The sequence below is a fragment of the Dama dama genome, chromosome 11, assembly GCF_033118175.1.
Source record: "Dama dama isolate Ldn47 chromosome 11, ASM3311817v1, whole genome shotgun sequence".
Taxonomy (NCBI): domain Eukaryota; kingdom Metazoa; phylum Chordata; class Mammalia; order Artiodactyla; family Cervidae; genus Dama; species Dama dama.
In genome coordinates, this window is record NC_083691.1 from 1,018,395 (window position 1) to 1,140,687 (window position 122,293).

The following is a 122,293-nucleotide window of genomic DNA, read 5'->3' on the forward strand; positions in this document are numbered from 1 at the left end:
GGGGCTGGGGGGTCTGGTCTGCAGTTCTAGGGGACACGGCAGCCAACGTCTCTGCCTTCCCCGCTTTCTGTGCTCTCGTGTGACACTTTCGTAGGTATTTTGTTTTGGAATTTTCTCATTTCCTCTAAACTTGCCCCTGCGCGTGTGAAGGTGCCCGTGATGCCCTCTCGCGACCCTGGTGGTCTCAGGCAGTGCTGTGCAGCCTGGCGGTGGGCACCGCCGCCCTGCTTCCTCCCTGCTCCTCATGCCGTCTGTCCACCTGACCAGCGCCGCAGGAGCTGCCGGGGGCCTCGCTGCCTGCTCTGCTGCTTTCCGTTTGGGTCGTGGCCTTGTTTCCTCCTGAGACACCCTCGGCGCTGAGCACTGATTCTCCACTTCCTGACTGAGGGGGTTAACTCTTCCCCCGGCCGCTCCCCTAACACGTGCAGGGGCACTGCGGGCCCCCCGCCAGCCCCAGGGGTGGGGCACTAGTTTTGACATAAAGTGTTTTCTAACATGTTTAGTGGAAAATATTTTCAGGGCCTCCCTCGTGGCTAAGTGGGAAAGAATCCGCCTGCCAATGTGGGAGACGGGAGCTTGATCCCCGGTCCAGGATGATCCCACCCGCTGCGGAGCAGCTGAGCCCGGGAGCCGCGAGGCCCGGCTCTGCACCCAGAGAGTGGTCCCCACACCGAGGAAGCCTGTGCGGCAGCCAAGACCCAGCACAGCCAAAAATAAAGAAATAAAGTTATAAAAGCAGTTTCTGAGTTCCATCTCGATTTCCTCTTTAATTGCTCACCAACTATTCAGAAGAACTTTTTTTCCCTCATTTTTTCCTTTTTAAAAACTGAACTATAGGTAATTTATAATGTTCTTAGAAGAACATTTCTTAATTACCAGACATGCAGAGATTTTTTAAAGAAGATTTGATTTATAATATGTTTGTTTTCTGGTCAGATAACATTTACTCCACTTAAAAATTTAAAACAATTTTTTTGGCCATGCCAAATGTGGGACCTTTGTTTTCCCACTAGAGATTGAACCCCTTGCAGTGTAAATATGGAGTCTCAACCACTGGACCACCAGGGAAGTCCCCTAGTCCTCCATTTTAATCCTTCTGTTTATGGAGACTTGCTTTCTGGTCCAGTAGTTGGTTAATTTTTGTAAATACCCACATGAACTAGATTTATTGGCCATAGTAAAAACTGTAACTGAACTGAATTGAAAAACTGTAAACACTTGAGATGCCCATCAATGGGCAGACGTGTGACCAATTCTTGGTACAGCTGTGCCGCGAAGCACGCAGTTCAGTCCAGTCGCTTGGTCATGTCCGACTCTTTTCGACCCCAAGGACGGCAGCACGCCAGGCCTCCCTGTCCATCACCAGCTCCCGGGGCTTGCTCAAACTCATGTCCATCGAGTCAGTGATGCCATCCAACCATCTCACCCTCTGTCGTCCCCTTTTCCTCCCGCCTTCAATCTTTCCCAGCATCAGGGTCGTTTCAAATGAGTCAGTTCTTTGCATCAGGTGGCCAAAGTACTGGAGCTTCAGCTTCAGCATCAGTCCTTCCAATGAACACCCAGGACTGATCTCCTTTAGGATGGACTGGTTGGATCTCCTTGCAGTCCAAGGGACTCTCAAGAGTCTTCTCCAACACCACAGTTCAGAAGCATCCATTCTTCTGCATTCAGCCTTCTTTATGGTCCAACTCTCACATCTATACATGACTGCTGGAAAAACCATGACTTTGACTAGATGGACCTTTGTTGGCAAAGTAATGTCTCAGCTTTTTAATATGCTATCTAGGTTGGTCATAACTCTTTTTCCAAGGAGCAGGCATCTTTTAATTTCATGGCTGCAGTCACCATCTGCATTGATTTTGGAGCCCAAGAAAACAAACTCTGTCACTGTTTCCATTGTTTCCCCATCTATTTGCCATGAAGTGATGGGACCAGATGTCATGATCTTAGTTTTCTGAATGTTGAGTTTAAAGCCAACTTTTTCACTCTCCTCTTTCACTTTCATGAAGAGGCTCTTCAGTTCCTCTTTGCTTTCTGACATAAGGGTGGTATCACCTGCATATCTGGGGTTATTGATATTTCTTCCAGCAATATTTCAATATTCCACAAGATTCCAGTTTGTGCTTCATCCAACCCAGCATTTCACAAGATGTACTCTGCATATAAGTTAAATAAGCAGGGTGACAATATATAGCCTTAACGTACTCCTTTCCCAATTTGGAACCAGTCCATTGTTCCATGTCCAGCTCTAACTGCTGCTTCCTGACCTGCACAAGGGTTTCTCAGGAGGCAGCTCAGGGGGTCTGGTGCTCCCGTCTCTCAGCAACAAAAAGGGGTGGGCCATTGATTCAGGCAGCAGCACAGATGCATCACAAGGCCATTGTTTTCTGAGGGAAAGAAGCCAGTAAAAGTGTTTGCTCTGTGTGTTTCCACTTAAGACGAAACTAGAAAATGCAAGCTTACCTGTAATAACAGCAGTGGTTGTGGGGGGAGGGAGGGATTCGAGGAAACTTTGGAGGTGACAGACTCATTTACTTAGCTTCCTCACAGTGGTTTCATGGACATACACATGTTTATAAACTTATCAGTTTGTCCCCAGAAATGTGTTCAGTTTGTTGCACGTCAGGTTCACCTCAGTCAAGCTGTTGGGAAGACCTCCTTGTGTCCTTGGGGAGAAGGTGTGCCCTCTGCACACCCACGTTACTCAGACCTCATGTCTTTAAGGACCCCCGAGCCGGTACTGTCATCTATGGAGGGCGCTCTGTGAAGTGGTCCCTCAAGGACTGTGGGTTTGTGTCTCCTGTGGTTCTGTTACTTTTTGCTTCTGTTATTTTGAGGCCATATTATTAGCTGCATACAAATGGAAAGCTCTTGCATGTTCTTGATTCTACTGTCATTATGAAATAACCCTTTAGTCACTAGTAATTCTTGTCTTAAAGCCTTCTTTGTCTGGTATTATTTTAACTTTCACTGGACTAGTATTAACCTAGGGAATCTTTTTCTTTTACCTCCTAATATTTATTTACCCTTTTGTCTTAAATGTTTCTCTCATAAAACAGCCTCTGAATCATTTTTTAAAAAGCCTGTCTGGGGGATTCCATGGTAAAGAATCCCCTGCCAGTGCAGGAGACATGAGTTTGATCCCTGGTCCATGGAGCAACTAAGCTCATGAGCCAGAGCTTCTGAGCCGACGCACTGCAGAGCCCGTGCCCCCCGACAAGAGGAGGTGCTGCCGTGAGGAGCCCGGCCGACGAGAGGAGGAGCCCTGCTTCCTGCAACCAGAGAAAAGCCTGAGCAGCAGCAAAGACGCAGCACAGCCAGAAATAAATAAATTAACAAAAAAATTTTATCTGATGAGCCTTTTCCTTTAAGACATACTTAGTTAACTTTATTTAATGTAATAACTTATATTGGGATTTAAGTATACTTTCTTACTTTGTGCTTTATATCTTTCCCACCTGTTTTTACCTTCTTTTGTTGACACTTCCTTTGGGTTATTTTTCATTAATTCATTATTTCATTTCTAGTAAAGTGAGATATATACATACACATATCTATATGTGTATATATATATACACACAGTCCATGGGGTCACAAAGAGTCAGACACAACTGGGCGACTAAACAGCAGCAATATATTTATGTGTGTGTGTGTATGAATACAGTTGTGTGCATACATGCGTAGGTTTTCCTGTATGTACACATGTACGTATATACGTGTATATGCATACATGTACACGTTTGTCAGCAGCGTCTATTAACTCTGGACGTGGGATTCCCGTGACCCAGCAGCCCCATTCTGAGCACGCGGCTCTGAGCCGTTTTCACAGACAGCACTCCAACAGCAAATGTGGCGGTTTCCACCCCAACCAGTTCTCTGGTTCTCCGGCACCAGCTGGGCGTCCCACAGTTTAATTTTGACACTAACTCCCTGGTGTCAGTGCAGACCCCACAGACCAGGGGCTCCGTCCCACAGGGCTGTCCCCACACATCAGATGCCACCACTTCACCAGCTGTAATCGGGGGCCCCCACGACCCCTTCCTCAGGCTCAGTACTAGCTAGTGCAGCTCACACATGCAGGCCCACAGTTCACTTGCTATTTGCAGTGTATCCTGAAGGTACAGAATGGAATCAGCTGACGGCCGGGGTGCACGGCCTTCTGAGCACCTCCACGCGTTCACCGAGCCAGACCCCTCCGGACCTCACAGGCGGGGGTCTCAGGGAGGCTGCATCATGCAGGTGATTAAATGATCAGCAGTTAGTGATGAGCTCCCAGGAGTTCCGGGTTGGGCCATGCCTTGGTCTTCCTGGATTCCAGCCCCCACTCTGAAGCTACTTAGGGTTTCCTAACCCCTCCGCCCCCAGCCCCCCAGCAACCACAGCTCCACCGTCTGTCTGTGGATCTGCTTGTTCTGGACGCGTCACGTAAACGGAACCACATGCTGTGTGGCCGTTTTACAGTGTCCTCGGGGTTCACGCTGGTGCAGCACGTGTCAGACTCTTCTCCCTTTTTATGGTGGAACGTTGTGGGGCAGGTTCACAGCCCCTGGAGCTCTCCTGCTGAGACTGGACCTGGCCCAGAACGTGGACGGGGAGGACCACCCAGGTTAGCAGCTTTCACGAGCACGGGATCGTCCTCACGAAGTGTCTTCGGCCGCAAAGATGAGTTGCTCTCCACACCCACCGCCGAATCCGATCGGTTCATCTGGGGCCTCGCTGGGCACCGCTGGGTGTGCAGCTCTGGTGGTCCAACTGCCCGACGCCGTCTCCAGGCTGCGTCCCGGAAACGTGTGGGCTCGGAGAGCAGAGTGCGCACCCCAGGGCAGGAGGCGTGAGGAGCCTCGATGGCCTGCTCAGCAGCGGGCACCTCCTCCCTGGACCTCCTCCGGCATTTCCAGGGCCAGGATCTTGTGCGTCCCTTCCTGTGTGGCGGGCACTGGGCTGGCCCTGCGTGGGGCTGCCGCGGGCCTCACAGCTGGTGCCCCCAAGTTACCAGGAACAAGAGCCGTGTGGGCACGTGTGAGCCTGCATGTGCTGTGTGGGGGGGGGGGGGTGGTGTGCGTGTGATGTGTGTGCAGGAGGCCTGGGCAAGGCCGAGGAGGTGGAGGCCGTGTTTCAGCATCGCCCCAGCCCTCCCCCACCACAGCGGGGGAAGGGGGTGGGGATCAGCCGCCCGAGGTCCGGCCCTCTCCACACCCGCCGGCCCCCGCAGTGGCAGGAGCCCTGTGCCCTCTCCCCGGCCCCATGGTTGTGCTGCCGTCCCTCTGGCTGCCCTGGCCTGTCCCCCCTCACGTGGTCAGACCCCAGCAAGCCCAGTCGCAGACATGGGGCCTCAAAGGGTCCTGAGACCTCAAGGGCCCTGTCTCCCTGGTGGGGGCTGCTCTCCCTGAAATGGTCCCCCAGGGCCCAGGGTGGTCTCTCCTGCGCCAGGGCGGTCACTGCGGCCACCCAGACCCAGATGCAGCCCCATCCTCCCGGTCATGTCACTGCCCTCAGGGGCCCCAGAGACTTGGGCGTTCCTGGACTCAACATTCCCACCAACGTCACGGCCACAGCTCAACTGGGCCCATGTGCCCACCCAGCCAGCAGAGTTAGAATCCCACGGCCGGGGTTGGGGCCTGGTCTGCAGCCCTCTCCCACGTCTGGCCCTGCTGGCATGCGGCCACCTGCTGGCATGTGGCCACCACCATGCATGCCCTGCCTGCAGGGGGGCTTGGTTGAGAGAACCGAGGGGCTGAGCCCCCCAGGGGGGTGGGGTCTTCTGACGTCTTCATGCCTCTAAAGGCTCAGGTGCCAGTGAGTCTGCATCCAGGGACTGGATGGACCCACCCGTGTCCCTGGCCCCAGGCCCCCGCTTTCAACTTTACAGGGTTTCTGCTTGTCAGAGGGCAGAGGTGGGGTTCCAGGTGACACTGACCCGTCCTGGGGACAGGCTGGTAACTGAGCCGCCCAGAGCGTAGGGAGGGAAGTCCAGCCAGCCTCAGAGAGAGGCGGCAGGTGGCATGGGCCGAGGGCGTGACCTGGGCAGACAGCCGGCAGGACAGCTGTGGCAACACTCGGGCCAGCGGGGGTGGGGGTGGGGCGGCTGCAGTGACCCTGCGCAGCTACGCAGTGACTTTGGCCAAAAGCAAGCCATCTGGCCTTGCTGGGCGGGGCCACCGCCCCACACCCTCCCATGGAGACAGGCAGAGAGCTAGCCTGGAGGACGGGGCCAGGCCGGAGGGCGAGGCCAGGGAAGGGCAGGGCTGGAGGGACACTCGGCAGGCTCCCAGCGCGCTTCCGGTCACGGTCACTGGTGGGCGGGGCCTGGCAGATCAGAGTCAGAAACTGCTCTTCAGACGTCGGAACAGACAGGCCCTTTGGTCTTCCCACCGCGACCTGCGGGGCAGCCGCAGGCCAGACCACATGCTTCCAGCGTCCCTCTCTGCCCAACCCCGGCTCCGTCCCCTCAGGACCGGAGCACCTATCCACCCCCACCCTTGCAGGTCTTCCTGCCCAGCCGACAGTGAACCTCAGGCCCACCCCATTGACCAGACAGGAGGGGCGTGCGGGTGGCCAGAGGTCTGGTGACCCTGCCAAGGGGTCGGCCAGCGTCCTTGCAGCGTCCTGTGTCCCCATCTGTGCAGAGGCGCCAAGGAGCACCCCTGCCCCCTGCAGGGCTGTGCAGGGTTAAGGAGAAGGCTGGGGGCCGAGCAGGGCCCCTGCTCTCTGCCTGCGCCCGGGACCCGGACCCCACCCAGCTGCTTTCCCCTGCTTGGCCCGGGCCCCCGGCCAGCGAGGGCTTAGACCTGCCTCTCAGGATGACCCCTGTCCACGCAGAACACCATGGGTCAGCGGGGGAAGGGCGGAGGAAGGAACAAGGCAGGACAGAGAGAGACCCGTGAACCACCACCCAGTAGCCAGTCCACAGAGGAGAGGCCCGTCCTCAGGAAGGAAGGAAGGATGCACCCCGCAACCACAAGCTCTCGGTCAGAGACACAGCCACCCTCACGCCCACCTCTAGCCCTCCACTGATCCCTCCCTCCGTCCGTCCATCCACTCAGGGCCCACCCCCTGCCCCCAGCAGGCAGGTGTTGACAGCCCCTCTGTGACCGCTGCCGTCTGGGATCTGGGACAGAACAGTGGGCAAAGCAGGCTTGTGCTTGGACAGCCTGAGCTGTTGGAGAGTCAGACACACAGAGGAACATTAAGCCGTGACCGCAGGAGGCCGTCACACGTGATGCCACTGGGGTCTATTGCGGGGTCAATCCGGGTCATCAACGAGGGCTTCTGTCCCAGAACCCGCCTGGTTTCTGCGACACCCTGCTTGGTGGACGTGTCTGTGGGACCCGGCTCCACCGCCCAGGGAAGCTGGAAGGGCTGCCTTCAGAGGAGTTTTAAACAAGACCCATCCGGAATCCTCCTGAGGGTAGATGCGCCCAGAAGCAAAGGTCAGGCACAGCAGGGGTCTCTCTGGATGCCTGCTACCCTCTCGTGGGGCCAGTTCCACCCTGACCCTAGGTGCACCCTACACCTTCCCAGCAGGTAGATCCCCGGGGGGTGCGACGGGAGGAGATTCAGGAGGGGGCAGTGCCCAGGTGCTCAGACTGGGGCTGGTGTCCCGGCTGGCAGGCCTCTGCCCCTGCAGTGTCCCTGTCCCCACACCCTCGTGGCAGGAGGCGCAGCTCCCCTTCCCCAGACTGGGGTCTCTGTGTCAGGTCCCCCAGGCCTTCAGGGGGCAGAGGGCGGCCTTTGAGGTCCCCCACCAAGGAGCTGGGAGGATGAGGGGCCTTATCCTGGGAACCACCCTGTGCCACCCAAAGGACATGCAGACACACTCACGCCCTCACGCGCACGCCCCTGGTGGGCAGAGGCTGGGCATGGGTGCTCCGAGGGCGGGCCCCCCCGGGTGCCTTCCCATCTGCCCCAAGGTAATGGTTGCTCACACTCCTAGGTCCCAGCACAGCATGTTTATTTCATGCTGGAAGTGGAGGCGGAGAGAGCGGGGCAGTGAGGCCAGGTCTGGAGGTGGGTGAGATGACTTCATCTTTCAGCATTTCTCGGGCAGGACTGACCAGTCTGATGGAGAGACAGAGCCTCGGGATGGAGGCCGGAGGGGACGGGAGCAGAGCCGGGAGGGGACCAAGGCAGACACAGACACACACATGTACATGCAGGCACACACACACACACGCACACACACACTGACATGTGCACATGCACACACGCAAACACGCATGCACACGCACACACGTGCAGGTGCACATACACGAACACACATGCACACAGTTGCTTTCGGGAGGGAAAGGGGAGGAGGCAGGTGGGAGGGAGGGGGCGGGGCTGGGGTGGGGGCTGAGGCACCTCGAGGGGCTGCCCTGCCCCCTGCCTGACCTCCTGGGGGGAAGTGCCCATGGGGCCAGACTCACTGCAGACTCAGGTGGCCAGGCATGGTGGGCGTGTGGTGGGCGTGCACATGCTTGTGAGCAAGTGTGTACCCAAGGGCATCCTCCCTGTGCATGTGTGTGTGCATGGGTGTGTAAGTGGTATATGTTCAAGCATGAGCTCTGTCTGTGTGTGCATGTGGCTATCACGTGTAAGGGCAGAGGCAGGAAACTCAGGGCCTGATAGTGGGGGGGCCTGCGTGAAGAGGGGGTGACCCCGGGGAGGGGGACCTGGGTGGGGGGGACCTGGGTGGGAGGGGGTGACCCGGGACTGGGGGACCTGGGGGAAGGGAGACCCTGGGGGAGGGGGTGGCCCTGGGGAATGGGACCCAGGTGGGGAGGAGACCAAGAAGCAGTGAGACCCCCAATATGGACTCAGGCTGAACCCTGGGGTAGCTGGGACCCCACACTTGGACCCCATGTGTGGGCCGAGCTCCCGCTGGGCCCCCATAGGGCTCCAAGGCTCCGGGCAGACCCCACCCGGTTCGGAAGCCCGTTACCTGTCACGTCCGGGAAGACAATGTTGTCATCTGAGAGGCCCTGAGCTCGGACCAGGCAGATGAACTTGTCCAGCAGCTGGGTCTGAATGGCCCATATTCTGCCTGGGGGCCGAGGAGCACAGCCTGGCTTCAGCCACGACGGGGGAGTGGGGGGGAGGGCATGTAGACTGGCCTCTCCGCCCCCGACCCACCCCGACCGACCGCGCCAGGGCGAGGGGCTCACACAGCAGGCTGACCCTGAGGATGCTCTGCAGGTCCGACTGCCTCCTGGAGAGCAGGAGGGCAAAGGACTCGTAGTCCGTGTCGGTCACCTGGATCTCCTCGGGGTCCGCCCCGGGCTCTGGGGGTACAGCCTCATCAGGCCTCCCCGCCAGCGCCCCCAGGCTGCCCCCTCCTCCCGCCGACCCCACCCCCTCACCTCCACTGTGATCAACCGAGAACATCCCAGGCTGGGACTTTGAAATAAGCTTGTATGACCAGGTGACACAGCGCTGGCCCCTGGGGAGGGAGACGGGCAGGAAGAAGGCTCCAGAACCTGGCCGGGCCTTTCCCAGGGGCTGCCCCCAGGTGGACCCACAGGAAGGGCCCACTCACGAGCCCCACGCAGACCTGGGGCTTTGCCCCATGGAGGCGGGACCTCAGCCCTGGGAGCGCTGATGTGGTGTGGCCCACCCATTTGTGGCCTCCGTCAGGTCCACCTGCTGACCATTCCTCAGCCTGGAACCAGACCTGAAGTGCCCCCGAGGCACATGCTTGAGAGAGGGTGCTCCTGGGCCGTGACGTGCCTGGGAGAGCTCTGGGTGGGCCCCGGGCTTGAGCTGAGAGGCGGGACCTGGTGCCCTGACCCTGCCAGGCGAGCACACTCGACTGACGGAACAGAGGCGGCTTCCGGGGTGGCGTTTGCACTGGGTCCCTGCCCCCAGTTAACCAGCCCCCGGACGGATCAGGAGCGGGTGAGGATTTGGAGGCTCCCTGGTGGGGTCGGGCGTGGCTGAGCATGCACGGGAGCCGGGCAGGGGGCTGCTCCGTGCCCCGCTGCTGGCCTCCAGAGCTTCCTGTCTCAGTGGAATCGAAGAGCCCTCAGCGAAAGAGATCTCCAGGCGGGTGAGCTAGGAAGGCCACGGGACCTGCTGGAGGAGCTGCACGGGTGAGGAAGCACCCCCAGGGCTGTCCATCAAGCCTCCCCACTTCTCCCCAACCAGTCATCCTGGCTGGCCCACCAGAGTGCCTGTCGCCCTGGACAACACAGCAATGGGTCCAGGGGAACGCAGGACTCAAGAAGAGTTGATCAGACACCATGGCCAGGCCAGCCTGCTTATTTCCTCTGTTCTGGTATTTTGATCCTGAGGAGGACGTCAGTGTAAGCCACCGTCTTATCCCTGTGAGGGGAGAACCTGCCTGGATGGAAGTCTAAGGCAACCAGAGCTGAGAGAAGGAGAGGGAGGAGGGGTGAGGCGTCTCTGATCACAGTGCCTGAGCTCCCGGATCCAGCGGAACCTGACATCCCCCAGCCCTGGGGCTCTTCTAGTCTGTGATCTGGTCAGTGCCTCCCCTCTTTTCAGTACGCACCCCCAGAGTCGGGTGAGGTTGTCAGCAGCTCGTGCTGGACATCACGTTAGAAGGAAGCCTGGGAGAGTGTGGCCAGAGCCCTTGGTGGACCTGCCACAGAGGCATTGGCTTTTGAGGGTTTGGGCCCCAGCCCCTCACTCACCGAATCATGGCGTATGCCACTTCCAAGCGGTGGTTTTTACTTAGCGTGAATGTCGCTGTGAAAGGGCTCAGCAGAGACCTGTCTGCTACCGTGTGGGTGTTACCCGCCAGGCCGAGGACAAACCACTCCCCCTGGAACTGCAAGGGGCTGGGGGTAGGCAGGGGCCAGGACGGCTGGGACCCCTGCTGCATTCGGCAACAGCTTCCGGTGTTCGGTCACGCTGACAGGAGGCTGAGAGCGCCCCGGGCCCTGCAGGGCTTGTGACGCTGGCCAGGGGGGCCTCTTTGTGCAGAGGCACTGAGATGTTCCCCCCAACCCCGCAGGGAGAGGTGGGGACTGCGGGGGAGGCCAGGGGTCTCCTTGGCAGGGGTGCCGAGAGGGCTGGCCTGGCTGACTCCCCGCACCCGGGCCTGGTGGGCGCCTCCCATCCCTCCCCGCCCCTGACCTTGCTGTCCTCGAAACTCTGCAGAACGGAGCCGGGGGCCGCCGGGGTGTGTGGGCTCTGGCCCTGAAGGGATCTTGGCAGGTAGAGCAGCACCCACAGGGCCAACCATGGGCCCATCCCAGCAGGGACGGGGCGGGACGCAGCCGTGCTGCCAACCCCAGGCTCGCCCACCTCTTTATGGGCCTGACAGGCGGGCGCCCCTCCCTGGGGGTGTGACCCCGCTCCGTCCTCCTCAGGACTGGCTGGGGGTGGGCTCCAGGGGCGGGGCCCAATCAGGCCCTGCCCACCAGAGGTGGGGGCATCGTGGGAAGCCAGTGGAGCAGGTGGGATGCCAGCTGGGTCCAGCCTCCCGGGCCTGGCCACCCCTTGCCCCCTCCGGGGGCCTCCCCCTGCTGGCTCAGCTGCACCAGGCAGAGGGCAGAATGCTCTGTCCCAGGCGGGAGCCTGGGGGGTCAAGGCCAGGACGTTCTCACCCTGGAGCAGGCAGGGCAGCCAGCCCACAGGCGGCTCCACAGCCCCGAGACCAAAGTGGGGCCAGAACAGGGCCAGGCGGACCTGAGCCACCCCCGGGAGGGGGCAGGGGAGGATGGGGCAGGGTAGGCTGGCCGGCCGCCCCCACACGCTGGCCCTGGGGTCTGGAGGGCAGCTGCGGAGGGCGGGGGCGGCCCCAGACACCCTTGGGGGAAGGACAGAGCCCTCTTCCCCACTCCAGCCGGGCACCGGGTGCTGGGCTCTGTCAGACACGAGAAGGACCTGTACTCATCCCCTGAGCTCGCCCTGGGCCACCTCCTCCCACCCTTGGCCTCCGGGCCCAAGGCTTCAGGCCTTGGCTCAGTCCCAGGCTGCCTCCTCGCCTCCTGGAAGGGCCTGGCCCTCGTTGGGTCCTTCCTCCCAGCTAGACGGGGTGGGGTGGGGGCTCTGGGGGGCTGAGCCCCCCTGCCTTGACCTCCCTGGGCCTGGCCGGTTAGCACAGCTCTTCTGCTTACAGACTGGCCTCAGCGAGAGACGTGCCAGCGACCTGGTGATTCTCCTGGGAACTCCCGAAGGGCCTGTCACACTCCGCCTAAGCTGGGGGGCAGCCCGCAGCCCCCCTGAAAGCACCCATCCTCCTCTGCTGAGCCCACTTGGTCCCAAACCCGGCGAGGTGGCACCAGGCCCCCTGGGCTGCGGGCACTCTGCCGTGCCGCGCCCACGGGGCCCTCCAGGGAGACGGGCGGTCAGCAGCCTGTCAGAACGGAGCAGCCCGCCCCCCGACAGGTGCCCCCATCCCCCCAGGCCCTGTGCCCACACGCAGGGGCTGGCCCCCCGTCCACCGGAGCTCCTGCGGGGGCAGGGACAGCAGGTGCCCAGCAGGAGGGGCCAGGCCCGGGGAGCGCCCCGGTGGCCCAGTGGTTACAACTCCCGGCTTTCACAGCCACGGCCTGGGTTCAGTCCCTGGTCTGGGAACTCCCACCAGCCGCGTGCCAGAAAACAGAGCGCCGGGTGTTGTCATGGCCGCTGTGGGGACGCGGCAGCCTCATCTCCGGGGGCCGGGGGCATGCGAGTCAGCGCAGCCGGGCATGCGTGGCCCTTCCAGACTCCCTGACCACGACTGTCAGTCAGAGTTCCCTAAATTTTTCAAGGTTTCTCTTTCTGGTAAGATTCTCCCGGCAAGAGTGCTGGAGTGTGTCGCCACGCCCTGCTCCAGGGGATCCTCCTGACCCAGGATCCTCCCTCACCCCAGGCCTGAGCAGTGCATCGGCAGGCAGGTTCTTTACCACCCCCTGGGAAGCCCGATGAAAAGCCAACTCTTACAATTAAAAAGGCAAGGCTCAATTATAATCAATAAATACCTTTACACAAAATGACTCAGTGTTTCCCAAGTGGCGCAGTGAAGAATCCACCTGCCATGGCAGATGCGGGTTTGATCCCTTGGTCGAGAAGGTCCCCTGAAGAAGGAAATAGCAACCCACTCCACCATTCTTGCCTGGGACATCCCATGGGCAGAGGAGCCTGGCAGGCTACAGACCACGGGATCGCGTGTCCGCGCAGTCAGACATGACTGAGCACAGACGTAAAGACGACTCATCTAGAACTACAATTGCCTCACCTAGTTTTTGAAAACAATTAAGAAAAAATTTGTTTGGTTGTGCTGGGTCTTGTGACACCCAGGATCTTCCGTTTTCGTTGCGGCGTGAGGGATCTTTAGTTTCAGCGTGTGGGACCTGGTCCTCTGACCCGGGATTGAACCTGGGCCTCCTGGGTCGGGAGCACAGTCTTAGCCACTGGAGCACCAGGAAGTCCCTAGTTTTTGAAAGTTTAGAGGAGAAGGGGGCGACACAGGATGAAGCGGTTGGATGGCATCACCGACTCAACGGACATAAGTTTGACGAGGTGCCCAGCTCGGCGGGGTCCTTGCCCTTCCCCTTCCCGCCAGCCCCACCTGCCTGCCCAGCTGTGAGTCCAGCGCCAAGGGACACGTCCCTGCCCACTGTGGACAGTGGGCCCTGCAGGGCTGTGGGCTCCTACCAGCAGGCGTCCCCCCGCCCACGTCTGGATGGGCACGCGGGGCCGGGCCCAGGGGTCTCCGACCCTGCTCTCCAGGGACCAGACGGAGGTGCCTCCTGTTCATGGCCTGCGGCTCACCCGGGGCGGCCTAGCCTTCCCCACAGCCCAGGTCCGGATGCTGGGGCGGGGGTCCATCTCTCCAGGCCCACTCTGCCTCACCAGCGTCGGGGAGTGGCGAGCCCTGGACTTTGGCTCCCAGGAGCAGGGGCCTGGCACACAGGGGGCATCTCCGAGATGCCCATTGCACAGACACCGAGGGTCCCCGGACAGAGCAGCTTTGGCCGAGCTGAGACCCCTCCCTGACCTTGTGCCCCAGCCTGGCCCCAGCCTGGGGGCTGCCATTTGCCCTCAAGCCTCCCCAAGTCCTCTTGAGGGGGGCTGCCCCTCCTTCTTATAGGGGGGCACAGTGGGAAGGGGCGGGCCGGGCAGTGTGTGCCAGGCACAGCTGTCTGCAATGCCCCGGGGACGACCAGCAGCCGTCACGTGGGCCTGGCTCTCGCCGGCATGGGGTGCTGTACGGGAGAAGGCGGGACAGAGACGGGGGTGAGGGGGAGAAGGCCAGCCTCCCGTGGGGGCAGGGCGGGGGTCCGGGGACCCATCAGAGCGCAGGCGGGCGGGCGGGCCTGGGGGCAGCTGGAACTGGCCCACATCCTCCACTGCTTCATAGGATGGGTCAGGGGGCGAGCTCTCAGCGGTGGGCCCGGAGCTGGGCCCGCAAGGCCCCTGGCAGCTGTGCCTGCATGGGCCCCCCCACCCGCAGCAGACCCGGCGGGGGCGGGGGTGGGGATGGAGCGGACGCGCCATCGGAGCTCCCACCCTTGGGTCTCTGCTTCTCAGGGGTCTGCACTGCGCATTTTTTCTTTGGCGTCCTCTCTGCTGTCAGGGACATGGGTGAGGAATGGGCAGGTCGGCCGGGACCCACGTGTGTGGAGGGCGAACAGTCGGTCGGGGGAGGCCCTGTCTCCACGCTCGACCTTCTGCCAACAGCCTGCGGTCACGCGGAGAAGCCCGTCCAGGCAGAGGCTGGGGGACAGGGACACCATCTCCATCTCTTCCCAGACCTCAGGGGTCCCACTTTCCAGAAAGGTCTTCTCTACAGGCCAGAGGTCATCTTGTGGTCCCTCGTGGCTGGTGACCTTGGGCAGACCCTGGGTATGGGCTCCTGGGGGCCACCCCATCTGTCCAGGGCCCCCCCTCCGGCACTCTGGGCCCCCCGCTGGCCCACCCACGTGGTTGCCCCCAGGGGCGCCTGCTGCTCGCCTCCAGGCCAGCCTTGGCCCTGGGGGCAGTCCTATTTACTGGCCAGTCCTGCCCCCTGCCTGGCCCTGTTTGCCCCTGGGGCTGTGAGGGCCACGCAGCCTCCCAGCTGCCTCAGATGGGGTCAGCTCACCCCAGACCCGGGACGTGGGAGGGGGCCTCCCTGCCTGCCCCCCTGAAGCCGCATGCTCCTCCCCAGGGCCCTTTCTGCCTCGGCCACAGGCCCCTGGGACTCTGGGCCCTGCCTCCCAGGAGGGGTCTCAGGAGGAGGCAAGGGGGACGTGTGGGGAGGGCTCTGGAGAAGGCCGGGGCGTCTGACCAGCCTGCTCAGAGCCAGGGAGCAGGAGAGACAGGCGCCAACACCGCGCGGGGGCCAGAGCAGGGGACACTGGGGTCCGAGGGCAGGGTGCCAGGCGCCCTAGGCCTTGGCCAGGAGCCGTTCCCCACCCCCACCTCCCTGGGGAGGGCTCGGCACTGGGACGTGGGCCCCCGCCCTCCGGCCCATCAGGTAAGCAGAACAGGTGGGCAGATGCCCCGGTGGGGTCCTGGGTGGAAAGGAAGAGGCAGGGGCTGAGGCTGCAGCGTTTAATGAGAGCCCACGGAGCTCCTGGGGGAGCGGCGGCTTTGGGGGGGCAGGCGGGTGGACGAGGGGCAGCAGGTCCACCTCCGGGCCGGCTGCTTCCTTGCACGGGACGGCCGCCCACCTCATCTCTGCACTTCTGCAGCACAGACGTGTCTCAGCCAGGAGGGAGCCCTTGGCACCGCCCCCCACGCCGCCTGCTGGAGCTGCCCGCTCACCATCCAGGGTGTGGAACTGGTCCGCCACCTCGCAGAAGCCTGGGGGCCGGGCCAGGGGTCAGGGAGGCCGGGGGTGGGGGTACATGGCGAGCCGGGCGGAAACGGTGGGGGGGACACTCACCGTACTTGGGGAAGAACAGGATGTGGTCCTCGGTCAGGTTGGCCCCCTGGACCCGCTGCTCAAACACACTCAGGAAGGAATCGCTCACGGGGAGAGAGCGGACTGCGTGCGGGACACACGGGCTCCTGGGCACCCACGGGGCGGGGGCCTGCAGGGCGCTCTGGGGGCTGGGCTGTGTGCCTGGGGCTGCGATCTGACCCTTGCTCCCCCCGTTCCCGCTCCGGTTCTGCCCCCACATTTGGGCAGAAGGGCAGGGGCAGGGGGAAGGGAGGAGAGGGCCCGCCCAGCCCATCCGACAGCCCCCGGGGACCCAGGCCCCCCGGACGTACCGTACAGCTTCACCGACAGCTGCCGCGCCCGCTCCAGGTACAAGACGGCGAAGCCGCGGTAGTCTGTGTCCCCGACGACCACGTCCACCGGCCCGCGGGCGCCCCGGGCTGCGGGGAGCCGGCGGGTCAGCCCCACCGCCAGTGCCGCGCCCGCCCCCAGCGGCCAGGGCCTCACCTTGGAGCAGGAAGCGCCCCGGACGCCCCGCGTCTCCGTACAGCTGCCGCACTGCCCAGCAGATTCCATCCCTGGGGGCACGGCCGGCATGGGAGGACGCCCAGCAGGCTGGGGCACCCCACCTGGGTGAGGCCGCAGCTGGGGTGGGCTCAGGGGGTCCTTGCTGGGACTCACAGCTTCCGGAAGGTGCTGACGGCCATGGCCGAGCCCCGAGGAGCCACGTGCAGAGTGGTGGCCTCGGCCCGATGGCCCTGCTCCTGCAGGTAGCGACACGGGGAGGCCACGGCCACCAGGAGCCAGGTCCCTGCGAACTGGGGTGCAGGCCGCGTGAGGGCCCGCAGGGCTGGGGGCGACAGAGCCGGGCAAGCCCCTGCCCCACCTCCGCCCAGGTCTACCTGCTGGGCGTCAAAGCTGGCCTTGGGCTGGATGGTGCTGATGGGGGATGGGGGCCGCGGGGGTCTCCGCGCCCGCTGACCCAGAGAGCTGCTGGCCAGGAGCAGAGTTAAGAGGGCTGCGATCCTGGGGGTCAGCATGGCAACGGCGGCGACAGGGCCAGGGCCAGAGGAGGCGCAGGGCAGGACGGTCAGGCCCCAGGTCGGAGTCCACTGTCCACTGCTGCCCAGCAGCCCCGCCCAGGAAGTCTGCCACGCTCCCGCCGCCGAAACCCCTGCCCTGGGCCAGGCAACCCCCCACTCAGCCTGCGGGTGAACCCAGCCTCAGCCCGGACATCTGACCTCTGCCCTGCGCTTCCCGGCAGGGGTCCGTCGCCATGTCCGTGTCCAAAGTCCAAGCTGACCTCCGGTCCTTGTCCACCAGGTGGCTGAGTCCACCTGCAATGCGGGAGAACGGGGTTCAAACCCTAGGTGGGGAAGATCGCCTGCAGGAGGAAAAGGCAACCCAGTACTCCTGCCTGGAGACTCCCATGAACTGCACAGTCCACGAATGGACAGAGGAGCCTGGTGGGCTGCAGTTCATGGGGTCGCACAGAGTCAGACACGACTGAGCAACCTTCTGTTTTTTTCCCCTGTCCACAAACCCGGTGACTTCCACTGAGGCGGGTGCTCACCCCTTTGTACGTTCATCTCCCCACAGCGGAGCACACTTTCGCCTGTGAGGCCGCGGAACGCCGGAGCTCGGTCTCGAACCCGCGACCCTGAGTCTCGCCCGCAGCCCCGCCCACGGGCCCGGCGCACGGCCGCGGCCCCTCTCCGCCGCCAGGGGCGCTGTTCCAGGGGAGGCCGGACGCGCACAGGCGCACAAAGCAGCGCGGCCCGCGCCGCGGGGCCCTAACGCGCAGGCGCAGTAACGGCCGACGCGTGCTGTGGCGCTCGGCCCTCGACGGTCATCGATGCCTCGGGGCTCGTGGCATCAGCCTGGCGGCCTCCATCATAGAGACGCGGCGGCCGGAGCGTCGACGGAGGGCGGAAGAGGGTCCGTGGGCTGAGGCTGGGCGCCGGGGCGGGGGCCGCGCATCCGGGCGGAGGCGGCCGCGGTGAGTGCGCCGGCCCGGGGAGCGTCGTCACGGCGGCGTCCGGACCCCGGCCCGGGCCCTCACGGCCTAGCCCGGAGAGCGTCGTCACTTCTGCCCGACCCCTGGCCCGGCCCCCAGACTCCCCGGACGCGTCCTTGGCCAATGAATGAATCGCCGAGGCCGCCGGGACCGAGGGGCCGAACCGAGGCCCCACCCCCGGCAGCCCCTCGGAGGGAGGGTGGGGGGGCGCTGGCCGGCCCCGCCCCCGCCCCGCCCCCAGCTCGCCCGGCTGTGTCCTTGCTGGCCTGCTGCCAACCTGGCAGGGGTCCCCCAGGCCAGAGGGCAGAGGTCAGGGCCGGCTGGTGTTCCTGGTGGCGTCTGGGACGGGCGGCCGGGCCGGCCCTCGTTCCGCCGGCCCCGAGTCTCTCCTGGGAAGGACCTCTATCCCATGCTGACCGCTCCGAAGCCTGGGGCAGCAAGGTCAGAGATGGTGCGCAGGGGTCACCGACCCTTTCCTTCTGGGCCTCGGAGCGGTCACCAGCTCTGGCAACCAGATGTCTCCCCGGGATCCTATGGGGGGAAGTCAGAGGGCCCCACCCAGAAGGCCTCTCCTCCTGAGGAGGGGAACTTTTAGGGTGACAGTGGGTCCCCCCAGCCCACGGCAACTCCAGCTCCAGCTGGACCAGGCCGGGAAGCTGCGTGTTCAGGGATCACGGGGCCTTGCGGGACCTCAGGAGCGCAGGGTCCGAGGAGCACGGCTGTCTCGAGGGGCTTGGGGAAGCTCTTGGCTCCTTGGTCCTGCAGGCGGTGCCAGCTGGCCCTCCGCACATGCTCAGTCCAGTGGAATGCTCAGCAGGGCAGTTGGCAGGGCAGGAGAAGCACCTACTGGGCTGGCTCGGCTCGGCTCAGCCCCGGGCCCTGTGCCTCTCCTGGGCCTGGGGGCCGGTGTCCCTGGTCCCACAGGCAGCTAAGGCGGCTGTGCCTGGGTTTCAGGGCCGCCTGGGCAGAATGTCACGATGGATGAGGGGGGCGCACCCCTGCTCCCGGACAGCCTGGTTTACCAGATCTTCCTGAGCTTGGGCCCGGCCGACGTGCTGGCCGCCGGGCTGGTGTGCCGCCAGTGGCAGGCCGTGTCCAGGGACGAGTTCCTGTGGAGGGAGCAGTTCTACCGCTACTACCAGGTGGCCCGAGATGTGCCCCGACACCCAGGTCAGCACCAGCCCTCACGCTGGCTGGGGACGGCCGGGCTGGGCCTCCCCGCGCTGGGCCTGGGGGGGCGCCGAAGGGTGGGCAGGGCGGCCCCCGGCTGCCAGGGCCCTGGCTCCAAGGCCCGTGGCCCCAGCATGACCGCCCCCACAGCGGCCACGTCCTGGTTCGAGGAGTTCCGCCGCCTCTACGACGCGGTGCCCTGCGTGGAGGTGCAGACGCTGCGGGAGCATAGCGACCAGGTCCTGCATCTCAGCTTCTCGCACTCGGGCGGCCAGTTTGCGTCCTGCTCCAAGGACTGCACGGTGAAGGTGCGGGCGGCCCCAGGGCGCAGGTCAGGGCTGACGGCGGCCCCCGGGGAGGGTCAGAACCTGGGTGGCCGCCTGGGCTGGGAGGTCGGGGCTGGGTGGCCCTAACTGCCTGCAGACGAGCAGAGGGCCCCGCGCACAGCTACGCCAGAGCCGGCCGGAGCACCATGTACCCACAGGCCTCGGGTGGTCTGAAGGCCAGAGACAAGGGACCCCCACCTGGGCAGTTTGCGGGCGCTGGCCAGGAGAGGGGCTGAGGGGCGCTGTGCGGACGGGCTCACCGGCGTGCCTGCTGGGCGCCCCCCCCGCCCCCCCCGCAGATCTGGAGCAACGACCTGAGCATCTCGCTGATACACAGCGCGGACATGCGGCCCTACAACTGGAGCTACACCCAGTTCTCCCAGTTTAACCAGGACGACTCGCTGCTGCTGGCGTCGGGGGTGTTCCTGGGGCCCCACAACTCCTCCTCCGGGGAGATCGCGGTCATCAGCCTAGGTAAGAGAGGGCTGGTGGCGGGCGGCCCTCCTTCGCTCCCCTGCCGTGCTCCGTCTCTGTCCGACTACCCCCCCCTAACGCCCCGCCCGCTGCCCAGACGCCTGCGCCCCACCCCTCCAGCCCCCGCCCGCCCCGCCCCTTCCTGCTGCTCCCTCAGACACCTTCGCCCTGCTGTCCCGGGTTCGCAACAAGCCCTACGACGTGTTCGGCTGCTGGCTCACGGACACCAGCTTGATCTCCGGGAACCTGCACCGCATCGGGGACATCACGTCGTGCTCGGTGCTCTGGCTCAACAACGCCTTCCAGGTGCGCACGGGCGGGCACTGTGGCCAGCGGCAGCCGCCCGCAGCCCGTGCCCACCTCCGTGCTCCTGCCTGCAGGACGTGGAGTCGGAGAACGTGAACGTGGTGAAGCGGCTCTTCAAGATCCAGAACCTCAACGCCAGCACCATCCGCACCGTCATGGTGGCCGACTGCAGCCGCTTCGACAGCCCCGACCTCCTGCTGGATGCCGGCACCCCCGGCACAGACTCCAGCCGCGTCTTCGACCTGGGCAGCGACGGCGAGGACGAGGAGAGCGACCCGGGCCCGGCCCGCACCAAGGGCCTGCGGCGCCTCCTGGATGGGCTCCTGGAGGGCCGGGCACAGCCCCTGCTGCCGGAGAGCACGCTGGAGACTAAGGTGGCTGAGCTGCTGGCCCAGGGACACACCAAGCCCCCCGAGCAGGGCAGGGCCGCCGCCGGGAACAAGCTCCTCATTTTCACCACCGGCTGCCTCACCTACTCGCCGCACCAGATCGGTGAGGGGCCTGGGGTGGGTCAGTCTGTGGGCAAAGCCCCTTCCTCTGTTTGTCCGGGGGGCCGAGCGCTGGTCCAAGCACCTCCCCCCACTCGCCCCTGGGCAGGCACACGTTCAGATCTGGGGGTGCGGGGCAGGCAACCCCCCAGCTGTCTGGGAACTGCCAGGCGCCAAGGTGCCGCCTCCCACACCTCCTTGCAGGCATCAAGCAGATCCTGCCGCACCAGATGACCACAGCCGGGCCCGTTCTGGGCGAGGGCCGGGGCTCCGACGCCTTCTTTGATGCGCTGGACCACGTCATCGACGTGCACGGACACATCATTGGCATGGGCCTGTCCCCCGACAACAGGTGGGCTTCTGTGGGTGGCCCGGGGTCGGGGGGCGCTCCGCGGGCGCGCACTGAGCCGCATGCCGGTGCAGGTACCTGTATGTGAACAGCCGCGCCTGGCCCAGCGGCTCGGTGGTGGCAGACCCCATGCAGCCGCCGCCCATCGCCGAGGAGATCGACCTGCTGGTTTTTGATCTCAAGACCATGAGGGAGGTGAAGCGGGCTTTGCGTGCGCACCGCGCCTACACACCCAACGATGAGTGCTTCTTCATCTTCCTGGATGTCAGCAGGGACTTCGTGGCCAGGTGGTGCAGCGGGGCGGGGAGGGGCTTGGGTGGGGCGGGGCGGGGCGGGGCTCGGCGGGCTCACCGCAGACTGTCCCCTCGGCAGCGGGGCCGAGGACCGCCACGGCTACATCTGGGACCGCCACTACAACATCTGCCTGGCCAAGCTGCGGCACCAGGATGTGGTCAACTCGGTGGTCTTCAGCCCTCAGGAGCAAGAGCTCCTGCTGACGGCCAGCGATGACGCCACCATCAAAGCCTGGCGCTCACCCCGCACCGTGCGTGTCCTCCAGGCCCCGCGCCCGCGCCCGCGCCCACGCCCCTTCTTCTCCTGGTTCGCCAGCCAGAAGCGCTGAGGCACTGTGGCCCCCCGAGGACGCCCGGGGCCCTTTCCCAGGTCTGAATGCGGCCCAGACCGCACAGGGGCAGAGCAGCTCGCCACAGGAATGCCTTAGGAAGGGGGCCGGCAGGCCGCAAGGAGCGCGGCCTGGCCCCGCCCCACGCTCGCGCACACACACCGCCTCCCACGGCTGTGCGGCTCAGCGCCGGGCAGCCAGGGTCCGCTCTGACTGGCCCGGGGTGCACAGGACACTGGGTCCCCCGCCCCCCACGCCTCACCCACCCCTTTCCCCTGGGCCCGTCAGCATCACATGTCCCCTGGCAGCCCTGGGGGCCAGGCACTGTTCACTGGGCCCAGCCTCGCCCAGGGAGCGGGGGTGCCGTACTCTGGGAACTGCCAAGCGTCAGGGTTGCAATGCAGGTCAGGCTGCCATGAGCCCAGGGGGCCTGCATGTCACGGGTCACCTGTTCAGGGTCTGAATAAACAGTTGGCAAGAGAACAGCGCTGGCCAGTCTCTGCAGGGAGGGCTGTGGCGTCTGTTCAGGCCCTTGGTGTGCTTGCTGGACGGGGCGGGGTGCCCCAGGCCGCACGCTGGAGCTGCCCTGAGCCGGCCAATGGGGACCCGCCCCCACCGCCTCTAAACAAGGCCCCCTTGGCTCCGACTCCTGAGCAGGCATACTGCGTGTCCACTCCCCGCCAGCAGGGGGCACAGGAGGACTCTGACAGCACGCAGGCGGGCCAGCTGGTTGCGGAACCAGAGCTCTGCCTGCCTGGGTGCCGGTGGAGCTTCCGGCTCAGGGCTTGGAGTCCTCCAGGTGGGCCATGGCTGGGGCAGCGGGCAGAGCCCTGTGGTGCCTGGCAGTGACAGTGGACACAGCAGAGGGGCAGGGGTGGCCCTGGCCCATCCCAGGGCTCACTGGGGCCGCGTGTTCGTCTGGGGACGCTGGGGGTGGGGGCTCTGCCGTGGCAGCAGGCCTGCCGAGCAGTCCGCCTGGGGAGTGGCGGTACTGGACTTATGTCAGCCCCACACATGGCGCTCGTCAACATGATGGTCGAGAAAGACGTGGACAGGCCCTAGGCGGCCTTACATCCTTCTAGCCAGAGGCAGCGGTGAGCAGAGGCTGGCCCAGTTGCCTGTGGGCTCACAGTCAAGCCAGCTGCAGGGAGATGGGCCAGGCAGGGCCGGCGCACACAGGTCAGGTAAGCTAGCCTGGGAGGACTCAGACCAAAGGGCAGTGTGCCTGGGGCAGACAGCCCGCAGCACAGCGGCTCCTCAAGGACAGAGCCTCAGTGCCGCGTCGGCAACGGGGCGCCCACATCCCTGAGTTTGTCTGCAAACCGCTGGACCTGTGAGAACGGGGAAGGGGCCCCAACAGCAGCAGAGCCGGGGTGCGCTGCCCTGGACCCACTGGAGCGCAGTCCAGAACCTGTGCTCAGCCATGGGCAATAGCCAGCAAACCCCATGGACGCTACTGGTCTGGAGGAGCTGCAAGATGACACAGTTTCTGGAAAAAAACGGGGATATGTTTAATTGAAAGCCGTCAAGGAAACACAAAATCTGTAAGGCAGAAACAGCAGAACAGGAATCGAGAACAGGCAGAAACTGACATTCAAAAGAAAGCTGACAGGGAAGAGGTGCAGCGATTGGGCTAAATGCTTCACGCAGGGAAAGGAGGCTGGCCCTGGCCCAGCTGCTGTGGAAGCAAAGAACGAAAAGCAGAGAAGCAGAAACCTGCCAGAAGAACGGGGGAACGGGGGCTGGGAGGTGGCTTTGAGGACACTGTCCCCAGGGGCGAGCAGAGGTCTGAGAGCAAGCTCAGTGGGGAGCAGCTGAAGGCACAGGCTCACCGCCCAGGCTCTGCAGAGGGCAGCGGGGCAGCGGGGCCCCAGGACGGCACCTCTCCCCAGCGCCCACCTCCGATCGCTGGGCCTGTAGCACGGCCGCCAGCCTACGAAACGGCGGGAAGGGGGCTCGCAAAGCAGACTGAGTGTTGAGGCGGGGCGGCCCCCGGGGGCTCTGTGGCCAGGGCCCAAGCGCCAGGCTCCAGGCTGGGGGCCAGATGGGGGCCGGCAACCAGACCAGAGGGAGCGGCTTGAGAAACAGCCCGTGAGGGGCTTGCGAGGTCCAGGAGCCCCTCCGCGGTGGGGCTGCCCCAAGGCCTGGTGACTCAGAGCAGCACCTGCGTCCCCGCCCAGGGCTGGGGGCACACACGGGGGGATCGTCCAGAGAGGAGGGTCTGTGTCCCTGCCCAGGGCTGGGGGCACACACGGGGGGATCGTCCAGAGAGGAGGGTCTGCGTCCCCGCCCAGGGCTGGGGGTGCACGCGGGCCTGTCCAGAGAGGAGGGTCTGCGTCCCCGCCCAGGGCTGGGGTGCACGCGGGCCTGTCCAGAGAGGAGGGTCTGCGTCCCCCCGCCAGGGCTGGTGGGGCACATATGGGGTCCATCTAGAGAGGAGGGCGTGGGGGGCGCAGCAGAGGTGGGGTCCAGCCCACAGGTTGCAGTGGGGCCATGGGCCTGAGGCTAACCAGACCCAGACCAGATGAAGTCTGTATCCAGAGTCTAACGCACAGACAGCTGGCTCTCACAAAACCGCGGGAAAGAGCGCCCTGAGGTGCTGAGCGTGTCAGCGTGAGCAGACGGACTGTGGCGGCTGCTGAGACACCTGAGCGAGCATCGCACACGCTGTGCCACAGACGTCAGGGTAGAAACATCTCAGCAAAGAAACAAACTCACTAGACAGACTCAACAGCGGGATGAAGTCAGAGGAGAGCCGGCGACCGTGACTGAGGACAGATCAGCAAGGAGAGCAGGTGAAGGCGAGTGAGGGTCTGAGGCTGTGCCGCCGGCAGCCCGAGGGGAGAAGGAAGCGGTTCAAAGTAGCGGCTGAAAATGTCTGCAGATTTGGTGGAATATACAAACTTACAGATTCAAGAAGCTTAGCAGGAGGACTCAGGGCCAAGCACACACGTCCAGACACATGGAATCAGAGGGGAAAACTGAAGACAGGAGGATGCTGACAGCAGAGAGGAGACGCGGCTCACCCCTGGGCACCGCGTGTGGGGCTGCGCGTTCCTCCCCGAGACCCGGGGCCGTGGAAGCAGCACTCCGGGGGGCACGCCTTGGCTTGTGGGACCTCCGCTTCTGACCGGGGATTGAACTCGGGCCGCGGCAGTCAAAGGCCAGAATCCTAGCCACTGGCCCGCCAGGGAGGTCCCAGAAGCAGTGAATCTTTTCTGAGTGCTGGGCAAAAGGAGACAGCCTGGAGCTGGGTCTCCAGTGAGAAGGATCCACTCCATCGGGTCTGGTGGAGGAGCTCTCCTGACAGGAAGGACAGAACGTGAGCAGGAGGCGGCAGCAGCAGCAACGGGAAGCCCTCTCCCAAGTTCTCCAAACACGTTTGACGACTGACTAGAAAGAGGTAGTTACGATGTCTACCGAGGCAGCCGACTCATCAAGTAGACAACCATCCCACACGTGTGTGCAGCTAACAGCAGTCTCAAAACACACGCGGCAGAAAGTGAGACGCGTCAAAAGTGACCACCGGAGAGGCCAGGCGCTCGTGTCTGAGAGGCCGCGGACACACAACTCAGCCCTCCCCGGCGGCTTCCTAGGCGGCCCAGACACTGAGCCGCACACCGGGACGGTTAAAACGGAGGACCGATCCTCTCCGAGTCCTGGAGGCTCAGGTCCAAGCTCATGGGGCTGGCAGGGCCGCTGCTAGGGAGGTGCCCTCCGGGCTCTTCCTGGGTTCACCCACTGTCTCTGGGGCTCCGGACGCAGACACCTCCCCCCAAACCCCGCCTCAACGCGGCACGCTCCTCCGACCTGCACATGCTCTCCCCTCTGCGCGTCGACTCTGGGCATGAGGGATTGAGACCAGCCTAATGCCTCCCTTTAATTTCTCTCTGTAAAGGCTGTCATTCCAAACCAGGTCATGTTCTAAGTTACTGAGAAACAGTACTTCCTAGCTTTTGGGGGACACAACCCATGACGACTATCGGCCGTGAATGTGACACATACAGGATGTTCCTTCACCGACCACAGTGGCACAAACAAGTACAGGTCCTGAGTGCTTCCTCCAGTCAGGAGGGATCCTGCGGGAGCTGCGGGCCTGTGCGCAGGGCTGGACGGGACGCAGGGCGGTGGGGATGCCCCGCCGGGCACGGGCAAGCGTGTGCCCACGGGAGCGGAGTGGGGAGGCAACAGATGGGGGGCATGGCGTTCACACACCCGCCGTGCTCAGCACGCCAGGCCTCCACCCTGGGGCAGAGGACGAGGCCCCGCGGGGGAGCCGGTGCACGCGTCTCACGTGTGGGAGACCAAACCGGGAGACAGACAGGACACGCACACAGCAGACGGCCCGCATGGGCAAGGGCAGCGCCCTGGCCAGCTGAGGCAGCGCGAGGGAGGGAAGCAGGACTCCACTTTTCTGCAACGTCTTTTTAATTAAAATACATAATTCAAAACGTGTACACGTGTTAACTCTGGGCTCACAGTTCATCACTCTGTCTGCTTCTCTGCTGTTTTAACTTCTTGAACCAGAGAAGTGACGGTGACGACGCTGAGGGTGTCCAGTGTCACGAGGTCTCTGAGGACCTGGCCCCCGAGTCTCCCAGTCCCAGGTGTGGACAGCCAGCGGCCAGGACCTGCGCCCGGCCAGGGGCCCCCAGGGCTGAGGCCCCACCAGGGTCCACCAGGTGCACCCCATGTTCAGGCCGCCTGGGCTCTGCCGCTGTCGAGGGGACCCCAGGGCGGGCACGGCTGCTCCTGTGGTGACATGACGTCAGGCCCCCCCCCCCCCCCCCAAGACAAAGCCACCAGCACTCTGCAGGCCTGGGGGCCCCGCTCTCCACGGCAGCCTCTGGCAAGGCCTGAAGGACGGAAGCCGCCCAGCAAGCAGTCTCCCAGGAGAACAGCTGACCTCCCCGAGGTCCGTGGTGTCCAGGAGCCTCGGGACACTCGGGAGATGGCCAGGGTCGCTGCCCCCAAGGCCGGAGCCAGGGCAGCACTTGGCAGAGCGCCGAGGGTCTGAGCTCGCCTCTCTGTGCCAACGGGGAGGTTGACGTGTCTCGGCAGGGCTGGGCCCACCCCCACACCCCGCAGGGTGGGGGACACGGGGCACCCGCCACGTGCAGCCTGGTCAGGCTGGCCCAGCAGGGCTCTCCTCCGAGCGGCAGCCAGGCCCGAGGCCGGCCCTCCTCTCCCGGGCTCCTCGCCGCGGCCGCCCTGCTGCAGGTTGAGGGCTCCAGGCCTGCGGGGCACACCCAGCAGGGACGCACAGCCCCTCAGCCCAGCCCCGCTCAGGACGGGCCCCTCAGGACAGCTCAGCAGAGCCCACCCAGCGCGGGGCCCCGCTGTGCGAGAGGCGGCTAGAGCCCCGTCAGGTCCACGATGGCTTTGATGAAGATGGCGTCGTCACGCACATAGGAGTTCTTGGCCTCCATCTTGGAGACGGGGCAGAAGAGCGGGCAGCCGCTGGCGATGTTCATGTCGCTAACCGGCCTCTGGAAGGACGACGAGGTCACGTCGGGCCTGAAGGCGTCAATCACGTGCTCGCGGTGGTTCTGGTCCAGCAGCATCAGGGTCACCTGGAAGAGCACCCGGGGGCGAGGGGGCGTCACACCCCGCGGCCGGCCGGGCTTGTCTGTCTCTGCCCTGCCCTGTCTGCTGACAAAGACCCGAGGCTGGCGCGCGGCCCGCGGGCCATGGGGCTACTCTGAGGACACGCGCCTCGTGGGCATTTTCTCAGGAGCTCCCAGCTGCCCCAGCCCAGGAGCAGCGCTCTCCAGGGAGAAGCAGGACCCCGGCCCGCACTCGGGGACACCTCGCCCTCCGCGAGGGCCATGGGGCTACGTCCCCTCACTTCCGTGCTGACCCAGACCCGGGTCCCCGCTTCAGCCCGGCTGCCCGCCGCCCTGCACACAAGCTCTCTGAGGCAGCCCTCCACGCACTGTGGGGCCGAGCAGCCACGGACGCCACCCGCCGCCCGGCAGCCCCGCGCACCTTCTGGTTGAAGGGCCAGCGCAGGAGGGCGTCGTGCGGGCCGCGCATCAGCACGAAGAAGAGGGACAGGTGCGTGCCGCGCCCGGTGCCGTCCCCGTTGAGGTAGGCGCGCAGGCACATCTTGTAGCCGTACCTGCTGGTGTAGAAGGCTGCGGGGCGGGGGGCGGGGGTGAGCCCGGGCTCGAGGAGGGTCAGCTGCCGGCGCAGACAGACACAGAGCGCTCAGAAAGGGGGCCTGAACGTGAGCCCACGTTGGCCTCGCTGCCAGCCGGGAGGCTCGGGCCAGGTCAACGCACAGCTCGCAAGGCTCTGGGCTGAGGGCCAAGGTCAGCCACTTCCGGTCCGGACGACCTCCCGTCCAAAGAGGAGCGGAGGGGTGACTGAACGCAGTGGAGGCGGCCATGTAAGGGAGGCTGGTGCGGAGCCAGGAGCCAGGCCTGGAGCCGACCCCGACCCAGGGGTGGGGGTGGGAAGGCCCGGGAGAGCACCTGGGGAGAAGATGGCGGGTGTGCGGCCGGCCACGGCTTCCTGCCGCTTCCTGGAGAAGTCCGAGATCTTCCAGATGAACACGCCATCGAAGGTGGACGCCTCCATCTCCAGGACCTTCTGCTCCAGGTCGGCCATGGCCAGGTCCTTCAGGCCGATGCTCCTCTCCAGCTGCTGCACCTGGGGGTGTGGGGCCATGAGGACGGGCCTCTGCCGGCCCACGGAGACCAACCTCCACCTGGCACGAACGAGCTTGTGAGGACCTCCAGGCCTGTCTCCCCTCCTCAGGAGGACGGCCCCTCGCCCAGTGCCTCAGCCTTGCGGGGCTCAGCTGTCGCGGGTCAGCTCCGTGCCCCCGAGGCCCCCACCCAGGAGGAAGCCTGTGTGTGAGCCCACACACACAGCAAGCACATCCCCGCGGCCACCTCTGCCCCGTCGGAGAAGGGACTCCGGGGGGCTCTGCTCAGGCACAGGCAGAGCAGGGAGCCCGCCGGACAGCCAGGCGCCACCCAGTCCTGGCTCGGACACGCCGCGGCCCCCGGCCCGTCTGAGGCAGCCTGGGCACTGGGGGCACGCGCCCCGCCCCCAGCACGGACCTTGTTGCTCAGGGCCTCGATCCTGTCTTGGTCCAGCCGGTGCTGCCGGCCGCAGGCCTCGGCCGTCACGGCCACCCGCTCCACCTCCCGGTTCAGCACACAGACGATGTTCTCAAAGGTGGCCGTCTTCCGCTCCAGGGCCTCGCACCTCTGCAGCAGCTCCGCTGCCCTGGAGGGCGTGCTGGCCTCCCAGGCGCCCTCGCCCTGGCCGAGGAGCGGGCGGCCGTCCCCCGGGGGCCGCCCGGCCTCCAGCAGGACGCCCAGCAGCAGGGCCAGGTGCTCCCGGAGCCGCTGCGCCTCGTGCTCCTGCTGCTTCTCACTCTCCACCTGCCGAGGACACAGCGCTGAGCCCCGCCAGGCCCCGGGCCTGGACCTCGGCAGGCGGGGCGCCCGAGGCCCAACCCTGAGCTGCCAGCGCCACGCCCGACGCTGCACTCGCCCTGTCCTCGAGACACAGACCTCCCTACGCACCTCACTCGTGTTTAAGCTGCCGGAGGAACCATTATAGACACTGCCACACGGCTCGGGACAGGGGTGAAGGTCACCTTCAGGCAGTCCCCCCGCACAGACCTGACTTTGCAGCCACGTCCCTTCCAAAGCTCCACAGCGAGTGTGGAGGGTCAGAAGGACTAAGAAAGCCTAAAGCACAAATAAACGGATGAAGCTCCACATGAGGCCTAGCGTGCGGGAACCTCGGATGCCTGACGTGGAGGCTCTGCCGAGGCTGCTGCTGGAGCCACGAGGTCAACAGGACGTGACCCTCCGAGGGCCGGGAAGAAGCCATTCACGCCCCAGGCCCCTCTGCTGGCGCTAACAGCCCCTGGGCCCACGAAATAACCAGCACCGCAGTGTCCAGAAGCAGGCAGGCACACACAGACCAAGGGGACGGAAGGGGCCCCACCCTCATTCACCCGCAGAAAAACAAAGCAGGTGCTGAGATCCAGCGACGTCAAGTCAGCAGGTAACAGCACCGCCAGCAGGCTGCCCCCACCGAGAGCAGAGGGCTGGGGTGCCCGTCTCTACCGGTCAGGCTTACACACACCCAGCCCTCGGGGACACGGAACATGTGAGAGAGGAGGGCCGGGGCCACGCGCACAGGGGGCTGCCCAGACCCAAGGGAGCCGCAGAGAAGCGGGCAGCCGCGGCTGCAGAGAGGTGGGTTCAAGGTCCAGAGAAAGCCGGCGTGCCGGAGGACAGCTGGGCCAGTGGCTGGAGCAGGATCACACAGCAGGGCCATGCAGACCACAGAAGTGAGGGGGGGAGGGCTGGGGGCTATCTGGGCAGAACAGAAGCTCGTCCAGAGACTGGCCGGGACATGAGACAGGAGGCAGGTCCAGGATGACCATGGGGGCTTGTGGCCGCCAACAGCCAGGTGAAGTGAGGTGAGCGAATGGGCAGGGGTGTGGCCAGACCCGGGGCGGGGGGGGGAGGGGGCAACATGCTGGGCTTCCTTTCCACGGGGTGGCTAAGGCTGGGCACTGGGGATCACCGGGAGGACGTCGACAGAGCCAGGACACCCGCGGGCCGGGCTGGAGCAAGAGGGGAGATGTGTCCAGAAGGGCCTCTGCTTGAGAACCAGAAGCTGGGCGAGCTGCAGACTGGGACTCACCATCTCAGGGCAGCCGACGGCGTGGAATCGGCACGGGACTCGACATCTGCCACACGTCCGGACGTGGTCCTGAAACTGACGGGGCTGGGGTCAACACCGCTCCGCCTCTGCTCCGGCTGTTCACCCCTGCAGCCCCGACCAGGTCAGAGTCCGAGCAAGGGTTCCTGGACCCACCCCACCGGCCTCTGCACACTCAGGCCAGACAAAGCCCAGCAAGGTGCTCCCAAAGCCGCAGGGCACCCACACACTCATGCTCACACGCACACGTGCAAACTCAGCCACGTGTGTGCTTGAAGCCAGCACAGGCTGAGGGACATCCCAGATCACCCGCGGAGCCTCTGTTCCCCGCGCAGGCCTCCGAGTCCCAGAAAGCAGCCCTGCTGCCTCCCCGCCAGCCGGTCTACAGCCCTGGGGCTCTAAGGCTAGCGGTGAGTTAGCGGGAGTGGCTCAGTCCTATCTGACCCTTTGCAACCCCACGGACTGTAGCCCGCCAGGCTCCTCTGTCCATGAAATTCTCCACGCAAGAATACTGGAGTGGGATGCCATGGCCTCCTTCAGGGATCAAACTACACCCCAATATTAAAAAAAATGGGGGGGATGCTGGTGACACTCAAGGCAGAAAAGCTCTCGGTCATGCTCACAACCCGAGCGTCACCACCTGAAACCAGCTGGGATGCAGTCCTCGCCCCGTGTGACCAGGCCTGAGGCACCGAGGCCAGCAGGGCGCAGCGGGACGGGGCCCCCTCCCAGCCCGGGAGGGCCTCGAGCCCCCAAGCGCCCAGAACGCACTCGCCTCCCAGTCCTCGGCCTGGAACACCGCGATGGCCCAGCACACCTGCGAACAAGCTCTACAGAGCGACCCCAAGTGCTCAAAGGAGGAGGAGACAGACAGACTCTGTCAGAAGCACCACAGCCGCCTCCCCGAGGACAGGCCACAGGGCTCGCATCCTCCCCCCAGAGCAGAGGGCCGGAGAGAGCTGGCCACACAGGTCAGCTCCCCGCACAGCCAGCAGGGACGTGAAAGGGGTCTGTGAGACCATGCGCTGCAGCAGCAGGCGAGAGCTGCCTCCCCCCGTCCCACCCTCAGAGACCGGGACCCCAGGGCACAGGGAGCCCCAGCACAGCGCGGAGCGCCCGAGTACCAGGTCCCCGCTCCCGCGGGCCGAGGGCGCAGCCGCCGGGCGATGCCGTGGGAGGGGGGACACGGAGCCCACCCCCGCCCCAGAGCGCCCACCTTCTCCCGGGCGATCTTCTTCTTGCCGCAGCCATCGCATGTCAGGGGGAACTTGGGGCAGATCTGGTGGTGTGCCTGCAAGGGGCACGGCGGCCGTCAGAGCTCCAGCTGGGCGTGCAGGGAATCCGCAGGCTCGGGGCCGGGCCTGTCTGGCCATCAGAGCCCCGTCTGGGCGCATGTGGGGGGCATCCGAGGCTCAGGGCCAGGCCCGTCTGGCCATCAGAGTCCCGTCCGGGCGCACGCGGAGGGCATCCACAGGCTCGGGGCCAGGCCCGTCCAACCGCCAGGAGGCCGAGGGAGGGAGACACGGCCCCACGTGCCGCCCCCGCGCTCACCTTCATGTCGGCTGGGCAGCAGGGCGCCCTGCAGTGCCGGCAGCTGAGGCTCCGCTCCGGGCATTCGTGCTCCAGGTGGTGCTCCTTCTCGCCGAGGCGCACGAGGCCTTTACACGCCGGGCACTCAGTCAGCATGAACGGGCAGTGTCCTTCGTGGCAGCTCTGGCAATAGAGGGAGCAGGTGTCAGCAGGCCGCTGGCGGGATTCTGGCCGCAGCCGCAGTTCTGTCCGGGCCACGGGACCCCAGTACTCACTCCGGCACCCCTGCTCAAGGGCAGAGGTCAGGACCCAGGTCCAGCTGGCGGAGCCCCACCTTCCAGACACAGAGGGGACAGTGAGGGGGGCACGGAGGCAGAGGGACAGGCTCTTAGAGGACAAAAGGCAGAGGAGAGCCACCGCGGCCCAGGGGACAGTCAGAGGCCCCTCCCCTCGCCCTCCTGCAGCTGAGGCCACGGGTGAGGCGGCCGGGGACACGGGGTCCCAGCCTGGGGCTCTGAACGATCAGCCAGGCCCAGGCTGTCCCAGGAGAGGTGACGCTGCGGGTGCTGTGCCGCGGCCGTGAGAGCCGGGCCTGCCGGGCGCTGGGGTGGCCACGGGGTGAGTGGGGAGGCGGAGGCGGCTGGAGAAGTGAGAAAGCATGGGCGGGGTGGCAGGCCCAGGGGACAGGCAGAGACCGGGAGAGCCGTCAGGAAACCTGGCCGGAAGGGGCGCAGGAGGAGGCAGGAAGCAGAAAATGGGACATGATGCTTTGTGTGCGATCGTTTTATAAAAACTGCAGTCCAATCCACATCACGTCAACACGACCACTCGGTGGAGACGCAGGCCGGGCGCCTGCCAGGCGCGGGCCGCTCTGGGCTGCAGGGCTGGGTGCCCCAGCGGTCAGCCACAGTGACCCCGAAGGAGGAGGAGCCTCCCTCAGGCCGCCTCCACGTCGCCCACCGTCCAGGGCGGTGTGCACACACGGCCTCCACCTCACGCAGCAGGCTTGGCCGCGGGGAAAGCAGAACCCCAGGAGCACCCCAGAGACTCGGCATGGGGGGCCCCTCCAGGCAGCCGGGGTGCCCCAGGACCCCAGCTCCACGCCGCCCCAGGAGTGCACATCAGATGGGATGCAGCCCCCAGGCAGCCCCACACGGCCGGGGGGGCGTCAGGGACGCTGCTGCGGAGGCTGGGCCCCGGGACGCAGACGGGCCGTGCGGCGGTGGGCAGGACGATGCCGGGTGCAGCGAGCAGACCGGAGGGACCCCTGCCCCGGGGCTGCCGCCCTGCAGGCACGCCCGGGGGCACGTCCCTGAGCCCCAGGGCACCCCAGCTCCCCCGAGGGTTCTGGTCTGACCGCACTGAGCACAAGGCAAACCACAAGCAGGCAGGAGCCTCAGACGCGCCCGCGGCTCCGGAGGCACGGACGGCAGCGCCCGGGGCACCTGGACCTGATCCCTGCAAACGCCGGAGGCTGGGCACGGGGCAGCCCGGCCACGCCCAGAGAGGAAGGCCTGTCCTGGCTGAGCCCAGCCCCACTCCACGGCGGCCGCCCCTGGGCCCGGAGCAGGGACACGCTCAGGGGCCGGGCCGGGCCGGCTCCGTCAGCTCCACTCCTCTCGGATGGCATGGAGAAATCAACAAACACGCCGTCAGCCAGAGTTCAAACCAAATGTTCAGGCGTTTCAACTCTGGACGCCCCGGCAGGGGCCAGCATGCCCGCTCTGCGCCCCTTTCAGCTGCGACGGCCCCATAGCCTGGTCCCCACCCAGGTCCGCCCGGACCCTCCTCTGAAGCCCGAGGCCCTTTCTCCCTGCTGTTCCCTGAGTCCCACTTCTAGACAGCAGCCCCCAGCCACCCCCACCTGCATTTGGCAGGCGCTGCACCATCTTCTGACTGAACTGGAACGTTATCTCACTGGGTTCTTAGAAAACGCTAGACATCACTGCAAGGGAAAAGCTTATTCAAAGGCTATACAGGATTTTCCCCATCTTTCCACACTCTCAGGAGCTCAGCTGCAGCCCCAGCATTTCCCAGCACGGCCCCAGTTCTGAGCAAGCTAGAGGGCAGATGTCTTGGCGCAGGGCTGAGGGCGGGGCCCCCACGCAGCAAGGGGGCTGCCCGCACACCGAGGCGGCCTTGTCTGCAGTGGCCTCTCAAGCCGGTGACAGGTCATGCCTGCACCAGAGGCTGCACTCAGAGGCCAGGCAGGCCCGCCTCCCACATGACCACCCCCTCGGGGACTTTCCTGAGCTCCCAGGCCCAGCCAGGGACTTTCCAGCCCGCATGCCTGTAGGGCCAGCGGGCCCACGGCTGGCTGTGGTCCCAGGCTCTCGGCCAGAGGCCCTCGAAGCTGCCACCTGCACTGCCAGCCGGAGGCAGGAGCAAGCCCCGAGGGTTTGGGAGCTGGGGTTACTCTACCTGTCCCCAGGGACCTCTGGTCCCCTCAAAGAGCATCACGGCGTCCCCCAGCCTCCCAGGGAGACCCTGCCCCAAGGCCTCCTCTCTGGACAGCCCCAGGCAGCAACAGGGCAGGCCCGCCCACAGATGGGCTCCCCGTCTGTGCCTCTGCCCCCCGGTGGCCCAGGGACTGGGGGCCCGCTCCCGGGAGGGGCACAGGGAGGCCTGGTGCCTCATCAGAGCAGAGCACGCCTCCTGTCCACCCGACCACAGGCTCCCCCACAGCCGCAGACAAGCTGCTCTGGCAAAAGGCAGACCCCGAGAACCTGAAGCCAACGTCGAGTCGGGCAACAGGGAACACCGCTGGGCAGTGCCCAGGGCCAGGAGCAGGAAGAGAGGAGCCCTGGGGACCCGGAATCCCCACTCCAGGGCCGACGGGCCCCGCCCTCAGGTGGAAACTCAGGACAGCCCGCACACCCCACTGCTGGGAGGCTGCTCTGTGGTCCGGGCAGCCCTGTGCAGAGAACAGGGGCCCTGCAGCCTACCAGGGGGGCTGTACGGCCCCGAGGCCTCCCCCGGGCCCCGCACACACAGGAGCCCCGTCGCCTCGGGCTGGGCCCGGCCACCCTGCCCTGTCGCACTCCCCGCCCTCAGACCCCTCGTCAGACCCCAAGGCTGAGAGCGGCCTCGGCGTGATGGCCCAAGGCCCCTCCCCCTGCAGCCTGGGGCAGGCTCCCGTTCTCAAGACTAGGCCTAGCCCGGGGTATGACCCACCACAGCGTGGGGACCCCGTCTTCTGCGGGAAGCACCCGGCCACCGGGAAGTGCTGAGGGCACAGCTCGCGTGGGCGACCCGCAGAGGAGAGCCTCCAGCGGCACGCGAGCCCTGGCCCGGCTCCCAAGGAGACGGCAGGGCGGCAGGCCCGGCCGCCAGAGGGAGGCTGGCACACAGGTGCCCCAACCTGCCAGAGGGGCCCACAAGAGACACACCCAGCCACTGCCCTTGTCGCTGGCACCTCGTCAAGACGCCTTCCTGTGACCCCAGGACTGACAAGCAGGCCACTCCTGCGTCCTCCAGCGAGAACACACTCAGCGAGGGGACAACACAAGCCCAGCAGCGAGAAGGCTGACTCCTCGCCCGTGTGGCGCTTGGGCCAAGCCGGGCCCCGCGCACACCGCTGCTCCTCATCCCCCGGCCACCCCAGGAAACGCCCGCAGACAGCGAGCTCCCTGCCCCCCGGCCACCCCAGGAAATGGCCACAGATGGCGAGCTCCCCGCCCCCGGCCACGCGTCCGGCCACCCCAGCGGCAGCTGCCTCTCCTCCGTGGAAGCCGACGCTGCCCTGGGGGAGGCAGAGCCGGCGCCAGGCAGCCCCTACCTCGTACTCCTTCAGGGTCCCCTTCCAGGAGCAGCCCTCGCTGGGACAGACTGCCGGCAGGCTCTCCACCTCCCTGCGGGCAGCATTGTCCGGGAACGCCTGGGGAGAGAGCGGCCCTCGGGTGAGCCCCCCGCCAGCCTCGGGCCAGGCCGCCCCTCCTGACACAGCCAGCACAGCGCCGACGGCTCACTCACCGAGCTGCTCTCCAGGATCGAGACGCCCTCCTCGTAAATGCCCTCCTGCACGCAGGCGGCGCAGCTCTGGGGCCCGGAGCTGGGGCGGGAGCGGCCTGTGAGCTTGCCATGCGCGGCGGGCAGCCCGCCGGACGCCAGACCCACCCCATGGCCCCGGCGTGCCCACGGCCACCAAGCGGGGCAGCCAGCAGGCACAGGGCCGTGTGCGCCCGCAGAGCCCACACGCGGACATGGGAACCGGGGACACTGTCCTCCTGAGGACCGGCCACTGCCCCGCCCCCAAGCCCTCAGGGACATGGGCGCCCGGTGCAAAGGGCTGCGAGCCTGCGGCTCCGGCAGACTGCGTGGTTCCCAGCAGAGATGTGGAGGAGCGGGAGGACTGACCCGGGAGGGAGGAGCGGGAGCACTGGCCCGGGAGGGAGGAGCGGGAGCACTGACCCGGGAGAGAGGAGCTGGAGCACTGACCCGGGAGAGAGGAGCGGGAGCACTGGCCCGGGAGGGAGGAGCGGGAGGACTGGCCCGGGAGGGAGGAGCGGGAGCACTAACCCCGGGAGGGAGGAGCGGGAGCACTAGCCCGGGAGAGAGGAGCGGGAGCACTGGCCCGGGAGAGAGGAGCGGGAGCACTGGCCCGGGAGAGAGGAGCGGGAGGACTGGCCCGGGAGAGAGGAGCGGGAGGACTGGCCCGGGAGAGAGGAGCGGGAGCACTGGCCCGGGAGGGAGGAGCGGGAGCACTGACCCTGGGAGAGAGGAGCGGGGGCACTGACCCCAGGAGAGAGGAGAGGGAGCACTGGCCCAGGAGAGAGGAGCAGGAGCACTGGCCCGGGAGAGAGGAGCGGGAGCACTGCCCCGGGAGAGGAGCAGGAGCACTGCCCCGGGAGAGGAGCAGGAGCACTGCCCCGGGGGACGCCCGCCTCGCCCCGCCGAGGGCCCCACCTCAGGATGCTGCTCAGGCAGAAGGAGCAGTAGCGGTGGCCGCACTGCGCCTGGAAGGGCCTGCGGAGCACGTTCCTGCAGGCTGAGCACAGGTACTTGTCCTCGAGCTTGGTCCCCAGGAGGGTCTTGGAGAAGCCGGGCTGCAGCAGGTCCAGGGAGCTGGGAGGGGTCACGCTGGCTGCAGCCATGAGCGCCGCACCCCACCAAGCCCTAGGGGAGAGCACAGCGCATCAGCGTGGGTCCGGGGACACGTGCGGTCACCAGGAGCCGAGGCCACTGGGCTGTGGGGGTGAAGTCTGAGGCAGGACACCGGTCTCGAACACGCGGGGGCCAAGGCTGAGGCAGCAGGCACCCCCCCCCCCATGGGGCGGCCCCTCTCCCAGGCCAGCCCGCCCAGCCTGCATCCAACGGAGACCACAGTCCTCACTCCTCAGGCCCAGCCATCGCCTTGAGGCGGCGACCGATAGGATGCTCAGCAAACACCGGACGGCTCTTACTGACTCGCCCGGTCAGCCTGTGGCGGCTTCCCACCCAAACGCAGCTGGCTGACCACACCTCCTGTGGCAGATGGAGCTCATTTCACTAACCCATGGACTTAACTCCTGTTGGACGCTAAAGAACCACAAAACAGTCTCTTTTTTGAGCAATAAAGAGAGAAAAGGCCCCAACACATTGCAGGCCTCACTTCCCCCTCAGCAGTCACAGCTCCCCAGCCCAGAGCGAGGGCACCCTGGGAGGCCTCAGTGCTTACAGCCTTAAATATTTCATTCCAGTCACATCTATAAATGCACTGTAACCCTTAACTGTAACAGAGCGAAGAAGGAAATGGCAACCCACTCCGCTATTCTTGCCTGGTAAAGTCCATGGACAGAGGAGCCTGGCAGGCTGCAGTCCATGGGTTACATGACCGAGCATGCGGGTATGAGGGCGCAGGGAGATGGGTTGGTAGCCATAAACTAGTAGAACTTAAAAAAAAAAAAAAAGAATCGTAACGAGGAACACCACAGAGGCTCTAAGCTCGTGCCCAGGCTCCACCCGAACCACCTGCTCGCAGAGCTGCCCGCCCAGACATCTCGGGCCCCTCTGGCGCGCACTGCACCCACCCGCGCTCACAGGCGGGCGGGCGGCGGCCTTTCTACTTAGGGTGACAGATGTCAGGGGTCAAGTGTCAGGAGCCTCCAACCTGGAACCAAACCCCTTCTGGGCCTGCCAAGCTTCCAGTTTATTTTCCGAATCCTGACTTCTCTCCAGCAAGGTGGTAAAAAACAAGGAGGAATGCGCCCGTGCGCCCGGCCCTGGCCTCGCGCTTAACCCACACCCCAAAATACGCTCCAGACAGGAACGCATTAACTTTACACAACAAAGTGACATTTTGTTAAACGGCATTTCTACTAGACAAAATTACTTACAGAATAACTCCAGTTACAGGGAGTTGGAGGACAGGCAAAGCTAACAGAAGATGAAGGAGCTGGGAGGTGGCTGCCCTGGGGCGATTCTGAGGCAGCAGGCGCTGGGGCTTCTCCCTGCTGGCAGCACCCAGACCCCCAGGGCTTCCTGAGCGTTGGGGCCGGATTGCCCCTTCACCACCACTCCCATCTCCGGGGTGGGGGGGGGGGGGGCGGGTTTGAGGGGAACTAGAGATGACTTACTGACGATTTAATCAAGCATGCCTTCACAGTGGAGTCCTCTAGAAAACTCTAAACCAGGGGGTTTGGACAGCTTCTAGCTGGACACGGGGACGCACACGGAGGGGGTATGGCCGCCCTCCCCACCTCCGTACCTGGCCTGGGCGTCTCTCCCAGCGGGCTGACACTTGAGAGATTCTCTGAGTTCTCAGAGCTCTGCTAGCAAATCACTGACCCCAAGGAGGGGTCATGAAAAACCTCAATTTACAGTCAGCAAGTCTGAAGTACGGGAGGCCTCGCCTGCCCACTGCCATCAGAGGTGCAGTGGGGGCAGCTGTGTGGGGCCGAGCCCTGAACGGGGGGGGCCTGTGCTGACTCCAGGCAGCCAGGACACCGGTCGGCGTCCATCGAGAAACGGAGGGCTTCCCTGGTGGCTCAGTGGTGAAGAACCTGCCTGTCAATGCAGCAGACACGGATTCAATCCCTGGTCCGGGAAGATCCCAACACGCCGTGGGGCAGCAGAGCCTGAGCCACAGCTACTGAGCCTGCGCGCCCTGCAGCCCGGGAGCCCGAGGGAGCAGCCCCCGCCCTCCGGCACGAGAGACGAGCCCCCACAGCAACAAAGACCCAGCACAGCCAAAAGGAAACTAATTAATTAATTAAAAAAGAGAAAGAAATGGAGAACTGTTTGGTGTAGAAAAATCACACATTTGGAGTCAGAAACCTTGTGGAAAAAAAAAAGAAACCTTGTGAGTAGCGGAACAGAGTTTTCCACGTAGGACGGTCAGTGCTACGGAGGGGAGGACTTCCAGGAGGCGAGCGGTGGCTGTGTGCGTGGACACAGATGTGTCTGGCCGTACACTCAGCACTTGTACACTTTGCTGTGCAAGTATCTCATTTTTAAAATAAAGAGATGGAGCTTGTATTCCCAAAGAATCCAAAAAAGATGGTGAAATCCCTAATCATGGTACACTCACGCACATTTATCCAGAACAACCCTGCTTCATAACGTTGACGACGGCAGGGCAACCTTAGAAATGGGTTTTAACACAAAAGAAGCCCCCAGGTGGGCTGCAGCCCCTAGGAGGGTGGGGGCGCCTGGCACCTACTGCTTTTTGCCATTTCCTCCACTGCAGGACCCCTTCGCAAGCCCAGGTCCCACCTGCGTGCACAGCAGGAGGACCTGTGGAAAGGGCCGTCCCTGTGGGAAATCACCCAGACTCCAACGGAGCCCGAGGCTGCTGGGCAGCTGGGCCCACCGTCCTCACCCGGTGTGTGGGAGTCAGTGAGTCATCTCGAAAGGGCGAGCTGCTGCCCAAACCAACATCACATCAAGGGTCGAACAGGCGGCTGCTGGGGGGCCACCTGTCGCCAGCAGACACACGGGGTTCAACTCAAGAACCTCCCTCTGGGATGCCCCAATGCAGGGACTGAACTCCCCCAAATCCATGCTCCCACTGACAGCCGCCCCTGCTGCTTGCAATGCTTGGGCCCCCACCCCCCGGGTCTAAGCCGCCTGCACAACAAACCTCCCCAGGCCAGAGTCAGGGACTGACATCTGCACACGGTGTGCAGTGCGGCCCCCAGGACCACAGCCCCAGGTGAGCAGTCCCGTTTACACGACGTCACCTTCTTTCCAGCTCAACGTGATGCCAAGTTATCGGGTACCAACTCAGCACCCGGCAACTTCTGACACCAGACAAGAGGAGTAAACACTACACCCGCCCGTCTCGCAGCGCCCGCTCACAGCTACTCGTGCCGCCAACGCACCCAGATTCTTATTAAAAACTGGGCCATTCGAGGGTGGGATGTTCTGAGAGAATAGCACTGAAACAAGTATACTATCAAGGGTGAAACAGATCACCAGCCCAGGTTGGATGCATGAGACGGGTGCTCAGGGCTGGTGCACTGGGAAGACCCAGAGGGATGGGATGGGGAGGGAGGCGGGAGAGGGGATCGGGATGGGGAACACATGTAAATCCATGGCTGATTCATGTCAATGTGTGGCAAAAACCACTACAATACTGTAAAGTAATTAGCCTCCAACTAATAAAAATAAAATTAAAAAAAAAAAAACTGGGCCATTGACAGGGAGACGGTAATGACGATGGAGCAACTGTGCCTCTTCGAGGCCTCAGTCCCACATCCAGTGGGTCAGGAAACCCACTGGTTCTGCCTGCTACCCGTATCCAGAAGCAGGGCTTCCCTGGTGTCTGGTGGTTAAGGATCCAGCTGCCGACGCAGGGGACACGGGTTCAGCTGAGCCCATGAGCCGTAAGTACTGAGTGGCAACGAGACCCCACACGCTGGAGCCACAGCTAGGGCACCCCTGCTGGCCGCACCCAGAGAAAGCCCACTTGCAGAAATGAAGACCCAACAACCTCCACCCCAAAAAACCCCAGCATCCAGAACCTAACCACACTGCAACTGCTGGGCCAGGCCACCGTCCACCGTGACATGACTTACCACAGGGCCTCCCCAGCCCCTTAAACACATGATGGGGACCTGGCTCCTCCCTCAGACCCCCCAGGCTGCCCAAGCAGGCTCTCGGATTCCCAGAGAGCCCTCCCCTGCTCTCCTGGGCACAGGGGCATCGCAGGCATGGCGGTAGGGAGGAGGGACCCAGGCATGTGCGGGCGGTTATGAGTGCCGTCCCTGCTCCCCAGGCTCCCACTGGCCACCGACTCCCACGCCTGGGTCTGGCCCTTCCTCTGTGCTGCCCCCCTGACTAGCCCAGCCAGGCCCTACCCCACTCCAGAGCAGGGCACCCCAATCCTGGAACCCGCACGGCATCATCCCTGCTACTCACCTCCTACCCCCACCGCTGCTGTGTAGTCACGTCCCTAAACCACAGCCAGTCCACAAGAACACCTGCCCCGAACGCCTCTCCACCACCTGCGGGCCTGCCGTCTCCGCCCTGCTGCTAGGAGCCTGCCTCCGTCCCTCCCCCGAGACACAGCCCCTCCATGGGACAGTGACACGCCCTCCCCCTGGACACACGGAGACCTTTAGGGAGCCACCCGTCTCCTGGAAGGAGCAGTCCTAGCACCCCTCGAGGACAGGGCATCGAGCCCAAGTCTGGACTCGAGGATGGAAGGAATGTGTGCCCCCCACTCCACGCATGATCCATGGAGCCTGCAGGTCATTTTCTTCTGCGTTCTCTTCTCTCGACCCGCCACCCCTTGCCCGTGTGTGTGCCATCCTGCCGTGGAAACCCACCTGCCAGGCTGTGCCCAGTCCGCACTGGTGCGCTGACCGTGCTGGCAGGTGGGCTGGCATCTCCCACTGCTGAGGGGCCCACACCTGACTCCAGTCAAAAGGTCTATTCTTCCCCCAAGAAAATACTGTCCCCAGCACCCAGTGATGGCTATACATTCTCCGCTCTAGCCCCAGGTCACAAGCACTGTTGAGACAACCCATTACCTCAGTTCCCCAGAGTGCCCGCATCAGTGATGCAAACACATGACCTTCACCTTATCCCGCCACGCGCCACGCACCACACTGGGCACAGTGAGCGGCCCTGCCGCTGCCGCAGTCAACAGGCCACGGCCACAGGGCACAAGGCAGCCTGGGACGCCCGAAGGGCCCGTGGAGCAGCCTGGGTGTCTGAGGAGGTGCCCACGCAGCTGTCCCCCACAACGGGACCAGAGAGCACAGAGGCTCCACTCACAGCGCCGGCCTTTGGGGGCTGCAGCCCCGGGGGGGCTGGGCTTCAGCCCCCAGGTGGGCGGGCTGAGGTGGGAGCTGGGCCAGGCTGGGGGGTTAGAATCAGTCAGACGCCCAAATGTGTGAGGAGGCTACTGCCCCTCAGAAAAGGCTTTACAAAAGCACTTCTTAGGAGTTTGTTTGAAATTCAAGCAATAACGGAGTTTTATGGTATGCAAACTACACCGCCATAAAGCTGTTAAAAACTACAGAAACAACTCAAGCCACACTTTTGGGCCGGGTGGGACCTCCACCTAAAGTCAGTGACTGAGCTGCTAAAAGCTGTTGCCGGCCCCACCGCCGGGGACATGTAGCCCGTGAGTCACGCAGGGCCAGGCGCGAGGCCCGGCACACCCCCTGCCCTGCCAGTCTCTGGATCGGCCGAGCGGCGGCCGTCACGGGCGCAGCTGTCCCCGGCTCTCTCTGTCCCCACCGCCGGGTCCACCGGGAGCCTGCTCGGCGTCCACTGAGCCTGTGGCCACGCACACACGGCAGAGCCGGGTCCCCGGGCTCCGCCCGCCCCCGCAGCTGCCTCCGCTCTGGACCCCCGTACCCGCCCCCGGGCCCGGGGTCACCGTCGGGCAAGGGCAAAGCGCAGCGGGGCCGGGGCAGGCGGAGGGGCCCGCGGCTGCCCCCGAGGTCGGGGAGCCCGTCCGCACCCCAAGAGGGGCAGGAAAGGGTGGGGGCAGCGGCCGAAACTCGCGGGCGGCTCGAGGCGCGGCGACCCCGCCGGCCCCAAGCCCGCCCCAGCGGACGCCCCGCCGTTCGCGAACCTTCCTGCGTGGGGCCCGCTCCGACTTTCAGTTTCCGGCCCCGAGAAATCCCCTTAGGCGCGCGCGCCGCGGCGTCCGCGCCTCCCGCCGGGCCTCCCGGGTCCGCGCGCCACGCCACCCCGCGTCCCCGCCCCTAGACCTCGACCCCCGACCCCACCGCGACCCCGACCCCGACGTCAGGACTCACCAACGGTCGCCTCGCGCCCGGAACTGCCTGCCAGCCAGCCGCCGCGGCTGCCGCCGACCCGCCCCCGAACCCGCCTGACGGACTGCTGTAAGGACCTACCAGAGGCGCCCAGGAGGCGATAGCGAGCACCGACTGGCTAGACTTCTCCCCGCCCCCTAATTAGCACCCGCCCACCTGACGGACTGACACAAAAGCCTACCAAGGGCCTGCAGAGAGCCATAGCGGGGCCCGATTGGTTGGCCCTGTCCCCGCCCCTCCCGCCTCCTGACGGACTGACACTGGAGCCTACCAGAAGCGCGCAGGGAGCCGCAGCGGGCGCCGATTGGGCGGGGCTGCCGCGCCTTGGGTACTTAAGTCTCCCGCGGGCTCTCTTCGGGCAGGACTCCACGACTCCTTGGGCTGGTGGTAGCTGTTCACTCACGGAGCGTCAACCCCAGGCCCAGGGTCCCGGCGCAGAGCTGGGCCCGAGAGTAGGTTACATTCATGAGAAAAAATACAAACGGACCCCGCCGGTCTAAAGGGTGCTTGTGCTTAGCCGCTCAGTCGTGTCGGACTCTGCGACCCCATGGAGTGAAGCCCACAAGGCTCCTCTGTCCATGGGATTCTCCAGGCAAGAATACTGGAGCGGGTTGCCATGCCCTCCTCCTCCTTCCTGTCTACAGGGTAAAGACCTAAAGGGAGGTCTCCTTTCCGAGTAGTGAAGTGTTCTCTATCTAGCAGCGGCGACGGTTGCCAGACCTTACGAAAGTACAGATGCCACTGAAATGTGAGCTTCAAAGTGGTTTAAGTGGTGAATTTCACATTATGTGAATTTTACCACCAAACAAAACCAAATATACATACCTTTGGCCTACAGACACACAAGTGGAAACATTTAGAAAGGAGGCCACAGTCTTGACCAGAACAAAAGGACCCTGTCGGGAGGGGCAGGGCACTGCCTCAGTGTGCGACCCCAGGACCGCGTTTCATATCTGCTGAAGGAGGGCGGGGACGATTCGGATTCTCTCCTGTGGGACACAGCTTTCTAAAGACCTGAGAACAGTCTCCTCTGACACCAGCATGGGGGAAAGGGGACGGCTCTCCCCATCTTGCAGGAAGGGACAGGCACGATTCCTTTGGCAGGTCACGCAGCACACTGGGCACCCCCGCTCCAGGGGGAGCATCAGAAGCCAAGCAAAGTGCCCAAGGACGGAGTGAACGAAACCAGGCAGGCTGTGAAGCCACGTCATGTAAATGATCCACACGGCATCCAGAAGTACTCTCATCATGCTGCATAAATCATGACTTGGAGTTGGAATTCCCCAGTCCCAAACACCACAGCCCTGCATGCAGCAGCGAGGCCACCCTGCGTCCAGCACGAGCTCTGTGAACCACAAGGCTGAGTTTGCCACTCCCCTGGAGGCTCAGACAGTAAAGAATCTGCCTGCAATGCAGGAGACCTGGGTTCAATCCCCAGGTCAAGAAGGTCCCCTGGAAGAGGACATAGCAACCCGCGCCAGTTTTCTTGCCTGGAGAATCCCATGGACAGAGGAACCTGGCAGGCTACAGTCCGTGGGGTTGCAGACAGTCGGACGGGACTGCATAACTAACATTTGCCACAAGCACCCCTGCCCCCCGCCCCCCACCCTGTCCCCTCCTATGGGCTCCATGAGCCTTTCTCTCAAGGTTCATAGTTCATGGTGCTCTCAGGGTAAGGGGGTCTCTCCTCCTAGGGTCTGGGGGGCCGAGGCCGTCATGTGAACCCACGGGCAGCAAAAAAGGGAGGAGGTTCCCCACAGCAGCACCCCTCTTTCTTCAGGGTAAAGTCTGGAAGTCATTTATCTGCCTCTGCAGTGCGTCCCCAGGGAGGCTCAGACCTCACTCACCCTTCCAGCATTGGGACAGCACAGAGGCGCTGAGCTCAGGGCCCCATCAGCCCACCCTGCCTCCTGAGGAGGCTTCCTGGACAGAAGTCCCGCTTCCCCAGAAGGCGGCTGCCTGCAGCCCTTGGCACTGACAGGCCTGAGCTAATCTTGAAGGTCCTGGAGAGGCTTCCAGCATGAGAATGCTTTCATATCTTTCAAACTGCCAGTTCAGAGGGTCTCCGTGCATACACTGATTGATACACTGACAGTGTGTGTGTGTGTGTGTGTGCGTGCGTGCATGGTTCTGGCAGCACGCCCTGGAGAGACCTGGGAGATGGAGCCTTGACCGGGAGGGGCTGCTGACGGAGAGGCAGCCAGCCCACACCGTCACCAGCTCGGAAGGTGGCACCTCGGTCCTGGCAGGCTGGGAAGGGATGACTCACTCTGGTCGTCGGGCGACGCAGGGGATTCCCACACAGGTTCCTTCCTGCCAAAAAGAAAGCAAAACTCAGCCTCTGAGGCAGCCATCCGGGAGGTGGCCGGGACAGCCCCAGCAGACCCTGCCGGGACCTGCGTCATCTGCCTGCTCCCTGAGGGCTGGGGCCTGGGGCCTGGGGCCTCTGTCCAGCACCGGTGCCCCCCAGAAAGGCGTGGGCCCGGCTACAGACCCGGGTCGATGCTGCTGTGGCTCCTGGCTTTTCTCAGCTCTCCTGAGCAGGCAGGACAGGCCCCACCCGCCGTTCACTGGGCCTGCAGACCCCAGGCCGGGTGCTACCGCCGCCTCCCACTCTGCCCAAGGCCCCCTCCTCGGCCCCTGGCGCCTGCTTGGCCGCCTGGGCTTTCCTCTCCCAGGCCCCCATCAGCGCCCCAGGACACTTCCTAATGCCCGGGGCACCTCCGCTCCTCACTGGCACGGCCGGTGCCCTTGGACATCTCACCTCCCGTCCTTTATGCCCGGGCCTCTGGGAGAACAGCACTCAGCCCTGAGGCAGGAGGGTCAACATGGGCCCCCACTTGGGACCCTGGACGTGGGCTGCCCCCCTGTGCCCGAAGCTGTCCCCGGAGCAGAGGCCGAAGCTGGTAGAGCCAGCCTCCCGACACAGCCCACTGCCTGTCCTGAGAGCTCGGCCCTGAAGATCCCCCCTGGGCTACAGCTTCGGAAAGGAGCTGGTTTCACTCTCACTGTGTAGTCACCTGATGGAGGGGGTTCCAGAAAGGCCAGCCTCCAGTCCTGCCCAGAATTCCCCTGCCCCAGCGCCAGCCACAAGGGGCTCCCCCGCCCCCCGGCCTGGAAGCACACTGCCCACGCTGTCCCTCCTCCAAAAAAGGAGAAAGAAGGGGGTGGTGAGGTCCAGCAGCTGACTTCACAGCAGGCAGTCTGGGAGCGGGGCCGCCCACGCCCAGGCGCAGACGAGGTGCAGAGCATGGAGGTGACAGTGTGTGCAGCGTCCTCCGTAAGCCGAGGTGGCAGAGAAGGGACAAACATGTCCGTTTGTATTTTGTATTCTCCGCAGAGTTGGGAAGGATGCAGGAGGAAGTAATTGACATGCTGGGAGGCGGGGAGGGGCCAATTTCTCTGAACACCCACCGTTTTTAAACCACTTTATGGTACCACCTATTCAAAAACATTTGGTTTTAAACAACAGAAGGTCATTTTGGAAGCTCTGGAAAACACATAAAATTACCAAGAAGGCAAAGATCACCCCAAATTCCCCCACTTAGAAACAAGCTCTGCCCAGACTCCCCACTCAACACCCACCGCCCTTCAGTCAATCTTACAAAATGGACCCCACTCCATATGCAGAACCGCAGACCTGGGAGACAATCTCACGTTCAGAATCACAGGCGCCGGGGCTGCCCTGACCATCCCCGGCCTCGGATCACCAGGCCAATCTGGCCCCAGAGCCTTTGCACCAGCCCACAGGTGGCCAGGACGAGCTACCTTCCTCCCCAGGCGCTGGACACAGCCTGGGCCCTCTAGGGTCTCAAGATAGAGAAGGTCTCTCTCCTGGTTGCCCTGTGTTAAGTCGGCCCTTCCCGCACGCCTGGTGGGACTAGCCTCTCGTGCTCCTGTCCTCCCCCAGAAGTGGGTCCCTTGAGGGCAGCGGCCCCTTAGGGCTCAGTGGGGAGCAGCGGTCGGCCCGCGCGCGCCCTCTGCCGGCCTCATCAGGAACTGCGGCCCTGGCCGCTTGACGCCGGAGGGACCTCCCGCCCAGGACCCGCACTTGCTTGCTACCTGTGGGGAACTCGCTCCACCGCCTCACTTCGAACCCGCAAACCCTAAGATGGCTCTGCTCACGCTCAGACCCAGCAGCTCCGTGTCGGAGAGGCTGGGGCTGGCCCTCGGGGATCTCCCAGGACCCCTCCGCAGCGACATTTCCTGCCCCACCACAGCCACCCTCCTCCATGGGGCTCCCTCCCGTCCAGGATCCAGCAGTCTACAGCCGACCTGGGACCTGTGAACCTGGCTCTGCCAGCTGTACACCAGCCCTCCTAGCTTCCACAGACCTCAGGCCCATCCCCGGCAGCTGCACCCTCTCCTGCTGGCCCCCTCCCCACCCCGACCACCTGCAGAGGCCTGGCACCTGGCCCAGTCTAGGCGGGCCTACCTTCTGCAGCTGAAGGAGGTGGCTGCCAGTGTGCTGGAGAAGCTGGCGGCCTCCTCCACTCCTGGTCCAGCCACTTGCCCCCAGAGACCACAGCCCACCCTCTCCTCCCACACACCTGGCCTTTGCAGTCCTCACTGGGGATGCCCAATGGATCTTTCAGCTCCCCCTCTCCCGAGGACCGAGAGTATTCAGTGATGACAGTGGCCTGAAAAGAAGAGCTAGTGCTGGGAACGCTGTCTTGCTGAATTTCATGTAGACAGTCATGTAAAAAGTGAAAAGTAAATACACTCAATAAACAGTACAGAAAAGGGGAAAGTGATGGATCAAAACTTTCTTTACATTAACGTTTTTTCTCAAAAAAGAGGGGACTGCATATTCCAACACATCCACTTTTCACAGTAATGAATAACATCATAGACCAGTTTCTGTTTTTGAGTCTTAATATCTGCAAATTTGAGAACGCTTTTGTCACAATCAACCTTTTTCGTCGTCATGTTCAATAGACAATCCAGCCACATTTGTCCATCTATTCTCACTCAGAAGTGACCAAAGAATGCCCTTTATGGACCTTAACAAACTTATGGTAATTTTCTTTCACTTCGCCAGTATTCTTGCCTGGAGAACCCCATGGACAGAGGAGCCTGCCAGGCTACAGTCCACGGGGTCACAAGAGTCAGACATGACTCAGCGACTAAATCACCACCGCGGCCGCCGGCCAAAGCTGGAGTGCGGACTGGCCTGTAGGAGTAGCCCTCGTGCCTGCCATGGACGCCAATCACCCCAGAGAGGAAGAGGCTTCCACGCACCTCTCGGACAGGAAGGTGCCTCTCCTTACCATCAGGCAGGAGGGAGGAAACTCCCGTGGGCACCCTCAACCACCCCTCAGCCCAGCCAATAAAAATAGGGGCCCAGCCAAGGGGAGGCCTCCATCGGAACCCTAGTTCCCCCATCACCTTTTTGGTCATCTCAGCCCCTGCCAACTCTCCCTTTTCCCTGTAAAGCAAGTTCCCCTCCTTGTTCTCTGGATTGGCCTGTGGTCTGTCACACTTCTAACCCTGAATTGCAACTCCTTGACTTTTCCACACACACTCTCTTCTGCTGGTAACATAATTACTAAAGTGGACAGCCACAACCTATTGGAACCTTGGCTGAGTAATGTCAGTGCCTCTGAGCCAGTGAAGGAATTCATAGATTCCATCACTCGTGTGGGGGCTTTACGTACATATGCCCCCTGCATGCACCTTCACATGGGGACGTTTGGGGGATGGCTGCTATGCTCGGGCAGCCTCCTGTCTTGGTGGCTGAGAAGACAGGACAGCGTGCCCTGCTGTGTTCACCGCCCGCTCTCCCTGCGTCACTGAAGAGAAGCCTCACATGGATCTGTCCCATTAAACCTCTGTAACGGCCTCAAGTGAGAATTTTGCAGGAGGCATTAAGAGTTTCTGGCTTTGCCTCTGTAGGAAGACCCTTCATCCCATGGATGGGAGTGAGCGCCAGCGAACCTGTGATCACTACTTGCTGAGCAAGCAGGTGTCTGCAACAGCAAACTCCTCTTCCTTCAGTGGGTAAAAGCCTCTGGGGAAGTAGAGACCCAAGGACAGAAAGTTAAAGAGCAAGCACATTGGCTACAGCACTATCACCTGATAACCAGCTGTCTTTATCGTTTATTTGGCTGGATACCTGCAGTTCTGGGCTCCTGATTTGGAACTGTCTAGCAAATTGGGTTTATTGTATACTTTTTAAAAATTATTTGCGTGTTGGTCGCGCTGGGTCTTTGTACTGAGTGCGGGGCTTCTCTGGCTGCGGTGCCCAGGCCCCCCACTGCAGCAGCTCGCCCCATCGCTGAGCACAGGCCCGAGGGCGTCCGGGGTGGCAGCACTCTGGCGCATGGGCTTGAGCTGCTCTGTGGCATGTGGACTCTTCCCGGACCAGGGCTTGGACCCGTGTGCCCCGCACTGGCGGGCTGATTCTTATCCACTGCACCACCAGGGATCTCCCTACTATGTGGTTTTTAATTCTGCTCGATATACTTAAGTTCTGCATTTATTGTTTGTTGAAACTTTTTAAAAAATGACACTCCTAATAAGATGATGGCTTCCCTGATAGCTCAGTTGGTAAAGAATCCGCCTGCAATGCAGGAGACCCTGGTTCGATTCCTGGGTTGGGAAGATCTCCTGGAGAAGGGAAAGGCTACCCACTCCAGTATTCTGGCCTGGAGAATTCCATGGACAGTCCATGGGGTCACAAAGAGTCGGACACAACTGGGTGACTTTCACTTTCAATAAGATGATGCTAGTTCAGCACTTTGAGGTAATTCCCAGTGCTCGTAACCTTAACTAAGCATGGACTTGTAAAAGGAACGCTGAGAGTTCTCCCTACTATACTCCTTACTCAAACGCCGTCTATCTCATTTGTTTACTTTCCCTCCAAAATGGGAAGTGATGTGGGGCTTCCTTGGTGACTCAGTTGGTAAGGAACCCGCCTGTAATGCAGGAGGCTGCCTGAAATACAGGAGAGCCGGGTTCAGTCCCTGGGTTGGGAAATTCCCCTGGAGAAGGAAATGGCAACCCACTCCAGTATTCTTGCCTGGAAGATCCCATGGACAGAGGAGCCTGGCAGGCTACAGTCCACGGGGTCGTGAAAGTCAGAAACAACTGAGCGACTAAACCACCACCAATACAGGAGGGACGTGACAACTAGGGGAGGTCCTTGGCACTGAGGGAGAAACACCACTATACAGAGATCTTCTTCTTTTTGTTTTTTAATATTTATTCATTTGACTACACCAGGTGTCAGTTGCGGCATGAGAACTCTTAGCTGCGGCGCGTGGGAGCCGGTTCCCTGACCAGGGATTGACCCCGAGCTCCCTGCATCAGAAGCACGGAGTCTTAGCCACTGGACCACCAGGGAGGTCCTCTCCTCTTTTTTAAAAATTAATTTCCTCGGCTGTGCTGGGTCTTAGTTGCAGCATACGGGATCTACTTCCCTCACCAGACCTCATCCAACCTGGGCACTTTGTACTGGTAACTCGGAGTCTTAGGCACTGGATGACCCGGGAAGTCCCGAGATCCCAACTCTTGATCACTGATACTTTGACAAAAGATCTTCATGAAAGGGGGAAACGTGGAATTAATTACAGAAACCGCACCTGAAGATGGATTCAGGCTAGGGGGAAGCGCTCACGCCTATCAGATGTGTCAATTACCCTAAACAGGAAGAGACCTCTGTCTACACCTCCTACTGGGAAGGTGCCCCTACTTACTGTTAGGCAGGAGGAAGGGAACTTCCCTCGGTCCCCCACCCCATGGACAGCTCAGCCCGGCAGAGATTTCAGCAGTCCAGCCAATGGGAAGCCTCCACTGGACCCCCAGCTCTCCCGACTCCCCCTTTTCCCTAGGAAAGGAAGTTCCTCCCATGCTCTCCATTTGCCTGTGGTCTGCCACAGTGTAGTCTACACGGGTGTTAGAATTCCTCTGTTGTGGAGCATAAACCTACAGGAATGCTACAAACAGAGCATGTCTATGCAAAGCCAGGAGTGCTACCCAAACCAAGGTCAACATTAACTTTGATCCAACAGGTTAAAGAAACCTCTGAACTGTTCTTTCCAGAAAACAATTCTGCAAAGTCATGACGTGGCATTCAATGAAAATACAGCCAAAAATGCAAGCAAAAGCATTCTTTAATGCATTCATTAACTCATACAAAGGTTATTTTTCTGAATTTTGTGATGCTTGTGGCATTTATCAATTTTTGACTTATTTTCTCATGATCCAAGATTACCATAAGATAACTGTGTTAGTTATTGTAAAATAGCATTCATTACTTTATGTATATATTCATATTATACTGTAAAATTATGTATACATTATCCAAAACATACATGTTACACAGTAACATACTGTGTAATTCTGTTTTTATAATTTTACATATTTCCTTGGCGTCCTCCCACAAAATATATTTGCTTCAGGCCCCACCTAACCTGCATCCACCCTGGCCCCCACCCTCTTTGTATCGCTTGATAACTCCAGAGAAATAGAACTTCAGTTGGCGTGCAAGGTGACCAAAAAAGGCATGAAGCAGAAACTAACATCAACGACAGAGAAATCGACGAGGCCACCTTTCGCCCCTGCATCAAGTTCGCGCGCCCACCGTGCCCCCGAGGGGCCAGGCCGCGTCCCCGCCAGCCGGGTGCAAGAAGCCAGGTGTTGGCTCCCGTCTCCTTCCTTCCCGCCACCTGCGCCCCCCTCCCCGCTTCTCGCACAGAACCCTCACTAGCGTTTCCCCTTCCTCCGCCCAGTACTCCTCCTCATGCCCCGGCCCCCACCCGGTTTCGAGGGCCACCGTGCACCGCCTCCCCGAGCCGGGGTCCCCTTCGCCCCACCCCGCCTCCTCTCGCCTCCGCGCCCGCGGCCCCTGTAACCCTCACCGCCCCACGCCCCCCTCAGCACCCCCAGCGGCTCCCGTCCCCTCCTCAGCCACCCCCAGCTCCCCCGGGCTCCCTGCCCCTCTCTTCGCCCCCTCAGCCACCCCCAGCTCCCCCGGCCCCTGCAGCGCCCCCCAGCGGCCAGGCGCCCGGGGCGCGCCGTCTCCCGCCCCACGTCGCGCACCGCGGGGGCTTGCTTAGACGAGCCGGGCGCGGATTGGCTCCGAGCCGGGGGAAGTACCCGCCCCCCCCGAGTCGCCGGCCAATGGGAGGAGGGGCGGGCCCGCAGCGGGCGCCGGAAGCGGCCCAGCGACGAGGGGACGTCGCGTCGCCGGGTCTCGAGCAGCTGCTTCGGAGCCGCCGGACGGACCGCCTTCCCTGCCCGCACCGCCATGGCTGAGAGCGACTGGGACACGGTGACGGTGCTGCGCAAAAAGGGCCCCACGGCCGCCCAGGCCAAGTCCAAGCAGGTGCGGGCGCGGCGTGGGCCTCGGGACCCAAGGCCGGCCGGGGGCGGGGAGTGGGCCCGGCGCCGGATCGGGCACCGGGTGGTCACGGAGAGGGGCCCGGGGGCGGGCCGGGGGCGTCGAGGCGGTTTCGGGCAGTGACACAGGCCCGCGGGACAGGGACTGCGGGACCCGGGTGGAGGAGGGGAGCGGGCCGAGGCTGTCAGCGAGGACGGTCAGTGACGGGCCCTGGGAAGTGATCAGACGCGGGCAGGGTTGGCGGGCACCCCCGCCCCGGCGTGTTCTTCCCCCGTCCGCCGGCTGCCCGGTGCCCGGCCAGTCCGAGGCCGCCCGCGGAGCCCACTGAAGCACACTGCCGGCTGAAGGGAGTCCCTGGCCCCGGGCTGAGTGGCCTAGGACCCAGCTGGTGTCCTGCTGGTGACCCTGCTGCACCCATCTTGCCAGAGTAGCCGGCATGCCCTGAGGGGCACTTGGGGCAGACGGTTCTCCGCGAATCCATCGGGTTCCCCTGTGAGTCGCTGTACGGGACGGGGGGAAGTGCAGGTCAGTCTCCAGCCCTGCTCGTTCCTACTCTCAGCAGCCTTGGGCTGGCCTTAGACACGCAGTGCCAGGCCTGGGCCACGGCTGGCTTTGGCCCTGCTGACTAGCATTCATCAGCCTGCCCAGGACTTTTCAGTTGGTCAAAACCAAATTCACTCTCTCTCTCTTTTTTTTCTCCAAAGGAACCTTAATAGCCACAAACTAGGCATCATCTGACCAGCTCTAGAAAACGTTTGTGAACATGTCACACTTAGAATGTCCCACAGCCATGTCTCTAAGGTGTCAGAAACTTTAAGAAATAGGTCACATTCATGTTCTATGACTGTGGATCAAGGGGCATCACTGTTTTTGCCAGGGTTTGGGGCGAGGGCTACAGGCTTTGTGTGATGTGCTGTATTTTATTAGGAGCCAGTTTGGCTGAGGAAGGCCAAACCAGGTCCTCACTTGACGTTCCTTCTGGCAGGAGAGTCTCGTAGAAAAATCTATTTCAAGTGTGGGTTTCTAAAAGGACTCACTTGCCTGTCTTTTTCAACAGCAAAGTCATGAGCTCTTTCTGTTTTCTTGAGCTGAAGTTTATTGAGAGTTGCCTAGACAGTTGGACATAGAGGGCAGACAAAGCTTGTATGACAAACTTTGGCTTAAACCCAGCATTTGCTTGTCGGTCCTTGAAAAAACATCAGGTACTAGCAGCGCCCTGTAGCAGGGCGCTTCAGGGCATGAGTTCAGAGTCTGACTGCCAGGGCTTGAAAAGCACGAGGCATTATCAGTTGGCTGACAGGCTGACAGTAGCCTAAACTGGGGTTGGCTAGGTACTGGAAAGCTAATTTTGACCAAAAAACACTTTCTAATTTTCTAGGCCATCTTAGCAGCTCAGAGACGAGGAGAAGATGTGGAGACTTCTAAGAAATGTAGGTACTCATATGTCCACTTGCAGGACCAGGGAGTTTCCGGGTTCCCCGGGCGTTAGGGTGGCTGCTGGCATCGACGTGGCTGCAGAGCTGGGGGTGTGAGGGTCTTGTCGGAGCAGCGGTGGTTGGCATGAGTCAGGAGGGATCCTTCCACCCACTTCCTGTCGCCGGGAGGAGATCCTGGGCTTAGTGCTCTTAGGCCTGTGAAGGTGCCCCCACTTTGGGTGGCCTGGCTGAGCCTGTCTTCCAGGCTCAGGGCGCCCGCGGGGCCTGGTTCCATTCCGGACCGGCTCACCTGTGGGATTGCTGCAGACGCTCTCCTTTGCTCTTGGCTTGCACGGTCCAGGGGCCGCCGGCCAGAACAAGCAGCATTCGATCACCAAGAACACAGCTAAGCTGGACCGGGAGACTGAGGAGCTGCATCACGACCGGGTGACCCTGGAGGTTGGCAAAGTGATCCAGCAGGGCCGGCAGAGCAAGGGGCTGACACAGAAGGACCTGGCTACGGTGAGCACGGCGGGCCCCTCCTCCAGGCGGGGGGCACGGGCCCTGCTCGCCCAGTGACTCGGGGCTTCAGTTCGCTCTTGTCCCGGGAGCCCCGAGACCTCTGAGGGGCTATACGACTCAGCTGTGACTTGCTGAGCTGCGTCTGCTCCGGCCCCGGGCCCGCACACGCCGCGTGGAGCCTGAGGCCCTCCCCTGGCTGTGTCCGTCTCCCACCACCGCCTGGAGCTGATGGGTAAACACACGTTCTCTCTAGAAAATCAATGAGAAGCCGCAAGTCATTGCGGACTACGAGAGTGGCCGGGCCATTCCCAACAACCAGGTTCTGGGCAAGATCGAGAGAGCAATTGGTAAGTGTCCTGCTGACCTTCACTGCCTGACCAGACGCAGGGTGGCTGCCCCTCCTGGGTGCAGTTGGTGAGGAGGGTGCAGGAAGGCCCCTGGGGCCCCAGAATTCTCAAGAGCCTGAAGAACATTCCCAGGAGCACGCCGTGTCTGGGCGCCCCCCCCCCCCCCAATCTCTCCATTTCCCCACGTGCCGCCCACCCGGCATTGGCAGCAGCGTGGCTCGGAGCGGAGGCCTGGTCCTGGGAGGGGCCGTCCTCTCCCCTTGAGGAGGGGCAGGCACATGCTCTTTAGAATCAGACATGAGAACTATTCCTGGGGTGGGTGAGAGCCCAGGGACGGGATGGTGCTCCCCGCCCCCTCCAGAGGAAGGGAGCCAGTGCCCCAGGGTCAGTGGGGGCGCGGCCCTCTGTGAGGTGGTGGGTGCGGAGGCTGAGGAGCTGCCCCGTGCCTTGAAGTCCAGAGTGGGAGCTGCAGTGGTCAGTGGGGGCCATGGCTCTTTCAGGCCTCAAGCTCCGGGGAAAGGACATTGGGAAGCCGATCGAGAAGGGGCCAAGGGCGAAATGAACATAAAGCCTCGAAATCAGTGCGTTCCGGCTGATCTCGTCCGGCTGGTCCCCTCGACCACCGGCGCCGGCACGGCTCTCTCCACGCAGCCGAGCGGAACACAGCGGGAGCCCCGCCCGGGAGCCCCTCTCCTCGTACCTGCTGTCTAACTAACTAACAAAACCTTGCAAAGTATCTGCTTCTGATTTTTCCTCCCTGTCCCCGCCCTCAGTGGGTGTGGAACGCTGCCGTCCTCACCCACGGGGTCCATCCTGCTGCGGGTGCGGCTCTGGGGAGCTGGAGGGGGGGTGGGCGGCCACCATCTGGGAGAGGAGCTGTGTGTCCAGCCTGGCTCGTAGAGAAGCTAATAAAGTTTGTTCCCTTCCTGCTGGTGGTGGATCCTTGCCCCCCACTCTGCTGTTGTGCCTACGGCGGCCAGAGGCTGTCTCCGTGAGGCGCCACAGGGGAGCCTGAGGGGCTGGGACGGTCCCTCTGCAAGCTGTTTCTCGTCACCTCTGCTGGGACGGTTAGGGGCATTGGTCAGCCTCTGGGCATCAGACCCTGGTGCCCCCAGTCACACCCTTGCCCGTGGGCCCCGGTGGGCTCGGGTGGCATGGTGGCGCCGCCTGGGCTGAAGGGGGCAGCTGGCGGTGCAGGTGTGGCCGTCATGCCCTCCAGGACGGCCAAACCTGGGCGCCAACCCCGACTTGGGTGGGAGGTGTCTGAAGCTCCCGTGTGTGAGGTCAGAACCTGGGACTGTCCCTGGGTTAGAAGGACTCTGCTCCACTTTATTACGTGAGGGTGGCTTGTGGGTAGGGATTTTGACCAGGGAAGGGTGGACTTGGGGACTTTGACTGTGGGAGGGCGGACACGGGGACCTTGACCCTGGGAGGGCAGACACGGGGACCTTTATTTGTGACTCTGGACAGATTAGAGCATTCCCCCACCAGTCCAGCTCCAGGCCACCTTGGACCCTGACAAGTGTTTGCTCCTGAGTCTGTCGCCTGAACCTGTGGGGGTTTCCGTCTTTTATCAGATACAGAATCGCCCAGTGAGGTGGGACCTGGGGGGGCCTTGAGGGGGTCCCTCTGGCCTGGGCTGGGGCAGTGGCTTCTTGGGGCCCCACCGCATCTGCCTCCTGCTGCCTCGAACCGCTGGCCGTCTCCTGAGCCACTGAGGCCCATGGGAGGGGCCCCCAAGAATGTCCTCTCGGGCAGGTTGGATCGGGTCTGGGGAACTGCCCTTCCTGGGGCATTTATTGTTGGGGTAAGGGCCACACTTGGGCCTGTGGGTACAGCGCCTGTGAGGGTGATGGACGCAGGAGCTCAATGTATTGCGGGGGCAGGTGTTGGTCCCTGGGCTGGGGTTCCAGTGGCGGGTGAACTCATGTGAGGAGCTGGGTCTTCTCTGGGTCGTCTACTGGCCGTTGGTGACTGATGCTGGCAGGGTGATGCGGTCCTGGGGTGGGGAGGCAGAACTCAGTGGCTGCTGGGGCCCTGTGCACCATCAGGCCGGGTGCTCAGCACGCAGGGACCTGCGGCTCCCGCCCACCACCCCCACCCGGGGCTCCTACCGCACTGAAGAGAATGTTGTCGAAGCCGGGGGCCATGGTGTCCATCTCGCCCCCAGAGGGGCAGCCCCCCTTCTTCTGCAGCCAGCGCTGGCCCGCGACCCCAAGCAGCAGCAGCAGCACGAGGAGGAGGAGGGCGCCGCCGACCGCGGCTGGCACCAACGTGGCCACCGCCCCGTCCCCTGTGGGCCGCGGGGCACGTGACCCGGGATCCCAGTCCTGTCTCAGCCCCACCCGGGGTCAAGGAGGGTGCCCGGCATGGCTGTCCCCATGGCCTGGGGTTTCCAGGTCCCCTCTGAAGTCAGCGGGCATGGGCTGAGGCTGGGCCCTGGCAGGCACGGGGCTGCCGACCCGGGGGTCACGGCCCCAGGCTGGACGCCCCCTTTATCGTGAAGTCACAGCCACCAGTGGGTGCTCCAGCAGGAGGGTGGCCAGGGTCTCTGCCCGACTGGGGGCAGGAGCTCATCGGGCAGAGGAGGGGGGCACCCCACTCCTGGGGGCACAGGGCCCTGGGCTGGGGCCCCGCAGCGAGGGCAGCCGGCCTGTGGCTCTCCTGGTCCCTCAGGGCGAGGGTGTGACCCCCCACCCCCAGGGCTGGCAGAGGCCCCGCCCTGGAGGAGAGCCGCCCGCTGGGCAGGGCCTACCCTGGCTGGGTGTGGGCAGCCCGCACTGCTGCCCAGCCCGGTACTCAACGTCGTCCAGGGCGATGGGCCCCACGGCCGGCTGGCCGCCCAGCGTGGCTTCAAACACGACCTGACAGGAGGGAGAGGAGGCCGTGTGGGCCGGGGCGGGGGCCGCAGCTGCCCGAGGGCTCCCGGGTCGGCGCGCCCGCCCCACCTGGAACTCCGCGGTGCTGGCCACGTCCACCTGGCCCTCCAGCCATTGATGCCGCCGGCGCCCGCCCGCGCCCCACACGGCCAGCTGCCCCTGCACGCTGCTCAGGAGGACCCTCAGCTCGCCCTGGTCTGGGAGCAGGTGTCAGGACGGTCTGGTGGAGTGGGGCGGCCCCCGCCCCGCCCCGCCCCGCCCCGCCCCGGGGCTCCGGGGCTCCGGGTGCTCACGGAAGTGCTCGGGGAAGTCCATGCGGTACCAGAAGCGCAGGCAGGAGGCCGTGGTGGGTGGCAGAGGCTGGCTGATGAGCCCGGCCGCTCGGCCCCCAGGGCCCAGCACGCTGGTCTCAAAGAGGGCAAAGTGGCCTGGGAACGAGAGGGTAGGCGCCCGGCAGACCTGATGGAGCCGGTGCCCCGACCTGTAGCCTCCGACCCCGCTGGGCGCCGCGCTCTGGGTAGGCTGGGCTGGGGTGTGGCGTGCGAGGCTCTGGGGCCCCTTCCCGCCTCAGACCCACCTGCCTCTGTGCCGAGCGTGTGGTCCACGGGGGGCTGCGCGTAGCGGGAGGGCGAGGCGCCGCTGCCCCAGTCCCAGCTGTACCCGCCCAGGCCGGGCCGGGGCACGTGGCTCCAGCCACACAGACCAGCCTCAAAGTCACAGGAAGCTGCAAGGGGCCAGTCGTGAGGGTGCTGCCCCGCGCCCTCCACCCCTGGGCACCACTGCCGCGGGGCGTGGAGCCCAGGCCGGGCGTCATGGGGGCGGCACGGAGCCAGGACCACCAGGAGCCAGGCGATGGGCTCCCACCTGGCAGGGGGCAGGGCCCGTCCTGGAGGAGCAGGTCATCCAGCGCCATATAGGAGTGCTCCACACCGGCGGCCACCGCCTCGAACACCACCTGGGGGGCACCGGGCGGGGGTCGCGCCTGCTCCGCCCTCGACAGCCCTTGGGGTGAGGAGGGCGCCCCACTCCACTCACCTTCCAGGCCCGCCCGGCCTGCACATCCACACTGCCCAGGCGCCAGGCAGCCCCTCCGCGAGAGCTAACGCTGAGCGCCTGCTGCCTGCCGGCCTCCTCCACATGGACCTTCAGGGTGCCTGCCGCCGAGCAGCCAGCCCCGTCAGCGTGGCGGGGGCTGCCCGCTCGGGCCCTGCGGTGGGGGGGGGGCTCCCAAGGGGCCTTCTGAGGGGACCCCACGGCCCCGGCTCCTGGCAGCCCCTCACCCGGGTTGCGGAGGCTCAGGTGGTACCAGAAGGTCAGGCAGGCGGGCTGCAGCAGGGGGCGGTGCTCCTCCGAGATCAGCAAGGCCGCGTGGCCACGGGGCAAGCCCTGCGGGCTCATGTCCACCACCATGTAGTGACCTGGGGGGTGGCAGGGTCAGCCTGCCAGCCGCCGCCCCTGCCCTCCCCGCCCCCACCCATCTGCTCCCCACCCGACCCCAGCGGGCACCCTGAGCTGTCTCTGTGGTGTGGTCAGCGTCGGGGCCCCATGAGGCGTTGGCCTGGCGTGTCCAGAGGCCCCGGCCCCCCGTGGAGAAGCCACAGGCCGAGTCCTCAAAGGAGCAGCGCCGGGGGGCCCAGCAGGGCCCAGGCCGCAGGGCCACGTCGTCCAGCGCCATGCTGCCGTGATACCCGTCCCGGAGGCCCTCAAACAGCAGCTGGGGGGCAGACGGGGGTCAGTGGCTGGGGCCTCGCCTTGCCCACCGCGCCCGCACCCGGGGCCTCACCTGGTACTTGCCCGCGTCCGGCGGGTGGTGGAGGGTGGCCCAGGCCTCGTGCCAGCGATTGCCGTGGGTGCCAGACCGGAACCACAAGTGCGTTTCTGCCCCCCCTTCTCGCCTCATCGCCAGGCGCAGAGTCCCTAGAGGCAGGGGGTTGGGAGGGGACGAGGCCCTGACCCCTGCCTTTCAACCCCTCCCAGGCACCCCAGGGGGCAAGAGGCAGGACCCGGGGCCCCTGTGAGGCTGCCCTGAGGCCCTGCCCAGCTGGGGGCCTCACCGATCTGGGGACCGTAGAGGTGGAACCAGAAGGAGAGACACTCCTGAGGGGCTGTGGGCGCCTGGGGCTGGGTGAGCAGGTGGGCAGCGGGGCCCCGGGCGGGGGGGTCCGTGGGGTCCAAGAGCACGAAGTGGCCTGCAGGGGCACAAGGGTCTGGGCTGCGGGGGCCCCAGGCTGCAGGGGCTCGGCCCCGCGCGCGCCTCTGCCCTGGGAGTCGGGGTCTGGCGGTCGCCCCTGGGCACCCTGCCTCACCTTGGCCCGTGGTGTGGTCGTACCTCGGGCCACGGCTCCCGACCCGGCGCCACTGGGCATCTGTGAGGTGGCCGCTGTGCCAGCCACAGGTCCCCCGCTCAAAGTTACAGGAGACCTCTGGGGGCGGGTGGAGGTGGGTCAGCGCCCCCAGCACCCCTCCTGAGTCCCGAGAGGGTGGGGGAGACGGGCTCCGGGAGAGGGGGCTCCCGGGGGCTCCTGGAGGAGGCCTGGGTGGGGGGCCGGGCACCCGGGGGAAGCACCTGAGTCTTCCTCAGCGGCTGCTGCAGGGCTGCAGCCCGTGAGCGTCACGTCATCCACCCCTGCGCCCTGCCGCCCGGGGCCGTCCACGTCCACCAGCCCGACCAACTCCAGCTTCGCGGGTCATGAGGGAGGAGGCCGTCAGCCAGGGCCGGCTCCGCGGGGCCCCTCTCCACCCCAGGCTGCTCTCCTCACCTGGAACGGCCGGCGGCGAGCCCCAAGAAGGACCCTGTCCACCTTCCAGCCCCCAGCGGTGCTGCCAGGGGCCTGCCACACCGGCTCGCGGCGGCTGCCCTCCACCACAACCAGCTCCAGAAAGCCTGGAGAGGGGTCACCGTGGGTGGCCTGTCCAACCCTGTCCCTCGCCCGGGTGCTCTGACCCTCCACCCCAGGACGGGGCAGAGGGTGTGAAGGGACAGTGGTACCTCGGGGGTGACTCTGAAGATAGTAAACCAGGCGGAGCTCGCAGCGGGGGCCCGAGGGGCCCAGGATGGGTGTGAGCACCCGGGCCTCCTCACTCAGCTGTCCCCAGGCCCTCTGCACGGCCAGGAAGTGTCCTGGGGATAGCAGGCCTCAGAGCCGGTTCCTCCCCGGACCCCGACTCAGCGCCCTCCCTAGGGAGAAGGGGCAGCTGGAAGGCAGGTCCCAGGCTGCCCCGGGCGGAGCCTCACCAGCAGCCCCGCGGGCATCCGGGCCGGGCCCGCCCCAATCCGGGGCCGGGAGGCGCACCCACTGCAGCCGCCCCACGCTGGCGTCCTCCCAGCCCCCGCCTGAGGGTGACTCGAAGTCCGTGGTGCCTGCAAGGGCAGGGGGCATGGATGGGCCTGGGGCCTTGCGGGCCGCTCCCAGAGGGCAGGGTTGAAGGGAGGTGAGGCCCCGCCCGCTCACCGCACTCCTGCTCGTCCTCGCCCCCCGGGCACTGCTCCTGGAAGTCACACAGCTGCTCCGGGGGGACACACAGCTCCCCACAGAAGAAGTGTCCGGGCTCGCAGAAGCTCCGAGGCCGCAGGCTGGACGGCTGGGGCCAGGGGCTGGGGGCCCAGAGTCCAGGAGGGGGGCCGGCCGGCTCTGTGGGCCGGCGCAGGGGTCAGGCGGGCTGGCAGGGGCTGTGCTTCTCCTGGGCTGGGGCGTGGGGCGCCCAGCAGGCTCACCTGGGACTAGCTTGCAGTGGTCGGACAGGATGAGGTCGTCCAGGCCCACGACGCCCCCAGGGCCTGTCTGCCCAGCCAGGAAGATCTGGGGACGGACGGGGTCGGGGGCGCCCCAGCACCCCTCTGTGATCCCCAGGCCGGTCTGCCCCCCTGAGTCCTCTCCCCAGAATCCACACTTCGTCCTTATCTTTTGCTGGACACCCAGCCCTTTAGGGGGCATCTCTGCAGGGAGCCCCTCCCCTCCTCTGGCCTGCCCTTCTCCTGAGACGGTGGAGGGGCCCCGGACCTCCCTGCCTCCCCCCACGATGCTGCCCTCGCCAGCCTCACCCGAAAGCGGTGCTTGCTCTGGATGTCAACTCGGTCTCGGACCCAGGCGGCCCCCAGCTCCCCTTGGCGCCTGCGCAGCAGGACAGGGGGCTGGGGGGCTGCAGAGCTCCCTGTCTGTAGGAACACCTGGAGGCAGCCAGCCTCAGACCCATGCAGGTAGTGATAGAAGATGAGCTGGGAGGGGAGCGAGCACAGTCAGCAGAGATGCCGCAGGGCCTGGGCAGGCAGGACGGCGCCCTGCGACTCCCACCTGCTCACCGAACAGTTGTGGGGGTCCGAGGCCTGGAACTCGGGGCTGGAGAGGACCGCTGGGGCGCTGGGATCGGCCATGGACGCGAGGAAGGAGCCTGGGGAGACAGCAGGCACGGGTCAGGGCAGCTGGTGGGGCGGGGCGGGGGTCCCAGGGCAGGGCGGGGGTCCCCAGAGCCGGGCGGTGGTCCCCGGAGCCTCACCCTGCACGCTATTCCAGGTGTGGTCACCGCGTGGCCAGGCGGGGTGCCCAGGGCCGCCGGCACTGCGGTTCCGGGTCCAGCCCTCTGAGTGGTTCCACAGGCCGAGGCCCATCTCAAAATCTGTGGCTACGTAGTGTCCTGGGGGGCGAGGGGGCTCTGGCTGCCGAGCGGGACCTCCTGCCTGGCCCCCTCGCTGCCCAGGCCTGTGCTCACGGCCCCGGCTCTGGCGCATGTCAGCTGTCTCAGCCCCCGAGGGATGGTGCCAAGGGCCAGCCCCCTGTCCCACTCACGGCAGGGGGCTGCGTCCTCATCCGAGCGGTCCCCGCAGTTGTCCTCCCCGTCACACAGCTGGGGGGGCTCCACGCAGGCCTCGCTCCGGCAACGGTGGTGCCCCAGGGGGCAGTGCGCCTGGGGGGCTGGGGGCAGGGTTAACCCATCACCTGCCCCAAGTCCCTGGGCGGGGCCGCTGACCAGGGCCTCCTGCTGACCCCCTCGCCCCTCCAAGAGTGGGCCCACGGCCAGGGGACCTTACTGGGCAGCCCGCAGCGCCAGAAGGCCACATCGTCCAAGGCCACGGTGCCCCTGTGGGTGGCATTTCGCGTGGCAGAGAAGGTCACCTGGAGAGAGCGAGGTCCCTAAGTCAGGGCTCGGACCCTCCCCGCTGTCCCCGCCGTCCAGAGCGCCCATCTCACCCTGAAGGCGCCCGGGATGCGGCCAGTGGGCACCACCAGCTGCTGCCAGTCTGGGCCCCAGGGCCCTGTGCTCCGCCACAGGGTCAGCGTCTCCACACCGTGGGTCAGCTCCAGCCGCAGCTCGGCCACATCTGCAGTGAGGGGTCTGGAGGCAGCTCAGGCCCCAGGCCTCCCCCAGGCCCGTGGCTGTGCCCACCCCAGGACCCCTGCCCACCCTGGGGGCGCCCTCCCGTCTCTGCTCCCCTCCTCTCGGGTCACCTGACTTGAGTCATGGGGTATGGGGCGCGCACCTCCTGAGGCTGCGTGGTACCAGAGCCTCAGCTCGCAGGTGGGGGCGGCCTCATGCAGAACCGGGGAGCGCAGGGCCGCGGTGGCCATCTCCCTCCCGCGGTGTGTGCCGACCGCCGTGTACCAGCCTGGGCAGCCGAGAGGTCAGGAGACGGGGCAGGAGGCACGGAGGGCTGCGGACCGCGTGGAGCCCCGCCCAAGCCTCACCGAGGTCGGTGCCCAGAGTGTGGTCTGCGCGCGGCCCCAGCCCCTCCGGCGACGCGCCCGCGCGGTCTCGGAGCCAGCGGTAGCCCGCGGTGCTGATGTCCCGCCAGCCACAGGAGTCCTGCTCGAAGTCGCAGGTGAAGGGGGCGCCCGGGCTGGGAGAGACCCCGTGGTAACCTGCAAGGGCAGGGGGTCAGGCGGAGCGGCCGCGAGGGCTGGCCCCACCGCTGCCCCCTGGCCCCGGCTCACCGCACTGCGCCTCGTCGGGGCAGCCCCTGCAGTCACACACGAAGTTGCACACAGCCTCGCGGGGGGGCCTGCAGTGGTTGGGCACCCAGGCCCAGCCGGGGGATCCTGCTGCCAGCAGAGACAGCCAGGTGGCCCGCGGTAGGCAGGCTCTGCTGTTCCCCAGCCCAGAGACCTCTCAGAGTTGGGCGTTCTGGGACATCTGGGGGCCGGGCCAGGAGGTCGTGCAGGGCGGGGGCCAGAAACCCATGGAGAACTGCCCCCGGGGGGCCCCTGTCAGGCCCAGGAGGTCATGTCTGGCCCTGGAGAGGCTGGCTGTCAGGATGGAATGCCTGGGTGTGCAAGGGACTGAGGATCCCCGACGTGGGTCCCTCCCCGGGGAGGAAAACTGGAGTCCAGCATGACTCCGGAGGGGCTGCGGCAGGGTGGGCCAGGCCCCCTCAGGCTCCACCCAGGTGGAGAGTGGCCGGCTAGGGTCTGCCTTCAGAGACCTCTCGTCTTGGAGCCTGGGTGGAGACTGGGCCAGGGCAGGCTGGACGCTGGCCCCTACCCCAGCGGGGCTATCCCCAGGACCCCGAGGGCTTGCCTGGCGTCCCCACTGCAGGCCGTCCCGGGCCCGCATCCCTCCTTCCCTGCAGACCCAGCAGCTGGGCCCCCGGACGTTCCTGCTTTAGGAGCTGGGTCGGCGACTCACCCAGGAGCATGACCACGGCGGGCAGGAGGTGGCCACGCAGAGGCATGGTCAGGCCCGAGGCAGGGAGGCCTGGGGCGCCGCCTGGCTGTCAGCCCAAGGCCCCGCAGACAGACTCTGCTCTGACCGTGGACCCGGCTCAGCCCTTTCTGTATCTGCAGCCCCTCACCTGGCCCCACCCCGTGCTGACAAAGACAGACATCTGGCTGTAAATGCATCCAGGAAGAGAGGCCCCGGCCCGGGGGGGCTCCCACCTGCCTGGCCCCTTTTGGCCGAAGGTCAGGCCTTGGCCGTGGTGCGCACCGCTGCCCAGCCCTGCCTGGTGGAGGCCCCGCTGGAGACAGGACCGAGTGGCACAGGCCTCAGCTGCTTCTCCTGGGGTCTCTGGTCACGCAGAGTTCAACTCAGCTGGGCAGGAGCCCAGCTGGTACAAAGCCCGCACCTGGCTTGAGTTCCCTGCACGGGGAGGGGGCAACCCTAGCAACCAGGGACGTTGTCCCTCCCTGTAACTCAGCCTGTGGGTCCCTCTCAGCTTGCTCGCTTAAAAACGATGACTGTTTTCTCGTCGACGAGTGTCCAAGCAGTGTAGTGTGGCCTGGGTACAGCAGGTACAGGGTCCAGAGGAGCCGCGGGGCTCTGGGCCTCGTGGCACTGACCCCAGTGGAGGATCTGGAGCCAGGCGCTGCCCAGTTTATCACCGTCTGGCCTTGGGAGCTTGCCTAAGCTGAGCCTCAGTTTCCTCATCTTTGAAAGCGTAACCATGGCGCCTGTCTGGGGAGGCTTCTGTGAGGGCCCTAGAGCCCAGAGGAGGCGGGCACAGCGTGATGGAGGCCTCTGCTCCCCACAGCACCAGGAGGAGCGTCCCGGGAGAGGGGCTCCAAGTGTGACGCCCGGTTTACTTGAAGGAGCCGGAGGCAGGGGGCCCTGATTCTGGAGTCGAGGGGCCACAGGCCACCCTGCTCATGACCTCAGTTAGCAGTGGCCAAGACAGGGGTTGCTGGTGCCCCCCACTCCATACTGGGAGGGGCCCCCGCCTCCGCAGGCTGGAGGGACTTGGCCCTAGCTTCTTGCGTAAGGGCTTGTCAGGCCTCTTCCCAGATGACCGTGGGGACAGCAGGTGCATGGAGAAGCAATCAGGCCATAAATGGGGGCAGCGACCAGGGCCCCCTTATCAGACCCCAAAGGGCTGAGTGTGCACGGCCACTCCCTGGGCCCCCGGGGTAGAGCCAGGTGAGGGGCAGCCTCCAGCTCTCGGCTACCCACCCACGCTACCTGCAAGTACAGAGACGTGAGCTGAGAACACAGACGCAGAGATACATAGCACCCAGGGAGCAGCAGAGTTGACAATGCTTTTAATTCTCCTGAGAGGAAGCCCAGGCACCGAGGCCTGGCAAGGGTGGCAAAGTGCCAGGGGGTGCAGTCCGGCCCCTCGGGAGGGGTCTTGAGGGCAGAGTTCTGAGAGGGCTGCTGGATGGACCAGGCCTCGAGTGGGCCTCAGTAGCCGTCGTCAGCCCACGTGACTTCGTAGTCCGGATACTTGGCTTTGATCTTCTCTGTGGAGACAGAGTGTTGGGCACGACCGTAACCCTGAAGGAAGAAGGTGGCTCTCACACGCCCAGTCCTGGCTCTGGGGGCCCCCAGGCAGCAGGGACACCAGGAGCCAGCTGGGGAGGAGGCTGTCATCCCCCTAGCCACCTAAGCCACTCTCCTGGGGGAAATGTGGCCTCCAGGGGGAGCCAACCTGGAGGGAGGGCCCTCCAGCCAGAGGCCGAGCTGGCTCTGGGTGCCCCGTGACCCTGCAGGTAAGAGTGGTGAAGGGAGAGGCAGGCACTCCAGCTCCAACGCAGTGCTGGCGACCTCGAAGCGCTGGAGGACTCGAAGTGCTGGAGGACAGAGGCCCGGCCAGGCCTTCGGGGCAGGAACAGCACACAGCCCATGGGGGGCGAGCACTGGCTCCCACCCACTCCCTGTTTCCTGTGTCATGCAGCGTGGAAACCGGGAGGCTGCGGGCCCTGGAGGCAGGGTTCTGTGGCTGAGAAGGTCCGGGTGTTCCCCAGCCAGGACTGGGGCCCTCAGCTGTGGGCTCACCATGGAGTAGCCGTACACGTGGATCTTCCTGTCCTGGCTCTGGTGGGAGATACGCCCGCCCCCCAGGCACTCGCAGTCATAGCCCTTCTTCTGCATCTCGCCTGATACCTTGTCGTAGATGTCGGCTGGAATGGGAGGGGGGCTCAGCACCAGCCAGGGCGGAGGGGGTCTGAGGCCCTCCCCCCGCCGCCCCCAACCTCCGGCCCCCAGGCTCTAAGCAGCCCCCGCCCCCAGGAGAGAAGACTCTCTGGACCAGAAAAAAGGGAGGAGGGGGTGCGCCTGGGTAGGGGCCCTGGGACTAGGAGGGAGGGTCGGTCCACGGAACCCCTTATCTCCAGGACAGTCTGGATGCCTCCCCGCCACCCAAGCCAGCCGGCGAGGAGACCCGGCACAGGGTCTACCCCCGCCCCGCCCTCGGCCCCGCCCCAGCCGCGCTGCCCCCGCCCACAGAGCCCGAGGCCCCGCCCCGCCCCGCCCCGCCCACAGAGCCGGCCGCCCCGCCCCGCCCACAGAGCCGGCCGCCCCGCCCCGCCCACAGAGCCGGCCGCCCCGCCCCGCCCACAGAGCCGGCCGCCCCGCCCTCACCGTGGTACTCGGCCCACTTGTAGCCGCGCACTATCTCTTTGGTTTCCCCAGCCGGGGTCCCGGAGGGCGGTGCCGCGTGGACTCGAATCAGCACATACTTGAAGACGCCGTCGGAGTCGATGTCCACGTCGGGGATCTGGGCGAGGCCCGCCGCCGCCATTTTCCCGGAGCGCGCTCGCCCTGCGGCCCGCGGCCCTGTCCCGCGCGACCCCGGGCTGCGCGGACCGCGCGGGGGGCGGGGCCTGGAGGCCGCTGGCCAATCCCGCGGGGGCATGCTGCCCGGGCCCAGCGCCTCAGCCAACCATGCGGCCGACCGGCGGCACAGACGGGCCAATCGAGGCCTAGCTCCTTGCAGCGCGGTGACCGCACCGGTTCCCCTTAAAGGGGAACGAGGAGCCGGGAGTGGGTGCGGATTCTTTTCAGCCCACGGAGAAGCCCCTTCCTGGGGTTCGGGGGCGGCTGACGGGCCCCTCTTGGGGGCGGTGCCGGGCGACCCACGAGGCGCAGGGGGCGCGCGCTGTCCCTGACTCACCCCGCAGATCACGCGCGCTGCCCTCGGCTTCCCCCCGGGTCCCCGCAGCGTATCTGAGGGCCTCGCGCCCAGGTACTCCGCCTGCTGTCCCGCGGTCTCCCGCCCCGCGCCCCCACCGAGTCCCGCGGTCTCCCGCCCCGCGCCCCCACCGAGTCCCGCGGTCTCCCGCCCCGCGCCCCCACCGAGTCCCGCGGTCTCCCGCCCCGCGCCCCCACCGAGTCCCGCGGTCTCCCGCCCCGCGCCCCCACCGAGTCCCGCGGTCTCCCGCCCCGCGCCCCCACCGAGTCCCGCGGTCTCCCGCCCCGCGCCCCCACCGAGTCCCGCGGTCTCCCGCCCCCCGCCCCCACCGAGTCCCGCGGTCTCCCGCCCCGCGCCCCCACCGAGTCCCGCGGTCTCCCGCCCCCCGTCCCCACCGTGTCCGACTCTCTCCGGCCTCCCACTTCACGTTGTTCAGTGGTTTCCCACCCCTGTTTCCGAAGGCCCGCCCCCTACGGCTCCGAAAATCTTCGTCGCACCCACTCTGAACAAAAAACGAGGCAGCAGTGGCTACATTCGAGTTATATTTTCCTTGGTTCGAAAGCGCTCCCCCTCTGGAAGTAACCCCAGTCCAGGGTCCTTCCTGGACGGCGCTTGGGGACGAAGGCGGAGGCCCCTGGGCAGGGGGCGCGGCGGCCGGTTTGTGAGGCCGCGAAGGCGGGAGGGGCTAAGCGGGGCGCGTGGCCGGTGGAAATGCGCGGAGCCGAGGCAGGCGCGCAGGCAGGTGGAGGAGAAGGAACGAGGGAAGATGGGCGCGGGTGCACGGTCGCGGGTTGGGGGCCCCACAATTTAATTGAATCGATGCCTCCACCACCTGGCCCTGACGGGGGCCTGGGGCTTCAGGAGGGCCCTTCCGGGCGCCGGACCTCGCCCTCTCGGGCCAGGGCCAGCGGACAGCCCCGGACGAGAGCGGGGATAACGGACACTGGAGCGTGCATTCCCGAGGGCCGGAGCCGGGCCGCCAGCCTCAAGCGTCCAGCCTGCAGCACAAGGCGGGGCCAGAGCGAGCTAGAGCGCAGGCGTTTGCGCAATTGCGCCCCCGACGCCCCTGACGGACAGCCGCCCTGTGGAAGTAGCTCGCTTCCGCCCCTGCTGCCATCCACGTGTTCCCCGCCCTGCTCCAGACTGGGGACGAACCTCCTCCTCGGTCCTCACTAGGGCTACGGATAGGGTCCCAGCTGGAGGGCCTCCTGGGCCGCTCGCGCTCACCCAGCTTCTGCACCTGCTCCCGCCTACCTCTGAGGTTAGGGCCGCTCTGGCGCACACCTAGGGCTGTCGACCAGGTGAGGGCAGGCAGCCCAACCCACGCCCTGTCGGGTCTGAGCTCTGGCCAGCGCCCCTCCCCTCTGCTTCCCCAGCCCAGGACCTCCTCCCCTCTGGCTGGGTGTCTTGTGCCTTGGTTGAGGACTCCCCCCGCCCCCCCCCCCCCCCCCAGTACCCCGTTCACTGCTGCTTGCCCCAACCCTTGCGGTAGGGCGGGCAGCACCGTCAGTGTACCGAGGTCTGACCCAGTAGGGGCGAGGGCCCCACGCAGGTCCCTGCCGGCCCTGCCTGCCCACCAGGCCAGGACGTGCTCGGGATGCGGACACACCGAGACCAATCAGCGTGTCTGTCCTCCGGAGAAGAAAAGCCTCTGAGCAGGGTGCATCCCAGACCACAGGAAGCGGGTGGGGGTTGTGTGTTTAAAGGGACAGGACTAGGCTTTGGTCAACTCGGGCTCCTGGACCACGGCGAGCCGCGGACGGAGAGGCTCCAGGGAAGCCCTGCAGATGGGCAGGGTACGGACAAGTCGGATACGCGCGGTCGGGTCTGCAGTAGTGACCCCTCCGCGCAAAGGCAGGGCGGGCTGGTCCTCAGACCCACCCCGCCTCCCAGCGGGGAGCACCAAGCGGCCGAGGACCTGCCTCTAGGGAGACCCGAGGAGAACTGGGGGAGAGAGAGCCCGGAGGGACTGGGAAGGTTATCGCCGGAAGGGGGCGGAAAGGCGGCGCTTCTGGAGACCGCGACGGGGCGGAGCTTGCGGCGATGTGGGCGGGGCCTTGTGGACCGGGCGGGGCTTGGGTGGACCTGATGGGGTTCACGGTGGGCCCCGGGTGGACTGGGCAGGGCTTGGTGGACCTGAGGGGGTTCAGGGTGGGCCCTGGGTGGGGCTTGGTGGACCTGAGGGGGTTCAGGGTGGGCCCTGGGTGGACTGGGCGGGGCCGGGCGCTCCTCCGCGGCTCACATGATGTCATCCAAGAGGTTCGCACTGGCCACCCAGTCGAGTGCGCGCGGCTCGGACGCAGCCATGATCATGCACATGAAGGGGCGGCCGGTTCGCCGGTCCGTGGGGTAGATGGTGGTGGGCGTGAAGCGCCGGTTGGCTTCGACAAACTCGCAGAGTTGCTCGTAAACGCGCGGGAACTCGTGGCGCAGGAAGACGCCGCGCAGCCGCAGCTCTCGCTGAATATGAATGAAGGCCACCTCGCGTGCTCGCCGGCCCGCCTCGCCGTCCTGGTCTAGGCCCGCGGTGCCGGGCGGCGGCGTCAGGATCAATGTCTCCATGTCAGGTTCGCGGCCCCGCGCGGGGGGCGGCCGTGCTGGGCTGCCGGCCGCCAGCGCCACTTTGGCGAACTTGCGCACCGTGGGTCCCGGGCTGCGAGGTGCGGGCGCTGGCCTGGCAGGGGCGCCGGGCGGGGTGGCACCGGGGCCCACAGCCACCGACACGCTAAGCAGGAAGCACTCGGCTGGTTCGTAGAGGCGCCCAGCGGCCGCCAGCTCCCGAGCATAGCTGCCCAGTGGGGCCGCGTGCGTGGCCAGCTCGCGCAGCGACAGGTAGGTGGGCGACAGCAGCAGCCCCTCGAGGCCGAAGCGCAGGAAGTTGTCCGCGGAGCCGGGGCTCGGGAAGCCCAGGAAGAGCACTCCGCGGCCGCGGGACAAGAAGCCGACTCGCGCGATGCGCGAGAAGGCGCGGTGCACCGGGCCGCTATCGCGGCAGAACTGCAGCACGTGGCGGCACACGCTGCCGACGCGGCCGTACACGCAGCGCGCCTTGTGCGCGTCCCAGTCCTCGCGGCGGCACAGGCGCGAGCAGTAGTAGGTGTAGCAGCTGTGGCAGGACTTGAAGTAGAGGCAGGCGTTGAACATGGTCTCCGTGCGCCCGCAGCGCGCGTTGGAGCACGTCATCAGGTCGTCCTCGTCCGCGCTGGGCTCAGGGGAGGCGTCGGCCGCCTGCCCCTGGCCGGCGGGCTCCTCGGCGCTACCGGCGGACGCAGGTGGCGAGCGCGGCGCCAGCACCGGGCCCCCGGGCCCCGAGGGCCGCGAGTCGAGCAGGCGCCGCAGCTGACGGCCCAGGCCGTCGGACGCGGGCTCGAGCGCCTGGCCGGCTGGGGACCGCGAGTCGATGACCAGGTCAGTGATGAGCTCGTCCAGCTGTTCGAGGCTGCGCTGGCGGCCAGAGGCGGGGCCGTCGGGGGCGGCAGGCTGAGACTGGCGGGGGCGGCTCCCCGGCATCTCCCAGCTCCTGGCGGCCGGGCGCTCGGCGGCGCGCAGGTCGTTGTCGGTGATGGTGATCTCCGGTGTGACGTACCAGTTTCGGCCGGGGCCCTCCCCCACACGGCCCTTCTCGGACAGCGACGTCTCGGACAAGGACAGCGCCGCGTAGCGTCGGGGCGAGGTGGACAGGTTCACGACGACGGGCGGGCGCCGGCCTTCGGGGGACGTGCCCCGCGGCTCCCGCGCCTCGTGGCCCAGGAGGTTCTCGTAGCTACGGCCACGGCCCAAGGGGTCTTCGCGGCGCGGCCCCGGTGCCAGGATGTTGTCCCAGGAGCGCGAGTAGTGGCGGCTGTCGGTCGCTAGCCGGGGTGGGCTGGTGCCCGCGCCGCCGTGCCAGGAGGCGAGCAGCGGGCCGGGGTCCGGCGGGGGCGCCACCTGCAGCGTGCGGTACGGCCGCGGCCCCCAGTCGCCCCAGGCTGGGCTGCCTCGCGGGTGTGGGTAAGTCCGCGTCAGGGCTTCTCGATTGCGGTACCGCCCAAAGTCCTCAGTGTAAAACGCGCGGGCGGCGGGGCGGGCTCGAGGCTCCTCGGGGGCGTAACGTGGGCCGCAGGGCGGGCCGTAGGCGCGGGGGGCCTCCCCGTAGTAGGAGCGGGAGGGTGGTTCCTGGACCGGGAAGGTGCGAACTTCCCCCGCGTAGTAGCCGCTCCCCCGTCTTGGACTGGGCCCCGGGGGCTCTTCGGGCAGAAAGGGCCTGGGATAGTAGCCGTCGAAGGGCGGCCCTGGGCTGGCCATGAAGCCCCCAGGGTGGCCCTCGGGTTCCTCCGTGTAGAAGAACTGGGTGGGCCCCGGCGGGGTGGTGAAGGGCACACTCCGGCGCTCCGCGTAGTCCCGGGGCCCGGGGAGCGGCCCGTCGCAGTACAGCGCCCGGGGGTCGGTGCAGTACGAGTCACTGGGGGTGGGAGTGCGCGAGAGGGCCACGTGGCGAGGCCCGGGCACCGTGAGGCCGTGGAGCTGCGGGGCGGCGCGGGGCCAGGGCGCGGTCTCGGGGGGCCCGCAGGGCCGCGAGCTCCGGGCGGCGTGCTGCAGCACTGCTTCGTCCGGCTTGATGTCCAGGCGGCAGCGGACGTGGGGGGCGGGCCCCGCGGATGGCTCGACTGGCGCGCAGCGGTTGGTCGCAGCGCAGAGGGGCGCGATGCGGCCGGGGCCGCCCCGCTGCGGCTGTAGCTTGATGGGGTGCAGCTCGTTGGCGAGCGCGCGCAGCGCGGGATACGCGGCCTCCCGGCGGGGCGACGCGTCGGCCCGCGCCGCTCGCTGTGCTTCTCGGCCTCGGCGCGGCAGCACGGGTGGTGAGGCGGGCGCGGGCGCCAGGCTCGGGGGCGCGCGGGGGGCGCTCTTGGAGCGGGCGCGGCGCCGGGTCTCGCCGTCGCGGGATCGGGCGCGCGGCGCGGCGGGCTCCGGGGGCGGCGCCTCCGGGCGGGCCTCCATGGTCACCCCGTCCAGCGCCTCCAGGAAATCGAAGCTTCGACAGTGGCGCTTGTTGAAATGCGCGGGCGCCGCAGGCCGGGCCATGGGGCGCTCACATGGTGGGGGCCTCGACACGGGCCCCGGGGCCGCCACCTTGATGTCCTGGTACACGGTCGACACCAGCAGGTCCGGTGGGTCGGTGCGGGTCATCTTAAAAGAAGTCTCCAGGCGTCAGCTCACTCGGCCTTTCGGGGCTTTCGCCCTGAGGGGAGACGCGGGTCAGGGCGGCCCCTCTGCAGCCCAGGCCCCGCTAACCCCCAGCGCTGGCCCGGCTTACCTGGGGCACAGCCCGGGAGGCAGCCAAGGCCTGCGGCCACAGGCACGTGTTCCATGCCGGCGTCAGAGGCACCTGCAGGGGAAGCCCAGCTGTCCAGCCACTCGGGTCCTGCCCCCTCCTCCAGATCATCCTTTTTGGGCCACTTTCTGCTGGGAGGAGGTGGTTACCAGAAAGGGGATGTCATCGCAGCGGTCCCCGAACGCCTCTGCTCACTAGTGACCACTGGCAGGCTGGGGTAGACCCCCTTTTCGGGGACAGGCCAGTATTGGGGGGGAGGAAGAGTGAGAGTGACCCCAGGACCACCCTACTAGTGCCCACAGTTGGAACAACTGTGTGCTCACTGGGGGCCTTCACAGACTGCTTTAAGGTGCCAGCTCCTACTAAGCAGGCGATGAAGACCCCTCCTAACGCCTAGTGCAGAGCAAGCCCCCCCACACCCCCCCGCTGCAGTCTGAAGCCCCTGGCCGCAGCCTTAAGCAACCTTAACCAGCCTCCTGCACCCCCCCGCCCCCTCAACTGGCAGGGCTGAACATGCAGCCGTCCTCCAGCGCTGTGTCAAGGCCCAGCGCAGAGGCCCCTGTGGGCCCTGAAGTGGCCCCGTCAGGCCCAGGCATGGCACGGAGGCTCACAGGCTTGCTGCCCTGCCCTCTGTCTCCGTGTGGCTCTGGCCGCAGCAGTGCTTCCGGAGATCATACCTGGGCCCCACAGCTCCCTTTGCTTTGCAGGAACCGCCTCTGACTCTCCCCTTTTTTGGGGTGGTTGAAACCCACCAAGCTCTTTGGGGCTGTCATGACAGGGCTGGGAGAGTGACCCCCCATCTTTGCAGCGAGTGCACGGCAGCCGGAAACCAGGCCCTGGCTGCCGGACCACGTGGGGGTGTGTGAGCTCAAGGAGCTCAAGGCTGCCCCCAGGTCCCTGAGCGGCGCAGCAGGCCAGGAGGCTGCCAGCAGGGGAGGCAGGGCAGTGGGTGGATCGAGCCCCTGCCACCCGCTATTCTCAGGCAGGCCCTCCCCACAGCATCACGGGAGAGCTCCATGGAAACCTGAGGTTCCATGCCCCCGCATGCAGGCTGAGCTGGGGTCCACCCCTCTGTACCAGGCCCACGTTCAGACTTGGGCCACCGGCTTCTCTGGGTGCCCAGAGCCTGCACAGGCTGGGGGTGGAGGGGAAGTGACTCAGACAGTGGTACAGGGTCTCCACCGCCTCACAGGCTGGGGGGGCATGCTCCAAGGTGAGCTCGGAAAAGCGGGGAGCTGGGCGCTCACCTGGCAGGATCTCTGGTCTGGCTGACCCTCTGTCCCTGGTGTGCCAGGGCTTTCCTGCCAGCAGAGCTGCCCCCCTGGGTCAGGGCCACCCAGGCCCAGTGCTTGTCCCCTTCTCAGCCTCAGCTCCCCCTCACCTGTCCCTGGTTTGCAGGCCCATCCCCCTCCCACCCCCTCCCACCCTGAAGCCAGGCCAGGACTGGGGGCTGAATGACAGGGTATGAGGCTCCGCCCCAGGGAGGTGACAGCCCGGCCCTGGCGCTGCCGCGGCCCCGAGGAGCCAGACTGGGCGACACCCCTTCCCTTGGGGATGGGACGGCCCGCCCCCGCCGGGGTCCCAGGCCTAAGGAGCCCGGCAGGTGGCCCTCTCCGGCGCGCAGCCCGGCCCAGCCCCGAGCCCCCGGGGGTGGGGACCGCCGTCCTCCGAGGGCGCAGCGTCCCCGTCCTCGTGGACGCCGCACTCACGGAAGATCCGCGGGGCAGCGGCCTGGACCCCTTACCTGGGCGGTGCTCCGGCACCGCGCCCGGCGGTCTGCGCAGGCCCGAGCGCGCTCCGCCGTCCCCCGCGCCGCCGCGGCCCCGGCACCGGCAGAAGCTTCGAGGCAGCGGCGCGAGGCTGCCGGGCCGCTCGGTGCTGCCCCCGATGGCGGCCGGCGGGACTGCACTTAAAGGGACCGCGCGGTGGGCCGGGGACCTGCGTGGCGCGCTCGCTCCTGCTTGGGGCCGAGCTGGGCGCGCGGTGAGGGGCTCTCTGCGCCCTCAGGTACAGGCCTGGGGTCCAGCGAGACCTAGGGCCGGAGAGCACCTGGCCCATCCTGCCCGCCCCCACCTTCCAGACACCTGCTGGAGGGCAGCTGGCATCCTGGCCGGCCTTGGAGGCGGCCCAAGTCCCAGCCGCCCTGCGGACAGCTCCCGGAATTCACGCCTGCGGCCGGCCTAGGCAGGAGCAGATGGGCAGCCCCACGCCCTGCTGGCCTCTGTGCTGCATGCCTGTCCTTGTAAAAGCCTCCCTGGGAGGACAGGCTCCTCTGCCCCCCCCCCCCCACCCCGTGTCCGGCAGGTGGAGCCCCATTGCCCTGATCGGGTGTGCACACCCCTCAACTGCATGGTGACACCTCCTTCCAGCCCCTCGCACGGGACTGAGCCAGTAAACAGTTCAGCCTGGCAGATGGGCAGGGCGCTGGTGCCTGCGGCTCCCAAGGGGCGGGGTCGGCCACGTTCTGGGCCTGTGAGCTGAGGGGCTCTGGGGCAAGTTCCAGGTCAGTTTGGTCCTCACGCTAGTGGGCACTACGAGGATAGCCAGCCTCACCAGCTGGGCTACAGAGCGCCCTTACGGGTCGGTGTGGTGCCCAGCCCCCGCCCAGTCATCGCTGGCCATCTGCATCCTGGGTGTGGAGCTCTCTAGGCACCAGAATTGGGGAGAGGGCAGCCTGCCCACCAGCCCCTCTTTGGCCTTAGAAGGCAGTCTGTATGCCCTCAGAGGGGACAGTACTCGGGCAACTGTGGGTGGTGGGTGCGCCAGGGCCTTGCTGACGGCTGGAGGGGCCTGCAGGGCTGAAGTCAGTGCCAGGTGGGAGCAGGGCTGCATGGCTGCCCTCAGGGCGGCTGCGCTGGCCCGCTTGCACGGGGCACGGCGCAAGTGGGGCTGGGCCTGCCCGAGGCTTCCTACCCCGAGAGCAGTCACCTGGCGGGGGGAAGGGCCCCAAGGCCTTTAGGCAGGGAGCTCGGGACCTTCCTGCCCACCCACGCGGACCTGGGGCAGGGCCCCCCGTTAGGAGCAGCACACACAGACGCGCAGTAAAACAGGAGAGCTTTATGGTCCACGTGGTGCGGAAGGACAGTGAAGGACACGAGTGTTGAGGACCTCCTGCTCGGCCCGCGCATGCCCGAGCTCAGGTGCAAAGCCGGACGCCGTGCCTGGGAAAAGCCGCCCCCCGCAGAGGCGCCAACACTGCCTGGCCTCGGTGCGCGGGGGTCCCGGAGTCTGGGGACGGAGGCCTGCAGCGCTGGCCGAGCTGCAGTGGGAAGCGGGGACGGCCCGCATGCAGCAGGCCAGGTGAGCGCGTGCGGCGGGCCGGGGGCGAGTAGGGGCCGGCGGGGACGCACCCCCCCTGTAAACAGCCTCACGGGCCTCCTTGGCCTATCCCATCCCTGAGAAGCGCGGGGGGCCGGCTGCCCGCCACCCCTCCCTGTAGGGCAGGCCCAGCCCCCAGCGCACGGGGCGCCCGCGGTCGGCGGGGCGGGGCCTAGAGTGCCTCGTAGTCGCCGCCGCCGCGGAGGGGTCCGCCGGGCGCCCCGCCGCCCAGGAAGGCCTCCAGCTCGTCCAGGGCCGTCCTCTGCGGGCCCCGGGGCCGCCGCCGCCGCTCGTCCCTGCCCTTGTCGTCCACCCGCTCCCGGCTCCTCTTATGCTTGCTCCTCTTCTTCGCCGCCTTGTCTTCTTCCTGCAGGGGCAGAGCTCGGTCAGCGCAGCGGCGAGCGGGGCCGCCCCAGGGCGCCCGGGGGCTCGGGGCACGGGTACCTCTTTGCCCTTCTTCTTCTTCTTCTTCTTCTCCTTCGCGGGGGGCCTGCCCTCCTTATCTGCAGAGGTGGGGCGGCGTTAGCACCCCAGCCCGAGGCTGGGCCCTCCCTGGGCTGCCAGGTCTGGCAGGGGAGGGCAGCCTGGGTTAAGCCGGGGGTGCGCAGGTCCTGTCTGAGCCAGGGTCCCCGGATCCCCAGCGTGACCACAGCCCAGAACCAGCACCCAGCCCTTCCGCCTCTGCCCTGGGTCTGGGTGGGGCCCAGGCTGCTCCTGCAGACAGGCGTCCTTTCCTCTCCACTCCGGGGATGTGGAAGGCCCAGGGAGGCCCCAGATGAGCTTCTAGGCTCCAGCGGCCCAGAGGAGGCTAGGATGATGCTGGGACCTGGCGAGCCAGAGGCCGTGGGTCCCCCGCCAGGCCCAGAGACCAGGCCCTCTCTCTGCCGAGGGCTCGGAAGCGCTCCCGTCCACTGCCCACGCCAGCAGAGGCCTCCTATGTGGCCGCATGTCAGCTGCCTGGGGAACTGGGAGTGGTCAGAGAACAGTCGGCAGGGCTGAGGACAGGGCTTCCGGCCCCACGGTGGCCTGCCTGTGGCCCCCTTGCCCCTGCTCTGGAGCCCCGGGTTCAGGGCCAGGGCGAGGTCAGCTGGCGCCTGGCAGGAGGGGGTGGGCGCACCGAGGCAGCTACCTTCCTCGCTGCTGTCCTTGCGGCCTGGCTCTTCCAGCCCCAGCCCAAAGAGGTCGGAGTCGTCCTTCAGTCTGAAGGAGGGGGCCAGGGGCTTGGGGGGCGCAGGGGGCTGCACGGGGCCAGCTTCCTCATCAGTCAGGTCGGACAGGTCCTCTCGCACAGGGAACTCGCCCTGGAAAGGCAGTAGGTGGGTCAGCTGCAGAACCCGGCCCTCCCACCTCGGCTGTCACGTGACCCCTCGCCCTGGGCCAGCTCCCCCCCCCCGGTGACGACAGCCTGCATGTGGCAGCTGCGACGCGGCAGCACCCGCTCCCCCCAGCCGACCCCAGAGCAGGGTCAGCCGGGCCTGGCGTACAAGGCACCCCATGGAGCTGCCCTGCAGACCCCAGCTGGCTTGAGCGGGCCCCCCAGCTGCCCTGGGCTTGCAGGCAGCGTGGGCGCCAGGCTGGTCCTCACCGCTCTCCGATGAGCGTCTGAGTCGCTCTCAAAGTCTGGGTCGTCCATGACAAAGGACAGCATCTGGGCAGCGATGGGCCCCTCCGTGTCACTCTCTGATGACGCTGGCTGGTCCTTGCCCTCCTCCAGCCCGCGAGAAGGTCCCTCCGGGTGGGCCTTGGTGCCGCCCGGCCGGCGGGGCTCTGCCTTCCGGGGAGCCGCGTCCCGGGGCGGCCCCGCAGCCCTGGTGGAGGACCTGAGGACCCCGAGGAGCGTCATGGAGCCCAGGCGGCTTCCTGCCTTCCCTCCCCCGTGCCCCCACAGCTCTTCCCTTCTGCCCCCACACACCGTCTGGTCTCTGGCTCAGGGCACTTCTGGGGTGCTAGCACTGCGGCCTTGGGGTGCCCTGCCCCCTCCTCTGCCTCCTCCTCACTGGACAGAGTGATGTCCTCGCTGGGGGCGCGGCCCGTGGGTGGCAGGGGCCTGCTGGGAGGCTTATCTTCAAGGTCCACGTCGTCCTGGAAACCTGCCACCATCGGGTTCCCTGCCGGGGTCTCCCCATCGCTGGAGGGAGGGCAGGCAGCCAGAGGTCACTAGGAGGGCACACAGTGCCCACTCTGGCCTCCAGGCTTGGGCCTTTAGGGCTGCTCCATGCTGCGTGGATGCAGCCGCGGGGCACCGGCCGCCACGTGTGTGAGGGAGGCAGAGCTGGGGGGCGGGTCCGAAGGGGACAGGGCACTGGGAAGAGTGTGCCGAGCCTCCCCTGCGCGCCCGCCCCACCACGGGGAGAAGTGCACAGCGGCTCTTGGGCCCTGGGCTCCGTGCACCAGGCCCAGCCCGCGCTCTCAAGCAGCGCCATCCCAGAGTCAGGCAGGGGGCGGATGCTGGAGAAGTCAGGCTGCGGCCTGAAGCCGCGCTCCCTTCCTCCTCTGCGCAACCCTGCTCTATCCCAGCGCCCAGTGTAGACGGGCGTGTGTCCTTGGAGTCCACGCCTGATGGGCCGAGGGCCAGGCTGAGGACGGCCCCCGCTGCCTCTGGGCCCTGCCCTCACCTGTCGCTGTCCGGGGGGCCCCTGGCTCCCAGTCTCTTCTCGTCCTTGGTGGGGGCTGTGTCCTCCAGGAAGCTGCGGTCCAGGCTGTCTTCAGGAACGAAGTCCTCCACGTTCTGGACTTTCGCCGGGGCCTCTGTAACTGGGGCTGGCTCTGGGGACAGCGGGCACCAGCTCGTGCTGTGATCCCCGCCGGGGCTGGACCATGAGTGGGATGGTGGGGCCGGGCTGCGGGGCTCCCTGCCCAGGACGGGGAACCCTGTCCCTCCCGGGGCCAGGGGGAGACACAGGGCTTCTCCCCTCAGGAAGCCTGGGCCCGCCTCTGGGCCTCCCCAGGGGTGGGGCCTACCTGGGGGTGGGGGGGCCGACTCGGTTGCTGGCGCAGCCCCGAACAGCCGAGCGATGATGCCGCGTCGGGGAGGTGCGGCCGGTGGGGGCGGGGCCTCGGCGGGGGCAGGGGGTGCCGGGGGCGCCTGGAGGGGTGGTTGCGGAGCCGGCTGGGGCGTGCTAGGGCTGGAGCTGCCCGTGGACACTGCGCTCGGAGGCACCACGGGGGACTGGGAGCCGGAGGACGGGCTCTGTCCGTTGGTGGTCAGCGGGGACGCGTGGCCACGGCTGCGTGCCTCCATCATCTCCAGGAAGCTGCGGGGAACGGGAGGTGAGAGTGCCGCCTGCCCTGTGCAGGGAAGCGGCCCTCCCCGCGTGAAGTCCCTGGAGCTGCTGTGCTGATGGTGACAGGGTCTCTGCCCCGGGGTCCTGGGCACCACCTCCCCCTGGCTGAGGACGCTGGCGGCACGGAAGCCTGAGCAGGGCCTTCCTCTCGGGACCGGGCTTTCAAACAGAAGGTGTGGAGCGCAGAGCTGACGTCCTCGCCTCTAGGCGGGTGTGTGGACACCGCAGTGGGGCAGGCAGCCTACGGGATCTTGGCAGGGGCTGGAGTGGGAGCTGCTGCATCCTGGGGGCTGGCGGGGCACGGGCCCCACGGGGGGCTTGAGCTGCCACCTCCCCAGGGAACCTGATGCCCGAGTTCAGTTGGAGGAGACCTGGCAGGAGCTGGTCAGCCTTTGGGGGGGGGGGGGGCGGTGCATCCGCAGCAAGGCTAGCCTGACAGGGTGGGTGAAAACACCCCCACTCCAATGACCCCTGCTGCCCCCCTCTCCGTGTCAGAACCAGTAGCTGGATCTGCCTCCAGGGAGGCCCCAAAGCCCCTCCCTGAGGCCCCTGGGGTGGGGGTGGGGGGGCGAGGAGATATGAGGGTCCCGTTGGAGCTCATCTGTGAGCGCAGGTGGGACAGCGGCTGCCCCGCCCCCAGGACACCCGGCAGAACACAGGAAGCATGGTTGGGGGGAGTTTGGGGCCAGGCCTTCCCTGAGAAACGTGCCCACCCTGGGAGCTAGCCCTGATCCTCAGGCAGACAGGGCTGCCACGTGCCCTGGGCGCCCAGGATGTGCCCCGTCGCGGGTCAAAGGCGTGCCTGCCAGGACTGCTCCCCACAGGTCAGCCATCCCGCTGGACGCGGTCGGACAACACCTTGCCTCTGCTATCAGGAGTCAGGAGGTTTGGGGCCCCGCCCCCCCCCGCGCCTTCCCAGGGGCAAGGAGCTATCTCCACGGGTGTCAGCTGGGAAGCTAACATCAAATCGGGGACGGGGCCTCGGCTGGCAAACAGGGCCACCGGGCATGCGGGGGCCTGGGGTGGACGCGGGGCCGGTCAGCGGCGCCCTGGGCTGCACACGAGGTGGCCAGCAGCTGGGCCGCTCTGGACAGAGGTGGGGGGCCAGGCAGCTGGTGTCCACAGCCGTACCAGGCCTGAACACCCTCACCCCCGAGACAGACGGCCACTCCAGGCGCCCATCACACCCATCGAGGCAGGTCCGGCTGGAAGTGCTCGGTGGGCGGGGTGGCAGAGCCCACGAGCCCGACCTCCCATCCCAGGGAGGCTGGGGAAGAGCCGTTGTCTCGCCTGCTTCCCAGGAAGGGCTGAGGCCTGACTGCACCAAGGCCCAGGGCCTGGGCCAACTCAGAGCTGACGTGACTCGGTTTCTCTGAGCAGCAGCTCCTCACGAGGACACGTCTACGCGTGGCCCACCAAGCACAGAGCTGGGCTGGGGCACGGCCTAGCCCAGCGTGCACCGGCCTTCCTGTAGAGCCTGCCCGTGGGTCTGAGCGCAAGCGCGGCCCGGCCGACGCGTACATGTCATAGTTCTGGTCCTCGGTCTCCTGCTGCACGGACAGCTCCTCCAGTGTGGCATCGATGTCCAGCTGGTTCGTCTCCAGCTGCCGCAGCAGCGTCTCCCTCTGCAAACAGGAAGCAGGAGGCTAAGCCGGGGCCGTCCCAGGGTGATTGCCCCTCAGCCTGGCGGCCCCCAATAGACAACGTCATCACGGAGCTGGGAGCCCGCAGGGCTGCGCCCAGGGACCAGTGAGATGCCTCGGTGGCTCCGTGGGGCTCCAGGGGCAGAGGTTGCAACGTGCCCGAAGCACCCGAGACAGCGCCCCATCCACACAGGTGCCCTGAGGTTCGAGAAGCTCCAGCACTTGCTGAGACACGTGCTCCGCGTCAGGACGGCTTCCGCCTTCCACGCCGCCCACCACCCCCCTTCAGTCCACGCTGGGGGTGTTTTCCTGCGACTGTGTGCATGTTGTGCTCCGACAGGAAGCTCAAGGCACCCCTCAGGGTGACGCAGATCAACCCCCAGGGTCCCCGGGGAAAGGGCAGGTGAAGGGTGAGTGCCCACTCCTGGCCTTCACGGGCCCTGTCTCTTCAGAGGGCAAGAGGAGAGGAAAGATGGCCGCTCTCACTGGTGAGCTCTGCGCCCTTTCGTAGGAAGCGAGAGGCCTGGCGGCAGGAGCCACAGGCCTGCATCCCAGGGACGAACCGTGGGGTGATGTGGATCTGCGCTCGGTGACCAGGAGGGCTGTCACCTCCGGGGGCTCGCCTCGAAAGCCCACCACTGGTCTAAGGTCAGACCCCGAACCAGACACGTCTGAGGGGCCACTGCAGGCTGCAGAGCTGCGACCGCGACATGTGGGGCTAGGGGGGCGGGCGGGGGCGAGCTGAGCCAGGGCACAGGAAGCCTCTGCTTTTTCTGTAAACCTAAGCGCATCCCCCAACAAAAGGGCGAGCGAGACTCCCGGGAGGGCAGCCAGCCAGGTGGCGAAAGGCGCGGGCTTCTCAGCCCCTGCAGCTGTCGGCAGAGTGCCCAGGCCCACGGCGGGGACAGCAGGGCGGCCATGAGGGCTGGTGGCTGCCGCGGGCCATGGCGCTGAGAAGCACCCGCGCGGACACATGGGGGCCCCACAGCTGGGCCTGTGGTTCCAGAACGGTCCAGCTCCCCGACCAGCCTCGGGCACCCCGACTGGTGGCTCCAAGCCCTGCCCCTGCCGGTGGCGCTCACCTGAAGCTGCAGGAAGGGGATGTTGAAGAACCTGTGCAGGTACTTGAGGCCGAAGCTGTTCTTCATGGAGGACTCGGCGTAGCGAAAGTAAGAGGATCCCGGGGGCCTGTTCGCAAAAGAGCAAAGACAGGAGAGACTGAGGCAGCTCGGGCAGGCCCTCTGGGCTGAGGATGCACCCAGGCCAAGCCGTCCTGGGGGCAGCGCCCCGGGGCGCTGGGTCGACCAGCAGGTGATGGGCCCACTGTCCCAGATGGAGACATTAGGTTCAGACGGCTTTGCTCAGCGGGGAGCCCTCTGGTGGACGCCCAGACTAGGGCACTGCAGCCGTCTGTCCCCGCAGGACCTCACTGCCCATCCCACCCATGCTCCCCAGGGCGGGGGTCAACATTGCTGCTGCACCCTGGGGCTGCTTGGTCCTGACCCCGCCCAAGTCTGTCTCCAGGAGGGCCTGGGGCCCTGCAGCTGGAGGGGTGGCCAGGGTTCGGGCAGGGGCGGTGCAGCAGGCGTGTCCAGGGGGACGGGCGCATCGGGGGAGGGGGTGTCGCACGCACATCCAGGGGTGACAGGCGTGTACTGGGGGGGGGGGGAACAGGTGCATCCAGGGGGCGGGTGTGTCTGGGGGCAGGCGTGGGCCCACCTGTCCAGGTGGTCGAGGACGTCGCGCACGTCACCGGGCAGGATGACGCGGTGCTCGCCCATGTCGCGGTAGTTCCCCAGCACGCACACGGGCACGTGGGTCGGCACCTTGGGCAGCTCCCGCAGGATGTAGTTGAAGGTCCTCAGGGGCACATGTGGGGAGAGGCCTGCCTGAGCCTCCACCCGAGGAGGGCGTGAGCGCCGCGTCAGAGGACCCCCCGGCCCACTTCCAGACTCTGGAGTGCCAAGGCCCCCAGGTCAGCAGCTCCACGAGGCTGAGTGGCCAGGGTGCTCCCAGCCCAAGGCCAGCCCTGGAGCAGCGCTGGGCGGTCCCAGGAGTCACAGCGCCCTCGCAGGCCAGCGTCCTTACCACTGCTTGGTGATGTCAAACATCATGACCACCCCGTTGCAGTTCTTGTACACATCCAGGAACTCGGCGTCCAGGGCCATCTCAGACTCCGCCTGCGGACAGGGAACCGAACCTCAGAGACGGGCCATGACCCACATGTGCGCACCTGCTTCCTGGAGGAGGCTGAATACGTCTTTTAAACTGAAACGACATTCGCTCTTTTTGTTTTGGGGGAAAAAAAGCCAACGCGAGGCTAACTGGCGTGGCCACACGGAGCCTGCCCGCAGGTGAGGGTTCCCGCACTGCCTGCTGGCAGCGTCCTGCACGCAGGGCTCACAGAGGCCCCACCACAGGGATTAGTGAGCACAACTGCATCCCAGACCTGAGGACGCAGCCCCAGAGAACCTTCCAGAATCCACACCAGGGAGGCTTGTGGTGCTGGCGGCAGTGCAACATGCCCATGAAGGTCAGGGACCTGGGCCAGCGGTTACGGAACCTTCTGGCCCGCTGTCAGGAGGCCGTGCATGGCCAGGAGGATGTGAACAGAAGGCCCTCGAAGCTGGCAGAGACCGTCATAGGTCAGGAGGCCTGCCAGTCGAGGGGGGTCCTCATGGAGCCACAGGTGGCCCACGCATGCCTGGCCACACCCGCAGGCACGCCTGTGCCTTCACAGGCTGGGGCCTCTGTGCCAGGAGTGAAGTGTGACCTCTCCACCTGAACACCCCCCAGGTCACTGCAGCCTCAAGTGGGGCCCGGTGGGGGTCACGGACGTGAGCTGCAGCTCAGGTCAGTCTGCCACCCCACGTGACCCCAGGCTGCACAGGAGAGCCCGCTGGGTCCCTCCAGCGCCAGCAGATGCAGTCCTCAGGAAGGCCAGGCCTGGCGGGCAGAAGGGCTGAAGCGCAGACGCCTGCTCATGACCGCCCCTGAAGTCGGGCCACGTGGAACAGACGAGCTCACCTCCTGGGGGTCGTTTTCCATCTTCAAGCCGTCGCCTCGCTTCTTGCATTTTCCTTAAGGAAAGACGGACACAGTCGCGGGGTGGAAGTGCTGTGCCCGAGACGGCATGAGCGGGGGCGGCCCCTCCCTGTGCCCCCGGCCCCCAGCAGGGGCCTCACGCCCACGGGGCAGCGGAGGTCACGGCACCCCACTGGACAGCACTGGGCGCTCGCCCCTCCCCGCAGACCCAGGAGCCGACATCATGGCGGGCACGGAGCCCGGCCTTCGGCCAGCGCGCCTGCCCAGAAGCCACTCAGAGGGAGGGACCATAGCTGTTCTCAGCGGCAGGGTGAAGAGCCCGAAAGAGAAAAAGCAGGCTCACGACGGACGCAACTCACCTTTGTCAACTACATCCCAGACTTCAACTTTCACGATGTCGTCAGTGGCTGAAATGGGGAAACAGTAGGATCAGCACCCAGTGTCAACCTGTGGCTCAGAGACGGGCCTCCAGGGCCGCGCAGTCGTTCATGGTCCCGCGGGCGCCGCCCCCAGGGCTCCTGCACGGGGCAGGTGAGCACTGGGGACGCTCCTTCCCTGGAAGGCGGGCAGCAATCTGGACGTGTGCTCAGGTGACAGGACCCCTGGGTCCTAAAGGCACCCCTGGGGCAGGCTCGCGCCCAGCCAGTGCCCCGCACCTCCAGCTGCTGCGGGAAGGCCTGGTTCCAGCGACTCCACAGCTGCTCTTTGGCAGCAGTGTCTAGGGGTCGCCAGCCTGGGGTGAGGTCTGGGGCACGTCCCCAGGCGGTCGGGGGGGCTACTCACCTCCCCAGGATCCCATGGGGAAAGGGGAGAGACACGCGTGCCACCCAGAGGAGGGACAGAGCCTTCACCCCAAGCCGAGAGGGGGCATCCTGGGGGTGGGGCCCCGGTGCAGCCGGGGGCAGGGCGGCACTGCGCCCACGGGGCTGCCCTGGACCGCGGCCTGGCGGTCGCCGGGAGGGAGTCAGCAGGCCCGCGTGTCCTGCTGTCGGCTCACAGGACTTGGGTTTTTCGATGACGAGGAATGTTTAAAATGGCTCAAAGGCCTTTTACTGTCATGACTCCTGAGCACGCAGAGCGGCTACTCTGCTCCCCGCAGGGTCCCAGAGGTCACCGACCCCCACGAGGGGGGGGCTGCCATCCTGGTTATGTCTGGGTGGCCGCCAGGCGTGCTCTGCCCACCAGGTGATCCTGCCAGCAAACCCCTCCCGGGACCCTGTGGGGGTGGGGTGTCACAAGGGCCGCTGAGACCTGGGCTCCGAGGACTGAGGTGCCTGTCTGCTGAGGCTAGAGCAAGCTGTGGCTGGAACCGGCCCGGCCCGGATGGTCTGCCCCCTGAGAGCCAGGGTCCAGCCCTGGCACTAATCCCCAGGTGGGCAAGTCTCCTTCAGGAGCAGGGACTTCAGGGCGACCCCAAAGCAGCATGTGTGGCGTCCTAGGGCTGACTCCAGGCTGGCGGTGATGGGAGAGCCCACCCCCCCGCAGGCTGTGACTGCCCGACCCCAGGCTGGGGGTGATGGGAGAGCCCCCCACTTCCCCGCAGGCCGAGCCTGCCTGACCCCAGGCTGGGGGTGACGGGAGAGCCCCCCACTTCCCCGCAGGCCGAGCCTGCCCGACCCCAGGCTGGCAGGGGGGTTATAGGAGGAGAGTGCCCCTCCTTCTGGCAGGCCGCACCCACCCGACCCCAGGCTTGGGGGTCCCAGGAGAGCCCCTCGCGGCTGGCCGCGCGCCCTCACTTTTGTAGCTCCAGTGGATGCTGGTGACCTGGATCTCCTGCGTGGGGATGTACTCCTCCACGAACTTCTTGCCCTGCAGCCGATGCCACAGCGCCGTCTTGCCCGTGTTCCTGTCCCCGCGGATCACGATCTTCACTGGGAGAGCGCACAGGTCAGGCAAACAGTCAGAGCGAAAGGCAGACTCCCGCCCCCGCGCGCATGTACGCACACCACCTGCACACGCGTGCCTCTATGCCCGTGAGCAGGGAGCCCTGGGGAAAGAGGCAGCAGGCACAGGCTGGAGCGCGGGCAGCCCTGCCCTCTCGCAGGTCCCCAGGGCAGCTGATGGACACCTAGGAGGCCGCACTCAGGACGGCAGCCTCCGGGGCAGGCAGGGCTGTGAGCTCACCTCCACAGCCCCGCGTGTCCCATGTCTGCCCTTAACCTACTTTCCCGCAGCCCTGGCGTCTTGGGTGCAGGACGCAGGGTTCCTCATGACCACACGTGGGGTGACGGCAGGAAGCCTGGATTCTACTTTGCTGCCCAGCCGCTATTTAGGAGAGGCGTGCTCACACACAAGCCCAGGACGACAGGTTGGGCTGGGGACAAGATGGGGACATGTCTACGGGGCAAGGTCCCAAGGTGCCTCAGAGGAGTGGGCTTCCTGCCGCCTGCAGAGAAGGCAGGGGCTTGGCCCAAGACTTCCAGAGAGCTGGGGAGCTCGGCAGAGCCAGTGGGTCAGGAGCTGATGGCCGTGGGTGGGCAGCTGGACCTCTGGGGAGGGACGCTGGGCAGCCTGTAGAGACGTGCTCTGGAGGCCACAGGCCAGGCTGGGGCAGTGTCTCTCTGGCTGGCACCGAGCGCCTGGCAGGTCTGGGCCTGGGGGCACAGACGCCGTATTTCTCGCCCGGTCATTCTCTAGGGGGCTGTCTTCTAAGTTTTCAGCCAAGGGACACGAAGTCACCCGTAACGTGTTATGTTCCAGGACTGCATGGCTGCAGGTATGTACTCTTTACCCTTCATGATACTGGTTTTGTCTTTTTAATTAATCTTGCCAGGTGTTCATCAACTTGCATCAGTCACATGCACACAGCCTGTTTGTTTGGTTGGACGCCTCTGTTGATTCTTCTTAAAAATCCCTTGCTTCTGTTTTTCTCTTGTCACTTACTTCCCTTTATTTCCGTGAGGTTTATCCTGCTCTTTTTCCTGGGTTTTCAAGCTGTGGTCTCAGGTCGATGACCACAAGTATGTGGGACATCCATTATCCAGGAACTACAAAGACTTCTTCCACCCGTAAGTTACTTAGAGATGTTTTCAAGTTTCCCCTCAGAGCTGTGCTTTTTGTTGTTCCTAACCAGTTCTACTCACTGTGGCCACAGACGTGGGTTTTGTGGGACACACACCCCGCTGTCTGCAGGGACTGCGGGGCTGGGGGCAGGCGCCAGCCGCCCCACCAGGCCTCCGCCTGCTGGGCCGGTCGTGTGCGCTGCCCCCAGTCTCGGCACCCACAGCCCCAGCCCGAGGGACCCCAGAGCTCAGCCTCCCCGTGGCCAGTGTTCACCCACTGCGCGGCTCCACACCCCGCTTCCGGCCCTTCTGTGCCACCGTGAGCGGGACGTCTCTCTTACATGTCGCACGCCGCAAGGAAATCAAATCACAATCTCCTTTCGCTGGCCGAGTCTGCATGTTCACCTTCCCTGCCTGCTCACAGTTTGCAGTCCCTGCAGAGGTTCCCTCCCGTTTTCTGCCTTTTCATGATGGGCAAGGTTTTGTAAATTCCTCTTTTTGCCTGGTATTTACTTGGAAGATTTGCAATTTATTTGTTTTCTTAAAGTTTTGACACACACCTTTGCCACAGTAAAGTCTGAAGCTCATGTCCTCGCTTTCCACTTAAGCATCACTCACCACTGGTCAGCTCTGGGTTATGTGCTGACTGCGAGCGTCCTGGCTTCTCCTGTGCTCCCCGTTAGCCGTAAGGCTTCTTCACCCATCTCTGTGCCCTGCAAGCCTCCTGCACCTCCCAAGCTCACTGTCCATCTGCCTGGGGCGCACAGCCCAGGGTTCATCTCGGTAGGAGCCTTGGCACAGCCTGGCCCCTGCAGACTGGAGGGCTGATCGGGTGTGCATTTCTAGGGTGACCGGGTCTTCCCCTCAGCGCCATCACTGCCAGCGTGTGGTCAGGCTCTCAGCCTCTGAAGGCATTCTGTTTGCTCTGTTGCTTCTACGATCTTCCTCTTCAATTTCGCTGTCCTGAGATTTCCAGGATGCGTCCAGCTCTGGGGGTGTGAGAGCCCCAGCCTCAGGCTTCTTGGCGTTCCGCGTGCTCTGTGAGCCCCAGGAAACCCTGGCCTGCACTTCCCCAGTGACCGCCTCCTCTTTATCCTGCTCGCTCCTTCTGAGACCCCAATCACACATGTACAGGCCTGGCTCTGTTCAGAGCCTGCATCTCCCGGTCGAGTGCAAACTCCATCTTCAGTTGAAATATTACGCCGCGCCACCTACCGGCTAGCTTCTTGTTTTAGTGACGGTGCTTTTTCATTTCTGGAGGGTCTCTTTGGTTCTTTTTCAAACACAACTTTTCTGTTCAGGCTCTTGATATAATCTTACAACCGTCTCCTCCTTTTATATGTTTCTGGTCCCATCACTTTGTGGCAAACAGATGGGGAAACAGTGGAAACAGTGACAGACTTCATTTTTTTGGGGCTCCAAAATCACTGCAGATGGTGACTGTAGCCATGAAATTAAAAGATGCTTGCTGCTTGGAAAAAAGCTATGACCAACCTAGACAGCATATTAAAAAGCAGAGACATTACTTTGCTGACAAAGGTCCGCTAGTCAAAGCCATGGTTTTTCCGGTAGTTACGTATGGATGTGAGAGTTGGACTATAAAGAAAGCTGAGCGCTAAAGAATTGATGCTTTTGAACTGTGGTGTTGGAGAAGACACTTGAGAGTCCCTTGGACTGCAAGGAGATCCAACCAGTCCATCCTAAAGGAGATCAGTCCTGGGTGTTCATTGGAAGGACTGATGTTGAAGCTGAAGCTCCAATACTTTGGCCACCTGATGCAAAGAACAGACTCACTGGAAAAGACCCTGATGCTGGGAAAGATTGAAGGTGGGAAGAGAAGGGGAAGACAGGATGAGATGGTTGGATGGCATCACAGACTCATGGACATGTGTCTGAGTAAGCTCCAGGAGTTGGTGATGGACAGGGAGGCCTGGTGTGCTGCAGTCCATGGGGTCGCAAACAGTCAGACATGACTGAGCAACTGACCTGAACTGAACAACTTTAACATATACATTTGTTTTCTATTGTGTTTTGAGAATGAAAAGTCTTAATTTTCTCACCATGTGAAATCCTTTTAAAATTTGAAATCTATTCTTCAAAAAGCTAATTAGAAGAAACTGTATAATGCTAGAAATAAACAAAAAGACCTGGTTTCATCTGGTTAAAAAAAGTAACTGATCTCTACTTCTAAGTTAAAAAGTCAAATCAATCTTAGAAACTTAGACATCCCTCAAATAAACTAAGTGATTCACTGAAAAACCTGTAAGATTCACGCAAGAAGTGACAAGACGCCCTTACCTGAGAAGCGTGTGGACATTTTACTGAACAGAACACCTGCATTTCTATTCTGTGCCTTTTATTCTAAGGAAAGAACAGCAGCACAGACACAGGATCAGCTAAGGGCCCCAGAATCTCTTTTACTCCGATTCTATAGTAATTCCCTCAGACTGCCACACACTGCAAGCGAACCTTTTTTTTTTTTTTAAAATACAACAGAAAGCTTCTGGTTTATCCTGGATGGGAATGATGCATTCCCTCTGCAGGAGGCAGGACTGAAACCCAACGATGCCCTTTGGTGGTGCCACCGGCAGGGGTCGCTGGACAGCTGGCCACCTCCTTCTGGCAGTGCCTCCCAACACAGCTTCCAGAGTCTCCCTTCACAGAGTCCCTGGGATGGCTGATGGCGGGACGGCCACGAGGGCCTAAGGCCGCGTCACCCTCACTTCTTCGGCTTGGCCCCACGCGTCTCTCCTGACCTCACTCCGCTGTGACACGCCCTCGGCCCTTCTCCGTGAGGCCGGCTCTAACCTTCCCCTTAAAAGTCCCAATCTCAGGCCTCACCCTGCTCAATTTCTCGACCCTTCAGTTGGGTCATGTGGTTAATCCCTCACCATGTTTTGTGCCCACTGTCTGCCTTCCACTCCCCCCTAAAGTGTACGCCCGGTAACGCAGAGACTGTGGTCTGGGTTTTCACTGATGAACGCTCGGTAAATATTTGTTAAGCAGATGAAGACCAGGGAAGGAGAACCTGGAAAGGAAAATGCGGCAGACGTCACAGGCAGCCAAGGCTTGGGGATCTGCAAATCAGCCCTGCTGGGACGGGTCAAACAGTCTGCCAAACACAGCTGTTCATTTCTGAAAGGAAAAGCTCCCTTACCTGTGACCTACCTCCCAAAGCTTTCTTCAGTTCTAGCACTGAAATGTGACTGGCCAGGGCTCTGGCTGTCCCAACACCTAGAGGTTTTCTTGGTGAGGAATGCAGTCCCTAGCAAGGGCTCGCAATCCACAAGAGCGGTGTGTCCTCACTCCACCAAACACAGCTGGCCACCCGGGTCCACCAGGAGCAGAAAGAGCAGGCAGCTCAGGGAGCATCCTGCCACTTTACATGCGGATGGCTTCTGATCCACGGATGTGGGCCCGTGTCTCACTTGTTCTGATTCAAAATGTGATGTGTATGCTGGGACTCTGCCTGTGAGTCACTTCTCAGCATCACAGCAATTTACATGAAAACGACTCATCTGCCGCAGGAGAGAAAACTTCTGTAAGAGCTCTTACCTATAAAATCCTGAGTCCATAGTTATCAAACGGCTGGTGTGCTTCCTTAAGTAGGATGTTTTGGAAAATAAATACTAGAAATGTTCTTTTCTACTGACTAAGAAAGGAAATAAAGAAGTCTGAGAAGTGCATATTGGCCCAGGACGGGCAGCATCAGCCTGAAACGTCACACAGGCATGGGGCTTGGTTTCTCTCAGCCGCGCTGCACTTCACTCCCTCTGCTCCACATCAGAATCTGCCGCCACGCGCCCCCCATACCTGAAGGGGGGGGTCTCTTCTCTCGAAGGACTCCAGTGCCCTGACCCATCCCCCCAACCCCAACCAGGGGGCGTGTCCACCAGGGAGGACTTTTCAGAAGGTGAACATTTTCCAGGCCAGTTTCCAAAGGAGTAAAACTAAATTTTAACAAATAATACCATAACTAATAAAATTAAGCAGAGACATTACTTTGCCAATAAAGGTCTGTCTAGTCAAGGCTATGGTTTTTCCAGTAGTCATGTATGGATGTGAGAGTTGGACTATAAAGAAAGATGAGAGCTGAAGGATTGATGCTTTTGAGCTGTGATGTTGGAGAAGGCTGTTGAGAGTCCCTTGGACTGCAAGGAGATCCAACCAGTCCATCCTAAAGGAGATCAGCCCTGGGTGTTCATTGGAAGGACTGATGTTGAAGCTGAAGCTCCAATACTTTGGCCACCTGATGCAAAGAACAGACTCACTGGAAAAGACCCTGATGCTGGGAAAGATTGAGGGCAGGAGGAGAAGAGGACAACAGAGGATGAGATGGTTGGATGGCATCACTGACTCAATGGACATGAGTTTGAGTGAACTCCGGGAGTTGGTGATGGACAGGGAGGCCTGGTGTGCTGCAGTCCATGGGTCACAAACAGTCAGACATGACTGAGCAACTGAACTGAACTGAATAAAATTAAATAACGGGAACCAAATGTGAATTATAAAGGCATGTGAAAATGAGTTTTTAAAAAAAAAAATTTATTTACTTTTGGCTGTGTCGGGTCCTAACTGTGGCGCACAGGCTGTTTTTGTGGCACAGGCTTCTCTCTGGCTGTGGTTGTGGCCCGTGGGCTTAGTTGCTCCTGGGCATGTGGGATCTTAGTTCCCTGACCAGGGATCAAACCCATGTCCCCTGTATTGGAAGGTGGATACTTAATCCACTGAACCACCTGGGAAGTCCCTGAAAATGAGTATTTTGATTTACTATTCTCTTCTGGGAATGTGAGAGAATTACACACAAAATTGGGTAGAATACATGCAAAACGATTCCTCTTTTAAACTCAGTTTTCCCAATCAGTTTCTTAATATGGCACATTGTTAACTGAAATACAGGGGTCATCACAGAGCTGGGCAGGCTCCTCTAAAAGTCGGAAATGGGGGAATGTCTGATATCTTGTAGCAATATACGGAAATACTTAAGAGGGAAACGATTTAGAAGCAGAGAACACATTAAAACAAAAACAACTTCAAATACTGCTACTGAAAAGCCAGCAAGATGGAAAAACTTTAGAGAGGTCAAGAGGGCAGTCAGCGTCTTGGAGCTAAACAATTTTACATAATTTATAGCTGAGGACTGGAAAACGATCTGGGCTTTCAGGGCATCGGGTAAATAACTCCTCCTTCCCACAGGAGAAGAGAAGTCTCTGCAGTAACAAGAGTCTGTTCCTTCTGGAGCTCTTCTAAATATATCTCTTACAAATACTTCTTTTTAAAAAAGGAGAGCAAGAACGAGCGGCGCAGCTGACATTCTCTCTTCAAACTGAATACCAAGTCTACAGAGAAAAACCCCGTAGGTCAAACTAGCAGGCCAGCGGAGTCCTCCGCTCCGTCCTCTTGCGGGTGGCCACACGGCTCATGGGTGGAGAGCCCGCCACCTCTTTAAGACCGAGTCACAGACCACAGACTCGCCCGCGTTATGTAAGAACCCCTCTCAGACGGGGTCACCTGGGCCAGTCAGGGAGTCGCAGACGCACCCGGAGCCGCGTGGACGAACCGCACCGTGCACATGGGACGCACGACTGTCAACCCCGGGCCAGCATTCCTGGGGAATGACCCACAGGTCAGACGGGAGAGCCGCGGGCCGAGGCGCCCGGCCCCCGGGCCTGGGGTCCTCTGGGCCCTCCTCGCCGGTCCGCATTACCTCCCGACCCCACGGGAACGCCCCGGGGCCCCCCGCCAACCAAGCAGGCACAGGCAAGGGCTCAGCTCGCCGAAACGCAGACCGCAAGTCCCTCGGGTGCGACGAGTCCCCAAGCGCTTCCCGGGCCGGACGCTACCCAGATTCAGCGAGTCCTGGGCGGCGCGGCCGGGCCCCCACCCTCCCCACACGCCCCGCAGGCGCCCCCGCGCCGGGCCGCACTCACTGTTGTACTGCACCCCCTTGGCGAAGCGCCTCTGCAGCGCCTGGTTCATGGACTGCAGCCCGGCCGGGATGTTCCTGTCGCGGCCCGGCGCCTGCTCCGACCCCACCAGCTTCTTGAGCGCGGAGAACATCTTCCTGCTCCCACGTCCGAGCCCGGTACGGCCCGCGAGCTCAACGGCGGCGTCGGCGCGGCGCTAGTCGCACCATGTCCCGTGTTCCGGCAGGAAGACGCCGGCCTGCAGGGCGGCTCGGGGGCTCAGCTGCGGAGGCTCCGCTCCGGCCCCCACGGCCCCCGGCGCGGCCGCTCTGTGCTCGTCAGCGCCGCCATCTTGGCGTCGGCTCAGCGGGGCGCGCAGCTACGGGGCGCCACGAGGGTCACGGGAGAGCGGCGCGCGTGCGCAGAGCGCTGCGGGCGTGGGGGCGTGCGGATACGGGGCGCCGCGAGGGTCACGAGCGTGCGGCGCGCGAGGTGCGCAGCTACGGGGCGCCGCGAGAGTCACTGGAGTGCGGCGCGCGAGGTGCGGATGCGTAGGACGCTGCAGGCGAGGGGCGCGCGGGTACTGGGCGCCGCGAGGGTCACGGGAGGGCGAAGCGGTGCAGGCAAAGGGCCTCGGACTCTGCAGTCCCGCTTTACGAGTTGTCCCCCGGATTTCAGCTCAGTCCGGACCCCCGTCCGCGCCCCGCCTGGACCCCACTACTCACCCTCGCCCCTGAGCCCCAGGGCCCAGATCCACACCGGACATCCCACTTCCCTGCAGACTTCCCAACGCGATGCCCCGCATCCGCGTCCCGGCGGCGCCCCGGAGTCCTGGAAAAATGTTTATTTGTGTAACCAATGCAAGCGTGGGGGCGGGGTGTGGGGCAGGGCGGCCTCCTCCTCCTCCAGTCACTTCTTCTTCTTCTTGGCCACCTTGAGCTTCTCCTCGATCAGCCGCTGACCCTGCCTCTTGATCTCGGCCCGCGAGGGCACATAACTGTGGTCCACGTCGGCGAACTGGAAGGTTTCTGCAAGGGAGGAGAGGGAGGGCAGCCGCGCCCACAGCCCCTCTTCCCCGCCTGCGTCCCCAGATCCTGGGCTGTCCTCTGGCATCCTTTCACGGCAGAGCCCTTTGTACCAACGACGTGTGTTTCTTACTATCTGTCTGGCGTTTGGGGTCTTGCACACCCGGGGAGAGAGACAGCCCAGGGTTCACCCAGTCCTTCCAGAGCCCACTGTCGACCGCTAATATCTACCCTATACGCCAAGCCTGAATCCCTCAGGGCCAGGTGCCAGAGAAGATAGGGACAGCCCCGAGGCCCGAAACGCGCCATAATTATTAGACTGGGAGGATCTTAAGCTGTGTGCCCTGCCTTGCCCTTCCCCCACAGACCCCCATAGGGGCCCTGACCTAGGTCTCCCTCTGCCCGCCTACTGGCACTGGTGCCTTCCCATCACCTCCATCAATTAAAATCCCGCGGGTACAGCTGATGCAGCTTCCCCATTGCTTGCCCCCACTGTCCCTCCAGGCCACCCTGGTCAGATGCAGCAAACGCCATCCCTAGCCCCTGCCTCTGCACAGCTCAGGCGGGCCACCTGCTCCCGCCTCCCCTCCAGCTGCCGGGCCGCCTGTACCTATGACATCCTCCTCCATCTCCTCAAAGCTGATCCTGGTGTTCTGCTTCTCCTTCAGGGTGGAGGACTCCAGCGCATCCCTCACCTTGGTGTTGACCTGCAGGGCACCGGGCCGGTGAGCCTTGGGGCAGGTGGGGTGTGCAGGCACCCCCGGCCCAGGGCTACCTCCTCCGTCCCAGCCAGGATCTGCACTCGGTCAGCCAGGTACAGCAGCCTCCCCTCGCAGTACGCAAGCTTGCTGTACGTGTCCAGGGTGGTCGAGGGCGCTGCTTCCTTCTGTAGCGGGGAGGAACCAGTTTTCTCACCCTGGCCCCTCACAGGGACCCTCTGTGCTGGGGGCTCCTCCTGGCTCCGTTGGTACCTGGCCCATGGGCGGGGGGATGCCCATCAGGCGGATGTAGAGGTTGTCGATGCCGGTCTGGATGGTCAGCAGTAGCTTCTGACTCTTGGTCATGTTGCTGTGAGCCAGCTGCAGCCGGTCTTCCTCCTCCTTCAGCATATCTTTCATTTTCTTCTCAACAGACTTAAAGCTGTTGAGGATGAGGGTGGGAGGTGGCGGACCGAGGGCACGGCAGCGGGGTCCTGAGCGAGTGCTGTGCTAATTTGGGCTCAAGAGCTAAGACGTGGGCATGGAGGGCACCCCTGCCAGGCCCCGAGGCAGCGGGTCTGCTCAGCTCCAAGCCTGGCGCCAGCCACCAGGCTATCGGTACGGAGAAAGGCGGGACCCCGGGTACCTGACGGAGCTGGGCGTCTGGCGGAACTTGAGCATGGCCTCCTCTATCTCCAGCTTCTTCATCAAGGCCTCCAGCTGCGCCCGCCTCTCCTCACAGTCCTCCATCTGCAGCTCCAGGTCCTCCTCCGTGCTCTTCTGAGCCAGGAACCGGCCAGCAATGTCCTGGCAGGGCCAGTGGGGTGAGCAGCCACTGTGAGCCAAGGGGCAGCTGGTTCTTCTGGCTCCCAGTGGTCAGTAATGTCAACCGTGGTGGTGTGTTGAGGGCCTGTGAGGCCCTCGGTGTGTGTTCTTGCATGCTACCCTCACGACGGGCAGAACGGGCAGACGACCCCAACAAAGAGCTGGAGAGACCACCACCAAGAGACCAAGTGGCTCTGAGTCTCTTGTCCAAGGATGGACAAGCTTATGTCAGGACCATGGACAGGAGCTCAAGGTTTACTAATAATAATCCCAGAGCGGATTAAAGTAAAAGGGGGGTTGGGTGGAGAGGCAGCTGCTGTTGGTTTGGGAAGGGGAAGGAGTTGGAGGTGGAGGCCACCCCCTCGAGGTTTAATCCTCAAATTCCCGCGGGCTCTGTGCAACCCTGGACCACAGCTCAGGTTTGCCGGCCGCGTCCCGGGAGGCCCTCCACTCTGATCTGCGGCTGCTGCTTTGTGTGTTCATTCAGGCAAAGGTGTCTGCAGAGCCCGGCCGGGCTCAGCCCGGCCTTGAGCTGGGGACAGGCCCCTCTCCCTGCCCCTCTGCCCACATCTAGGAGTCCGTGAGTAGTACCCAGAGGTGGGAGCACTGCACAGCAGTCTTGACCTTCTCCACCAGAGCAGTCACGTTCGTCTGGTATTCGACGTCAGCCTTGGAGGCCTCTCTCTTCCTCACTGGGCGCAGCAGAGGGGAAGGACGGCCAGCGTGCAGGGAGGGCGTGGGAGCTCTGTGCGGGCTGTCAGATGCCCCTCCCATGTCCTCAGGGGAGGCCACCCAAGAGCTGGGTACCCTTCAGAGTCACCTCTATCTTAACTGGCTCCCTCCTCGGCCAGCCCTCGAGCGGCTCCATCCAGAGGAGGACCAGAAGCAGCTGGCACAGTGGGACTTAGTGGAGCTTCTCAGGGGGGCTTGGGTTCCGGGTGGGCATTGCTGAGTGCATTTTACAGCTGAGAGGCGGGGTGCGGTGGTGGGGTTAGCCACACTTGGCTGAGAGCCCAGAGCCAGTGGCAGCACCCTGAAGCGAGTGCTGTGGCCATTGGTGCGCCCCTATGCAGGTCCCACCAGGGAGGGGTTGGGGTTTATCGGTCTCCCTCACCCTGGCCACTGCAGGTGACACCTGGCCTCATGGTGACCGACCTCTCCTGACCTTGGCTGGGGCTGTGAGAGCTGAGCGCTTACCTTTCAGAGTTTCTGGACCCATCAGGTTGGAGGGGAAGTCCAAGTCCTGCCGGCCCTGGAGAGAGGGAGGAGGAGGCGTGGTGAGGGGAGTCCTCTGTGGGGCTGAGGAGCACTGGGGGTCCCAGAGGGCGGTGCCCGGACGGGCCGGCTCACCCGGCGGTACTTCTCGCTGGTCTCCTTGGTGTGGATCTTGTCGATCAGCTTCTTCTGCTGGTTCAGCCGGTTCTCTCGTGCCCGGCGCTCCTCGATGAAGGTGGCCTCCCCTTGACTCATGTTCATCTGGGGACATGGGGAAGGGGCAGGGGTCTGTCCCACTAAGGCCATGTGGAGCGCTAAGCCAGTGTCTTCCTGATCTGGGATGCTGCACCTGTGTCCCCTCTCCTGGCCTTTGAGCCCTCCCTTGCATTACACTCACTGCTCCGCCTGGGGCCGCTCTGCCGCCTCTGCCAGCTCCCCTTCAGCTCAGTTCAGTCCTCAGTCTGACTCTCTGCGACCCCATGGACTGCAGCACACCAGGCTTCCCTGTTCATCACCAACTCCCGGAGCTTGCTCAAACTCATGTCCATCGAGTTGGTGATGCCATCCAACCATCTCATCCTCTGTCACCCGCTTCTCCTCCTGCCTTCAGTCTTTCCCAGCATCAGGGTCTTTTCTAGTGAGTCGGTTCTTTGCATCAGGTGGCCAAAGTATCAGAGCTTCAGCTTCAGCATCAGTCCTTCCAATGAATATTCAGATTGATTTCCTTTAGGATTGATTGGTTTGATCTCCATGCTGTCCAGGGGACTCTCAAGAGTCTTCTCCAACACCACAGTTCAGAAGCATCAGTTCTTCGGTGCTCAGGTTTCTTTATGGTCCAGCTCTCACATTCATACATGACTACTGGGAAAACCATAGCTTTGACCAGACGGACCTTTGGCACACATCCTTCTACTCTGCCATCTTGTAGACCTTGCCAGCTCCCCTTAGAACTCACTAAAGTGGATTCCATGTGTCTAAACAAAAGCTCATCATCTTTCCCCAAACCGCCTTTCTCCCAGCGTGTCTGGCTTTGGTGGCTAAATCTGCTGTCCTTCCGTCTACACCTGCTCACACGTCCCCGATGCTGCTTTCTCCCTTGGCCTGCACATCTAACTCCCCCACCCCTCATCAGGGCGGCTTCTTAAAGGCCTCAAGTCCATCTTCATCACGTGGAGCCTGGCCCACGTGACTAGCATCTTGACCCTGGTCCTCCGATCTCTGCAGTCAGAGCGCACCCGTTTGGAAACATGAGTCTGATCATTTGTCCCCTCCATCTTCTCCCAGGGCTCCAGGTTCCCCCGGGGGCCACCTGCTGCCCCCACAGGCTCCAGCCCCCATGGCTTCTTTTGGCCCTGTTATATCCCAAGACTGTGTTGCCCAATCTCCACCCCCAGAACCCGCTTGTGCACTGCCCCCCCCATCAAGTCTGCACCCCAGGGCAGCCCTGCTTCGTGAAGAGGGGTACACTGGCCTTTCAGGGGCCTCAGCATAGATGGGGTGAAGGGGTGACACCTGCCCTGGCCAGGCCAAATCTCTGCCTCCTCGGTCTTCTTCCTGGATTCTGTATCTGGTGGGACCCCATCTGCCCAGACTCATGGGGGATGAGAGAGCAGGCTGGCAGGACAGCCACTGGACTCCTCCAGTGATGGCAGGGTGTGGGCAGGGGTGTCCGGGTGGGCCCTGGGCCAGACAGGTTTGCAAGACAGCTCTGCAGGGCCCCAGCCTGGGAGCTCACCTTGACCTCATCTGTAATCATCATGGCATCCTTGGACATGACTGTCATGTCTGACAGCTCCATGCAATAGTTGGCCACGAGATTCTGCAGCTTGTCCAACTCTGTAGGGTATCCTGCCAGCTTCTGCAGTGCAAGGGCAGGGGGGCACAGTGCCTGACAGCCCAGGAGCCGCAGGGCCCGTCCCAGGTCAGCTCCCCTGGCCCCTTCCTGATTCTCCTCTGTCCCCCAGAGTGGACCACACCTGCTCTCCACTCCTCACCCCAGACAGTGTGAGCCCAGAGGACAAGTAGGGCGTGGCCTTTGGCTCCAGCCGGGCCCAAAGCAGGTTAAAGGAAGGTTTGGAGAAGGAAAACGGCCTCCTGCTGGTGGACTTTGTCCCTGCCCAGGGCCAGAACCCAGAGACACTTCCTAGGAAGTTGTGATGGGGAGTCCGGCCACCTGAGAGGTGGCCCTGGAGCCCTGGGAGGCTGACTGCTCTCTGAAGTGAAGTAGACGGTGTGGGGTCAGACTCAGGACTCAGGGCCAAGGCTAACCTGACCAGCTAGTGTGGGACCGTAGGGAAGCCATTTAACCTGAGTTTTCCTGTGCGTAACAAGGTAATAATGGCTCTTTCAAGGGGTTGCTGTCAGGATGGATTGAGACAGTAGAATGATGTATTATTTAATACAGGGTCAGGTTCCCAAATGTCCAAGACATCTTAGCTTTTAGTATTTTGTTGTTGATTACTATGTAGACTCTCCACTGTTTTTAAAATTTTATTTTTAAAGAATATATAGTGTCTTTAATGTCCACTTTTTTTTGGGGGGGGGTGCCATGCGGCATGTGGGATCTTAGTTCCCTGACCAGGGATCGAACAGGTGCCCCTGCATTGGGGGCGCGGAGTCTTAACCACTGGACTCCCAGAAAGTTTTTTTTTTTTTTTTAATGGACGTGGGAACTACCCTGGCGGTCCAGTGATTGAGACTCCAGGCGTCCACTGGAGGAGGCACGGGTTTGATCCCTAATCAAGGAACTAAGATCGCAAATGCTGTGCCATGGAACCAACAAAAAATGCAGGTGACCACGGGAGTTATTGTTTTTAATGCGTATGTTCTAGAAAGGCAAGAAGGGACCACTGGGAGGATAGAATGCATCCAGATGACAGAGGCGTCCTGTCCTCCTCCCATCTTCCGGCCATCTGGCTTGTGGCAGGTGCCTGTGCTCTGCTCTATGGGGGCCTCGGGGGGCCTCCAGTGAAGGGGGGTTGCCTCTTAGGAGGGCTCAAGGCCCCTGGGGCGTCCCCCTGCCTCCTGTCCCCCTGCCTCCTCGGCAGGGAGCCTGGGGGCTGGCTTGGAAGAAGTGGGCAGCAAGCCCAGGCTACTGGCCTGTGCAGAGGCGGCTGGCCCTGGATGATGTTAGGGGACTTCCTGAGTGTGCTGCATTCGTCTCTTGCCCCCAAAAGGTGGGCAATGAAAAACGATGGGGCAAAGTAAAAATTCTGACATAGCACATGACACACCTTTTCTGAGTAGAAAATAACAAATTCTTTCCCATCTACAAGGTGCCACTGCTCAGCTGACGCCCAAAGCAGGGCTCACTCTTTCTTGGGGTCACTCAGGCTCCAGGAGAGGTGTAAAGCTGCGGGGGGAGGGTGCCCTGCCCTGCCCTGGAGGACCCCGCCCCCACGGAGATCCCAGTCCTGCACACAGCCTGGGGCCTGAGATTCCCGCCCTTCAAACCCGGTTAGGCTCCCTGGAACCAGGATGCGGTAGCAGGTGTTCGGATGCGGGGTGAGGGGGGCTCACATTTTTCAGGTGGCCCAGCAGGTCCATGTACAGGAAGTGGATATTTTGGCTTGTGGTGATCTTGATCGTCGTCTTTTCTATGTTGTTCTCCAGCTGACGGATGACCTGGGGTTGGGGGGTGGAGGGCACATTGAGAGTGCCTTTCGAGACAGGCCGCCTGGGAGCCCAGAGGCTCACGGGGGCGGGGCTGGTCTCTCTTCCAAGGGGAGGAGCCTCACCTAGCCCGCCTAGTCTCGCCCGCCTCTCCAGGGACCCGCCCCCGAGGCCCCGCCCCGCGCCATTCTAGGCCCCGCCCCTCGTCCGGCACCGGAGGCCCCGTCTCTCAAGGGACCGCCCCGGAGGCTCCGCCCCCTGCTCCGCCCCGCCCCTCGGCCGCCCCTGAGCCCCGCCCGCCGCCGCACCTGCCGCAGGCGCAGCTCCTCCTTGGTGGCGTCCGGCTGGCTCTTCAGGCCGGCCAGCTCCAGCTGCATACTCTCCAGCTTCCGCCCGCGCCTCCGCACTAAGTGGATCAGCACGTTGTGCACGTTCACGCGGTCGAAAACATACTTGCGCAGCTTCTCCCGCGCCACCTGCGTCGGGGAGGGCACGACCCGCTAGTGGGTGCGCGGGGGGGCCCCGGAGCCCGTCGGGAGGAGCCTGTGGCCGCCCCACAGGGACCCTGTGGCTGGGCACTCGCTCCGCTCCCCACCGGCTCCACCTCGTAGTATAGTTGGGGGTGCACCGGCTGGCAGGGCGGAGGGGCCGTCCCGCCGCCTACCTCCATGGTGCAGCGGCTGTTCGCCAGCCTCATGGGCACGTCCTTCCCACAGGCCCTGGAGATGGTCCACTGGTCGTACTGCGGAGCGGCGGCGGCTGAGCCGGGGGCTCGCCCCCGCTGCGTTCACTCGGCCGCCGGCCCCTCCAGGCCCTCTCCCCGGGACCCTTCTGCGCAGCAAGACCCCAGCTCCTGGGGCTACAAGGGGCACAGCGCTGCAGGCCCCATCGGGTCATGCCCGCTCGGATGTGATGGGGTCCAGAGAGGAGGGTTCCCGTGTCCCCTAGGTGGCTGCCGCAGGGGGTAGCCTCAGAAAGGGCCCCTAATTGGGTCCAGGCCCCACCCCCTGAGGTTGGTGGTAGGGTCAGCGTGGGGAAAGCAGGGGCCGGCTGTCCATCTATGTTGGGGGGAGGGGCTGTTTCAGCGCGCGCCCCCCGCCCGCAGCCATCAGGCAGCAGGAGGGGCCCCGTGTCCACCTTCTTGGCCAAAGCCCACTCCTGGGACTTGCGGCGGATGTTGCTGCGCAGGAGAGCCAGCGTGGCTTTGTTCTTGACTGTCTTCTCCTTTACCGACTGGATCTGCAGCGCCCGACATTGGTCTGTGGGCGGGGGAGGGGCAGGGCAGTGGGATGTGGGCCAAGGGCCCCAGCCTGGATTCCCGGGTGGTGCGGAGTTGGGGCATGAGCTTGCTGCCTCTAAGCCCATGCACCTTCCAGCCTGCATGGGGGTCCACTTCTCTGTCCAGCGGTGCTCATCTGGACAGCGTTCAGGGCAGTGTTGCTGGGTGGTAGGGTGGGTGGGGCAGTGGAAGCCAGGATGGGCAGGCCTGTCATCACTCCCAGACGCTCCTGTCCCCTCTGGCTTTGGGCCCACTATACTCACAAATCTCTCTGAAGCCCCCAGCTTCTCCAGCCCCTCCCCATGGCAGACCCTTCCCATCCATTCTCCCAGCTCTGCTTGCGGGTGAGCAGTGGCATGGCCCCTAGCCAGTTTGCCCTGGGCTGTCTCTGTGTTAGGACCAACAGTCTTGCACCTGGAGCCCCCGGTCACCCGGCGGCAGACGCACCCTGGAGCCGAGTGATGGTCTTCAGCTCCTGGATCTGCTCCTCCATCTCCGCCTCCTTGTGGATCTTCATGGCGGCCCCAGGGGTCCTCCAGGGCCCCTCTGCACCGCCCGCCCTGTCTGTGCTGAGCCTGCCCCGCAGAACCTCAGTTCAGATTGTCCCTGGAATCCTGGCCCATTGTGACGGGGACCAAGGTTCTCAGTGCCCAGGGAACCCAGGAATTCCCGGCCCTCCCTGGTGACCCCACCCTCTGCCCCCAGGCAGCCTCAGGGTTGTTCCCCCAGACAGGAGTCTCCCTGCTGCTCTCTGCTCAGGAGTGCTGCCCTGGTCAGGGTCGCTGTCTTCTGCAGGGTGACCTGTGGTGGTTTCACACTGCACCCCCCACTGGCCCCATTGCACCATCCCCGTCCTCCCCACACCCCCACGGTCCTCCACGGAGCCTTGACAAACCGCCAACCTCTCACTGCCTACAGGGTCTCCTCACACCACCCCAAGTTCAAACCACACCCTGAGGACCCAGCTCGTGAGACCCCTAACCTCAGCCCTCACTACCCCACATCTCTTAATGACCTTCCCTGCTCGACCCCCACTTCCCTGGCGAAGTCCTGGATCTGGTTTTAGCTCTCACTCACTCCAGAAATAAATCTGGCCTCCCGGGTGGCTCAGGTGGTAAAGAATCCACCTGCAATGCAGGAGACCTGAGCTAGATCCCTGGGTGGGGATGATGCCCTGGAGGAGGGCATGGCAACTCACTCCAGTATTCTTGCAGGGCAGAGGAGTCTGGTGGGCTACAGTCCGTGTGGTTGCAAAGAGTTGGACACACTGAGTGATTTTCAACAACTTCACCTGACTACAGGAGGCGCCAGTGCCCTCCCTCTGCACCCCCAGCCCAAGGCTGCCTTACAGCCACGTGGCTCAAGCCTGGGGTTCCAGGGGGTGTGCACCAGCTGGGGTACTTTTCCCAACCTGCATGAGTTTGCCAGGGCTGCCGAAACAAAGCACCACAGACCCGGCAGCTAAAGCAACAGGAATTTATTGTCGTGCAACCTGGAGGCTGGCAGTCTGAGATCAAGGTGTCGCGGGGCTGGCTTCTGCTGAGGCCTCTCCCCCAGGCTGGTAGATGCCGCCTTCCTGCTGTGTCCTCATGGGGTCCTTACCTTGGACTCTCTGGGTCCTAACCTGCTCTGATAAGCACACCAGTCTGACGGGATGAGGGCCCATCCCCGTTTAATTTAGTTACCCCTTTAAAGAAGGCTGAGCACCAAAGAAAGCTTTCAAATTGTGGTGCTGGAGAAAATTCTTGAGAGTCCCTTGGACTGCAAGATCAAACCAGTCAAACCCAAAGGAAATCAACCCTGAATATTCACTGGAAGGACTGATGCTGAAGCTGAAACTCCTACTTTAGCAACCTGGTGTGAAGAGCTGACTCATTGGAAAAGACCCTGATGCTGGGAAAGATTGAGGGCAAGAGGAAAAGGGGGATGACACAGGATGAGATGGGTGGATGGCATCACCAACTCATTGAACATGAGTTTGAGCAAACTCTGGGAGATGGTGAAGGACAGGGAGGCCCGGCATGCTACCGTCCATGGTGTTGCAACGAGTCGGACACGACTGAGCGACGGATAACAACCCCTCTAAAGGCCAGGTCTCTAGACGGAGTCACATCCTGAGGTCCTGGGGAAGGGCTGCACACTGTGAGCCTGTGGGAGACAATTCAGCCACAGCAGTGGCCTCACCCGTGTGCTGTTGCAGCTCGCATCTTCTGTGATGTCTCACACAAGCCCTTTTCCTTTCCGCTCACTCTCGGTTTTCAGTTCCATCTGAAACTCCAAGTTCATCCTCTGCCCACCCTGAGCCCAGGTCTTACCCTCAGGAAGGATCTGCCATGGGCATGGTCTACTCCTTCGCTGCCCCTCTTCTCCCTGGGGTGATGCAGAGCCTGTTCCCCGATACTGGTTCACCTCTCCTCAGATAGAGAACCCAAGCTTTAGGGGGACACATGCTGCCTGGAGCAAGGCCGCCCTCCTAGGGGCCTTTGCACTAGGTGTCTCTCCTGACTTAGTTGTAGCCCATGGAGTGAACGCAGGAGTGGTGAGTGAATCACTCTCCTCTCCCTTTCTCCTTCCTCTTCACAGGGATGAAGACATGATGGCTGGAGCTGGTACAGCTGCTTGGCACCATGAGATAGATTTGGAATGGGGGCCCTTACAGCATAGAGCACAGTAAAAGGAGCCTGGGTTCCTGACTCCCTGCTGGCCCCAAGCCACCCACCTGGACTTCTACACGAAAGAAAACGCAAACTCTAGCTGACTTATACCATGGATACCATTTTGCTTTCCTACACACAGATTCCTTGGTACACGTAAGTGTGCAATAGATGTTCTTTTGAGTGATGGGCCAGGCCAGCAGGGCGGGGCTGGGCCTGGAGCATTGAGGCCCTGGGAGGTGCACCTTCAGTGTTCCGGAGGAGCCTGCTGGAAAGGACGGCTCTGCCCAGGTTTTGGGTCATCTCTTCCGCTCCCTCTCCCTCTGTGGGCCGTGGCTGAGCTGGAAATCCTGCCCACTCAGGAGCCTTCCTCTGTGTGGACAGAGCTCCAGTCAGCTGGCTCTGGTTCCCTGTGCCCCTCACTTCCTCCTCCCCCCAGAGAAAAGTGACTTAATCTGACAGGTGGGTTGGAATGGTAGGCAGCTGGGCGTGGTCACTTCCTGCCCTCCTCTCCTGAGAGCCAGATGCTGTTTGGCTGCACACACCTGCTCTGTGCCCCCCCCCCACCCCCCGCCCACGTGGAGAGCATGTGCGGCCCCCCAGATGTCTAATTCTGGGGTTCAGATTCAGAACTGCCCTGGTGCCTCCTTCCGTCAGCGGTGTGGTTTCAAGGAGATGTTTCTGTCATCTTCTTACTGCTCTGACTTGTTCCCTGACTGCTTTAGAACTTGGGTGGGAAACAGGACAAGGTGTTTATTAGTTCCCCAGCCCCCGGGGGGAACTGTCGTCTCTGACTGGCGTGGGTGGGGGATGCAGGGGCCAGAAAGGGAGTGGCAGTGGCGGAGTGCAGAAGCCCCTCCCTGCTCCAGGACTGCCCCCAAAGGCATGCTGTGTCCACCTGCAGGAGGACAGCCACCCCAGGAACGGAGGCTCCTGGCTTGAGCTCCCGGGCGGTCAGGCTGGGCAGGAGCAGTCTGCACAGGTTCAACAGACCTGGTCATGCCTGTGTGCGGGGGCCACGGGTGTGGGGAGGGCCAACCCAGGGTACAGAGGTGCCGAGGGCTGTGTTCTAGAACTGTCTGGCCCCAGGTCTCCGGTGCCCCGGCTGGAGCGCTCCTAGCTACGCCGATCTGTAGGAAGCAGAGAAGACAGCTAGAACCACACCCCAAAGCTGGTCCCAGTCCCTGTGCCCATTTTCTGGAGGCAAAAACTGAGCTTGGAACAGGAGGGGTGCAGGCAGTGGAGGCCAGACCTGAGATCAGCCAGCCTGGTGTCCGATGCAGGGCCTTTCCATCCAGCCTCTCTTCTTGGGGTGTCTGCCCTCCTCCCTCTGCACTCACTCCACCAGGGCCACCCACCCCGTCCTGCGTCCTCCTCCTGCACACGGGCCCTCTCCTTCCCGTCTGTGCCCCTCGTGTGCATGTCAAGGGGACAGGCCTGTGCAGCCTACACCATGGGCCTGGGCTTGCTGCCTCCAGCTCTGGGCACTGGCGCCTCGGTTCTGCGTCCCGCTGCCCTGGGGACTCTCACCTGTGTGCATGTCTCTGGGGAGCCGCCCTGTCTCCAGGAAGAGCCAGAGGTCACTGCATTTCTGCGACTCTACGCGGGTCACCCAGTAGCTGGCCACTGAGCCTGCGACTGGGGAGCAGGGGTCAGGGGTCAGTGGGACGGGCATGCCCAGAACCACAGCCACCCACCCCTAGTGGGAACCCACTTCTGCTCAAGAGCCAGCGGCAACTGGGGTGCATTTCAGGGGTCGCAGGCTGGAGTACCCACCCACAGCCACCAGCACCTTCCACTGAAAGGGGAATGGAAGCCTCCTCTGGACCAGCATCTGCAGGCCGAAGGTCGCACCGGTACCTGCCAAGAGCCACGGTCCCCATCAGCCAGCTTGTCCTAGGGGCTGGCCAGGGGACCACCGCGGCAGAGCCGGCGCGCCCGCAGCACCTGCCAGGCTCCCAGCACTGCGGGCTGGTGACCTGGCGCCACTTGCTGGGGAGTCAGGGTTTGGCCTCACACCCCGGACCCAGCCTACCTGTGACAAAGGTGGAAACGCCCTTCACGAAAGCGTTCGACTGGCACGCGGCGTATTCACCTAGTCCCTGGGATGGAAAAGGGGTTGAAGTCTCAGTTCCCTGCCCCTCCTGCCCCTCTCCAGGGCGCACTCCGACCCCGAGGGAGGGGACCACTCATCGTGAGGCCCTGGCGGCCCAGACACTCCGCGCCTGCCCCCGTGCCCACCCAGGCGGGAGGCCTCCGCCGCCACCGCAAGAGCGTCCCACGCCTCGGTCCCTCTTCGCTTCCCTGATGAAAGTACTCCCACCAAGGCCCCGCCCCGCTCAGGTCAGCTTCTGAGGTCGGGGCCCGCGTCCAGGCCGGCCTTCTCACCGGGTGCTTGCTGGCCACGGCGTCGTCCACCCGGGACAGGCCCAGGTTCACCATGGCTGGCGCGGCGCGGGGAACCGGCTGGCTGACCTACACCAGGCCGGCGGAGGGCGGGGCCGGATGGGGAGGGGCGGGGCCTGTGCGGGGCCGGATGGGGAGGGGCGGGGCCTGTGCCGGGCCGGAGCGGAGGGGGCGGGGCCGGACAGAGGGAGGGCCGGACGGGGAGGGGCGGGGCCTGCTCCGGCCGGAACGGAGGGGGCGGGCCTGCGCGCGCTCCAGGCGCCGGGCTCAGATGTGCTGTGGACGCAGGCGGGTGGCGCCTGGCCTAGGTCGCCTGCCTTGTCTCCAAGCTGTTAGAGACTTGATTACTGTTAGTAGTTTGTTGGGGTGGGCTTTGCGTAAGGGATTACCTGTACTGAAGACGACCACGGGATACGGGGTGGCGCATCTAAAAACGGCTTAGTGGGTTAACTCCCCAAACACTGTGAGCCTGTACTTGGTGTTAGTCCTGTCCTCAGAGCCGCGGGTCCTGCCAAGGAGTCAGAGCCCCTACCCCTCGTAGCGCAGACAGGTAAACAGACGTGGGGGGAGGTCAGGAAGACAAAATGGGGACGGGGATGCAGAGGGTCAAGCGGAGGACCCTCAACCACGTGGGACTGAGCCCTGGCTTACTTGATAAGCTTCAGGAGGCCCAAGTGGCTGGATCGGAGGGTCAGGCAAGGGTTGGGCTGTAAGTTGGGGTCTCCGGCCACAGCCTTCTGTGACTTGAAGCCTGGTGGGAGCTTCAGTTCTTCTGATTGCACTGGGAGGGTCCAGGCAAGGATGTCAGCATGGTGGACACGTGGCCTTCCTGCTTGGTTGGGAGCCAGCCCTCCAGGAGAGCATCTGCTAAGGTTTAGAGGGTGCTTCAGCGATGGAGCAGGCAGGGGTGCTGTGGGCTGCATTTGGAGGCTGCACTGATAGGCTTTGGCACTGGGTTGGTGGTGCCAGTGAAAGATTGCGGTGGTGAGTCGTGTGCTACGCTTGGATTCGTGACCTCCAGAGGAGAGGATTTCGATCCAGGGCCAGAGACAAGGCTTGACTACTCAGAGCTTTTTGTGTAGCAAAGTTTTATTAAAGTGTAATAGACATACACTCTTGACAAGAGAATTCCAGAAAAGCATCTGTTTCTGCTTTATTGACTATGCCAAAGCCTTTGACTGTGGGGATCACAATAAACTGTGGAAAATTCTGAAAGAGATGGGAATACCAGGCCACCTGATCTGCCTCTTGAGAAACCTGTATGCAGGTCAGGAGGCAACAGTTAGAACTGTTGGTGGTCAGGGTTCCCACCTGACCACCAGCCTCCCAGACGCCTGATGGGAGAAAACGACAGTGAAAGACAAAAACATCATCCCAACCTTCACATTATCCTTGTTCATTATTTTTTCAAGTGGGATTTCCTGAAAAAACACCTGGGAGATGAAGCCTAGGTGAGTGAGACAGCAGAAAAAAGCAGATGCTAGAAGCAGACCCATTGGGCTTCCCTGGTGGCTTAGTCGGTAAAGAGACCGCCCGAAATGCAGGAGACCCAGGTTCAATCCCTGTTTTGGAAAGATCCCCTGGAGAAGCAAATAGCAACCCACTCTAGTATTCTTATCTGGGAAATCCCATGGGGAGAGGAACCTGGCAGGCTATGGTCCATGGGGTCAAAGAGTCAGACATGACTTAGCAACTAAACCACCAAACCACCATTCCCATCATGAGGCTCCACCCTCATGACCTAATCACCTCCCAAAGGCCCCACCCCTCAGTCCCATCACATCAGGGCTTAGGGTGTCAACTGCAATGCAGGTGACCTGGGTTCAACCCCTGGCTTGGGAAGATCCCCTGGAGAAGGGAACAGCTACCCACTCCAGTATTCTGGCCTGGAGAATCCCATGGACTATACCGACTCTGGGTGGCAAAGAGTCGGGCATGACTGAGTGACTTTCACACGTATAGGACCAATGACTACCCTGGTAACGGTAGAGAATCTGCCTACAGTGCAGGAAACCCAGGTTGCATCTCTGAATCAGGAAGATCAACTGGAGAAGGGAGTAGAACCCACTCCAGTAATCTGGCCTGGAGGATTCCATGGACTGTATAGTCCATTGGGTCTCAAAGAGTTGGACTGGACTTTCACTTTATAACTTTTTAAAAAATTTTTAATTATTTTATTGAAATATAGTTTATTTACAGTGTTATGTTAATTACTGCTATACAGAAAGTGATTCAGTTTTATATATATATGTGTGTGTATCAGTTCAGTTCAGTCGCTCAGTCGTGTCTGACTCGTTGAGACCCAATGGATTGCAGCACACCAGGCTTCCCTGTCCATCACCAATTCCTAGAGTTTACTCAAACTCATGTCCATCGAGTCGGTGATGCCATTCAACCATCTCATCCTCTGTCGCCCCCTTCTCCTCCCGCCTTCAATCTTTCCCAGCATCAGGGTCTTTTCCAATGAGTCAGTTCTTCACATCAGGTGGCCAAAGAATTAGAACTTCTTATATATATATATAATATATATATACACACTTTTTTTAAATTTAAACTTTTTATTTTATATTGGGGTATAGCCAATTAACAATATCATGATGGTTTCAGGTGAACGGGGGGACTCAGCCCTACTGAGTACCTTGCTCCCCCAAACCCGGCCCCACCCAGGCGGCCACATGATACTGAGCAGAGTCCCCTGTGCTTCACAGCAGGACCTCGTTGGTTACTGTTGGTTCAGGACTTGAGTTGGAGGGGGAGGGTACTCAGACACTCAGACTGCAGCAGAGGCTGTGGAAACAGCTAAGATTACTCTGCTTCACGAGGTGAGAACCATATTTGAAACTGTATTGCATTTTCACAAAACATTATAAACTCTAAAGATGCAACTATAAAAAAAGGCAATTGAATATCTGTGTAAAACAAGATAGTGACAATTTTTAAAAATACATATTTATTTTAATTGGAGGCTAATTACTTTACAATATTGTAGTGGTTTTGCCAAATGTTGACATGAGTCCGCCACGGGTGTACATGTGGTCCCCATCCTGAACCCCCCCCCACCTCCCTCCCCACCCCATCCCTCAGGGTCATCCCAGTGCACCAGCCCTGAGCACCCTGTCTCACGCATCAAACCTGGACTGGCGATCTATTTCACATTTGATAATATACATGTTTCAGTGCCATTCTCCCAAATCATCCCACCCTCGCCCTCTCCCACAGAGTCCAAAAGGCTGTTCTATACATCTGTGTCTCTTTTGCTGAGTGACCATTATTAAAACTAAATCTCTGCATAGTCCTGCAAAAAAAAAAAAAAAATGCAACCACACAAATCATGAAAAATAGAAACCTCGTATTTCTTGTAAGTAAAAAACCCCAAAGTCCCCAAAGGTCTCTCTTGCGCCTCTGTCTTAAGACTTCCTGGAGAACTAAGAAGGATTGTGGAGAGGAGAGGAGATGGACAAGTGCCCTAAGACTGAGCTGAAATAGGTCCAGAACTCCAACAAGGGATGCAGACCAGCCGCCAAGACGGGACCACGGGGCAGCTTGGGGCTCAGCGGCGACTTCAGAAAGGCATCACTTTTGGGAAGGAGGAGCGTTAGAAAGGGCAAGGGTGCCTTTCCACACTGGGTAGTGGAGTAAAATAAACACCTGTAAATGTAGGATCCTTCAAGACAAAAGAGAGCCAAACTTCACACACACACCAGTACCCAAATGCCACCCATTAAAGAGAGTCCATTAAGGAGACGTTCTATACAGTCAGCAAAAATAAGACTGGGAGCTGACTGTAGCTCAGATCATGAACTCCTAATTGCAAAATTCAGACATATTGGAGAAACTAGGCAAAACCAGTATACCATTCAGTTATGACCTAAGTCAAATCCCTTATGGTTGTACAGGGGAAATGACAAATAGATTCAAGGGATTAAATCTGATAGACAGAGTGTCTGAAGAACTGTGGATGAAAGTTCATGACATTGTACAAGAGGCAGTGTCAAGACCATCCCCAAGAAAAACTAATGAAAAAAGGCAAAATGGTTGTCTGAGGAGGCCTTTCAAATAGCTGGGAAAAGAAGAGAAGCTAAAGGCAAAGGAGAAAAGGAAAGATATACCCATCTGAATGCAGAGTTCCTAAGAATAGAAAGGAGAGAGAAGAAAGCCTTCCTCAGAGATCAATGCAAAGAAATAGAGAAAAACAATAGAATGGGAAAAACTAGAGATATCTTCAAGAAAATCAGAGAAACCAAAAGAACATTTCATGCAAAGATGGGCTCAATAAAGGACAGGAATGCTATGGACCTAACAGAAGCAGAAGATATTAAGAAGAGGTGGCAAGAATACGCAGAAGAACTATACAAAAAAGATTTTAATGACCCAGATAACCACGACGGTGTGATCACTCACCTAGAGCCAGACATCCTGGAATTTGAAGTCAAGTGGTCCTTAGGAAACATCACTAAGAACAAAGCTAGTGGAGATGATGGAATTTCAGTTGAGCTATTTCAAATCCTAAAAGATGATGCTGTGAAAGTGTTGCACTCAATATGCCAGCAAAGTTGGAAAATTTTCAGTGGCCACAGGACTGGAAAGCTCAGTTTTCATTCCAATCCCAAAGAAAGGCAATGTCAAAGAATGCTCAAACTACTGCACAATTGCACTCATCTCACACACTAGCAAAGTAGTGCTCAAAATTCTCCAAGCCAGGCTTCAACAGCATGTGAACTGAGAACTTTCAGATGTTCAAGCTGAATTTAGAAAAGGCAGAGGAAGCAGAGATCAACTTGCCAACATCCACTGGATCACAGAAAAAGCAAGAGAGTTCCCAGAAAATCATCTACTTCTGCTTTATTGACTACACCAAAGCCTTTGTGTGGATCGCAACAAACTGTGGACAATTCTTAAAGAGATGGGAATACCAGACCACCTGACCTGCCTCCTGAGAAATCTGTATGCAGGTCAAGAAGCAACAGTTAGAGTCAGATATGGAACAACAGACTGGTTCCAAATTGGGAAAGGAGTACATCAAGGCTGTATATTGTCACCCTGCTTATTTAACTTATATGCAGAGTACATCATGCAAAATGCTGGGCTCAATGAAGCACAAGCTGGAATCAAGATTGCCAAGAGAAATATCAATAACTGCAGATATGCAGATGACACCACCGTTATGGCAGAAAGCAAAGAGGAACTAAACAGCCTCTTGATCAAAGTGAAAGAGGAAAGTGAAAAAGCTGGCTTAAAACTCAACACTCAAAAAATGAAGATCATGGCATCTGGTTCCATCACTTCATGGCAAATAGATGTGGAAACAATGGAAACAGTGAAAGACTTTATTTTGGGGGACTCCCAAATCACTGCAGATGGTGACTGCAGCCATGAAATTAAAAGATGCTTGCTCCTTGGAAGAGAAACTATGACCAACTTAGACAGCATATTAAAAAGCAGAGACATTGCTTTGCCAATAAAGGTCTGTCTAGTCAAAGCTATGGTTTTTCCAGTAGTCATGTATGGATGTGAGAGTTGGACCATAAAGAAAGCTGAGCACTCAAGAACTGATGATTTTGAACTGTGATGTTGGAAAAGACTCTTGAGAGTCCCTTGGACAACAAACCAGTCCATCCTAAAGGAAATCAGTCCTGAATATTCATTGGAAGGACTGATGCCAAAGATGAAGCTCCTATACTTTGGCCCCCTGATGTAAAGAACCGACTCACTGGAAAAGACTCTGATTCTGGGAAAGATTGAAAGCAGGAGGGGAAGGTGACGACATGGGCTGAGATGGTTGCATGGCATCACTGACTCGATAGACATGAGCTTGAGCAAGCTCTGGGAGTTGGTGATGGACAAGGAGGCCTGGCATGCTGCGGTCCATGGGGTCACAAAGAGTCAGACAAGACTGAGCAACTGAACTAACTGAACTGAACTGAAAGAGTCCTCTGCATATGGATGCATATGAATTAGGAATCTTGAAAGTCATCCAAACTGCCAATCCCGTTCAAGAGATGAATAGACTTAAGGAGTCTTCATACTTTGCTCTTAGAAGAAGAAATCAAGGAAAGAATGAAAACATTTCTTCTAATGAAAATCCCACCATGGGGAGAGGAGCGTATGTGGAAAGCAATAACTATAACATGAAACTCCAAACTGAACTAAATATGCCAAAGCATTGAAAGACATTGGAAGAACATCTTGGAATATATTTTTTTAATTAACTAAGAGCAGAGATGAACAAAAACAGGAAAGAATTCAGTAAGAGCTAATTGTTCTCAGGAAAGAAATTGACTCTCAGACTTTACCAATGAAGGAAAATTCATCAGGGTCTCCAGGCAAATGATCAAATTACTTTCAAGGGTGAGAACAAGCTGGCATCAAACTTCCAAAGGCAAAATAGAAGTCAAGACAAACAGAAATACACTTGTAGCAGGAGTGATGCACACCCCCTCTCAGTAAAGGTCAGCCTGAGGACTCACTGTGGGTGAGGATAAAGTGAAAGTGTGAATCACTCAGTCGTGTCTGACCTGGGTCAAAACACCACAGTTCAAAATCATCAATCATCAGTTGCAGGCAGATTCCTTACCATCTGAGCCACCAGGGAAACCCCCGTTTTTGTTAACTCCTTGTTTTAAACCGCAGACTGCGTTTTCCCCTTCCTCTGTCTGTGCAGTAACTTCTGTGCCCGCTCACCCGGAGGACATGTGGTGGGAGCCCTGGTCTCCGTCATCGCCCTCTGAATTGTCCCTGCCCCCCTTCCTGTGCTGAAGCCCTCGTACTGGACATGATGTATTTGGCCAACGCCTCTGGGGCCTTCCAGGGGGTGAAAGTGAAGTGGGGTAGGGCTGGGCCCCTTAGAAGAGGGCAGGACCCCAGAGACCTGTCCCCACGTGTGCAGAGAAGAGGGTGCGAGGAGGGAGAGGGAACGCTGCCATCCACAAGCCGTCACGGGGGCCCCGCCAGACACCAGCCTCTTAGCACCCTGACCCCAGACTTCCGGCCTGCAGAGAAGAAACCCCTGTTGCTTCTGTACCGCGTTCAGCGGGTTCTGTGTTACGGCAGCCCAAGCAGACATCCTAGAACCTTCTATCGGGAGGTCCAGCTGAGGCAGACGGCCCTGCTCTCCTGAGCTCTGGCCAGACAGGTCTGGGGGGAAGGCCAGGCGCTCCCCAGGCACCTTGCATGCGTTGGAGTGCAGCCTCCAAACGTCCCCCTATTCATCTTTCTGTACCCGTCTCAGACAGGCCCTCCCCTCAAGGGTGGTCCTTACTCCTGCGGGCTTTCTGGTGGCCCGCTGGGGTCAGCAGGGTCTCTCTTCTCTGGCCGGATGGGCCCCACCAGCCCCTCAGCTGTGCTCAGAAGCCCTGTGATCCTGCTCTGCACGTGGGCAGGGGGAGGACGCCCACCCACATTCTCTGCCCTGCCCCAGCCGATAGAAGGAGGGTGTGGTCACACATTGCAGCCATGGGGGGTGCCCCGAGGCACTGAGGAGGGCCAGGCTGACCAGGGATGGAGCCAGCAGGGGCCGGGCTAGGGCAGCTGTGGCCCGAGAGGGCCTTGGACCTAATGCCCATGGATTTGAGCTCAGGCCAGCAGGGAGCCAGGCGAAGATAGATAGGCGGCAGCCGTGGTCACCATCCACTTGGGAGGAGCTCGGCTCGGGGCCAGCCTGGGGCTGCTGCGGGCTCTCGGGGACCAGAGGAGAGACCAGGGGGCCCAGGGCAGCCCGGCCCGCAGGCGCTGAGCAGCCCGGGCTGGCGGAGGGATAGGGGGACAGCGGGGGCCGGCCTGCCCGCAGTTGTCTCAACCACAGCGTGAGGAGCCCACCCAGGGGCCGGTGTCCCCCCCGGTCTGGGTGAACCTAGACCTCCCTAGAGCCAGGTCTGCTGCGCTGTGGAGGGCAGGGACACACACCCCACCAGCCCGCCCGCCACCCCTCGCCCCCCAGGAAAGATGGGACCATGTGTTCGGCTGTAGAGTTTATTTGGGGGGAGCACGTGCCGGTGGCCCCCCAGAGCTGGAAGCACCCCGGTGGGGGGCGGGGGCGCCCCTAGGTCAGCTCCTGCGACATGGAAGGGCAGAGCCTCAGGGTGCCGCCCTCATCCGAGGGCCCCGGCCAGGAGTGTGCGTCCTAGCTGAGTGGCCTGGGCCTCAGTTTCTCTACCTGTAAAGTGGGGTCACAGTCCCGACTCTCGGGGCTGTTGAGACAGAGGGGGCTGTGCAGCTGAAGGGTTAGTACAGTGGGGGACCCGGGAGCCCGACACGGGGTCCACAAGGCCTGTGCCCCCCAGCAGGACACTGCTGGGTGGAAACCCAGAAGAGGCCAGCCTGCCCTGCCCCGCCCGCCCCAGCCTCCAGGGCCCCCTCCTGGCATCAATGCCCTGGAGGCCCCGGGAGCTAGAGTGAACACAGACTCCCGTCAGGCCGGGACTCAGCCTGGCGGGAGACTTGCCTCCTTCAGGAGCTTGGCGCACCTCCCGCAGGCTGGGACAGCGTGCGGGGCTGTGCGGGGGACGGGCGCCCGGGCCCCTCTCAGCCCAGGCTTTGCAGCCACAGGAGGGGCTGGCCCAGGACAGGAGATGCTCCCGGGGTCCACGCCCGGGTCGGCCCCGACCCTCGGGAAGCCCCGGCTCCGCCCGCCCCGGAGTCAGCCCCCGCCTCTTGGGACCCCAGCCTCCTCTTCCAGCTGTGACGGGGAGGCCTGGGGACCCAGCCCCAACCTCGGGGCGGGGAAGGGGACTCACCACCTAGGACAGCAGGTTCACACAGGTCACTATGGAGAAGAGGCGGTGGGGAAGTGGGGAGATGGTCCCTAGGAAGGGGGCCCCCCGGCCCCCCGGCCCAGCACTCACGGTCCTTGGTGAGCAGCTGCACATCTGAGACTGACAGGCCCTGCTCCACGGCCTTCTCCACGAGCTCTTCTGTGGCCTTCTCGTTGTGATCCAGGGTCCGGGCTGCGAGGAGGGGGGCGCGGCTGGCTGGGGCCTCCCTGCCCAGCCAGTCCCCGCTCCCCGCCCCCCCCCGCCCCGGGCCCCCACCCGTCCACCCCCTAGGCCTCTCCTGCCCGCTCCCCGTGGGGCCTGGCCGGGGCGGGGCTGGAGCGGGAGGCCCGGGCTCACTGTAGAGCTTTAGCACGCTGCTGGGCTTCCCGCCTCTGTGCAGGACGATGTTCATGATCGCGTAGGTCTTGTAGTCCGTGGCCACCACGATGACCTCTTTGCCTCCTTGGGACAAACCAAACACAGGAGTCCCAGGCTGTGTGCTGGGGGGGCTTCCCATGGGCCATACCCGCACCCCGGAAAGGACACACGCAGGTAGGTGCTACACACACAGGGGGCCACAGAGGCCTTCTGGACTCCCCGGGGGAGCTTCCTGAGGAGGGTGGGCAGGGAGCCCCACTGGCCAGGACAGAGGACACCCGATCAGTCTCATCAGAGGTTGCAGTGAGGAGGTGCGGGCAGCCCAGGCCAGAGGCTGGGCGGCTTCCGTGCAGGCTGGGCAGTGAGCTCAGGCCGAGGGCTCTGGGTGACTACGTCCCCACGGGAAGACCCTCAGGGCCAGGGTGGCCGAGCAAGGGCCGCGTGCGGTGGGACGGAGCGTCCCCACCGGCTTCCAGCCGTGTGGAGGGCGGGGCTGAGGACTCTGGGCTGCTGGGCACCGCCCTGGCCTCTGGGCTGAGCAGGGCATGGGGCAGGGAGTGAGGAAGGGGCGATCGCAGGCCGCATTCCTCACCAGAGTCTAAAGGGAGCTTGAACTTCCCGGGGGCGTCCCCCTTCACGGCCTGGTTCTTCTCCTTCACGCACAGGTTCATGCTGAGAGGGCAGACGCTTTCAGCCCAGCCTCACCCACCCTCACCGCGCCTTGCTCTGGACGAGGGGCAGCTCTGAGATCACAGGGAGCCCCCCGACCAGCAGGCCCCTGCCCGGCGCCACGTCCAGGCACCGGCACCTCAGGAAGCCGCCTTAGAGAGCGGAAGTCCGTGCCTCCACTCTGCCCCGGGGCCCCAGCACCCTCCTCCCCCCGCCCCATCCTCGTCCCGCCAGGGGGCCCGCGGGACACCCGGAAGGCCCACGCCACTCACTGGTCAGACACGGAGGTCAGGCTGAGCTGGGCCCCATCCTGTTCCACTCTCACGGCCCCCACCTTCCGCCCTGGGGAGGGGCTCTGGTGCTCCAGGTTGGAGGCCAAGGCAATCTCGTACCACATGCCTGAAAACTGGGGGGGCAGCAAGCTGGAGGGGGGCTGCCTTGGGGGGCTCGCCGCTGGGATCAGGGCCTCCCCCAGCCAAGTAGGACAGTGGTCTGGGGAATTCCTGGGCCCTGCACGCCTGGAGCTGGCAGGGGCTCTAGAGGGAGCATGTCCCCAGGGCCCCCAGGCTCCCTCCGGCCGGCCTGGCCATCCACCATGGCAGGCGCCCTGATGCAGCCACCTGGGTCAAGTTGAAGTTCTGGAGGCCCAAGTCCTCCTTGCCAGCCGCCAGCACCACGAGCAGCCCCAACAGGGCCGTGAGCAAGTTGCCCCTCATGTCCGGCCGGCAGGGGCTGGGGCCAGCTCCCCAAAGCCACAGGACACGGTCCTCGGGCCCAGCCCAGGCTTATACCCTCCCCGTGGGTGTCGGCAAAGGCACAGGCTGGCTTCATTAAGCAGACCACCCGCCCGCCCATCGGCCAGGCCAGGCCTGAGGGGCCTCCGCCCCCGGACCGTGGTGTTGCCCGGCTCCCTCCTGTGCCTGACAGCCAGTCGGCTGCCCTGCAGGCTGGGCCCCAGGCCCCCGGGGGAATGGCGCCCAGGGCCCCCAGACCACCCGCGGGAGGCCAGAGGACAGTGTGGGGCTCCCTGGCATGGGGGCAGGACAGGAGGCGGCATGTCCTGCACTTCGGGGATGTGTGTGTGGGGGGCGGATGGCAGTCGGGGCCCCTTGCGGCACCGGGACCCAACCACTGCCCACAAGGCTCCAGTAGGAGCCCTCAGCAGTACCTGGCACCCGGCCCGCGGCCCGGCTGGGAGCCCCAGGCGACCTCTGGATGTGGGTGCGTGCCCTCGAGGGCCCGCCAGCTGCGTAGGCAGGGGCCCGGGTCAATGGGGCGGGACCAAGGACACGGGTGCCCACGCGACGCTGACTCTGCAGCACGGCAGACCTCCCTGCTGCCCCGGGTTGTGGGCAGTGAGGCGTGAGCCAGGACGTCCCGACCCAGCCAGCCCTGCAAGCCGATCAGCAGCCCCCGAGGCAGATCCCCTGGCCCTTCACCCACGGATCTGTTCCCTGTGGCGGGGATAGCGTCTCTCCGTCCCGCGGGTGAACAGCTTCATGAGCAGGGGTGGAAGGCACGTGTCCAGGCCCACCTGGCAGGTGGGCAGCCGCCCCGACACCCCAGCTGCCCTCATGGTCCTTGACTGCACCCCACCTCCAAGTGTCAGCCATCTGCCCAGCAGAGACAAGGGGTGTGGGCTTCCCTCCGGTGGCCGACAGCAGCCAGGCCAGAGGGCTCAGGGAGCGGCAGGGACAGAGACGGAAGGTGAGGGTGGGGTGGGGAGAGACGCCCGCGGAGTACCGAAGGGAGGCGGGCGTCCCGGCCCCCAGGGGCAGAGTGGCTGGGCCCCGCAGACACTGCAGGGCCTCACGGTCTCAGCTCAGCCTGCTGCTCACAGCAGAGGCTCCAGGGCAGCTGCTGAATGTTTGTTGACCCCACCAGCTCGCCCATCACCCCCCGCCCCCCAGGAAAGACGGGACCATGCGTTTGGCTGTAGAGTTTATTAGGACGGAGCAGCTGCCGGTGGCCTCCCAGGGATGGCAGCCCAGGGAGGCTGGGTAAGCGGGACTCCGAGCATCCCCGTGGGGGCAGGGGCTTCCCTAGGTCAGCTCCTGCGACAGAGAAAGGCAAGGCCTCAGGGCGCCGTTCGAACCCGGGGGCACCAGGCAGGGGTGGGCGTCCTAGCTGAGTGGCCTGGGCCTCAGTTTCTCTACCTGGCAAAGTGGGGTCACAGTCCCGTCTCCCGGAGCTATTGAGGCAGAAGGGCTGTTGACAGCTGAAGGGTTAGCACAGTGGGGGACCCGGGAGCCCGAGACGGGGTCCACAGGGCCTGTGTCCCCCAGTGGATGGAAACCCGGGTGAGGCCAGCCTCCCCTGCCCTGCCCGCCCCAGCCTCCAGGGCCCCGTCTGGGCAGCCTGGCATCAGCACCCTGGAGGCCCCGGGATCTAGAGTGAGCTGGGACTCCCGTCAGGCCGGGACTCAGCTGGGGGCGAAGACTCACCTCCTTCAGGAGCCTGGCACACCTCCCTGCGGGAAGGGAGAGCGTGAGGGGCTGCACATTGGATGCGTGCCTGGCCCCCGCCCCCCGCCGTCACGGGCCCCCTCGCCCAGAGCCCACCCCAAGGCCTGGAGCTCACCGTGCCGGCCCACCAGGTACAGCCCCATGTCTGTGGTCAGCTCCCGGAACTTCAGGAACCCGGGCTCACACTTGCCACCCAGGCTCCGAGCTGTGGGGGCATCGGGGCCTGAGCCAGGGGGTCCCCGGGGGCCGTAGCGGTCCAGCCCCCACCCCGGGGCGGCTTACTGAAATACTTGAACACGTAAAACTCCTTGTTCTGCCACTGGAGGGACACGCGCAGGATGGCGTACTGCTCATAGTCCGTGTCTATCACATGGATCTCCCGGCGGCCTGTGTGGACAAGCGGGAGGGACAGGCCTGGGTGGATGGGCCCCCCTCGGGGCGGGTAGGCCTGGGAAGTCAGTGTCGACAGGGCCTGACTCCGTTCTCCCCCACGCAGCTGGGACCCTCTCGGGACGCCGGGACCCTCTTGGGGGGACTAGAGCAGCTCTGGCAAGATGGCCAGTCTGTTGAGGGGAACAGAGGAGTCTGGGGTGCTAGGAGGAGCGCAAGGAACAGCATGAGGAACAGCCAGGCCAAGAGGAACTGGCGGGTTGGGCCCGAGGAAGCAGCTCTTACCAGGAAACACAAATTTCCCCAAAACATTCATTTCTGAGCTCACTATTTCTTCAGTCTGACAACTTCCTGAGCTGAAAGGCAACAGAGCGGTCACTAAGAAAATGCCTGCCTGCGTGCCTTCTCGGGGCCCACTCCTGGCAAGGGGGCAGGCGTGCTGGCCCCGGGAGCACCTGGAGCAGGGGCCGTGCCGGCCTCTCGCCCGAGGGCTCTGCGCCCTTCCGGGAGCCACCCACCGCCTAGTCCTCCTTCCGTCCTCCTAAACCCACGGGGCCTCATCAAGACACCCCGGTTCATTCGGGAGAGGACGCAGCTTTGTGGCCTGGGGCCCGGTCTCAGGGGAGGGTCGAGGAGGACCCCGGGGGGACTGGTGCACCCGAGGGACAGTAGCGTCCACGCCCCACACCCGCGGCTGCAGCCTCCCTGACACACACGCCTGACCTCCGCGCTCCCGGGGGCCGGGCCGCTCACTTGTTGTAGGCGACCGTCACGGTCAGCGTCTCCCCACTCACGGTCAGGAACAAGGCCTCCAGCCTCTTCGGGGTCTTTAGTGCCAAGTTTTCTCTGGAGGCCACACCAGCTTCCCACCAGAATCCTACCATCTAGAGAAAGGACCGGAGCCAAGCCCGTTCGGGCAGCCGAACCGGACCCCAGGAGGCAGACCCCTCTCCCTAGACCTCCCAGGCAGGGAGTCAGCGGGCTCTGAAAGGTCAGCGAAGCAGCAGGTGGCGGGCCTTCTGCGGGGTCCCCACACGGGATTGTCTGCAGCTGCCGCAGGGCTGGTGCCCTGTCTCCGAAGAGACCCCGCCTTGCAGTGCTTGCCCCTGGGCAGAGGCAGCGGTGGTCAGAGCCTGAGAGACGGGGCAGAAAGCGGGCCGGCTGGACGTGAAGGCCCCTGGGGTGGTGGCCAACAGCCCTGCACCGTGGGGGAGACCCGGCTCCCCACGGCCATGCTGGAGGACCGAGCGCCCGCCCTGGAAACCACTCCTGGGGCCCGGACCGTCCCTCTGAAGCTTTTAAAAACTGATCATTTTTTGCAAGAGAAACAAATCTGTGTCTGACACTGGCTGTTTCTGAGCCTGCCGGCCCAGGCCGGGCAAAGAAGGAGCTCAGACAAAGAAGCCTCCAGATGGAGACCGAGAACACCCCTGCAGAGGTCCCGGCCCGGGAAGGCCTTCTCTGCTCCCACCTCCTGCAGGGTCAGAGGTCAGAGCAGGAAGCCCGCCAGCCTGAGAGCAGAAGACGGCCACCCAGAGCCCCACACCCCAGAGATCCCCTCAGGGGACTGGCCAGCCAGGCTGAGGACACGGTCACCCAGAGGAGGCCCCGGGCGGGGGAGGGGGAGGGCCCCCCCTGCCCCCGTCGGCCCTGGGTACTCAGCGCATCCCCACCGGCCAGGAGCGGGGACCCCAGGCCGGGCTGAGCTCAGACCCAGGGGGTCCTGGGACCCCCACGCGCCTGCCCCAGCTCAGCCGTGGGAGAGGAGAGCTGGAGGAGCTGGACCCTTGGGGCCCTCCCAGCCCAGGCCCGCCGCCCCGAGGAGGACCAGCACCTTCTGCAGGTCCAGGCCCTGCGGGGTCATCTGCACCTGGGCCAGTGCGAGGCCCAGGAGGGCGCTCAGCAGCCCGGCCCCCATTGAGCGTCTGCTCCGTGCCCTGAGTCCTGGGTAGGGTTATAGCAGGATGGAGGGCGGGCGGGGGTGCAACCCCCTAAGAGGGCAGTGGTGAACTTGGCCTCCAACCACTCAGGGGCATGCATCCGGGCCCCAGAACGCCCACAGCCGTGGGGCGGGTGACCTGGACCAGAGCAGCCCGTGCCACCCCCTCCTGGTCCAGGGACGATGGTGGGCACCATGGCAGGGCCCGCCTGGGGGCCTGAGGGCAGGACAGAGCCCCCAAAGCAGGGCTGCCAGGACCACATCTCCCCCCAGGGAGGGGCTGGCAGGATGGATTCGCCAAGCCGAGGCCCGCACACACAGCCAGACTCCCCTCCTGGGGCTCACATCAGTCTTCAAGCTCTTTCTGATGGGTCTCAGGACAAGTGAGTGAACGCCCCACAGGCCTGGACCACAGAGGCAGGTGAGGGCTGCTTCTGGGTGGGGGGAGTGTTGGAGGGGCTGCGAGGCGTGGGTGGGAGAGGTCACTGCCTGCAGAGGGGGCCGTGGGGAGAGACAGGTGCCCCGTGGGAGGCGGCGCTGGGGTTGCCCGGGCCCCTGCCCCTCCATGGACACCAGGGAGTAGCCAGCCACCCACCCGCTTCCTGTGCTCGCAGCTTCTCCACGGATGGGACCCTCCCCACCCTGACACCCACCCTGCATGGCCAGGCGGGGACAGCCTCAGGGACCCCTGTCCTGCTTACGCTCCACGAGCTGTGGGCCGCCGGTGTCCACCCTTTCCCACCGTGCCCAGGCCCCCAATGCGGGACCAGATGGCGAGGAGGTCAGGGTGAAGGCAGAGCCAGGCTATTTGGGCACCAAGGCCTCCAGCCGCATTGCCCAAGGGAGCCGCCCTACCTCAGTTTCCCCACACGTCAGGATGGAGAGCAAAGCAGGGGTCAGGTGCCCAGGAGGGACCCAGAGCACCAAGGCAGCCATGACCCAGTTAGCAGCCCTGGCCTCTGGCCGACGCAGGGCGGCCTCCCCACCTCCAAGGCCACAAAGGCTCACCCAGGCCTGGCCAGCTAAAGGGGAGGCCTGCTCACCCGAGGCAGGGGGACTGCCACCTTGACCCTGCAGCAAAGCTGTGGTAACCGGTCACTCTGGGACCAGGCAGCCCTGAGACCCGGGGGGCTCATCCAAAGGGAAG

The 122,293-nt window shown here is 63.5% G+C and overlaps 12 protein-coding genes and 1 long non-coding RNA gene across 30 annotated transcripts; 3 read left to right on the plus strand and 10 right to left on the minus strand.

The window, feature by feature from the left end:
• Positions 1–7,941: 7,941 nt before the first annotated feature.
• Positions 7,942–11,231, minus strand: LCN12 (lipocalin 12). Of its 2 annotated transcripts, none has more exons than XM_061154178.1 (6): positions 11,077–11,231; positions 10,632–10,768; positions 9,339–9,418; positions 9,144–9,260; positions 8,921–9,022; positions 7,942–8,058 (listed from the first exon to the last, which is right to left on the minus strand). In XM_061154178.1, exons 1-6 carry the CDS (start codon positions 11,191–11,193, stop codon positions 8,030–8,032), a joined length of 582 nt encoding a protein of 193 aa, XP_061010161.1. In that variant the 5' UTR covers positions 11,194–11,231; the 3' UTR covers positions 7,942–8,029. The 2 variants fall into 2 exon arrangements, with proteins under 2 accessions (XP_061010161.1, XP_061010162.1); XM_061154179.1 differs by having other exon boundaries at positions 8,036–8,058; positions 9,157–9,260.
• Positions 11,232–15,462: 4,231 nt separating this feature from the next.
• Positions 15,463–16,994, minus strand: C8G (complement C8 gamma chain). Of its 4 annotated transcripts, XM_061154171.1 has the most exons (6): positions 16,478–16,994; positions 16,304–16,374; positions 16,129–16,236; positions 15,800–15,901; positions 15,679–15,717; positions 15,463–15,599 (listed from the first exon to the last, which is right to left on the minus strand). In XM_061154171.1, exons 1-6 carry the CDS (start codon positions 16,834–16,836, stop codon positions 15,586–15,588), a joined length of 693 nt encoding a protein of 230 aa, XP_061010154.1. In that variant the 5' UTR covers positions 16,837–16,994; the 3' UTR covers positions 15,463–15,585. The 4 variants fall into 4 exon arrangements, 2 of the variants coding, with proteins under 2 accessions (XP_061010154.1, XP_061010155.1); XM_061154172.1 differs by lacking the exon at positions 15,679–15,717 and having other exon boundaries at positions 15,469–15,599; XR_009694602.1 differs by lacking the exon at positions 15,463–15,599 and having other exon boundaries at positions 15,615–15,717; positions 15,800–16,236; positions 16,478–16,614; positions 16,699–16,994.
• Positions 16,995–17,608: 614 nt separating this feature from the next.
• Positions 17,609–22,031, plus strand: FBXW5 (F-box and WD repeat domain containing 5). 3 transcript variants are annotated; one of them, XM_061154147.1, is made up of 9 exons: positions 17,609–17,734; positions 18,768–18,983; positions 19,134–19,291; positions 19,609–19,783; positions 19,941–20,089; positions 20,164–20,581; positions 20,782–20,929; positions 21,001–21,213; positions 21,299–22,031. In XM_061154147.1, exons 2-9 carry the CDS (start codon positions 18,791–18,793, stop codon positions 21,546–21,548), a joined length of 1,704 nt encoding a protein of 567 aa, XP_061010130.1. In that variant the 5' UTR covers positions 17,609–17,734; positions 18,768–18,790; the 3' UTR covers positions 21,549–22,031. The 3 variants fall into 3 exon arrangements, with proteins under 3 accessions (XP_061010130.1, XP_061010131.1, XP_061010132.1); XM_061154148.1 differs by having other exon boundaries at positions 17,680–17,795; XM_061154149.1 differs by lacking the exon at positions 17,609–17,734 and adding an exon at positions 18,116–18,254.
• Positions 22,032–25,958: 3,927 nt separating this feature from the next.
• Positions 25,959–45,280, minus strand: TRAF2 (TNF receptor associated factor 2). Of its 2 annotated transcripts, none has more exons than XM_061154150.1 (11): positions 45,258–45,280; positions 36,681–36,890; positions 35,748–35,826; positions 35,554–35,652; positions 31,797–31,958; positions 31,462–31,536; positions 30,228–30,302; positions 28,619–28,945; positions 28,025–28,202; positions 27,537–27,685; positions 25,959–27,121 (listed from the first exon to the last, which is right to left on the minus strand). In XM_061154150.1, the coding sequence occupies exons 2-11, from the start codon at positions 36,866–36,868 to the stop codon at positions 26,903–26,905; spliced, it is 1,551 nt and encodes a 516-aa protein (XP_061010133.1). In that variant the 5' UTR covers positions 36,869–36,890; positions 45,258–45,280; the 3' UTR covers positions 25,959–26,902. The 2 variants fall into 2 exon arrangements, with proteins under 2 accessions (XP_061010133.1, XP_061010134.1); XM_061154151.1 differs by lacking the exon at positions 45,258–45,280 and adding an exon at positions 42,971–43,038.
• Positions 45,281–52,128: 6,848 nt separating this feature from the next.
• EDF1 (endothelial differentiation related factor 1) lies at positions 52,129–55,542 on the plus strand. The gene is made up of 5 exons (XM_061154184.1): positions 52,129–52,316; positions 53,710–53,761; positions 54,108–54,268; positions 54,522–54,615; positions 55,116–55,542. The coding sequence occupies exons 1-5, from the start codon at positions 52,239–52,241 to the stop codon at positions 55,175–55,177; spliced, it is 447 nt and encodes a 148-aa protein (XP_061010167.1). The 5' UTR covers positions 52,129–52,238; the 3' UTR covers positions 55,178–55,542.
• Positions 55,543–55,998: 456 nt separating this feature from the next.
• On the minus strand, positions 55,999–64,158 carry MAMDC4 (MAM domain containing 4). Its single transcript, XM_061154129.1, has 27 exons — positions 64,113–64,158; positions 63,422–63,529; positions 63,176–63,349; positions 62,971–63,096; positions 62,681–62,811; positions 62,521–62,605; positions 62,279–62,404; positions 61,989–62,126; positions 61,795–61,883; positions 61,537–61,710; positions 61,210–61,294; positions 60,947–61,126; positions 60,730–60,855; positions 60,484–60,615; positions 59,801–59,917; positions 59,549–59,683; positions 59,278–59,411; positions 59,001–59,208; positions 58,775–58,912; positions 58,530–58,648; positions 58,359–58,449; positions 58,072–58,218; positions 57,788–57,922; positions 57,564–57,691; positions 57,371–57,479; positions 56,730–56,908; positions 55,999–56,614 (listed from the first exon to the last, which is right to left on the minus strand). Exons 1-27 carry the CDS (start codon positions 64,156–64,158, stop codon positions 56,573–56,575), a joined length of 3,402 nt encoding a protein of 1,133 aa, XP_061010112.1. The 3' UTR covers positions 55,999–56,572.
• A 1,286-nt stretch (positions 64,159–65,444) lies between these two features.
• Positions 65,445–67,021, minus strand: PHPT1 (phosphohistidine phosphatase 1). Of its 2 annotated transcripts, none has more exons than XM_061154176.1 (3): positions 66,783–67,021; positions 66,198–66,322; positions 65,445–65,662 (listed from the first exon to the last, which is right to left on the minus strand). In XM_061154176.1, the coding sequence occupies exons 1-3, from the start codon at positions 66,940–66,942 to the stop codon at positions 65,462–65,464; spliced, it is 486 nt and encodes a 161-aa protein (XP_061010159.1). In that variant the 5' UTR covers positions 66,943–67,021; the 3' UTR covers positions 65,445–65,461. The 2 variants fall into 2 exon arrangements, with proteins under 2 accessions (XP_061010159.1, XP_061010160.1); XM_061154177.1 differs by having other exon boundaries at positions 65,445–65,696; positions 66,783–67,017.
• Positions 67,022–68,793: 1,772 nt separating this feature from the next.
• On the minus strand, positions 68,794–74,462 carry AJM1 (apical junction component 1 homolog). 5 transcript variants are annotated; one of them, XM_061154131.1, is made up of 3 exons: positions 74,388–74,462; positions 72,626–72,771; positions 68,794–72,550 (listed from the first exon to the last, which is right to left on the minus strand). In XM_061154131.1, the coding sequence occupies exon 3, from the start codon at positions 72,496–72,498 to the stop codon at positions 69,571–69,573; it is 2,928 nt and encodes a 975-aa protein (XP_061010114.1). In that variant the 5' UTR covers positions 72,499–72,550; positions 72,626–72,771; positions 74,388–74,462; the 3' UTR covers positions 68,794–69,570. The 5 variants fall into 5 exon arrangements, with proteins under 5 accessions (XP_061010114.1, XP_061010118.1, XP_061010113.1 ...); XM_061154135.1 differs by having other exon boundaries at positions 72,626–72,697; positions 74,388–74,439; XM_061154130.1 differs by lacking the exon at positions 74,388–74,462 and adding an exon at positions 73,321–73,478.
• Positions 74,463–75,680: 1,218 nt separating this feature from the next.
• RABL6 (RAB, member RAS oncogene family like 6) lies at positions 75,681–93,213 on the minus strand. 3 transcript variants are annotated; one of them, XM_061154138.1, is made up of 15 exons: positions 92,866–93,212; positions 85,670–85,804; positions 84,293–84,340; positions 83,916–83,968; positions 82,977–83,068; positions 82,608–82,748; positions 81,971–82,076; positions 80,767–80,870; positions 78,923–79,215; positions 78,577–78,727; positions 77,874–78,089; positions 77,547–77,781; positions 77,091–77,262; positions 76,406–76,464; positions 75,681–76,328 (listed from the first exon to the last, which is right to left on the minus strand). In XM_061154138.1, exons 1-15 carry the CDS (start codon positions 92,993–92,995, stop codon positions 76,134–76,136), a joined length of 2,130 nt encoding a protein of 709 aa, XP_061010121.1. In that variant the 5' UTR covers positions 92,996–93,212; the 3' UTR covers positions 75,681–76,133. The 3 variants fall into 3 exon arrangements, with proteins under 3 accessions (XP_061010121.1, XP_061010122.1, XP_061010123.1); XM_061154139.1 differs by lacking the exon at positions 85,670–85,804 and having other exon boundaries at positions 92,866–93,213; XM_061154140.1 differs by lacking the exon at positions 77,874–78,089 and having other exon boundaries at positions 92,866–93,213.
• Positions 93,214–93,288: 75 nt separating this feature from the next.
• Positions 93,289–104,304, plus strand: LOC133064300 (uncharacterized). 2 transcript variants are annotated; one of them, XR_009694605.1, is made up of 3 exons: positions 93,289–93,382; positions 94,535–94,680; positions 104,079–104,304. It is a non-coding gene; the product is annotated as an uncharacterized LOC133064300 (long non-coding RNA). The 2 variants fall into 2 exon arrangements; XR_009694606.1 differs by lacking the exon at positions 93,289–93,382 and adding an exon at positions 93,786–93,865.
• On the minus strand, positions 93,524–102,012 carry CCDC183 (coiled-coil domain containing 183). The gene is made up of 14 exons (XM_061154154.1): positions 101,943–102,012; positions 101,354–101,475; positions 100,881–100,958; positions 100,525–100,692; positions 100,124–100,228; positions 98,340–98,462; positions 96,740–96,865; positions 96,587–96,641; positions 95,981–96,081; positions 95,211–95,371; positions 94,838–95,006; positions 94,642–94,752; positions 94,477–94,573; positions 93,524–93,869 (listed from the first exon to the last, which is right to left on the minus strand). The coding sequence occupies exons 1-14, from the start codon at positions 102,010–102,012 to the stop codon at positions 93,751–93,753; spliced, it is 1,605 nt and encodes a 534-aa protein (XP_061010137.1). The 3' UTR covers positions 93,524–93,750.
• On the minus strand, positions 104,251–106,663 carry TMEM141 (transmembrane protein 141). 3 transcript variants are annotated; one of them, XR_009694604.1, is made up of 6 exons: positions 106,538–106,663; positions 106,185–106,251; positions 105,926–106,009; positions 105,680–105,787; positions 105,143–105,279; positions 104,251–104,521 (listed from the first exon to the last, which is right to left on the minus strand). XR_009694604.1 is itself a non-coding variant. In XM_061154195.1 (5 exons), exons 1-5 carry the CDS (start codon positions 106,589–106,591, stop codon positions 104,508–104,510), a joined length of 327 nt encoding a protein of 108 aa, XP_061010178.1. In that variant the 5' UTR covers positions 106,592–106,663; the 3' UTR covers positions 104,251–104,507. The 3 variants fall into 3 exon arrangements, 2 of the variants coding, with proteins under 2 accessions (XP_061010178.1, XP_061010177.1); XM_061154195.1 differs by lacking the exon at positions 105,143–105,279; XM_061154194.1 differs by lacking the exon at positions 104,251–104,521 and having other exon boundaries at positions 104,883–105,279.
• An 8,627-nt stretch (positions 106,664–115,290) lies between these two features.
• LCN15 (lipocalin 15) lies at positions 115,291–117,068 on the minus strand. Its single transcript, XM_061154182.1, has 6 exons — positions 116,973–117,068; positions 116,625–116,758; positions 116,276–116,355; positions 115,663–115,767; positions 115,396–115,497; positions 115,291–115,316 (listed from the first exon to the last, which is right to left on the minus strand). The coding sequence occupies exons 1-6, from the start codon at positions 117,066–117,068 to the stop codon at positions 115,291–115,293; spliced, it is 543 nt and encodes a 180-aa protein (XP_061010165.1).
• Between the last annotated feature and the right edge of the window lie 5,225 nt (positions 117,069–122,293).

What these genes read in the sequence shown, in the direction of transcription:
- LCN12 (XM_061154178.1), bottom strand. Translation starts at nt 11,193, where the DNA reads ATGGGCCCATGGTTGGCCCTGTGGGTGCTGCTCTACCTGCCAAGATCC. An exon ending in CTCGGTTGATCACAGTGGAG is followed by an intron (nt 9,261 to 9,338) that starts GTGAGGGGGTGG and finishes CTGTACCCCCAG; the next exon opens with AGCCCGGGGCGGACCCCGAG. An exon ending in TGTCTTCCCGGACGTGACAG is followed by an intron (nt 8,059 to 8,920) that starts GTAACGGGCTTC and finishes TCTCTCCATCAG; the next exon opens with ACTGGTCAGTCCTGCCCGAG.
- C8G (XM_061154171.1), bottom strand. Translation starts at nt 16,836, where the DNA reads ATGCTGACCCCCAGGATCGCAGCCCTCTTAACTCTGCTCCTGGCCAGC. An exon ending in GTCAGCACCTTCCGGAAGCT is followed by an intron (nt 16,375 to 16,477) that starts GTGAGTCCCAGC and finishes CCGTGCCCCCAG; the next exon opens with GGATGGAATCTGCTGGGCAG. An exon ending in CCTGTTCTTCCCCAAGTACG is followed by an intron (nt 15,718 to 15,799) that starts GTGAGTGTCCCC and finishes CCCGGCCCCCAG; the next exon opens with GCTTCTGCGAGGTGGCGGAC.
- FBXW5 (XM_061154147.1), top strand. Translation starts at nt 18,791, where the DNA reads ATGGATGAGGGGGGCGCACCCCTGCTCCCGGACAGCCTGGTTTACCAG. An exon ending in GATCGCGGTCATCAGCCTAG is followed by an intron (nt 19,784 to 19,940) that starts GTAAGAGAGGGC and finishes CTGCTCCCTCAG; the next exon opens with ACACCTTCGCCCTGCTGTCC. An exon ending in CTACTCGCCGCACCAGATCG is followed by an intron (nt 20,582 to 20,781) that starts GTGAGGGGCCTG and finishes ACCTCCTTGCAG; the next exon opens with GCATCAAGCAGATCCTGCCG.
- TRAF2 (XM_061154150.1), bottom strand. Translation starts at nt 36,868, where the DNA reads ATGGCTGCAGCCAGCGTGACCCCTCCCAGCTCCCTGGACCTGCTGCAG. An exon ending in CGATCCTGGAGAGCAGCTCG is followed by an intron (nt 35,653 to 35,747) that starts GTGAGTGAGCCG and finishes CTCTCTCCCCAG; the next exon opens with GCGTTCCCGGACAATGCTGC. An exon ending in ACCCGCCATCTTCTCCCCAG is followed by an intron (nt 27,686 to 28,024) that starts GTGCTCTCCCGG and finishes CCCGCCCCGCAG; the next exon opens with CCTTCTACACCAGCAGGTAC.
- EDF1 (XM_061154184.1), top strand. Translation starts at nt 52,239, where the DNA reads ATGGCTGAGAGCGACTGGGACACGGTGACGGTGCTGCGCAAAAAGGGC. An exon ending in TGTGGAGACTTCTAAGAAAT is followed by an intron (nt 53,762 to 54,107) that starts GTAGGTACTCAT and finishes TGCACGGTCCAG; the next exon opens with GGGCCGCCGGCCAGAACAAG. An exon ending in CAAGATCGAGAGAGCAATTG is followed by an intron (nt 54,616 to 55,115) that starts GTAAGTGTCCTG and finishes TGGCTCTTTCAG; the next exon opens with GCCTCAAGCTCCGGGGAAAG.
- MAMDC4 (XM_061154129.1), bottom strand. Translation starts at nt 64,158, where the DNA reads ATGCCTCTGCGTGGCCACCTCCTGCCCGCCGTGGTCATGCTCCTGG. An exon ending in AGAGCAAGCACCGCTTTCGG is followed by an intron (nt 61,295 to 61,536) that starts GTGAGGCTGGCG and finishes GTCCGTCCCCAG; the next exon opens with ATCTTCCTGGCTGGGCAGAC. An exon ending in GGATGCCCGCGGGGCTGCTG is followed by an intron (nt 60,616 to 60,729) that starts GTGAGGCTCCGC and finishes TGCTATCCCCAG; the next exon opens with GACACTTCCTGGCCGTGCAG.
- PHPT1 (XM_061154176.1), bottom strand. Translation starts at nt 66,942, where the DNA reads ATGGCGGCGGCGGGCCTCGCCCAGATCCCCGACGTGGACATCGACTCC. An exon ending in CAAGTGGGCCGAGTACCACG is followed by an intron (nt 66,323 to 66,782) that starts GTGAGGGCGGGG and finishes CTCCCATTCCAG; the next exon opens with CCGACATCTACGACAAGGTA. An exon ending in ACGTGTACGGCTACTCCATG is followed by an intron (nt 65,663 to 66,197) that starts GTGAGCCCACAG and finishes CTGTCTCCACAG; the next exon opens with AGAAGATCAAAGCCAAGTAT.
- AJM1 (XM_061154131.1), bottom strand. Translation starts at nt 72,498, where the DNA reads ATGACCCGCACCGACCCACCGGACCTGCTGGTGTCGACCGTGTACCAG.
- RABL6 (XM_061154138.1), bottom strand. Translation starts at nt 92,995, where the DNA reads ATGTTCTCCGCGCTCAAGAAGCTGGTGGGGTCGGAGCAGGCGCCGGGC. An exon ending in GTCCTCGACCACCTGGACAG is followed by an intron (nt 82,077 to 82,607) that starts GTGGGCCCACGC and finishes TTTTGCGAACAG; the next exon opens with GCCCCCGGGATCCTCTTACT. An exon ending in TCCCCTTCCTGCAGCTTCAG is followed by an intron (nt 80,871 to 81,970) that starts GTGAGCGCCACC and finishes TCCTGTTTGCAG; the next exon opens with AGGGAGACGCTGCTGCGGCA.
- CCDC183 (XM_061154154.1), bottom strand. Translation starts at nt 102,012, where the DNA reads ATGAAGATCCACAAGGAGGCGGAGATGGAGGAGCAGATCCAGGAGCTG. An exon ending in TGCAGTGCTCCCACCTCTGG is followed by an intron (nt 95,372 to 95,980) that starts GTACTACTCACG and finishes TGGCCCTGCCAG; the next exon opens with GACATTGCTGGCCGGTTCCT. An exon ending in TCCCCCCGCCCATGGGCCAG is followed by an intron (nt 94,753 to 94,837) that starts GTACCAACGGAG and finishes TCCCCGCTACAG; the next exon opens with AAGGAAGCAGCGCCCTCGAC.
- TMEM141 (XM_061154195.1), bottom strand. Translation starts at nt 106,591, where the DNA reads ATGGTGAACCTGGGCCTGTCCCGGGTGGACGACGCCGTGGCCAGCAAG. An exon ending in CCGTGGCCAGCAAGCACCCG is followed by an intron (nt 106,252 to 106,537) that starts GTGAGAAGGCCG and finishes TTTCCATCCCAG; the next exon opens with GGACTAGGTGAATACGCCGC. An exon ending in CGTTTCCACCTTTGTCACAG is followed by an intron (nt 106,010 to 106,184) that starts GTAGGCTGGGTC and finishes GGCTCTTGGCAG; the next exon opens with GTACCGGTGCGACCTTCGGC.
- LCN15 (XM_061154182.1), bottom strand. Translation starts at nt 117,068, where the DNA reads ATGAGGGGCAACTTGCTCACGGCCCTGTTGGGGCTGCTCGTGGTGCTG. An exon ending in AGAACTTCAACTTGACCCAG is followed by an intron (nt 116,759 to 116,972) that starts GTGGCTGCATCA and finishes CTGCCCCCCCAG; the next exon opens with TTTTCAGGCATGTGGTACGA. An exon ending in GCAGCTGCTCACCAAGGACC is followed by an intron (nt 115,317 to 115,395) that starts GTGAGTGCTGGG and finishes TCTTCTCCATAG; the next exon opens with TGACCTGTGTGAACCTGCTG.